The sequence below is a fragment of the Oncorhynchus clarkii genome, unplaced genomic scaffold, assembly GCF_045791955.1.
Source record: "Oncorhynchus clarkii lewisi isolate Uvic-CL-2024 unplaced genomic scaffold, UVic_Ocla_1.0 unplaced_contig_4452_pilon_pilon, whole genome shotgun sequence".
Taxonomy (NCBI): domain Eukaryota; kingdom Metazoa; phylum Chordata; class Actinopteri; order Salmoniformes; family Salmonidae; genus Oncorhynchus; species Oncorhynchus clarkii.
This window is the reverse complement of record NW_027260870.1, coordinates 1-104,418: the sequence shown is the minus strand read 5'-3', so window position 1 is coordinate 104,418 and position 104,418 is coordinate 1. Positions and strand designations below refer to the sequence as shown.

The window sequence follows — 104,418 nt, the reverse complement described above, 5'->3', positions numbered from 1 at the left end:
GTATATACATAGATAGATATGATAGCTAATGAGATTTAAAGGTATCTTCTAAGTGTGATATCCCTCCCACTCTGTCTGCTGGGATCTCCTGTTTGGCAGTCTGCGTGTTGCAGGAGGCCAGTGGGCAGAGCTGGGAAGATCATCAGCTGATGTGGCGCACCTGGGCAGGCTTGGCCTGCAGGCTATAAAGGGTTGACCCATCAGCCAACTCTCGGTCTTCCCTGACTGGCAGGCCAAGCCTGCCTTTAGTTTATATTGGTCTGTTTCACTGATCCTACAGACGTCCACAGTATGTTACATTTTTGTATTTCTTATTATTTCGTTGAATAAATGTATTCCTTTTTGCATTTAAGTCACGTGTGGTCTCCCTTTGTTGTTACGAACTACGAGTCAGGTTGTAATGCAAGTTACTAAATCTGTTTCGAACTGTCTGTCACACCCTTGGGAGTCAAGGCATCTTGCTCAACAACCCAAATACCTCAGTTACATCAGCCAATAGGACTCCTATAAGGAGTAGCCTGTTCACTCTAGTCAAACTTCACATAGAGCAAATAATTTATGATCCACAAGACTTATGTTTTGCAATATTTATTAAGCCTTACATTTGTTTTGCAAATCTGCCCACGTTGCTTACTTAGAGAAACTAGGCTACATACAGGATGTGGTAGAAATGATGAACATTTGAATACAGATAGCATGCTGCCATTGGCTCAGGATAGACTTGACAGTATGTAAAGTAGTGTCTAGTTGATTTCGATATTTTAAAATGTTCCATTCATTTAATACATTTTCCAAAACAAAAGTCTGTCTAGGTGAAGTTGAACTTTCTGCTGTGAGAAAGAGCCTTCGATTCAAGGAGGAGCTGCTATTATTTCTATTCAAATTAAATCCAGTGCAAGAGAATGGTTATTGGATTCTCAGACCGGTTTCTCAGAACTCTTATCTTGTGTAAATGACACTTTGTTCATGGGAGTAACATTGAAACTGTACAATTGTATTGTGTAACCGTTTTTAAATACTTTTCAATGGCCAAGAACATACCATTGAAGCTTAGATTGACACAGCTGCCGAAGGCTTCTAGTGAGTTTCCTAATATTGGACTTCTTGAAACTATCTTGCAAATTCTCTGCAAAGCATTTGGCAATGATTTCACTACTGAATAGGGCATTTTCTTATGTAATACTTACAATAGGCTTCATGTATGATTCAACAAAGATACATTCTTACATGTACAGTAAAATAGCTTATTGTTGTTATTGTATAACACTTAAAAAATTACATGTGATTTTACCTCCACCAAACTTTACCCAAGTGGTAAATTCTATATCTTGAACTCATCCTGTTTAACTTTATTAAATATTTAACTTCTTGTTTTTAATTCTTCTTCTTCATGAACACAACAGAAAAACACAAGCTTTTCTTTTGCACATGATTTGTGTACATGTGCCAGCCACAAGACCACAACAATAGTGCCCTGCCTCTCACTCCCTGAGTGTAAAACATCAATGGGAACGTCCTAGACTAGAGAGTGGTATTTTATGGGAAGGAATTCTGAAGGCCTCTGTCTCTCCATTTCTCTCAGGGGAGAGATCAGATGACACACACACAGGAGAGGGGCTGGAGATGCACACTCACCCTGCCCTCGCCCCTCCACACACACCCACCCCTCCCACACACCCGCAGAGAGAGCGAGAGAGAGAGAGAGAGAGAGAGAGCTTTTGTGAGTGTAATGTTTACTGTTTCTTTTTATAAACTCAGCAAAAAAAGAAATGTCCTCTCATTGTCAACTGCGTTTATTTTCAGCAAACTTAACGTGTTAATATTTGTATGAACATAAGATTCAACAACTGAGACATAAAATGAACAAGTTCCACAGACATATGACTAACAGAAATGGAATATGTGTCCCTGAACAAAGGGGGGTGGGGGTCAAAATCAAAAGTAACAGTCAGTATCTGCTGCATTAAGTACTGCAGTGCAGCTCCTCCTCATGGACTGCACCAGATTCGTCAGTTCTTGCTGTGAGATGTTACCCCAATCTTCCACCAAGGCACCTGCAAGTTCCCGGACATTTCTGGGTGAAACTGCCCTAGCCCTTGCCCTCCGATCCAACAGATCCCAGACATGCTCAATGGGATTGAGACCCAGGCTTTTCGCAGGCCATGGCAGAACACTGACATTGCTGTCTTGCAGGAAATCACGCACAGAACGAGCAGTATGGCTGGTGGCTTTGTCATGCTGGACGGTCATGTCAGGATGAGCCTGCAGGAAGGGTACCACATGAGGGAGGAGGATGTCTTCCCTGTAACACACAGCGTTGAGATTGCCTGCAATGACAACAAGCTCAGTCCGATGATGCTGTGACACACCGCCCCAGACCATGACCATGACCTCTACCTCCAAATCGATCCCGCTCCAGAGTACAGGCCTCGGTGTAACGCTCATTCCTTCGACGATAAACGTGAGTCCAACAATCACCTCTGGTGAGACAAAACCACGACTTGTCAGTGAAGAGCACTTTTTACCAGTCCTGTCTGGTCCAGCAACGGTAGGTTTGTGCCCATTGGCGACGTTGTTGCCAGTGATGTCTGGTGAAGACCTGCCTTACAACAGGCCTACAAGCCCTCAGTCCAGCCTCTCTCAGCCTATTGCAGTCTGAGCACTGATGGAGGGATTGTGCATTCCTGGTGTAACTCAGGCAGTTGTTGTTGCCATCATGTGCCTGTCCCGCAGGTGTGATGTTCGGATGTACCGATCCTGTGCAGGTGTTGTTACACGTGGTCTGCCACTGCGAGGATGATCAGCTGTCCGTCCTGTCTCCCTGTAGTGCTGTCTTAGGCGTCTCACAATACAGACATTGCAATTTATTGCCCTGGCCACATCAGCAGTCCTCATGCCTCCTTGCAGCATGCCTAAGGCATGTTCACTGAGGTGAGCAGGGACCCTGGGCATCTTTCTTTTGGTGTTTTTCAGAGTCAGTAGAAAGGCCTCTTTAGTGTCCTAAGTTTTCCTAACTGTGACCTTAATTGCCTAACGTCTGTAAGCTGTTAGTGTCTTAACGACCGTTCCACAGGTGCATGTTCATTAATTGTGAGAAACAGCCTTTACAATTTATTTTATTTAACTAGGCAAGTCAGTTAAGAACAAATTCTTATTTTCAATGACGGCCTAGGAACACTGGGTTAACTGCCTTGTTCAGGGGCAGAACAACAGATTTTTACCTTGTCAGCTCAGGGATTCGATCTTGCAACCTTTTGGTTACAAGATCTAGCCTAGGCTAGTCGCTGGGCTACCTGCCGCCCCGAGCTACAATAAAGATCTGTGAAGTTATTTTGATTTTTACAAAGTATCGTTGAAAAACAGGGTCCTGAAAAAGGGACGTTTCTTTTTTTGTTGAGTTGAGTTTATTTCACTTGTATCTACTTCACTTGCTTTGGCAATGTTAACATATATTTCCCATGACAATAAATTGAATTGAAGGTGGGGCCAGGCTAGGCAAGACAGGGAAGCCAGCCCATCCAGATAATGATAACAGTAACATTGTGGTTGGGTGACTCTTTCTTTCTCTTCCTCTCTGTCAGTGACTGCTGTAGCTCCACCCCTGCGGTGCTGATGTCGAATTTCAAATATCACACCACTCTGCTGATCCCGCCCACTTGTAGGACCACATAGAAATAGTCAGAAGTGACTCAAAAAATTTAATATTTCTCCCTGGCACTAGACCTAGACACAGGCGCACAGTAAATCTTCTCTATATACCCAAACAACAGTCATTCGTTTATCCCAGTTTGTTTTAGCTGTGACTGAAACATCCACAAATATATAGAGGCATCTCTCAGTTGAGTTGAAATAGTGCTGTTCAGTAGGCTAGCTGTCAAACATTTTGCGTGCCGGGTGGTCGATATTAGACCAAGAAGAAACACTTCGAATTGCGTGGAAGCCCAAAGGAGTAAAGATGCTACCGACTCGTGTGGGAATCACCGGGGTGACAGCATGTTGCCTGGTGTTGCTTTCCCACTGTTTTGCTCCTACAGGTAAGGATGTGAAGTCAATTGTATCATGCAAGATGCTTATGATGCGTATTTTTGGGGCTGACTCCGGCTGAGTGCAGAGCGGGTTTTGCCCATAGGATTCTCTGGTCTAAACAATCTGACATGGAATTTGACATCTTTAAATTACTTATAACATGACATAGTTGTCAATTGCCTATATTTCAGTGATCTTTTTATTTTATGTCTGACATGGAATTGCAAATGCAACCGTGCTCCTCACATAGAATAAATGGCTAAATTGACATTTTCTGAATTAATTTCTGTTTTGGTGCTTACAATACCAGTCGAATGTTCAATTAAACCAATGTTTATACACTCGTGTCCTAGGCTGAACTTGTAAAATTGGGTTTAGTGCGCAGGAAGGGGGCATGTTCTTGACATTGAGAGTCAAGTGCTAACAGCTTTTCAAGACATTTTCCTTTTCAAAGCCGATTAAAGATGAACTTAAACATATTGTCAACGAAAATTATAGGTTATCTATAAAAGTTCAAATTTATCTATTTCGTCCGTATGAACGGAAGCTACGCTCGGGAAGTCGATTGGCTGTTCTTCAAATAGTATGTAGCCGCGAGCCAATCCGAATGAGAAATAGGCTCGTCACATCCGGTAGGTCCATATGTCAAAGCTGTCTGGTTTTACCTGTGGGCTTGACGTGTTGGAGGAAAAAGACGATTGTCACCGAGAAAGGGCGCGGCAAAAGGGCGTCTAGCCCAGCTTCTATACCGTGTGGCAAGAGGTTATTTAGCCCAGCTTCTGTGCCATATATGGAGGAAATAGAACTTGGTTTTATTTTACACCTGAAGGATAGACTATTTTGCTACAAAATTCTGATTGTTGCAGACCTTCTTGATCACTAATTTTATGCATTTGTAGGTTAGATGTAGCTTAATGTCAAAATACATTCTCAATTGGCATTTAAAATCATAGCTTTTGTCATCAACAATGAAATGTAATAGGCTTATTAATAGATGCATGTTATGAGGATATGTTTATCACCTCAAGCAAAGTCTGCTTCCTTCTTTAGATGTCTTGATATGATAAAAATCCACCAACTTCCTTCACCTTTACTTCTGTGGCCCCCAACCAGCAACCCACAGTAGGAACTAAACACACTATCACACAACTCACATGTCCATTAACTTATTTGCTAACATTATTACAATGTATTACATTGTATTGTATTGCAATGCATTAACAGCAGTCGAGGCAAATTCCTTATTGGTTTCAGTAGGTAGGCTAAGGGTGAACTTACCGGCCTCTAGGTTAATATTGTGTTGTGTATTAGTCTAGTTGTGGCTACATTCTGCTACCCCGTTCTACTGTTATCCCTCAATCTTTAAGGTTGCATCCCAAATGGCAACATATTTCCTTTAAAGTGCACTACTTTTGACCAGAGCCCTATGGGACTATGCCATTTGCGATGCAGACTAACTCCTGCTCCCAGGGATTTGAAGATTAGAACTTCCATCCAATGTTTATAGTTCAAGGTATTCATTAATGTAGCGATTAAATCTGCTGCTGACATGTGCAGAGTGTGTATGTCCGTGTGTGTGTGTGTGTGTGTGGGGCCCCCAACAGTAGGTCAGCTGTTACTGTATGTGTGGGGCCCCAGCAGTACTGTAGGTCTGCTATTACTGTATGTGTGGGGCCCCAGAAGTACTGTAGGTCTGCTGTTACTGTATGTGTGGGGCCCCAGCAGTACTGTAGGTCTGCTATTACTGTATGTGTGGGGCCCCAGCAGTACTGTAGGTCTGCTGTTACTGTATGTGTGGGGCCCCAGCAGTACTGTAGGTCTGCTGTTACTGTATGTGTGGGGCCCCAGCAGTAGGTCTGCTGTTACTGTATATGTGGGACCTCAGCAGTACTGTAGGTCTGCTGTTACTGTATATATGGGGCCCCAACAGTAGATCTGCCGTTACTGTATGTGTGGAGCCCCAACAGTAGGTCTGCCGTTACTGTATGTGTGGGGCCCCAACAGTAGGTCTGCCGTTACTGTATGTGTGGGGCCCCAGCAGTAGGTCTAGTGTTACTGTATGTGTGGGGCCCCAGCAGTAGGTCTGCTGTTACTGTATGTGTGGGGCGCCAGCAGTAGGTCTGCTGTTATTGTATGTGTGGGGCCCCAACAGTAGGTCTGCCGTTACTGTATGTGTGGGACCTCAGCAGTACTGTAGGTCTGCTGTTACTGTATATATGGGGCCCCAACAGTAGATCTGCCGTTACTTTATGTGTGGAGCCCCAACAGTAGGTCTGCTGTTACTGTATGTGTGGGGCCCTAGCAGTAGGTCTGCTGTTACTGTATGTGTGGGGCCCCAGCAGTAGGTCTGCTGTTACTGTATGTGTGGGGCCCCAGCAGTAGGTCTGCTGTTACTGTATGTGTGGGGCCCCAGCAGTAGGTCTGCTGTTACTGTATATGTGGGGCCCCAACAGTAGGTCTGCTGTTACTGTATATGTGGGGCCCCAACAGTAGGTCTGCCGTTACTGTATTTGTGGAGCCCCAAGGGGCTGTATTAGTTGACACCATGGAGAATAATGGGAAAATCCCTGTAGAGTTGCATCAGTGGTTCTAGAATAGAATAGATTCTAGAATAATCCCCATATGAATCATGCAGCCCCAAGAGCATCTGATAGGCATCGCATGATGTACATTCTCCTAACACACCAGATCTCTCAATCAGTCACCAGTGGCATGCAAAAACACCCTTAATAACCTCACAATGAAGGTCCAAGTGGAATTGGATGAACTAGTATAAGACAAGTGCAGTTAGATTAACTAGTATAAACCAAGTGCAGTTAGATTAACTAGTATAAACCAAGTGCAGTTAGATTAACTAGTATAAGCCGAATGCAGTTGGATGAACGAGTTTAAACCAAAAATGCAGTTAGCTGAACTAGTACAGACTGAGTTCTGTTGGTTTAGCATCTTGACAGATGACCATCAGTGCACATGTCATCTAGTTCTAAATTAATCTGTGGCAATGGAAAGACCAAGCCCTGACCTTTGGCAAGATTTGTGTTTACATACAAACACTTTTCTCGCCGTGGGTGTGTGTTTGCCAAAACAAGCAGAAATGCATAGGCAAACTAACTTAAAATAAACAAGCCTGTCACACACAATGACAAGGGCGTTGATGAGGACTCCAATATTAGCCTCACCTTTGACCTATATGGACCGTCCTCCTGTTGTCATCCAGTGTAGCCTTTCATACACTTCAACTAAAGCTGCAGAGACGGTTGGTGTTGCTGCTAAACAATATAGTCTTTCAGCTCTAGTTTTACATTGACATTCTAGTAATTTAGCAGACACTCTTGTCCAGAGTGACTTACAGTTGGATTCATTCATCTTAAGATAGCTAGGTGGGACAACCACAAATCTCAGTCATAGTAAGTACGTTTTTCTTCAATAAAAGGAGCTATCAGCAAAGTCAGAGCTAGTAAGGCGGAGGAGGAGTTACGTGCTAGTGTTGTTGGATTACTTAAGATACTCTTTGAAGAGGTAGGGTTTCAGATGGTTTTCTGAAGATGGGCGGGGACTCTGATGTCCTAGCTTCAGAGGGAAGATGGTTCCACCATTGGGGTGACAGGACACAGAAGAGCTTTGACTGGGCGGTGAAGGAGCTGCCCTCTTGTAGGGTTGGGAGGGCCAAGAGACCAGAGGTGGCAGAACAGAGTACTCGGGTTGGGGTGTAGGGTTTGAGCATAGCCTGAAGGTTGGGAGGGGCAGTTCCTCTTGCTGCTCCGTAGGAAAGTACCATGGTCTTGTAGTGGATGCGAGCGTCGACTGGAAGCCAGTGTGGAGTGGACTGGAAGCCAGTGTGGAGTGGACTGGAAGCCAGTGTGGAGTGGACTGGAAGCCAGTGTGGAGTGGACTGGAAGCCAGTGTGGAGTGTGCGGAGGAGAAGGGGTGACATGGGAGAACTTGAGAAGGTTGAACACCAGGCAGGCTGCAGCTTTCCAGTTCAAATATATAACAGGTTACATGGAGGACATTTGGGGCTATTGGAAAGTCCATTGCAGACTAGGGGCTGGTGTTAGTGAGCACGTTCTTTCTCTTCCATCTGTAGCATCAGTGTTGAAGGACCTTACATGGTCAAGTTGTCATCAAGCAGGCAGGCAGTGTTTATTAATAGAACCTGATGGAGATTGGGAGGTGGGGACTCTCTCTATAAAATGTTTCTCACTCTCTTTTTCTCTCTCTCTCTTTTCTCCCGCTCTCTCTTTCTGTCCCTCTAACTTCCTCTCTTTTTCTCTCTCCTTCACTGTCTCTTTCTATCTCTCTCGCTCTGCCTCTCCTCGCTCAGCAGCACGGCTAGATCAAGGTGATTTCCGTTGTATGTAGGCAGCCATATGAAGGTCTATTCAGGTCGTGGTGTAACTTGGTCATGATGCTAACCTTTTGAAGACAGTAGGCGTACATTACAAGAAGTGAGCTCAGTCTGTCTGCCAATAGGGCTTCCTGTATTTAACAGTGAGCCAGTAGCAGTGGATAGGTCCTTACGGGAAATTGGCCGCATCCAACAAGCACCTAACTACATTAAGGCCCTGTCCGGATGGCAGCTGTGGTCAGCTGTGTGTCTCTGCTAAAGGTGCGTGGGTCAGCTGTTTATTCACCAACACCCGCCCGCAATTGCTAATAAGCCATCCACAACCGCCAGATCCATTGTAATTCTGAGGCCCACACCCAACCCTAACCCACACAAAATGGAAAATGCCCTATAAGCTACAGTCAAAGACGGCAGAAGATTTTTTGACATCAGTTTGACCAGTTGTAAGGAAAAAGAAAGCTGTGAAAACGACCGGACCCAACGTGTTTCTGATAAAATGTGCATCGAAGCCCAACTGAAATCTTATGTCGTTCAAATCAAATCAAAGTTTATTTGTCACGTGCGCTGAATACAACAGATGTAGACCTTACAGTGAAATTCTAACTTACAGGCTCTAACCAACAGTGCAAAAAAGGTATTAGGTGAACAATGGGTAGATGAAGAAATAAAACAACAGTAAAAAGACAGTGAAAAACAGTGGCGAGGCTATAAAAGTAGCGAGGCTATAAAAGTAGCGAGGCTACATACAGTGGCGAGGCTATAAAAGTAGCGAGGCTACATACAGACACCGGTTAGTCAGGCTGATTGAGGTAGTATGTACATGTAGAAATGGTTAAAGTGACTATGCATATATGATGAACAGAGAGTAACAGTAGCATAAAAGAGGGGTTGGCGGGTGGCAGGACACAATGCAGATAGACAGCCCGGTTAGCCAATGTGCGGGAGCACTGGTTAGTCGGGCCAATTGAGGTAGTATGTACATATGTACATGAATGTATAGTTAAAGTGACTGTGCATATATGATAAACAGAGAGTAGCGGCAGTGTAAAGGAGGGGGGGCACACAATGCAAATAGTCTGGGTAGCCATTTGATTACCTGTTCAGGAGTCAAAAAAGATTGAAATACTATCAGATTGTATGATAAGGACAGCACCTCTACAGACGGTATCTAACGGAGCAATGCATTCTCAACAAATCATATGTCTCCACTCCTGTTCCCAAGTCTAAGTTTAGCCTACATTTGGTTTATAATTGACCTGCAAGAAAGGCTACATTCTGCTGGAGTTATTATTAAGGCTGTGTGAGAGGTTATAGACCTACAGTCAGTGTCCAGATTTCAGTTTCCATTTAACCCATCTGAACAGTAGGCTACAGTTCCCTTGACATAGGCTTATTTTAAGTCCCGTCTTGTGACGGTCAAATGTGTATAGTGTCTCACAATCACACAGAACATAGCCAGCACTGCTATCCTCCTCTTTCACCACATCTGTCCCAAACATTTATTTTCAGGCCCTCCCTTCTCTTTATTTTCAACTCTCCTTTTGCAGCTTTTGTCTTATTGAATGAAATTTCAACCATGTCCTTAACTTTTTCTGCCTGTTTCCCGAAAGCATTTGGCGATTGGCTGTGTAGGCTATTTGGAGTGCAGCTAGGCCCGAAAGCTTAGCCTTCTGTACTAATGCCAGATAGCCTACAATAATAAAATAAGAAGCCCAAGAAGCCTGTTGATAGAAACTAGAATTCTACATTGATGGATATTTTGAAGGTATTATTTCTCTTTATTTAACCTGCCTGCCACACACATCCGCCAATATTTAATGACCATGAACCCGTCTGCCACACACATCCGCCAATATTTAATGACCATGAACCCGTCTGCCACACACATCCGCCAATATTTAATGACCATGAACCCGTCTGCCACACACATCCGCCAATATTTAATGACCATGAACCCGTCTGCCACACACATCCGCCAATATTTAATGACCATGAACCTGCCTGCCACACACATCCGCCAATATTTAATGACCATGAACCCGTCTGCCACACACATCCTCCAATATTTAATGACCATGAACCCGTCTGCCACACACATCCGCCAATATTTAATGACCATGAACCCGTCTGCCACACACATCCTCCAATATTTAATGACCATGAACCCGTCCGCCCCGCGGATATAACTGTGGGACTGCGGGTTATGAGTCAACCCCCTCATCACTAGTCTCTGCCTCACTCTGTCTATTTGTCTCTGCCTCGCTCTGTCTATTTGTCTCTGCCTCGCTCTGTCTATTTGTCTCTGCCTCGCTCTGTCTATTTGTCTCTGCCTCGCTCTGTCTATTTGTCTCTCCCTCGCTCTGTCTATTTGTCTCTCCCTCTCCTCCCCCGTGGGTCAAATTGTGTGGGGATGGCATCAGGCATAGGAAGGAAAATGCGAATCAGGTGACTTGCCGGTAATTCCATTTGCAAGACAGACATGCGGGCGGGCGGACAGACATGCGGGCGGGCGGACAGACATGCGGGCGGGCGGACAGACATGCGGGCGGGCGGACAGACATGCGGGCGGGCGGACAGACATGCGGGCTGGCGGACAGACATGCGGGCTGGCGGACAGACATGCGGGCGGGCAGGCAGGCAGGCAGAGACACATAAGAATGTGCTGATTGGTGAATAAGGAAGGTTGCTTATAATGGCTTTTTGGTTCTTAGAATCTGAGATTATTATGCAATAGTTTACAGGCTGCATGCAGAGCTTGCAGTTTGAATGTGATCTATTGTAACTAATGAAAAGTACCCTGCTGGTAAAACTGTGTAGATTTTTTAAAGTAACGTTAAACTCGAAATACAACAGGATTTTCCCACTCACTTTGTCTGAAGTAAATTCCCCAAGACAATTATTTTCTGGAGTAATTGTGAAGAAAACCAATGCAATACAATATAACTATTATCCCTCAAGGAAACGCGTCAGAGAAATCACCCCATATTTGTTATCTTGATTTAGTTTAGTCACAACCTCAAAGACAAATGAAATGCCCATATGGTGACTCACTGCACAGTAACCGTACAGACAGTAGGCGGACTGCATTAAGTGGGCCCATAAGGAAGTTAAGTAGACAGGAACCAAACTTCTATTTTATGATTATGTTTGTTTAATAATAATTAACTGTAACCTGAATAGTGTGCCACAAACAAACTTCCTCCGTCTTCTGTGCTTGGTTACTACGCAAAGTGCATGGCTTAGTTATCGATCAATGATACGCACGACACGCCCACAAATACACTCTGATGTCACGACACGCCCACACTGGGCGAGAGGGCTATGTATAGCTATGGCGTGGCCCAACCTTTCCAGCCAGATGGTTTTGGGTTCAAACGTAAGCTAGACTTGGCCTCTTTCGTTGATAACGTCTCACATTCAAAGCTAGTCAATGGAAAGAGATTTCCATTCAGAACTGCTGGGCTTTTTTATTTTATTTTTTAAGATAAATGACTTACAACATCCTGGGAAAATAACTCTCACCCACTGCATTTCAATTAGAGACTAAGTTGAATGCAGTACAAGTCCTCTATTACACAATGTATATCTAATCGTATAGGCTACAAAGAGAGAGTGCAGTACAGTATGCTTGTAAAGGGAGATTTGTGACCCAGAGAGAGAATGGTAGACATAGTTGTGACGTACAGTCTAACATACTGTACACACAGATGCCTGTTGAGAGAGTACAGTGGGCTATACTGCTGGAGGTTGAGCGTCTTGTGACCCAGAGAGAGAATGGTAGAGAGAACACAGTATGCAGCTTGAGAGGCTTGTGACCCATTTGTAGATGATGGGACAGAAGATTAGCAGGAGAGAAAATTAAAACACAGACAGAGAAATAGGGGAGAGAGGAGATGAGAGGAGAGAGGAGAGGGGAGAGACAGAGAGAGAGAAAGGGGGAGGGGAGACAGAGAGGATCATGGAAAGAGAGAGAGAGGCAGAGTGCGTGTCGGGGCCAAGTAACGTCTCCGTTTTCACTTGAGAGACTGTATAAGTCTCAGGGCGAGCTAACAGTCAGCCGGCCTCGTAAATGTATCACCACTCTCTCCAAGAACAGCTGGAATAGGATGGGGGGAAACTATTCCTGGAACCTCCACATCTGGTAGTGACTGTGTGTGTGTGCGACTGTGTGTGTGTGTGTGTGTGTGTGGCACTGTGTGTGGGGTGGGACTGTGTGTGTGTGGGGGACTGTGTGTGTGTGTGTGTGTGGGACTGTGTGTGTGTTGGGTTCGCTGGAAACATAGCCACAGTCTTGGCGGTTACAGTGCCTGTGTAATTAAGCATTTGAGGCGAGGGGTTCAGCAGTCGTTTTTTCCCATGAAAAGCCCTGATTGATCAAGTCAGGCCAACATTTCTCAATACAAGATCGTCTTATGATATTACAGTCCCACATGAAGTCACACATGAAGGTGTGAGCATTGGTGACATCACATGCCAATAGACGGAGCAAGCAACCTCTATCTTCTGAATCTACTTCACTAACTCTCTGTGTAGCAACCGACTTTACGACTTGAGTCATGCTGGTGTAGCCGCGGTTACTACTACAAGTGTCAACAATTGACAGCTTGAGTTCAGAAAATTCCTGGTGTTGTGTCCGGTTGTGCCCCACCTCCCCCTGTTGCTCTCACTAGTGCTCTTGTTATGAGTATTTTGAGGAATGTTCCTCAAGGGCCAATCAGCAGCTGGTGGTGTGATTATGACTCCTCCCCCCTTCCATTGTCTTAAAGAGACAGCCTCAGGCTCTGACTCATACTCTGTTGCCTCAGGCACAGTGGAATTTGACAGTGGAGGGAGATAAACTGACTTAGTGACCGAGACCTTGCAGAATATTGAAGGCTCCATGCTAGCTTTACCTGATGGCTCTCACGTCCTTGTTGAAGACATCTTCACTTTGATTGGTCAGATGAGTTCAATGAGGTTGTGACCTCAGCAACCCAAAATAAACTGGGCCGTTTTGGGGTTAAATCTCATTTCACTGTTGAATAGGCTAGTCAAACAGTAACGTGGTATTCATTCATAGGCCTACTGGCAGAAACTAAGTGAGTAAAAAAATGTATTTCCTTGCTCAAGTCTGTACAGTAGGTCTATAAGTTGTTTAACTTTCCCTTACCGGATGCTGTATATGTGGGGCAATGGTGTGTGCGTGTGAGTTGACACTTGTGTGTGTTCTATTTCGGCAACATCTTGTCCTACACTAATTTCCTTCATTTGAAGGTTTACATGAGAAACGCACAAACAGTAGTTGCCAAGCAACAGTCTTGAGTGCATAACAAAATGGCCGTCAAGTTCTCACTGTCTGCTGAAAGACCATGAGATACAGTAGCTCCAGTGTGTGAACGATAAGAGATAAGTCTCTCCCATGGGGAAACTCCTTCACTTCCTGTTTAGAAATGCTCCATATTGTAGTCTTTTTACCTCTAATCCTGTTCCTTTATCTTTGGACTCTCACTACTGTAGCTCTTATCACACATAATTGCTGGTCCCAGAGGGGCACTACAAAACATTGTAGAGGATGTGTTCTTCTCACCAACAACAAGATATAATCCCAATCTTAATGGCCGTCAGATGACTGCCCTCTGTTGTCAGCGAGCGTTGTTGAACATGAACTAACCGAGGGAAGTTACTTAGTTAAATGTTAGTTAACATCCGTCACTACTACAGACCTATTCTATCCTCTGCGTGAGCCTAATGTTATGTGGTACTAGTGTCGCATGACAGAAAATATGTATAATGAATTATTGCCCTATATTGTAAAAACTTACTGAGTCTGTATCAAATACACTCTGTTAAACTGTCTACCTTGTATATTATATTTGTACTACCTTGTGTATATTATAGGCCGTCATTGTAAATAAGAATTTGTTCTTGACTGACTTGCCTAGTTAAATAAATAAAACAATTTGTTTTTTAAATTACACTAGTATAGATCTATAAAAGATGAAATGTGTCCTGTCTGTCAATCATTTCCAGTTATCCTGGGTTTTTCTTCCCCTAGATGCTGCGTATACATGTGGGACAAGTCAGTTCAGGTGTGGCAACGGGAAATGTATCACCAGCCGGTGGGTGTGTGACGGAGGTGATGACTGTGGTGACGGAACTGACGAGCTGCCAGCCGCCTGCGGTGAGTAACTGACTCTTCCTCCTCTTTTACTCTTCTTCTCTCTCCTCTTTCTTTTCATACTCTTCTTCCTCATCCTTCGTCCTCTTCTTCCTCATCCTCGTCCTCCTCCTCTTCAGATAAGATAGAACTGCTAAGATGTGTCACACAGACTCTAATGTCTCTATCTGTTCATGTCTCTCTATGTCTCCAGAGGCTAAGACCTGCCTGCCCACTGAGTTCAGCTGCGGAGGCCCACTGAACAAGTGTATCTCCGGAACGTGGCACTGTGATGGCAAAGCTGACTGTGACAATGGAGCTGATGAGAAGAGCTGTGGTAAGATAACAGTACGGATGTAGGATCTTAATTTGATCACCCTGTTGCAGGAGAACTTTCCTGCAATGCAGAACATTTAACATTTGTAGTGTATTTGAAGTTTAAGAAGGCTTATGAAGTTCGTAATTTCCACTTTGAAATTTGACTCGAAATGTCCATTAATTATAATCCTGGTAATAATTCACATTTCCGGTTGCTGCAGGATTATTTTCCTTCTGAAGCAAACTGTCTCAAATTAAGATCCTACATATTTACATTCACTAGTCTAGTCCAATAGTGTATATGCTGTAGCCAACTCTTCTATCGTTGTCATACCTGATTACACTGCATTCATCACCATACTGAAGACAAACTGTTCTGTTCAACACTGATTACCTCTGTAGTTAGTGCATGATGATGTGATAAGACTCCAGTTTGTAATCACTAACTGGTACTATCACCACATGACTCTGGTCCTTGTGTCTACTCTGCACCCATTGAACCCTTAGACAAAAACCTCTCATTCTTTTAGTGACAACCACATTATTTACAGATATAATAACATCCTAAAGGCACAATAGAGTACAAATACTGTCACCCAGTCCCAAACCTTCCATATCCCTAACCCTCCAGCCCTCGCTCTCCCTTCCTCTCTCCAGCCGCAAAGAACTGCACCGACAACGAGTTCCGCTGCGCCAACGGTCAGTGCATCGCCGTCTCCTTCGTGTGCGACAAGGACAACGACTGTTCCGATGGTTCTGACGAGACTTCCTGTCCCACCGCCACCTGCGGTCCCAACGCCTTCCAGTGTAACAACACTGTGTGTGTCCCGCGTCTCTGGGCCTGCGACGGTGACGCCGATTGTGCCGACGGTTCAGACGAGTGGCCCCAGAACTGTGGCGGGAGGGACACCAAACCGACAACAAAGCCCTGTGGGCCACATGAATTCCACTGTGGGAGTGGGGAGTGTATTCATAGGAGTTGGAGCTGTGATGGAGGCAGGGACTGTCAGGATAATTCAGATGAAACCAACTGCAGTGAGTGGAAGGGTTTTTGACAATATTCAACTCAACTTCTGTCCTTTCTCTCTGAATTTTTTTTTTTCCAAAGACAGCAATATGCTTATTTAGTTAAGCGTTTACAAAAACAAATGTTCATCTTCCAAGATATACTGTATGAACAGATACTATACTGTATGAACAGATACTAAACTGTATAAACAGATACTAAACTAAGGGACTCCTAAGAGAAAATCCCAATCGCTCTTTCTTTATCTGTCCATCTGTCTTGTTGTATTGTTTATCTAACCTCTCTCTCTCTGTCTCTCTCTCTCTCTCGGTAGGTCGGCCCACTTGCCAGCCAGATGAGTTTCAGTGTAATGATGGCTCCTGTATCCATGGTAGCCGTCAGTGTGACCGCCAGTTTGACTGCAGGGATCTGAGTGATGAGATTGACTGCAAGAGCGGTGAGGCTCAGCCCTAATGGACACACACACACACACACACACACACTGTCCCTATAGCTGTACTACATGTCTAATAATATTCTCCTCTTTCTTATTCTCCCCCCAGTGGATGCGTGTGAGGGCCCGAATAACTTCAGGTGTAAGAGTGGGGAGTGCATCACCGTGGACAAGGTGTGCAACGGGAAGAAAGACTGCCGAGACATGTCCGACGAACCTATCAGGGAGTGTGGTGAGTTGGAACCGTAGAGATATTCTGCGTCCCAAATGGCACCCTAATCCCTGTTTCGCCCACTACTTTTGACCCTGGGCCCATAGGGAACTCCCTTTACACCCACATACCATTCAGTGGAAAACAGAGGAGAGAGACCACATCCCAGCTAGGGAAATGTGATGGAGACAGCTAGCCAAGTGGTTCAGGCCAGTCTGGTCTGGCCAAACTAGTTAGTGGTTATAAAGAGTGAGGTGACTGGTTTAGTCTTGCCTAAGGGAAAAGGCTGTCATCATGGACATTGAGGATGATGGTTGTTTCTTATAGTTTTCTAGATAGATATATTTCTTCTAACTGATTTCCGGTCTGATTCTGCAGGCAACAACGAGTGTTTGACCAATAACGGCGGTTGCTCTCACACCTGTACCGACCTGAAGATTGGCTTCAATTGCTCCTGTCCTGCTGGGTACCGCCTGGGGAAGGACAACAGGAAATGTGAAGGTGTGCGGAAATAAATGTAATGGCTGAGCTCTAAGTCACTATAGTGACGAGTGCCGGATAAGATCGCAGGACATTGGATTTGGATCAAATCACACTATGAATTGCCACAACTGACCCCTGACCCTATCTTCTGACCTCTAACTCTGTTTTCCTCCTCCTGTAGACATTGATGAGTGTGCTGACTCAGACACCTGTACCCAGATCTGTGTGAACATCCTGGGAAGTTACAAGTGTGAGTGTGAGGAGGGCTATGGACTGGACCCCAAGACCAAGACCTGCAAGGCTGCCACAGGTACGTGTGAGATGGAGGGACACACTAGCTAAGCTACATTCCGACAGCCACCCCAGCATACCACTTAGAATGGATGCTTGACAGATTGCTTGCTAGTGTGGATATATGAACAGAGCCTTGGGAGCAATTCTGATATAGTCTGAACGAATCAAAGCAAAGAAGAAGTTTCGGTAGCTTCTCTGAGGCCTCATTATTAAACAACTTTCTAAATGTGATGTAAACAGTTAGGTAAAGTGGCCGACTTGAGGTCGAAATCTAAAACTTTCTAAATCTAATTGTATGTCTTCCAGGTACTGTCCCCTACCTGTTGTTCACCAACCGCCACGAGGTGAGGAAGATGACTCTGGACCGTAGCGAGTACGTCCCTCTCATCCCCAGACTAAAGAACGTGGTGGCCCTGGACATGGACATGCCTGGACACAAGATCTTCTGGTCTGACCTGTACCACAGGAAGATCTACAGGTGAGGACCTGCTGGCGGAAGGTGTGTGTGTGTGTGTGTGTGTGTGTGTGTGTGTGTGTTTTTGTTAGTTAACAAACATCTATTTTGTCCTGCACCCTTCCCCAGCGCCGACATGAACTTGGCAGGGAACTCCTCCCACCACAACGTGGTGATTGACAGCCAGATGGAGGCGCCGGAGTGCCTGGCCGTCGACTGGATTCACGGTAACATCTATTGGACGGACAGTGTGCTCCAGACCGTCTCCGTGGCAACCACGGACGGAACATGGCGAAAGACACTGATCAGCGAAGGACTGGAGAAACCAAGAAGCATCGTGGTGGACCCAGCCAATAAGTAAGAAACTTGGGATTTGATTGATTGATTTTATTAACCTTGTTTGGGTCATAGCCTACTGATCTGTTTATCAGTATCATGCTCAATAGGGCGTTGACTGCCATGAAAACCAAAAAGATAAATCTTCGACAGGATTCTTTTGTTGTCGAACATATTGGAATAATTGAATGAGTGAGGATCTCTTTCGCAACAAGAAGCATGGCAGAAGCTCAACGTGTCTGTGTGTGATTTTCTCTAAAGACCTCCAGATGTTGTGCTGAAGTGTGTTCGAGGTAGGAGTTTTGACTGACGGTACTGTGTCTGTTTCCAGCTTCATGTACTGGACTGACTGGGGCGACGAGGCCAAGATCGAGAAGAGTGGGCTGAACGGAGCCGACCGCGTCGCCTTGGTAACAGACAACATCAAGTGGCCTAACGGCATCACTCTTGGTAAGAAGAGTCCACTGATTGGACACTGCAATATAGTGATGTGTGATTGGGCACATTGTAATTTGCTGTCTCGCTTGATTCTTATACTCGTATACAGAACAGTTGTGATGTGTTATTGTTGGAAGTTCTATCATTCTGTAGGTGTACATTATTTACATTCAAATAATCTGCCTCGTTATCAGGCGTGGAAGCATTGTTTATAAGTGAATGATTACACAGTTGGATTTCTCTAACGCTCCCTGCCTCTGGAACAGACATGGTTAACCAGCGTCTGTACTGGGTGGACTCTAAGATGCACACCCTCTCCAGCATCGGCGTAAACGGAGAAGGACGACACACACTCATCTACAACGAGGACAAGCTGGCTCACCCCCTCTCTCTCGCCGTCTTCGAGGTAAATAGTGATGGAATGTGGACATTAAGGTCTCCCTAACCTGAGTTCCATCTGGAGTATAGTTATGGACAGGTCCTAGAGGAATTGTAGGAAGGGAAAGGGAGACTTAACTGAACCAGTAGAGTCCAGTCCATGTGGGCAATGGTTACAATCCAACCTCAGAACCTCCTCTAGATCCCTGGGTCGAGCACCATGGTCTCCCCCCTCTACCCTGGCTGTGGCCCCAGAACCTCCTTTAGGTCCCTGGGTCGAGCACCATGGTCTTCCCCCTCCAGCCCACACCAACCTGGCTGTGGTAGCTTTAATTAAAGGGTATTTCCAGGTTGAGTCTTATACACCAGCCCGGTTCATGAGTTTAGCCATGCAGCTAGCCAGCTTTAGCTGTATTACAGAAATCCATCCATGTAGCTGCTGAATGGAGACCAAACTGATCTTACAGTATCCAGGTCATAGGAGGTTAATAAGCCCCATATCTGAAACTGTTGGTTTCCACCAGATACATTAAGTCTTTGTTTGTGGATGGATTTGTAAGTACGCTATGTACTGACTATGATATGCTATGTACTGACTATGTACAGTTGGTTAACATTAAGTACTGTATGTATTGACTATGTACAGTTGGTTAACTTTGTGTACAGTATGTACTGACTATGTACAGTTGGTTAACTTTGTGAGTACTGTATGTACTGACTATGTACAGTTGGTTAACTTTGTGTACTGTATGTACTGACTATGTACAGTTGGTTAACTTTAAGTACTATATGTACTGACTATGCACTGACTATGTACAGTTGGTTAACTTTAAGTACTGTATGTACTGACTATGTACAGTTGGTTAACTTTAAGTACTGTATGTACTGACTATGCACTGACTATGTACAGTTGGTTAACTTTAAGTACTGTATGTACTGACTATGTACTGACTATGTACAGTTGGTTAACTTTAAGTACTGTATGTACTGACTATGTACAGTTGGTTAACTTTGTGTACTGTATGTACTGACTATATACAGTTGGTTAACTTTGTACTGTATGTACTGACTATGCACAGTTGGTTAACTTTTTGTACTGTATGCACTGACTATGTACTGACTATGGACTGTTGGTTAACTTTGTGTACTGTATGTACTGACTATGTACAGTTGGTTAACTAAGTACTGTATGTACTGACTATGTACAGTTTGTTAACTTTGTGTACTGTATGTACTGACTATGTACAGTTGGTTAACATTAAGTACTGTATGTACTGACTATGTGCAGTTGGTTAACTTTGTGTACTGTATGTACTGACTATGTACAGTTGGTTAACATTAAGTACTGTATGTACTGACTATGTACTGACTATGTACAGTTGGTTAACTTTGTGTACTGTATGTACTGACTATGTACAGTTGGTTAACATTAAGTACTGTATGTACTGACTATGTACAGTTGGTTAACCTAGTTTTTCTTCCTGTCTCTCTTTTTTCTGGTTTCTCTCATTTGTTTCACAGGAGAAAGTATTCTGGACCGACATGGGCGACAGAGCGGTCATGAGCGCCAACCGCCTGACAGGAAATGACATCACTGTACTGGCGGAGGACCTGATGCAGCCAGAGGACATCATTGTATACCACAACCTCAAGCAGCCCATCGGTATGGCAACGCACGCTTTTTAAAAACATAACAAATCTTACATGAATAACTGTAATTAACTTTAAAAGCTGAATCAGGTGGTCTAACACTCACTCTCACGCTTCTCTCTCTCTCTCCTATAGGAAAGAACTGGTGCACAGAGAAAAACTTTGTGAATGGAGGTTGTGAGTTCCTATGTCTACCTGCTCCCCAGATCAACCAACACTCCCCCAAATACACCTGTGCCTGTCCTGATCACATGACCCTCGGCCTGGACATGAGGAAGTGTGTGGCAGGTATGTGTTTTCCTCTGTGGAACCCTATGGAACTTTAGAGGAGAAGGTGCAACTACTGCCCTTTATACCCCTTTCCTGCAGTCAAATGACCAGATCGCCCACCTCATGGGTGGAATGTTATTCTTATTTTCATCATTAAAATCTGTTTAAGACCAAATATTTTGTAGTTAAAAGCTAGTTCAAAAGCCAATGGATGTCAAAGTGTTAGTGTTTATCCTCATACTCACTGTTCATGGTCATTGAACCTTTTCTCAAACTAACTGACACGTTCTTGTGTGTCTAACCTCTAACCTTTGGTGACCTTTAACCCCGTCTCTTATCTCAACAGCTCCAACAACTACCGCTCCCTCCACCACTCCCAAAACTGCAGCTCCCATCCCTACCAGGGCCCCAACCAAACAGCCAGCTGGCCCCACTTCCACCACAACTACAACTACCACAACTACCTCCTCCGCCCGCCGGGCCCAGCCTCAGGACCCTGATAGGTCCTCGACCACTCACAGTCCACAGGAAACGGCGGTCACAGGTCAAAGTGGCTATGTTGCCATGCCCAAAGAGGCATCACACCATACTGTGCTCTACATTGTCTTACCTATCAGTGAGTATTTTACCTTGTAGTATCAGCATAATGTCTAGTGCACTGATAAATACAGTAGTACTGTAGTAACCTACTCTCTGTTTATGTATTGACTTACGTGTTGATATACACTGAGTGTACAAAACATTAGGAACACCTGCTCTTTCCATGAGACTGACCAGGTGAACGCTATGATCCCTTATTTATGTTATGTGTTAAATCCACTTCAATCAGTGTAGATGAAGGGGAGGAGACAAGCCTTGAGACATTTGACACATGGATTGTCTACGTGTGCCATTCAGAGGGTGAATGGGCAAGACAAATGTTTAAGTGCTTTGAACAGGGTATGGTAGTAGGTGCCAGGTGCACCGGTTTGAGTGTGTTAAGAACTACAACGCTGCTGGGTGTTTGACTCTGAACCGTTTTCCGTGTGTATCAAGAATGGTCCACCAACCAAAGGACACCCAGCCAAGTTGACACAACTGTGGGAAGCATTAGAGTCAACATGGGCCAGCCTCCCTGTGGAACGCTTTCGACACCTTGTAGGGTCAATGCCCGACAAATTGAGGCTGTTCTGAGGGCAAAGGGGGGTGTAACTCAATATTAGGAAGGTGTTTCTAATGTTTTGTACACTCAGTAAAACACATATCATTGTAAAAGTTAAACTGGCTTTACCTACCATACTTTATCAACAACAACAACAAGAACTGAACTTTTGACCCACTATCTCCTCTCTCCAGTGATGATGTGCCTGGTGCTGTTTGGTGCAGTGTTGCTATGGAGACACTGGAGGCTGAAGAACACCAACACCATCCACTTTGACAACCCCGTGTACCAGAAGACCACAGAGGATGAGTTGCACATCTGTAGAAACCACAGCCAGGACGGATACACCTACCCACAGGTACTGTCACCTAGCAACCCACCAAGCAACCCAGTCACTGTCTTATTACTTATGTAGACTACACGTGTCACCAGGGTTAGAGTTCATTCCATTTAAATTCTCATACTGTGTTAAGATCAATTCCATTTCGATTAAGTGAAATAATGGGATGAATTGCCCATTGTTTTCCTATGTGGAGTTGCAATGCACTTGACCCCAATCCTGCAGGTGTTCTGCAGTGGCTAATAGAAAGCATGTGACCGTTGATTATGGTATAACCTATGAAATACTGCATGTAGTGGTTTTCAGTGTTGTGTGACTTTGTGTTTATGGTTATTTTCTGTCTCCCCTCACAGAGACAGATGGTGAGCCTGGAAGAAGACCTGGCATGACTAGTAGAAGAAGAAGAACAAGTGGATATGAAGAATTGTATTTAAAGAGAGATTTTTGTTTGAAAAAGTGACAAGCATAAACCCGATGGAGGTCATTTTAACCCTAATGCTACTGACACGTCCTTTCCAATCCTATGATGATGACCTCATCTCGATGACCTAAGTTTCTGGCTTCCTGTTCCGAAGATTCCGTTCCGACCTCAACACTGTGCTTCCATCCAAGACGAAGAAGAAGGAAAAAAGAAACTCAGAAAGAATAACTTGGTTGCCATGGAAACCCACCCCCAAAAAAAGGAATGGAAGAAGAAGAAACATATACAAACGGAATCACACAGAAAATGACTTGGTAGCGTTGTGGTCTCGAACACAACCCTGAAGAGAAAAAAACATCTGGGGGCCATTTTGTCAAACATCGGAAGGACTTGAAAATGAAAGACACAGTAAATGCACAGTTGGACTGTAGTCGTCCGTTCTTTCATAATGTAAGAGTTCTTACCTAGGTGGCCTGGTCCCAAATTTATGTATTTTAGGCTAACTCCTCGTCAGAGAGAAGAATAAATGTCTAAGCACATAATGTACAGATTTGGTACCAGGCTAGGTCCTGGACCTCGGCTCTTTGACACAAGGAAGTTCAAAATGACAACCATCTAACACAGCTTCAACTTTGTTTGTTTTTGTTACATATCACTTAGCAGCTCTTTTGTAAATGAGTGTACATTTGGCTACTTACTGTAAAATAGGCAAACTTTTGTTCTAATGTTGCATAAGATTGTGCATAGCACTGTACAGAAGACGTCCTACACTTCCAACCCATTTGATTCTTGAGTTCAGTTGGATCCCACTTCCTTTGTCAGCCTGACGAAAGCACTAGAAAACACAATTAGCACGACATGAAGGATGTGTTGAAGATTGTGGGTTTAAAACAGGCTGCAGTCAAAAAGCTGTCTTGTCATATCTTTTGAAGGTTGAAAACAGTACCTAGTTTGTATGTTTATGGTGTACTTAACAATGGACATTGAGACCTCTGGATGGCCTTGCCATCTGACATTGACACGAGCACGTGCCTAGTCACTTAGCACCAAACATCTCCACATCTTAAAGTGGAGACTTTCCCAGGGGGGACATTGAACTATGGTGTGACACTACTCTGAGCTGAAACGTGCGAGTTGTCGGCCCTACTCTGAGCTGAAACGTGTGAGTTGTCGGCCCTACTCTGAGCTGAAACGTGTGAGTTGTCGGCCCTACTCTGAGCTGAAACGTGTGAGTTGTCGGCCCTACTCTGAGCTGAAACGTGTGAGTTGTCGGCCCTACTCTGAGCTGAAACGTGTGAGTTGTCGGCACTAATCAGAGCTGAAACTTTTGAGTTGTCATTGGTCTCTTTCCATATTGGTGCCTTTGCCATCATCAATGCAAGCATTTCTATACTCACTCTAGCAATGTGTGTAATGTCTAGTGACATACATGTTCTTACGGTATGTGGTATACAGTGTCTAGAAGAGCCCAAATGCCTTATGACCTCCTTTCACTACAGTCAACTATAGCTGACATGATAGTTCTCTTGCCTTGGCACGTGCAGCAGACATTGTCTCTTGGTAAATATGATCTTATAGCCCCTGTCAACTGTTGCCTTACACAAGTTAGTGAGTTGAGTTGTTGCCTTATTGCCTTCTATCTGGTTATGGCTTTACACGCCTTGTGCATTTTCGATATATTCCAATTTGTGCATCAACAAGTTACATCCAAATCAATAAATCGATGAGCATTGTTTTTGTGGCCAATTTTAAAGATGGCAGCTGAAGGCTAGTTGAAGGCCAGCAGCTGAAGGCTAGTTGAAGGCCAGCAGCTGAAGGCTAGTTGAAGGCCAGCAGCTGAAGGCTAGTTGAAGGCCAGCAGCTGAAGGCTAGTTGAAGTCCAGCAGCTGAAGGCTAGTTGAAGTCCAGCACCTGAAGGCTAGTTGAAGGCCAGCAGCTGAATGCTAGTTGAAGGCCAGCAGCTGAAGGCTAGTTGAAGGCCAGCAGCTGAAGGCTAGTTGAAGGCCAGCAGCTGAAGGCTAGTTGAAGACCAGCAGCTGAAGGCTAGTTGAAGACCAGCAGCTGAAGGCTAGTTGAAGGCCAGCAGCTGAAGGCTAGTTGAAGGCCAGCAGCTGAAGGCTAGTTGAAGACCAGCAGCTGAAGGCTAGTTGAAGGCCAGCAGCTGAAGGCTAGTTGAAGGCCAGCAGCTGAAGGCTAGTTGAAGACCAGCAGCTGAAGGCTAGTTGAAGACCAGCAGCTGAAGGCTAGTTGAAGGCCAGCAGCTGAAGGCTAGTTGAAGGCCAGCAGCTGAAGGCTAGTTGAAGACCAGCAGCTGAAGGCTAGTTGAAGACCAGTAGCTGAAGGCTAGTTGAAGACCAGTAGCTGAAGGCTAGTTGAAGACCAGCAGCTGAAGGCTAGTTGAAGGCCAGTAGCTGAAGGCTAGTTGAAGGCCAACTAAAGGCCACTGGTTTATGTCTGTATGCTGCTCACTGTTCTAAAGAGTTAAGCCATGAAGAAAACACCTACCGTTTGATTTTTTTATTGAGGTGGAAAGCTGACAAAATAAATTATGGTGAATGATGTTGAATGACATCCTGGTATGATATGACGATACTAATTATTATTTTTGAGAATATGTATATAGTTTGTATGTTTCTGTAAATACTACATCCTCAGTTCGCTGTGGTATCACCCTGTTAATTTTGTACATTTTAAAACGTGAAAAATATGTTGTACATATTACAGATTTGTTTTATTTATTTATATATATATACACACACATGTATAAATATCTTGATTGGATGTTTTATTTTCCTAAGCTCTCGTGTCTACTGTGAATGGTTACACAGTTGTTAATATTGTCCCATCATCATAACCAACCAACCAATGTTCATTATCTTGATTCATTATCCATTGAATCATTATCTTGGTTGTGTGAATGACACTGCTGGTTCTGAACAACAGTGTAACGTTCAGATCCATATATAGACATATATCTATGGTTCAGGTGAAGTTGATGTTTGTTCTGTTATATGGTTATGTTTTCATTCACAGCTGATTGAGGATCTTACATTTTATAGACTAAATTGTCCCCGTTGTGCAGTGTTTTATGACCTCAGTTGTGGTGTGTAAAGCACAATGTTGTGTATGACCCTAAGATGTACGAGTCCACAGGACAGAGCACCAACCGCAGCTTGCCTGTTACATGCAAATTGCTCTTGTTGTTGAGTCTTAATTTTCCTGTTCAGAGAATCCAATCTCAAAGTGACCATTGTATAGTTTGTGTTGTGATTATTTTGTTTAATAAAAGATAAATAATGATCAAGTTTTATCTGTCACGGCTCTTTCGTCCCACTGCACAGATACTGTCTTCCTTGTATGGCTGTGTCATCGTTAGAACAAAAAAAACACACAACCTGTACTTAACGTTCTAGCCACTGAACATACTGTATTACTCATCCCGTTCCTGATAACGGTGGGAAGCCAATCTAATAAGGCTTTTTGATGTAGGCTTTCAGTGTTACTGTTTATTCGGGGCGAAGGCCTAAGCTACAACTTATTTTTGTTCTCGGTCAGTTGTTGTTAATGTTTCATAAAGTTGTTTTTTGTGCTCAGTATTGTATTCAGTCTCTCTGACATCATCTCCTTCCCGTCAGTGTGTTTCACAGCCTTTTACCACCAGTGTAAGTCCAGCTTTTGTTATCACGTGTCAAGGTGAAGATGCAGCAAGGTATAAAATAAATGGAGCCGGCACACTCAAACTCCACCACGCATCTGTATTCATAGACAATGTTTCATCAGGACCTGATGAAGATCCTAGCAGGACCTAAACGTTGTGGTTAGAACGGTGGGCCAGTAACCGAAAGGTTTCTGGATCGAAACCCCGAGCTAACGAGGTAAAAATCTGTCGTTCTGCCCCTGAACAAACAACTGAACCTTATTCCCCATTTGGCTGTCATTGTAAATAAGAATTTGTTCTTAACTGACTTGCCTAGTTAAATAAAGGTTAATAAAGAAATAGGTGAAGCTTCTGAGTGCCGGTTCTTTATTTTATACCAGCTGTTTTCAGCGCTGCACCCAACCTATTTATTAACCTTTACTTAACTAGGAAAGTCAGTTAAGAACAAATTCTTACTGATGAAACATGTCAGTTTGATCACACTTGACTACTAATAAGGAATGCAATGTGCAGGCTGTGTGTTCTAAGCTAATTTAAACACGTTTTTATTCTCACAGAGAATATTCCACTTGGATTACCATTGTGGGAGTAATGCAGTGTTGAACAGCCTAGAACTTTGGTCTAACATTTCCTGCCCCAATATGTCAAGGTCACCCAATTCTATTCTATGATAATCCTGTCATTCCCTGTGAACAATTAAGTTGCTGACTTGTGACAAGGACGTTTACAATGAAGTCCTTGCGACCCAAATTCTCCTTTACAATTATCCAGTCATTTTCATTATACAATAGAGTTCGGATGTATTTGTAACAAGGAAATTAGCACATTTTGGAAAGTCATAAGGCCCTCAGAAAGAACCCTCCAGTCAAGAATGACTCAACTGTACTGTACGTGTAATATCATGCTCCTGAAAGCCTCAAACTGGATAGCTAGGGATAAACTCATATTATACTCACTGCAGTATTACAGGGTATTTCAGTAACCTCACTGAAATGGGTTATTTAGGACAATTACAGTGTAGAGAGATTGATGAATGTGCACATTGTCGCGTTTCATGTTCTCTTTTAAAGTGGTTCATTGGGAACCACCCAAAGTGTACAGTTGGTCTTCACTTTCAAAGGGAAACACCATGACTTTGCAATGATGGTTTGATTCAAGTTACAGTACATTGGTTTCCCTGAGTCATCACTTGTCTTTGCAATGGAAAATGTGATAGGTAAAGGTGTATTCCAGGGTGTATACACGGTGTGTATATAGGTGTTTCTTTTAACTCAGGTTTTGTGAGGAATTGCCAGTAGACCTACAAATCTAAGTGTATTTCCATCCTGACTTCAGATAATAAAATGCATAATGTGATACAAAGTTGTGGAGATCAGACAAAAAAAAGTTGGATTGATCTGGCTGTGAGACTACCCATACATTTCCTCCGGAACATGGAATTACACACATGGGTGAGTTCTAGAGTCTAACTGTAGAACTGTCTGTAGTGCAGATGGTCTCAAATACAGACACACCCAAACAAACTACAGACAACATCCTGTCATCATTTAACATCATCCATAATTCATCCATAATGATGGGTCTTCCCTCTATCCTCCCACTCTTCCCTCTATACACCAGAGACTCAATCAGCACTCTACTTGCATAATGGAACAGAGAGAGAGTTCCGGAACAGAGGGATTAAGATGTGGAATCAACCACCATAGTGAGTTGTGGGAAGTTGTGGGAAGATAATCTACACTTATAGCCCTCTACTGAAATCAGAAGAGAACTCTGCAACATTACAGTCTTTGGTTGAAGATTGCTTTAACAGCTGGAGACGTTTGCTTGGAAACTAAACCAGAGAGGGAGCAGGGATTGGACAAACAAAGATCACACCACCAGTGGTGTGTATTCATGGATACCCAGGGGAGCCAGGCTTCCCCAAAAATGTACAGATTATTTATTTGTTTTCAAATAATTTATCTTTCGTCTCTCTGTGTTTCATAATTTTCCTTCAATTCTGGCTGAATGTATCTCACCGGAGAAAGCATCTGAGCGGGCGAAACAGCGCCCCTCTGTCTCTGTATGTGTAGGCCATCTATCTCATGCTGTTTGGTCCAAAAGGGTATGACATTATTGCCGCCCGTAGCGTTGAATGCAAGGGAAGCCAGTGAGCATTTGGCCTCCCTTGACCCCAAAAAAGTGTCAAGGGAAGCCAGTTTGGATTTGGTATCACTCCTATCAAATTCATCGAGAGCATACGTCATTGGCAGAAACAACTTGAATTGTTGCGTTTCGTTGTGTTGTTGTCCTCCGGTGGCTATAGCTAGCTAGAATAGTCTGTTTCCTAAATTAGCCATGGATGGAGATAGGGATACTTAATTCTCTGTCCTGGCAAATGATTATAATTGCAATTCTGATCCCACTATAAATTCATACATTGTGCCCCTGGCCTGAGAGGATGGAAGTTCAACATGTAGCTAGTAGGTTAATGCATCATTGCCCATGAAAGGAAGTCAGGATAGCGAGCATTTTAGCCAGGTAGGCTAGGACAACAAAATATATGGTACTGTATGACAGAGTCACAGACCATTTAGGAAAGAGAGGAAAAGAGAGGAGGATGGCATTTGTCTACAAGTAGGGTGAGTCAGAAAAATGTTTATACTTGCATGAACGCACACACACACACACACACACACACACACACACACACACACACACACACACACACACACACACACCAGAACCATGAACAGCCACATCATATTTCCTATAGCTTACATTGATTGGACTAAATGTTTTTGGTATATTTTAGTTGTCACTGTATTAGATTAAGCATAGGTGGTTAGATGATGTTGAAATGTTGAAGGTGAAATGGTGCTGGAATAGTGGAGGCAGCACCTGTTTTCTTAGAGACTAGCGGTAAACTCTTCGTGGTTCTAAATCAATAGTTCCAAAAATGGCGGAAACATGAACTTGCTTGAATTTTTTTTTTTTAAGTCTTCATATTTTCAAACAGTACATTTATATTTTCCAACGGGGCTATACATTTGGGTGGGGTTTTTTCTTGCCTGAGTAGCCTCGTTTCACTGCCAAAAATACAATTAAACCATCTAGTGTTCAGCGACTTAACAACACAATGTCAAATACAGGTAGCCTAGTCAAATAATTAACATCCAATCATATTAACCGTTTCTCTCTTGCAAGAAACCTTCACTCTTACTCAGACATTTAGAAATGAAACATGACAATTTGAAAAATAAGCCACGGGAGTTTTTTGAGTGAGAATAAAGATGACTTTCAAGTAGTAAGACATGTATAAAAGCAACAGATACCATTAATAAGAAGGGGATAGAAGCGTTTTATATGGTGAGCTACCGAGTGGCTAGGACAGGCAAGCCCCATACTATTTATGACTGGGGGAATGCTGGGGGAAAAGGCCCAAAAAACTATACAGACAATGTCTTCATCCAACAACACTGTTTCACGATGCATCATTGACATGGCAGGAGATGTTTTGAAACAATTACTGCTTTGCATACAAGCCAGTGAATTCTATGCGTTACTGCTGGATGAGTCAACAGACCTGGCGGGCCTGGCACAGCTCCTGGTATATGTCCGTTACGTTTATGGGGGGTCAAATAAGGAAGACATCCTCTTTCTGCAAACCACTGGAAACCAGGACAACACGAGAGGATATTTTTAAAGTACTGCACAGCTTTGTGACATCAAATGGACGTTGGTGGTCAAGATGTGTTGGTATCTGAACTGATGGTGCAAAAGCCATGACAGGGAGACATAGTGGAGTGGTAACGCGCGTGCAAGCAGTTGCTCTCGACGCCACTTGGGTACACTGCAGCATCCACCGAGAGGCTCTTGCTGCCAAGGGAATGCCTGATAGCATGAAAGACGATAGCTTGGATAGCTTGGACACTACAGCGAAAATGGTTAACTTTGTTAAAGCAAGGCCCCTGAACTCTCGTGTATTTTCTGCATTATGCAATGATATGGGCAGCGACCATGTAACGCTTTTACAACATACAAAAGTCTGCTGGCTATCAAGGAGCTGTTCTCTGTCTGCATTAACAAGGACAACACACAGGTCTTTCCATCATTGTATGATTTTTTTTTGTGTGCAAATGAACTCAAGCTTACGGACAATGTCAAATGTGATATAGCGAAGCACCTGAGTGAGCTGGGTGAGCAATTACGCAGGTACTTTCCCGAAACGGACGACACAAACAACTGGATTGGTTATCCCTTTCATGCCCTGCCTCCAGTCCACTTACCGATATCTGAACAAGACAGCCTCATCGAAACATTTTATTTAATCAGAAACTGCTAGATTTCTGGATTGAGCTGCGCTCAGAGTTTCTTGCCTTGACAAATCGCGCTGTTAAGACACTGATGCCCTTTGCAACCACACACCTATGTGAGAGTGGATTCTCGGCCCTCACTAGCATGAAAACTAAATACAGGCACAGACTGTGTGTGGAAAATGACTTCCCACGAGCCGGGTTGTAACAGAATCTAACCCTCATTCTTATGTTTAATAAATGTATTGTATAGTGTGTGGCAGGCTTACAATGATGGCAAAAAAACTATATTTGAGAGTGCGCTGACCCTGGTGCTAGAGGGGGTACAGCTGAAGGTTGAATGTTTGAAGGGGTACGGGACTATAATACGTTTGGGAACCACTGCTGTAGGTGATGTAACTGTTTGTTACAGGCAATATGTTTTGTGGACTTCACAGGACAGAGGTTGCTCTTCGGTTTTGTGGTGAAACAAAGGTGTGGTTGAATTTATTCTGCCACTGTGTCTTCTTATTGGCTTTAGGCCTGTATATATATATATATATATATATATATATCACGGGGTCAAGGCATATGAACTAACAGGTTATAGAGCAAACAACGCAATTATCAAAACACATAGGGTGTAATACGGCTTTTGTTCTGGCTTCCCCAGTTATTTTGCCCACAAACCGCTACTGCACACTCCTCAGTGACAGTGTCATTGACAAGCAAAAAGGCACACCATTAAGAGTAATTGACAAGAATGTTCACTTTAGGGGCTGGTCATAGCTAGGTGATACTTAAAAGAGTCCAGTTATACCAGTCCTTCAAATAGACCAAGGCCTGTCCTTCATACAGACACCAGCGTCGATCAATCAACCCCAACCTGGGGCCGAATGTGTCAAGCGTCTCAGAGTAGGAGTGGTGTTCTAGGATCAGGTCCCCTCTTGTCAATTTAATCCTACTAAATCTCTAAAAGGCTAAACTCATCCTTGATGAGCTCTCCTGCTCCGAGACTCTTTGTGAATACTGCCACTGGTCCCCCGTCCATCTTATTCATTCACAGCACTCCTGCTCTGAGACATCTGATACATTGTACATACAGCCCCTTATCTCCTTCCTAGACACAAGAGAGAATGCTTCTGTGTACTGTAGATAAAGCCAAGGGCTTGGATCCCATTACGGCAGGCAAAATTATGGAGATTAGTTTCATTTGACCCAATACTCTCTCTCACTCCCTAACACAATCTTGTCTGCATGGTACCTCCTAGTACTAACCCTGACTGATAGCAATGTTGCAATGTTTCCTCTCACTATAGTCACAAGATACGACACATGTACGTCAATATGATCCTTTTGAAGTCGTCAAAGTGTGCTATTATATCACATATTACGATATACAGTGCCTTGCAAAAGTATTCAGACCCCTTAGACTTCTTCACACTTTATCAAGTAAAAAAGTGGGATAAAAATGGATTTTTATTGTAATTTTTTTAATTAACAATCTACACAAAATACTGTAATGCACAGGAGGTTGGTGGCATCTTAATTGGGGTTGATGGCTGGAGTGGAATCATATCAAATACATCAAACACATGGTTCAATGCCATTCCATTCCATTCCAGCCATTAATATGAGTCATCCTCCCCTCAGCAGCCTCCACTGCTGTACTGTCAAAGTGAAAGAAAAATGCTTAATAGAAATTAAATAACAAAATATAGTCGTTGCTTAAGTGTTCAGCTCACCAATACATGTTAGAAACACATTTGACATCTATTACAGCTGTGAGTCTTCTTTGGTAAGTCTATAAGCGCTTTGCACACCTGAATTGTGCAATATTTGCCCATTATTATTTTCAACATTCTTAAATATGTAGGGGATCATGTCTAGACAACCATTTTCAGGACTTGCCATAGATTTTCCAGCAGATTTAAGTCAAAACTGTAACTCGGCCACTTTCACTGTCTTCTTGTTAAAAAACTCCAGTGTAGATTTGGCCTAGTGTTTTAGGTTATCGTTCTGCTGAAAGGTGAATTAATTTCCCAGTGTCTTGTGGAAGGCAGACTGAACCAGGTTTCCCTCTAGGATTTTGCCTTTGATTAGCTCCATTCAGTTTCTTTTTTATCCTGAAGATCTTCCCAGTCCTTAACAATTACAAGAATACCCATAACCTGATGCAGCCACCACTATGCTTGAAAATATGGAGAGTTGTAATCAGTAATGTGTTGTATTGGATTTGCCCCAAACATAACACTTTGTATTCAGGACAAAAAGAAAATTGCTATGCCACATTTTTTAGCAGTATTACTTTAGTGCCTTGTTGCAAACAGGATGCATGTTTTGGCATATTTTTATTATGTACAAGCTCCCTTCTTTTCACTCTGTCATTTAGGTTAGTGTTGTGGAGTGTAACTACAATGTTGTTGATCCTTCCTCAGTTTTCCCCTATCACAGCCATTAAACTCTGTAACCGTCTTAGTCACCCTTGGCCTCATGGTGAAATCTCTGAGCAGTTTCCTTCCTCTCCGGCAACTGAGTTAGGAAGGACGCCTGTATATTTGTAGTGACTGGGTGTATTGATACACCATCCAAAGTGTAATTAATAACTTCACCATGCTCAAAGGGATATTAAATATCTGTTTTTACCCATCTACCAATAGGAGCTTTTCATTTTTTTAAATTAATTTGTCAAAATTTTGAATGTACATTATGGGGTATTGTGTATAGGCCAGTGACCCAAAAAATCTCTATTTAATCCATTTTAAATTCAGGTTGTAACACAACAAAATGTGGAAAAAGTCAAGGGCTGTGAATACTTTTTGAAGGCACTCTATCTACCTAAATGACTTTGTACCCCTAGACATCGACTCTGTACTGGTACCCTGTGTACTGGTACCCAGTCATTGTGTATTTATTCCTTGTGTTATTATTTGTCTATTATTTTTCTCTCTGCATTTTTGGGAAGGGCTCGTAAGTACACATTTCACCTGTTGTTTACAAAGTTTACATTTGATTTGAATGGTATCTAGCTTACTTATATAAAGTATGTATAGGTGAGCTATGCACTAAGTGAATGAATAGATTCGTCTATGAGCTGTGATGTCGTTATCCACTCCTCAAGGACAGACCTGTTCTCTATCAATGAATAACATCTGACAGGAACTAGCATCCACATTCCTTAGTAGGAGTGGTCTACACGTGGAGTCTACCTACACAGCCAGGAACATCCAATGGATAGAGAATTACATAGGATCGCCTTGTGCGGTACCTATGCATGGGCAAACAGTTTGCCAACATTTATAATAATGTATGCCATTTAGCAGACACCTTTACTTAAAGTGGCTTATAACAAGTGATTGCATACATTTTTGTACTGGTGGCCCCAGGAGGCCCCAGTGGGACATTCAGTACAGTTTTACTGTAGATCAACAGTCTTCTGATAAATCTTTGGATTCAACATATAATTGCAATACAAAGCTGGAGGTGCAATTCTGGGGTTGTTTTTTTTAGCCTAACATTCACTCCCCTTCGTTAGATGCAGTATGTTGTATGGAAGCTAAGCTATAATAGTGTTATGGGTAAAGTGATGCCTGCAGGTAAAACGTGTGAATGTGCAGAGCAATGGAAATTATACAGGGTCTGTATCCACATACACTCCATCAGCATCACTGTTGACAGATGCACATAGCTATCGCCCTTTATAGCCATTCAAATGAGTCTAGATCCACAGTGTGCTAGACCCCTATGGCTTTAAGACACACCCTGAAACACAGGTGACAAACAATGTTTGTCCCCAGGGGATAGGCTCATAGACACTATCTCCTGCATTGTCACCTCACCTGACTATTGACATATTGCCATTCCGCCATCTCCCATTGGCCAGCGATGTCACAAAGGGGCGGGGTCAGAACATCACACCACTGTGACAGTCTACGAGAGGGAGTGTCTTGTGACATGAGAACAGGAAGTCACTTCAGGAACAGGAACAACAGGTCACTAGCCAGTTTACCAAACAGAACACAGTGGTACTGGCTGTACTGGTCTGGTGATAAGCAATAACAATAGTCTCTGTCTCAGAGACCCAAAGACACCAGCCACTACCCAGAGCAATGCTTTCTCTCAGGCTGCAGGGGAGGATACACTGTGAAACACACTGCTGCACTCAAACACACCCAGACACATGTAGGCCAACTAGTCATAGGCCAACTAGTCGTAGGCCAACTAGTCGTAGGCCAACTAGTCGTAGGCCAACTAGTCGTAGGCCAACTAGTCATAGGCCAACTAGTCATAGGCCAACTAGTCGTAGGACAAATAGTCGTAGGCCAACTAGTCGTAGGCCAACTAGTCACTAGTAGTTCTACCATCGATATGTTCAGTGGTGGCTCTACACTGTTGATAAATTGGTAGGAGTGAGAGTAAGACTGGTCAAGAGCATCACCACTTAGCTGGTCCATTACATTTCTCCATATGCCCCGGTCAGGCCTGTACATACCATGGTGAAGTCTGAGGGTTAAATGAACTGAGCTTGTGATGGTTTGACCCATCATGTGAAGGGGAGATGATTTGACCGGCACAAGTGTTCTTAACTAGGTCATGACAATAGCAGCTGCGTCAATGTGTCGTCTGTTGTGTATGTCTACCTCTTTACGGCACTCAGCAGTGCACTGAAGGAACAATAGAATGTACAGTCATTACGACCCACTAGATGGCCAAGCTGCAAAGTCGTAAAAATGTATGGATTTGTTTTTGCTTTTTAAAATCTTAATTTAAAGTAAGGGTTAGGCATAAGTTTACCAGTGTGGTTAAGGTTAGGTTTAAAATCAGATTTAAAATCAGTCGTTGGAGGGCAATTTGGGTCACGGTCAATTTCTCATTTGGGTCTTGAGATGAAAGTTTAAGAACCCCTGGGATAGATAGTAGCAAGAAGCTACTGTTGAACAGTTTAACTTGTTGACCTAGTGTATAGTAAAACCTAGAGAGGTAGAGGAAAAGTAATTTGTTTCCTTTGAAGTCTGTCGGACCTACAAGTCATTTGTTTCGTTTGGAGTCTGTCTGACCTACAAGTCATTTGTTTCGTTTGGAGTCTGTCGGACCTACAAGTCATTTGTTTCGTTTGGAGTCTGTCTGACCTACAAGTCATTTGTTTCCTTGGAGTCTGTCGGACCTACAAGTAATTTGTTTCCTTGTAGTCTGTCTGACCTACAAGTCATTTGTTTCCTTGGAGTCTGTCTGACCTACAAGTCATTTGTTCCTTGGAGTCTGTCGGACCTACAAGTCATTTGTTTCGTTTGGAGTCTGTCGGACCTACAAGTCATTTGTTTCCTTGGAGTCTGTCGGACCTACAAGTAATTTGTTTCCTTTGAAGTCTGTCTGAACTACAACTCATTTGTTTCCTTGGAGTCTGTCTGACCTACAATTAATTTGTTCCTTGGAGTCTGTCTGACCTACAAGTCATTTGTTTCCTTGGAGTCTGTCTGACCTACAAGTCATTTGTTTCCTTGTAGTCTGTCTGACCTACAAGTAATTTGTTCCTTGGAGTCTGTCTGACCTACAAGTCATTTGTTCCTTGGAGTCTGTCTGACCTACAAGTCATTTGTTTCCTTTGGAGTCTGTCTGACCTACAAGTCATTTGTTTCCTTGGAGTCTGTCTGACCTACAAGTAATTTGTTCCTTGGAGTCTGTCTGACCTACAAGTCATTTGTTTCCTTGGAGTCTGTCTGACCTACAAGTCATTTTTTTCCCTTGGAGTCTGTCTGACCTACAAGTCATTTGTTCCTTGGAGTCTGTCTGACCTACAAGTAATTTGTTCCCTGGAGTCTGTCTGACCTACAAGTCATTTGTTCCTTGGAGTCTGTCTGACCTACAAGTCATTTGTTCCTTGGAGTCTGTCTGACCTACAAGTCATTTGTTTCCTTGGAGTCTGTCTGACCTACAAGTCATTTGTTCCTTGGAGTCTGTCTGACCTACAAGTAATTTGTTCCTTGTAGTCTGTCTGACCTACAAGTCATTTGTTTCCTTGGAGTCTGTCTGACCTACAAGTCATTTGTTTCCTTTGAAGTCTGTCTGACCTACAAGTCATTTGTTTCCTTGGAGTCTGTCTGACCTACAAGTCATTTGTTTCCTTGGAGTCTGTCTGACCTACAAGTCATTTGTTCCTTGGAGTCTGTCTGACCTACAAGTCATTTGTTTCCTTTGGAGTCTGTCTGACCTACAAGTCATTTGTTTCCTTTGGAGTCTGTCTGACCTACAAGTAATTTGTTTCCCTTGGAGTCTGTCTGACCTACAAGTCATTTGTTTCCTTTGGAGTCTGTCTGACCTACAAAGCGTTTCCATATGTTATTGTTGGACCTCCAAGTAGAGTTGCCTGAATTGCAAAACATGATCTAAACAATCTAGAACTACCGTGTCACTTGAAATAAAAACAGCTGATTTTCATATATGGGAAGGCTACTGCAGTCAGTCAAGCCTGCATCTCAAATGGCACCCTATTCCCTATATAGTGCACTACTTTGGACAAGTAGTGCACAATGTATGGAATAGGGTGCCATTAGAGACACATCCCAAGGCTGCAGCGGAGATGGCCTTTCCTTCTGGCTTCACATCCAGGCCACAACAACAGGGGAGGAAGAAGAGGTCCGATTAAGAATCGTGGGGTTTAATGTTGATGTTTACATTTGTCACAGTACTCCCTCTCTTCCTGTAGGCCATGCTTGATTTGGAGTGTGGGGGTGATTTTTTCAAGTTTAAAATCAAACATTGGTGGAGGATGCTAAACTTTGATTTGGATAAACTGTCATCTTTGCTCTTCACCCATAACGTCACCTGTTTTTAGACACATTTTGTCCAAAAACAGGTCAAGTTAAGGGTGGCTGGAAAAGATGGCAGTAGACCTGCACTAACTGACTAAAACAAACAGTGTGTGTGTCTGAAAGGTACACAAAGCATTCCTTAGTTTGCATGTCTCCCATTGGCCCACATCTGACCCTTTATTATTTGATAGCCAGGCCACAGCCTTTGTGAATGTAGCATGTGTGTTTCACCAAGGCGTTGCTGTCTAGTTTACAGCTCCAGTAGGTCTACAAATTATCCTATCTGTGGGTTGGATATGGCTACTTCAAGCTGGTGCAAACAAAGCTTTTGGACAAAATGAGCAATACACTGACAGAGATTGACACATGTCCCAACCCTCCCATAACATACACAACTCCTACATGGAAGTCTGTTGTTGGCCATGGCCTTCCTATAGCCTAAATACACACACACACACACACACACACACACACACACACACACACACACACACACACACACCTTTCCTACAGAGAGGAGAGGAAGAGAGAGGAAGGGAGATGTAGGGCACCAAGCCGCCTACAGAGGGACTGAGGCCCCAGTGGGGAAGGAGGCGAGTTGCCTTGTAAAGTAAGGGTTATAACAGATTAAGAAGCTGTAAAGGGAGTGCACATGACAAATCCAGACCTGGGTTCAAGTAGTATTCAATTACTTTAGCTGGGCTTGATTGAGCTCGACTGGCACAGTGAATGGATCCAATGGAATAGTCCCAAAAGTCCAAACTAATTCTGTCCATCTGTCATCTTTATGCAGGCACAATAAAACACTCAGAGTACACACACACACACACATACATACACACATATATATATATATATATATATATATATATATATATATATATATATATATATAAAGATGAATACTATTTGAACCCAGGTCTAGACAAATCCTTATAGGCCTTTGTAAAGATGTCCAGATAAAGAGACCAGTAAACGCTGAAAGGCCTGGGGTTTTGTAATGAAATAATGAAGTGTCAGATCATTTTGGGGGGGTTTGACTTTGAGGAGAAACATGTGAGTTTGTTGTTAGCCAGTTCTTTGCAAGATTCCAAAAGTGACGTCAGAGCAATAAATATCACTGCATTAACTTACAAAACATCTTGACAGACATAATGCCTGTTAAAAGTCAAGGTCACCAGGTCAAAATAAATCTAATTGGGAAAAGCTCCAGCCATCTAAAGTAAATTCTAGATATGTGAAGCAGAAAATATATTTTTTATTTTAAATTCAAGATCACATGAAACTGTTATCAGCAGGCCAGGCCTACAGACCATAGAGTCTATAGACTGTATGGCAGTGGAGGCTGCTGAGGGGAGGACTGCTCATAATAATGTCTTGAACGGAGCAAATGGAATGGCATTAAGCAGATGGAAACCATGTGTTTGATATATTTGATACCATTCCACTTATACAACTCCAACCATTACCTCGAGCCTGTCCTCCCCAATTAAGGTTCCACCAGCCTCCTGTGCTGTATGGTACAGAATCGATCGGTGGATTTTTGCAATCGTTACTTATCTAATGTACGTCTGCCATCTTGTGGAAGTCGTGAGTATATTGCGCTAAAAGTTCCAACATGCATATCTGGATCTATTGCACCATCTCGCGAAATAATCGAGCAGTGCGTCCAGGCCAATTTTTTTTCCATACAGGTGAGTGCGATGCTGTTAATGTTTTACCTGGAGGCCCGTGACGTCAGATCTGACGTGTCCCTTCAAGAAAAGGAACCGTGGAAGCCATGAGTACATTTATACCCATTTAGACTACTTTACTGGCGAAAGGAAACGCTTAAAATTTAAGCGTGTAGTGTTTGAAATACTTGCGGAGTGATCCATTTGGTGCTGATAATGTCTGCCTCCGCTGTCTTCGTTCTGGACTTGAAAGGAAAGGTAAGATCACTTCTCATTTTGATTGTTGCCATTGATAACGCTATAAACAATGTCAGTTTTAGCTTGACTTGACCTTAACTCGCTTTTGTTTGGGATTGAAATCGAGTTTGTTCAACGTTTGCTCTTGCCATTAAACATTAATAGATAGCCACGTCGTTAAAGATTAATTCGTTGCCTGTGACAGTTCCATTCAAGCCTTGCACAAGTCACTTCCGGACACAAGCGGATAAAAACAGGTCATAAGGCCAGTGGCTGCATCCTTTTTAGACTTGACAAATTCTTATACCAGGTGTTATGAAAAAAGCTGCCACAAAATAATTACATATCATTTCCAAACATGAAAGTGAATATAGTAAGTGAGTCAAAGTTGCCTGGCACCTGTCATCTTGTGTACATTGTAGAAGGATAGTGCCAAGATTAACACATTATAAATCACATGTGGTTGGGCAGACAACACAGTACTTCCTGTTATAAACAGAAGAGAATGCTCTATTCAGGTTTCTTATCCTGTGAGAGATTCAGTATAGCCTGAATCTCTCACAGCTAGAGGTGTAATTTGATAAAAAGATTCCACCCCTCTACAATAGGCCTAGAAGTCATGGGAGGTGGAAAGAGGACATGGTTTCAGGTGGCACAACAGCAAGAGGTTGTATTAGGCTACATGCAAATTAGTCGGCCAAGGCAACCATATTCAGCAGCCGGGCCGATTATGTTCTAGGGGCCAGAACATAATTATAATAATAAAGCCAAAAAGACATATTTGAATTCATTGATTACATTAAGACACGATCATTAAAGTAAACTCAATTTTAGCTGAATTCTTGTTGATTTTAGTCTTTTTTTTTAAACAAAAACTAAAATCCTAAAAAATATATATTATATGTTGATTTTACTAAAAAACAATATCACTTGGGACGGTTTTGGGCCGCCTGTTGCCGAACCCCTGGCCTAGGCTGACACAACAACTGACAAGCCACAATAACCACCATTATAAGCCTGTAGCATGGTACTACTGTACACCTAGACTTTGTAGGCACTGCAACATCTTGATTGAATGGCAGGTGTAGCTCTGGAGCCCAATCTCAGCCATCTGATCTCTTGCCAAGGCAAAGAGTTGTCAAGCCCTTATGTTCGTCCTTCATTTAGCATTCCTTAGACATGGAATCGATGGAACATGTACAGGACTCAACATGAAATATTGTGTAACGTTTATGAGACCTCTTCGCCTGACACATCCAGAAGGTTGCTGGAATAATGATCTCTAGTTCTACTCTTCTCATATCTGCTCTACATTACATTACCTCATCACCTCTCTCACCCGTTGACCTCTACGTTACATTACCTCATCACTTCTCTCACCCGTTGACCTCTACGTTACATTGCCTCATCACCTCTCTCACCCGTTGACCTCTACGTTACATTACCTCATTACCTCTCTCACCCGTTGACCTCTAGTAGGACTATGAGTTTTTTTAGTCACGTCACATGCTTAGGAAAAACTCGGGTGCCTTAAGGGTGACCTTTGACCCATATAGGTTATTGTTTTTCTTTCCCTATTAATTTCCCCTCTTACCCTGCAGGTGCTCATATGTCGGAACTACAAGGGCGACGTGGACATGGCTGAGATTGACCATTTCCTGCCTTTGCTCATGACACAGGAAGAGGAGGGGCTCACCTGTCCAATCATGTCGCACGGCAACGTTCATTTCCTGTGGATCAAGCACACCAACCTGTACTGTATCCTTATAATGATTTTAGTCGCTAGCCAGCTAAAAGTTAATCATTACCATTTTGTAGCCTGTATAAATCATGTTAGCTTTACTAATGAGATGCTAGTCAAACCTACACAAAGACAAATATGTATTTTTCCCTAGAGTAAAGATGATAATGAACTTCTTAAACATATTACACTAGGACCTTAGAATAGGCCTGTGTGTTCTATCTACCTTGACGCTCTCACAGTGGTGGCCACTACCAACAAGAACTCCAACGCCTCTCTGGTCTATGCCTTCCTCTATAAAGTGGTTGAGGTGAGTCAGAGGTCTGTCTGTGCTGTCTTAACAACTCCATTGCTGTCATTTTCACCCCAATGGCTGAGTCAGAAGTTTTTCTCACTACCAAAAGACCTGCATATTGTGTCTACTGGTTTCTCCCTACCCATTTGACATAACATGATCATAATTCACATATTATTACTGAGGCTGCCAATCGATGTTGTGTTGTTTCCAGGTGTTCACAGAGTACTTTACAGAGTTGGAGGAGGAGAGCATACAGGACAACTTTGTGGTGGTCTATGAGCTACTGGACGAGCTCATGGACTTTGGCTTCCCCCAGACCACCGACAGCAAGATCCTGCAGGAGTGAGTGACACCCGCTCACTTACTTACTTGCTTATGGCTGTCCTTCGATGATGACGCTGCTCCCAATTGTGGGGAGTTGCGTCAGTGCCACTGCATGTGGCTGTGCAGGCCAATTCGAGACCTGCGTGGTTTGCCACATGAGGGGCAGGTGAATTCTCCACCTCAGAGGGCTGTACCCGCTGCACGCTGGTGTCTTTGTGCAAGACGTTTAGATTCTCCTCTCTGGGATTGTGTCCTGGAGGTGTGTGACACCCAGGCGGAAGGTGGGGCGCCAGGTATGGCAGTTGGTTGTCAGGCTCTCCGCTTCAGGAAGGTCTTGCTGTGGTCCTTGATGCACTTCTTCTGCCCCTTGGCAGACCTCAGTCCATTCTTCAGCTGACCATAAAGGATCTGCAGAGGAAGGCGGTGGGGGAGCCTGCCATTCACAACACACACTGATACACATGTTCTCTGTTACAATATAGTCAATTAGTCATACATGTGTACTGGGTAAATGGAGAGAATGGACTGAGTATGGTTGAGTATGGCGCGTCTAACGCCAGAGTAGTGAGTTCGATTCCCAGGACCACCCGTACATAAAAGGTATGCGTGCATGATTGAAAGTCGCTTTGGATAAAAGCATCTGCTAAATGGCATATTTATTATTATTATAAAGATGCAGCTTTAATAGACATATACTGGTTCTAGACCCAACACCATAAAGCAAGGACAAGTTTTGGGACTTCTGAAAGTCCAATCAGACTGATCTCCATACTGTCTGTCTCTACTACAGGTACATTGACTTTTATCTTGACTTAGCCCGATTCCAGATCTGTATGTGCTGTCTTGCCAATTCCTGGTCCTTGTAATTCATTGTCTTACAAAACAGATCTGAGATCAAGCTACTGATGTCCATACTGGCTGTCTCTCCAGGTACATCACGCAGGAGGGCACCAAGCTGGAGGTGGCTAAGACTAAGGTTCCCACCACTGTCACTAATGCTGTGTCCTGGAGGTCAGAGGGCATCAAGTACAAGAAGAATGAGGTCTTCATCGATGTCATCGAGTCCATCAACTTACTGGTGAGTGGTTTTACCATAAGGATGTTGGGTTTGATACATGCAATTCGGCAATTAATTTTCTTGTGTTTCGGCAATATCAATAATTGTCAGAATTGGTTTAGTGTATATAATGCTTTAATCTCCATAGGAAAATATTGATCACTGAAAATACCAATAACCTTTGCTTTCTGAATAATTGATTCATTTAATTGATTAAAGCTGGAATCCTTAATTGGTGGAACTGCCACGCCTGTTTGCGATATTACAACAACAAAGAAGTTACGGGAAACAACACAGTTTTTCCCTCAGACATCACTGCACGCGCAAACAGCAGAATATGTAGGCCTACTGCAGTTGTTTCCCCCTGCTGCCGGGTGCTCCTCTCTGCCGTATCTCCTCAACAAAACAAAAACAATACCGAAGAGGCCGGGGTGAACACTGATGCTGTTTCCCCTAGTGTGGATTTGATCTTTAATTGACTGAGTATTCTCTCAATAAATCAACTAGCTACTGTATAAAAAGTCTCCATCAGAGGTTGACCTCTGTGTCATGCGTTGACCCCAGGTGAATGCCAATGGCAGTGTGATGAGCAGTGACATCGTGGGCACTGTCAAGCTGAAGACCATGCTGTCTGGCATGCCTGAGCTGAGACTGGGACTCAATGACCGAGCGCTGTTCGCCCTCACTGGCCGTATGTACAATACACACACAGGCTAGCAGTGAACACACACACACACACACACACACACACACACACACACACACACACACACACACACACACACACAGTCACTGCTTCTCAGATGCAATTGCATTTTAGATGTTGATGAAAATGAGTGTGTGTGTTCAGGAGACAAAGGGAAGACTGTAACGATGGAGGACGTTAAGTTTCACCAGTGTGTTCGTCTGTCCCGTTTCGAGAGTGACCGCACCATCTCCTTCATCCCTCCTGACGGAGAGTCTGAACTCATGTCCTACCGCATCAACACTCACGTGAGTTACCTTTAATACATTCATATTGTATCTCTGAAAATGTACATGACCTCCCTAAAATACCCTCATCCTCCCTCATACAGTTTCACCCTTCCATTGCACTGTTACTGTACTGAAATCAATACTTGAGTGAGCTGTAAGCCCTGTCTGTATCAAGTCCAGTGGTGTAGTGGAGGGTAAACACTTCATGCACCATTTTTTATTTTGCGTGTGCACTTACCCACATTTTTCGGGGAAAATGCATTGAAAGTAATGGGAGTATTACTTGACTCACCGCGAACGGCGATCAGCATTTACCCACCTATTTTCTTACCACTACATCACTGATAAAGTAGTATAATGGCTTTCCAGTGGACGGTAGAACTAACTACATTCTGTATCCCTACAGGTGAAGCCTCTGATATGGATTGAGTCTGTCATCGAGAAGTTCTCTCACAGTCGAGTTGAGATCATGGTTAAGGTAGTGTTATATAGTAACACTCAGTGTATGAATCTATGCATTGTCCTATGCTACAGTTGCCTGTTTCTAATTCCATAGGCTAAAGGTCAGTTCAAGAAGCAGTCAGTAGCCAACAACGTGGAGGTGCGGGTTCCTGTCCCCAGTGACGCTGACTCCCCCAAGTTTAAGACCAGTACAGGCCACGCTAAATACGTCCCTGAGAAGAACCTGGCTGTGTGGACTATCAAGTCCTTCCCTGTAAGTGTTTCATCCAAGCAGCACTTCTGTCTCCAGCCGTTCTTCCCTGTCGACGAAACTCAAGGCCAAATATATAGAGCCATTTTTTTTGTTTACAAGCAAACGTCCCGTCCGAGTGAAGCGCGCGCATCTTCGCAACAAAAAGCTCTGTAAGCAGGATAGCTAACCCTGATGTCGGGACCTTGACCAACTTAACAGTGAGAGAGTGATGACCATGAAAACACGTCGGCCAGGAAATGGGTCAACAATGAACCCTAGAATTTAGAACATTAAGGCTCCTGACCTGGAAAAACTCCAGCCTCTTTTTCTGGTCAGGACACATCATCAGAATGAAAAACTCAGGGCCCTATATGAACCATCTCACTCTTTCTGTAATTTTTCTCTCTGTATCTCTCCGCCTCCCTCTCTCTCTTTCTTTTTCTCCCTCTCTGTCTATCTGTCTCCAGGGCGGTAAGGAGTTTCTGATGCGGGCCAGCTTTGGCCTGCCCAGTGTGGAGAATGATGAGATGGAGGGCAAACCTCCCATCACTGTCAACTTTGAGATTCCATACTTCACAGTGTCAGGGATACAGGTGAGCTGTGTGTGTGCTCCCGCCTGTGAGTATACTGTATTGACCTTTGAAAACAAGCTTATGCGGAACCAAAGTGGTAACATACTTAGCATAAACTAGCATAGGCTACAAGTTCCTCATTTGGTTAGGCAAAACAAATGATCCATTATATCAAGTTACACTGATCTCTCTCCTCTCCTCTGTCACTCTGTATGCCTCAAGGTGCGGTACATGAAAATTATAGAGAAGAGTGGTTACCAGGCCTTGCCCTGGGTCAGATACATCACACAAAGTGGAGGTAGGACTGCCATGCTCTTTAGATATAGCTTACTCATGTATAGCAAAAAGAGACCCATCATTTATTCATAGAGAGAGAGAAATTTAAGGAAAAAATTATTTTTACTCTTTAAAATTAGAACTAGTATTTATCCTATAGTATTTTTATTGTTCTATTTTCTTTCATTTAGATTACCAACTACGGAGTAACTTCTAAACCATGGTGGCTAACTTCTGCCTTTGCGTCCAGAGATCATTGTTCAATTTAATTGCACACATAAAAAAGGAAAATGTCTTTGAATTTCATTGAAATGCTCTACTTAATAATGTTACTGTATAAAATTGTTTGTGATTTTAACTTTTATGTCATGCAATGTAATTTGAGATTTTAATTGCTTTACTCATTGTCTCTTAGATTGTTAAATGTTTATATTAAACTATAGCCTTGAAATACGTAATGGGGTTGTTTTTCTTGTGTATTATTACATTTAATGAACAAAACATTTTAGCTATGAATGTATTGTTTTATATCATCCAAAATGCTAGCTGCTATTTTAGCCAAAGTATATAAAATCCCATATCAAACGTTTTTCACACCCGCGTTTTAATGACACAACTGTCAATCGCGGGCATTTGAGAATGATTTCTTCAATAACCCGCCTTTTTTTCTACATGACTTTGGAGACTTACTATCAAATGTCTGACTTTGGACATTTACTATAACATTTTAGAAATGTGAATGAATGTACTTTGAAGACATCAACGTCCGCAAAATTGCCCGCCTTCTACGCTATGGCTTCTCATTGGTCGACTCAACTGTTACCACAGTGATACTGTAGCAACCAGTGACTGTATGGTGGCAACCAAGTCATTACTCCACCCACCTCGCCATTCAACGCGCTGATTGGTCGAGATACGTTCTGTCCAATGTTTGTAAATGTTGGTTGGGTAAACGGTAACGTAGTTCTCAGCGCGCAAATTAAAGGTCCTGCAGCCTTCAAAGTTATTCAACATTTACCTGCTGTGATTTATTTCAAAAGTATCTCGGAAAAAAGGACAGAAAAGAAGAGCCTGTAACGGTCGGGATCATTTCAAATCAGACAAGGTAACTAACTACCTTTTCATATGAGTTTTGATTCCCCTTTGAGACTGCTAGCTACTAGCTAGCATTCTTATCCTGTGCTACTAGCTAGAATTGGGCTCCATAATTTCGAAGAAATAACGTTGTGAAGTGTGTGTAATATATATATATGCATTTTTTCTCACTATAATGTGTTAGTTGAACTACTCGCAACTAGCTTGCTAACGTTTGCTGGTTGGGGATAAATGATAGTGAGCTAGCTAACGAGACGAACTGGCTAGCGTTGATAGACTAGAACAGTTGATTACAATTAGATACTGGGTAGCTACTCAGCTAGCTATTTCTTCTATTCATATTTTAGGGAGAAAATATAGAAATCCGTCCACAATGGTCCTGAGTCAGAGTGATGCGGCCAAGAGCCTGACCGCTGCCGCAGCCAAGGGAAATACGGACGAGGTCAGGAGGATGCTAGGGCCGGAATGCAGAGTGCACCCCGATACTGTCAATCAATTTGGAAAGACCGCTCTACAGGTAACCAACTTCCTCATTGAACTTTCATTGTGTCCTAGCCTGTAATATTTCGACTCAAACTGTGTTGGCTTTGAATGTAGTATAGGTAGCTAACTAAGTCTGTGTGAGAGGGAGACAACAACAGAGCTGTCAGCCCATGGTTGCTTCCTCAGAATGGTTTCTTATACCTTGTTTGAATGAAATGCAGTGAAAACCAGAGTTTAACCATTTTCTTTGAAGCATTAAGTAACAACCTTGTCTATTGCTCATTAATAGCTAAAGTGTTGGACAACAGTTCTGACAAATGTACCTAACCTAGCTACTTATATCCTTTATAATTACCCTACATACAATTAAATTGTTACAATCCCATGAACTCTCTCCCACTAGGCCTATATCAAACACTGCATCATGTGATGAATAACATTTGATAACGCCCTCTAACGTCAAGTCTCCTTCTGTTCTCCCTAGGTGATGATGATGGGCAACTCCAACGTGGCCAGCTTACTGTTGGAGCACGGAGCCGACCCAAATATCACAGACCGGCGAGGAGTCTCACCGGCACATGATGCGGCACGCACTGGCTTCGTGGACACACTCCGGGTTCTGGTGGAGTTCGGCGCGTCAGTCAACAGGCCAGACCACACCGGCACCCTACCCATCCACATCGCTGTCCGAGAGGGCTACCGGGACGTCATTGAGTTCCTTGCACCTCTCTCCAACCTGAAACACCCCAACACCAGTGGAGAGACAGCTGTTGACCTCGCCCGAGCCTCATCGTCATGTACACCGGACGTGGTAGAGCTTCTAGAGAGACAGCTGGAGTCTAAAGTGTTCTCTCACTCCCCACCTCTCCCTCTTTAGGAGTTAGATGGGCTCTACCACCAACCCCCCACCCCCTCTCTATGCCAAATTGGATGGTTCATAGACTCCCCTTCTACACTCTCCTCTCAAAACCTGGTGACTTGAATTCATTGATGTAAAGTATGATTTTTAGTAACTGGTCGAGGTTGACTTGTGTTTACCGTCCTGTTTTGGCAGCTTATGGAAGAATAAGTATGGTGGACATTATTTGGACACCATTTTTGCACAGAGCAAAGCACCTTTTGATGGTAAATTTGACCTCTTCCCCCCCCTTTGATTCAGGAGTGCACACTTGTACATGGCTTTATTATTGAGTGTTTGTGATGACTTATATTGCATTATTATTCCTCACTGTGAAGGAAATTGAACTGTTTATGATTTTTTTCCAAACTTTGATATTTTGACTTGACATGGTGTATCCCATGATGACTGCATTGCATGGTAGTTGTGTTTATCTTTGAAAACTTGTCTTTTATTAGGCATATTTAGAATTTTTGGGAATTTTACATGTATTTATTTATTGAAAATATTCATATGAACTTTTTGTAAATAGCTACATTGTCGGTTTTGTTTTTTTGAGATGTTATTTATATACAAATACTATTGAAAATGAAAAAATTAAGTATTCATTCCTTCTTGGAAGACTGAAGCACAAAATAAAGTGTTTAACTTGACCTTTTTTGTTTCTATTCTATGGGACTTAGCTAAAGAGTTACTGTTGGTAAAATAGCAACAACAGGTTATACAATTAGAATTATGTCTGACTATTAAAATTCAGAATCTTGATCAAAAGAATCTTCTATATTATTACAAGCATGAAGTCCATATTCAAGAATTTGAGGACAAGTGCAGTTCTCTATTGTGGCCACAGGAGGTCACTATCCAACTAGAGTTGAGCCAAGAAGGGAGGCAAACCCATAGAGATGGACTTATCTTTAGATCTGTGTCATTATAGCGTCTGTGATAGGGAAAGGGGAGTACCTAGTCAGTTGTCCAACTGAATGTATTAAACTAAAATGTGTCTTCCGCATTTAACCCAACCCCTCTGAATCAGAGAGGTGTGGGGGGCTGCTGTAATCGACATCCAAGGTGCCCGGGGAACAGTGGGTTAACTGCCTTGCTCAGGGGCAGAATGACAGATTTTTACCTTGTCAGCTTGCGGATTCGATCCAGCAATCTTCCAGTTACTGGCCCAACACTCTAACCACTAGGCTACCTGTGGCAGTGCTATTGAAGCTACAGCCCATGGGAATCCCCACCCAGTTGACTTCTTTAAAATGGTGGGAGCCCTCAATGGCAAAGTTCATGCTGAAACGGGTTATATCCATGAGTCTTCTGTATCTCTACGGGCAAACCTGACTAGGTGGAGGTGTCCCCATAACACTTTTGAGATAACGTGGTGGTTTTGTGCAATTTCAAGAATCTTCACAAATTCATATGATTATAGACAGAAAATGTTTTAAGGCTTAAGAGTCTTCTCTTCATGACTGTCATGCCTTTCTATAGTAAACCCAGTCAGTTGTGTTATTCATCTATTGTATTGGCATTTCTAAAAAAAACATCTTACATGAGGCCTTTTGACACTGCATTCTCTTAACTCTGGGCTAAGGAGGCTGTTACAGAGATAGAGTACACTTCTAGATCGAGTACTTTACCTAAAGTAACATTGTCCATTGTATTCTGTTTTGCACTCATGAGTGTTAACTCCAAGGTGAGTCAACAAGGACATTTCTAATGACTCCACGATGGAATGTACTACACAGAGAAAACACAAAGGTAACAGCAGATACCTGGACATATACTCACGGGCGCATGCACACAGGGATGAATGAAGGCCCTGTTTGGTTAAGAGCTGTCCAGGCAGTTTACCCAAGCCCAGGCATAGAAGGGCACATAGAAGGGCACTGCCTGGCACAATGGATGTGTTGTTTTCCTACAGTGTGTGCCACAAGCCAAAATTCACCTAACAAAACATCCTTATCACTTGTTCTCTTGAGAATGGGGGGAAATAATCTCATCCTAGACCTGTGCCTATGGCTAACCTGTATTTTGGGTTGAAATAGTGCTTAAGCAGTATGGTGACATAATGATAATGTTATGATAACAATGACCTTTCCTAGTCTGTCTACCAGTAGGTTAAGCTATCATTCCACTCCTTGCAACTCCTTGTCATGCTAAACCATCTTTGCCATATGACACAGAGAACAAGGAGTGGAACGTTAAACAGACTGGTACCCATGCTAGACCTTTCCATCATACCGGTTCAATTTCTGTATATTTAGCATGCATGATGAAGTAATATAATGAGTCATTATGAGCTTATCACATCTGTTAGGATAGGAAACATTGACACAGTATTGCCTCCCAGATATAGCCTGGTCCCAGATCTGTTTGTGCCGTCTTGCCAACGCCTATGGTCATTATCACGCCAATGACAATAGGCATTAACAACACAGCACAATCAGATCTGGAACCAGGCTATCCCAGATATACAACACGCTGAGTAACTTAAATCACACAATTGGTAAACATTTCTCAAGTTTGCTGGAATTAAATTATATTGCTGGGAGGCAAATAGAGGAAGTATCTTAGAGGAGATGAGATCAACTCCTATTTGTGTAAATATTGCATTAGGATGACCAGACCTGTTGGCTGGTACACACCGAAACAAACATAACATGATACGCATTGAGACTTCTGCTCGTGCTCTACTTGCTAAGCAGCACAGTTTAGAGTCAACACCCATCCTATTACTCCTTCCAGGAACAATCCCTAGCCCCTCCTGTGTAGATCTGATAGTGATTTGTTAGGTGTAAACAATACAGTAAGAACTCCACCCAGCCTATCAAAAGGCCAGAAGACGCAATTACCATACTTTGTGCACCTATCGAATTCTATCAGCTCTACCGGAGTGTCTGGGCCAGAGGTTAGGGCTCCGTTAGGGCTTGTCTATGGCTCTGTCTCGGGGGTTATTAAACTGGGTTGTGTCTGACTAATCCTGGACGTCATTTCCAAACTCCAGATCAACCTTTAACTGACACTACTGCCTGAAAGGGAAAGGAAATGATTGGCAGAGTAGAGTGGGACGCGTGTGTGTGTGCATGTGCATACCAAGGACACACTGGTGTGACAAACAGTGCTGTCTGCACACCTTTGGAAATTTCCACTGGCTGCTCTCTCTCTCTATCCACTCCCCCATCTTCCAACCTAGCCTACTCCCCTACTGTAGCTCCAGCATGAACAGGGAAGTGCAGTTTTCCCCCATTGGCCTTGTCTGTGATTGTGAGTGTGTGGGCTGGCCTGTGTGATTAGGTATTACTGAGGTATGTATGTTCCTGGCTTGGCTGATATGAACGCTTGTTATGGAGACAAAAGGCAGGGCAAGACTGGGCTCCTTCTACAGGAGGAGAAACACAACACACTGACAATAGGAACGCTTTGGTGTTTGTGTGTTAACATGGCTCTGTCTGACCCAGTCCATTGTGGCATTGTGCAGTAACTTGCATCTGTAAATAATCAGATCAATGGCCTGATGCCTTTTGTACATGTCTGTGTGTTCTAAACTGCCCCCTGATACCTCCTAGCAGTGTTGTAGTACTCCAGTCTAGGACTGTGACTCGACTTGGACTCAACCAGTGGGGAATTGGACTTGGACTCGACCAGTAGTGACTGTCAGAAAAAGTATCTTGCTGCATAATTGAACATACTGTACTAGCTACAACAGCAAATGTTAGAGAGCTGTGTTATCTAGTTATCCTTACAATGTGAAACATATTAACAGATTTGACATTTAAACATTTTTTGAACCGCAGCTTTTAGCAATACCAAGGGACTCGTGACTCAAGTATAAAGAACTTGCAGTCAAGGTTTAGTGACTTGACTACATCCCTGCCTTCTAGTACTATCACTATAGTATAATACTTTAGTAAGGTATGCAACCTGTTGAAAGAGCTGAGTCCTCATACTGATACAGTATTACTACAGTATAGTACTGTCAGCTGACTCCTCATACTGATACAGTATTACTACAGTATAGTACTGTCAGCTGACTCCTCATACTGATACAGTATTACTACAGTATAGTACTGTCAGCTGACTCCTCATACTGATACAGTATTACTACAGTATAGTACTGTCAGCTGACTCCTCATACTGATACAGTATTACTACAGTATAGTACTGTCAGCTGACTCCTCATACTGCTACAGTATTACTACAGTATAGTACTGTCAGCTGACTCCTCATACTGCTACAGTATTACTACAGTATAGTACTGTCAGCTGACCTCATACTGATACAGTATTACTACAGTATAGTACTGTCAGCTGACTCCTCATACTGATACAGTATTACTACAGTATAGTACTGTCAGCTGACTCCTCATACTGATACAGTATTACTACAGTATAGTACTGTCAGCTGACTACATCTGCCTTCTATACTGTATACAGTATATACTACAGTATACTGTACAGTGTCTACAGTATAGTACTGTCAGCTGAATCCTCATACTGCTACAGTATTACTACAGTATAGTACTGTCAGCTGACTCCTCATACTGATACAGTATTACTGCAGTATAGTACTGTCAGCTGACTCCTCATACTGATACAGTATTACTACAGTATAGTACTGTCAGCTGACTCCTCATACTGATACAGTATTACTACAGTATAGTACTGTCAGCTGACTCCTCATACTGCTACAGTATTACTACAGTATGGTACTGTCAGCTGACTCCTCATACTGCTACAGTATTACTACAGTATTGTACTGTCAGCTGACTCATACTGATACAGTATTACTACAGTATAGTACTGTCAGCTGACTCCTCATACTGATACAGTATTACTGCAGTATAGTACTGTCAGCTGACTCCTCATACGGATACAGTATTACTACAGTATAGTACTGTCAGCTGACTCCTCATACTGATACAGTATTACTACAGTATAGTACTGTCAGCTGACTCCTCATACTGATACAGTATTACTACAGTATAGTACTGTCAGCTGACTCCTCATACTGATACAGTATTACTCCAGTATAGTACTGTCAGCTGACTCCTCATACTGATACAGTATTACTACAGTATAGTACTGTCAGCTGACTCCTCATACTGATACAGTATTACTACAGTATAGTACTGTCAGCTGACTCCTCATACTGATACAGTATTACTACAGTATGGTACTGTCAGCTGACTCCTCATACTGCTACAGTATTACTACAGTATAGTACTGTCAGCTGACTCCTCATACTGCTACAGTAGTACTACAGTATAGTACTGTCAGCTGACTCCTCATACTGCTACAGTATTACTACAGTATAGTACTGTCAGCTGACTCCTCATACTGCTACAGTATTACTACAGTATAGTACTGTCAGCTGACTCCTCATACTGATACAGTATTACTACAGTATAGTACTGTCAGCTGACTCCTCATACTGCTACAGTATTACTACAGTATAGTACTGTCAGCTGACTCCTCATACTGATACAGTATTACTACAGTATAGTACTGTCAGCTGACTCCTCATACTGCTACAGTATTACTACAGTATAGTACTGTCAGCTGACTCCTCATACTGATACAGTATTACTACAGTATAGTACTGTCAGCTGACTCCTCATACTGCTACAGTATTACTACAGTATAGTACTGTCAGCTGACTCCTCATACTGCTACAGTATTACTACAGTATAGTACTGTCAGCTGACTCCTCATACTGATACAGTATTACTACAGTATAGTACTGTCAGCTGACTCCTCATACTGATACAGTATTACTACAGTATAGTACTGTCAGCTGACTCCTCATACTGATACAGTATTACTACAGTATAGTACTGTCAGCTGACTCCTCATACTGCTACAGTATTACTACAGTATAGTACTGTCAGCTGACTCCTCATACTGATACAGTATTACTACAGTATAGTACTGTCAGCTGACTCCTCATACTGATACAGTATTACTACAGTATAGTACTGTCAGCTGACTCCTCATACTGCTACAGTATTACTACAGTATAGTACTGTCAGCTGACTCCTCATACTGATACAGTATTACTACAGTATAGTACTGTCAGCTGACTCCTCATACTGATACAGTATTACTCCAGTATAGTACTGTCAGCTGACTCCTCATACTGCTACAGTATTACTACAGTATAGTACTGTCAGCTGACTCCTCATACTGCTACAGTATTACTACAGTATAGAACTGTCAGATGACTCCTCATACTGCTACAGTATTACTACAGTATAGTACTGTCAGCTGACTCCTCATACTGCTACAGTATTACTACAGTATAGTACTGTGTACAACCCTTTATAGCGCTGACCTTAGATTCAGCCTTCGTTTATTTCTTAACGTTGGTTGTGTGACTCACAAGCTGAAAATGTAGTCAAAAAAGGGATGACAACAACAAAGGAATAAGGAAGCTTCACTTGGGTCCACGTCATTCACTCATTACAGGTGGATTGTAAAAACGTTGTGAAATACATTTGTGCATTGCCTACCAGTGTCATCATTGTGTTGTTGTGGTGTACTACATTGTCAAATAACACGTTTCACTTTGTGAATGCACTGCAGTGTATCATAATGAAGCTTACAGTATTACTGTATATGATTCGCTAGTTGAATTGGCCTCCATCTAGTTTCAACTGATATGCATAAAACACAATGAAAAACATTCATTCAATGAGTTACTCTCCAAGTCACTCAGTTAATGTGGGAAAAGGTCAAACTCCCAAGGCACCGGCATTGAAAAGATTTCACTCTGCGTTTGTCACATCTCCATGACAGTGGTACAAGAACCCTTTGTGCTGTATGAAACAACCAGTTGAACAGGATACAGGATCCCCATCCATTTTCCCCTCTGGCTGGATGCAACTGAAGTTCTCTCTTTAGAGATCTCAGAAATATATGATTCCTCTAGCCGTACACCACTAATCTAGCAGGTAAATAAATTGAACAAGAGAGGTATAATCTTTGAGAAGAGAGAAACTGATACTTAGATGTTTCCCTCCCACTACCTTGTATCATGTGTGTTCATATCACCCTCCATCCTTTCTATGGCATAAAACAGTAACTCACTTTGCCAGTTTATCTCTGTAAACCTAAGGCTCTAATCAATCCATATCATGGAAATTCAGAGTTAGTGGAGGCTGCATTCACGGTAAACTTTGCATTGGTCAGCTCAATCGGGAATAACCTTTACAGTATTTCTAGTGTGCAATACACTTCAGTGATACAGATTGAATAGTGCCCTTAACAAGCCTGCAAGACAGCCTTCATGAGCAACGATGTCCAAGCCACCAGCAAGTTAAATGAACAAAGAGAATCATCATATGACATACGCTTTAAGGATGACATTTCATCAAGGACAATTTGATAGACATCTTTGTATTAAAAAACATGTTTAAAAGTACAGTCATGGCAATAAGTAGGTGAACATGATTTGAAGAGGATTTGACCAAAATATATTATATTTGCTAATTATTCTATTGCTATACTGTATGTCCCTCCAAAAGGTCCTTTCTTGAACCTTATATGCTACGGTATGTCCATAGTTCCGTCCTTACATGTCCTCTCGTACTTTTGGGCTCTTATTTGCCTTTAAAAAAGCGAATCCCTCATGTCCTCAAAACTGCAAACCCAACCAGAGGTCCAATCCTTTCCCACAGAGCTGACATCTCTGACCAATCAAGTGCAACCAAACCTGACCCTTTAGCCTATCTCTCAATTGTTGTCAGCGGCCTATGCACCAGGAGGAGTAAAAAGCCCTTTAAAGTAAGCAAAGTAACTGTCTCTCAACTGTCTTTCATCCTGCTCCGTACATCCGACGGCAGTAGATCCAGCAGGTTGTCCTCTACCACAAGATTACTGGTCTTCAAAAGGGGACAGTCCCCTATCTCCGGCGGTAGAGAGTCTAGTCTGTTCCCCTTGAGCTCCAGGCGCACTAGCTGGGCCAAGTTAGCCACCCTGGGGCTAAGCGAGAGCAGGCAGTTGTTTCCCAACGCCAGAGTCTTGAGCCTCTTGCAGGAGAACAGCTCCTCCGGCAGCTGTTCCAGGGAGTTAAAGGCTGCTGAGAAGAACTGGAGACTCTGGAGTATCCCTACCTCGGCTGGTAGCGACGTGAGCTGGTTGTGGGACAGGTTCAAGTGCCGGAGCTTGGTGCAGTAGAAGAGACGTGACGGAAGTTTCCGGAGCTTGTTCCAACTGACGTTCAGCGTCTCTAAGGACTTCAGCTTAGCAATGTGCTCAGGGATGTAGGTGATGCCGTTGTGCCAGAGACGAAGAGTTACCAGGCGCCGGCAATGTTGTAGACTCAAGATCTCCTCTACTGTCGTCAGCTTGTTTTCCTTCAGGTCCAGTTCCTGCAGGCTTGACAGGCTGAAGACCGCGCTGGGGATGCGCTCCAGCTCACATCCTATCAGCTCCAGAGAGGCCAGGTTGGTCAACTTCTTTAGGCTGCTGAAGGCTTGTAGTTTGAGGCCCTCATTATAGATGCAGAGACGCTGGAGGTTGACTGCCACATCCCCAACACTCGGAGGGATCTTGGTTAGGCGGCTGCGAAGCGTCAGGACTCTTAGAGCTTTGAGTTCTCTCAGGGAGTCTAAGGTTGCACTGCGGGAGAGTTCGTGGGTCAAAGTGCCACTCAGGTGGAGCTCTTCGAGACTCTGAAGTGTGTACATCCACATTGGTACCTGCTCCAGTCCTTCAAAGGCTAGCCGGAGGACCTTGAGGTTCTCTCTGAGGTGGGTCAGGGCAGCCAGCTGGAGCTTGGCAGGGCAGTGGATGAGGGACAGCTCCTGGAGAGAACCTAGCTGGATTACACTGGAGGAAATAGTCACGTTGTTTAGCAGCTCCAGTTTGAGAGATTCCACTTCAGGGACATCGAAGACGGTGTCAGGGAGACCCGGGAGCATGAAGAGATGGAGTTCCTGACGGTTGTCGGCGTTCCGGGAGAGGCGTCCCCGCAGCTTCTTGCCTGGCCACTCGTGGTTGAGGTTGACCTGGCGAAGACGGCTCTCGCTGACCTCGGAGAGGAAGACGGCGAAGCGTTTGGAGTAGAGCGCATCATACTGGTCGCTGAGATGGAGGAGGAACGCAAAGTCGTTCTTGACGTCTGGGATGTCGTTGATACCCGTCTCCAGCCTAACATGCTCAAAGGAGTACTCTTTAAGAGGTCGATGGAAGAGCCAATAGAGGGTGTAGATGCACAGAAGTCCGTAGACTCCCACAAAGCAGATGTAACAGTAGCACAGCTTGGAGAAGAGGTGGGCTTTGGTGTGGTTGCAGCAGTAGATTTCGAAGCCGGTCAGCTCCGGAGGAACTGAGCAACGAACTACAATCTCAATGTTGGGGACCAATGCAGCGCTGTAACAGGTGATGAGGACGAACTTGAAGACCTTGAGGGAGGTCTGGAGAACGTACATCAGATAGAGCAGATCCGCCTCCTCCACATGCGTTCTGAACTTCTTCACCTTCTCGAACAGAGCTTTAGCCTGCTCCCCTTCCTTCCTGTCCAAGAGTGAATCCGCTGGCTGTAGTTCCGGGTTCTTCTTCTCTGGATTTGACTTGATGGACGACTGCCGGAGAAGTCCCACCATCTCCTCCTCCGCCCCTGGCTCACTGTCCGGCGAGGCAGCGAACGCCGATGCCATCGACTTCGAAATGGTGTTCTTCCTCCATATCACCATCTTTTCCTCGCCACGCTCCTCAGACACCTCACTCAGCGCCCGGGTGGTCCATGGCGAGTCGAAACACTTCCCCAGGATGGTGACAAAGATCTCGATCTTGGATGACGTCCCAGGGAACTTGAACCAGAAGCTGCTGGCCACCATGAAGATCAATGTGTGGATTACCACCAGGTAGGGGAAGTACTTGCCGTACCAGTGCACGGCTCGTTCGTAGCAGTAATGGTTGACGAAGATGTACTGGTGGATGTCAAGGTTGTTCTTGCGTCCGTACACCTCCCGGATGATAGGGCTGTAAAAGAAGAATTTGGATAGTCCCTCTGTAGATGCTGTACAGACTATCAGTAACATTTCAACTAACTATCTACTGACCTCGCTCTAACCCAAAAACTATACTCTAAACGTAAACCTTATTCTAAACCTAACCCTAACCTTAGCAAGAAGTTGCTTATCAACAGATCCAAACTATCCAAATAGACATGTGTCTTTTTGCTTTATCTGGCCACCAGATTTCCCACCTTAGGAGCTAGGATTCTAACCTCTACCTCTAGGCTACCTACCTGACGGGCTTGACTAAGGTATGGTGCTCCCATGTCTCGTTCTCGCCGTGGCTGCGGATGTGGCTGCAATCGATGGCCTCTGGAGTTGAGCTGGAGAAATGGCTGGGAAGGCAGGAGATCTTCTCCTGGGTGAGCTATGATGGAGAGAGGGAGGGAAAAAGAGAAAGAGAAGAAGAGTGAGTGCTATTGGAAAGATTAGGCAATGGAACAACATGCAGAGTAGCCACCTACATAACATAAGGCTTAGATTTTTGGGATCTATTTCTTTCCTGTTCCAGCTGATATCTAACAGACATGGGTTCAAATAGTATTTGTTTTCTTTCAAATACCGTTTGAACCCAGGTGTGATATCAACCAATGATTAGGATCGTGTGATGAGAAGATGACATACTAAATACGGAGTTAGTGACCTGATTCCAGGGGAAACATTGGTCGATTTAGCAGCGGCAGTGCTAAATACATATAGGGAAAACACTAGTTAATGTGTCTCTCTTTTCCCTTCCCACTTGGAGGTCACCACCACTGATAAGAATGCTTTGTTACGTGGCAGGAGGAGATTTAAACAGGACACACTAATCAAATCTAAAATGTTTTCATTATCCAGGGCCAAATGCTTTCTATATGGGATTGTACATTAATTTACTTTTTAAGTTGTCCTCACATATCACTAATAACAGGTAAACTTATTCAGGTAAAAGTATATTTCATTTACATAAAGTAAGTAATGCCAAGTATTTTTATTTCATATACTGTAGGCACTCCTATTCTTATCGCTACAGGCTACACACCGACAACATCTGTCAAGATCCAACAGTTCCATTAGGTGCTTACATTCAGCTGTTGCAATAATGCCCCGGGGGCTAATCTGCTATGTGCTTTAAAGACGCACTCCAGCTATCTTTTGATTTTTTCCTGTTGAAAAACAATATCCGAAGAATAAATACAGTAATATACACACACTTAAAGGTAAAAAAAAAAAAATGTTTTGAACAAAATAGTATTTTTTTTAGACAAAACTGCAAACTTCAATAATTACCCTGACTGATGTCATCGGCCTCCATAGCCTTAAGAAGTAAAGGTGCTGAGGGTGCTACAGCACCCACTGATAAATCACAACAAAAAAACGACAAATATTCTAAGAAAAATACCCCCCGATTAGAACGGTGCCTTACGAATGCTTGACTTTCTCAGGTGGGTCAGCCTGAATTTAAAATGGATTAAATTGAGATTGTTTGGTCACTAGCCTACACACAATACTCCATGTCAAAGTGGAATTGTTTTATTTTTCTTACAAATGAAGTAAAAATGAAAATCTGAAATGTCTTGAGTCAATAAGCATTCAAACCCTTTGTTATGGCAAGCCTAAATAAATTCAGGAGTACAAATCTGCTTAACAAGTCACATAACTCACATGGACTCACTCTGTGTGCAATAATAGTGTTTAACATGATTTTGGAATGACTACCTCATCTCTGTGCCCCACACATCCAATTATCTCTAAGGTCCCTCAGTCGTGCAGTGAATTTCAAACACAGATTCAACCATAAAGACCAGGGAGGTTTTCCAATGCCTCACAAAGAAGGGCACCTATTGGTAGATGGGTAAAAATAAAATAAAAAACAAACATTGAATATCTCTTTGAGCATGGTGATGTTATTAATTACACTTTGGATGGTGTATCAATACACCTAGTCACTACAAAGATACAGGCCTCCTTCCTAACTCAGTTGCCGGAGAAGAAGGAAACCATGAGGCCAATGGTGACTTTAAAACAGTTAGAGTTTAATGGCTGTGGTAGAAAACTGAGGATGGATCAACAACATTGTAGTTACTCCACAATACTAACCTAAATGACAGAGTGACAAGAAGGAAGCCTGTGCAGAATATAAATATTCCAAAACATGCATCTGTTTTGCAACAAGGCACTAAAGTAAAACTGCAAATAAAATGGAAAAGCAATACACTTTTTGTCCTGAATACAAATTGTTATGTTTGGGACAAATTCAATACAACACATTACTGAGTACCACTCTCCATATTTTCAAGCATAGTGGTGGCTGCATCATGTTATGGGTAAACTTGTAATTGTTAAGGACTGGGGAGTTTATCAGGATAAAAATAAATGTAATGGAGCTAAGAACAGGCAAATTCCTAGAGGAAAACCTGGTTCAGTCTGCTTTCCACCAGGCACTGGGAGATGTATTCACCTTTCAGCAGGACAATAACCTAAAACACAAGGCCAACTCTACACTGGAGTTGCTTACCAAGAAGACAGTGAATGTTCCAGTTTTGACTTAAATCTACTCTTCGTTCAATGAAAATGTATACCTTCATTGGTGATTAGTTTGTTTGAGTTTAGTCTTACCTGTAAGGTGCATCCGAACACTCCGATCATGAGCATGGCGATACATAGGTATTCCGAGAACACATCCCACCATGGCTTTAGAACCCGGAACTCGGGGTTCTGTGATGAGGCAAAGTTCCGGAACTCAGTTACTGGTATCATCCTGATCACTGTAGCAAAATGTGGAAGAAGAGAATGCAGAAATAATGACGAAGTGACCAGTTGAGGATTAAACCAAAAATAAGCATATCATAAGCAACATAATGTATGGCTTTAGTTATAGTCACTATATTACAAAATATCCATGTTTAAGGTTATAGTAAGCCTGCCCCACATTAGAAGATGCAGGTTGACGTTTACTGTCATGAATTTTGTCCTGGAGGCAGAATCGAACGATTTCTGCTATATGGGCAAGCTGTAAAGTCAAAATTGACTATATTGCAAAAATGAGCTTTTTGGTCTGTATTTTAAGTTAGGGTTAGGGAGTAGGGTTAGCAGTGTGGTCAAGGTTAGGGTTAAAATCTGATTTTATGTCTTTGTGGCTGTGCCAGATAGTGACCACTCTGCAGAGCTGCCTACAGGGTGCCCCAGTATCTGTGCGTTAGAGACCTCTCTAGCACCCAGGAAGCTCCGATTCAAACTCTCATTCACCAACTCTGCAAGAGTTATAATGTCAAAGTATGTTTGTTACTCACCAAAGAGTTTCGCTGAGCGACTATCTTCTTCTAAGTAAACATTTACAAGCAACCTTTTTTGGAATTGCATACCGGCCGTAACGGGAGTAAATGAAGATAGTTGCTCAGTGAAAATTTGATCAATTTATTAGGTACACCCATCGAGTATTGGGTCGGGCCCCGCTTTGCCTCCAAACGGCCTGACTTTTTCGGTGCATGGCGTTCAATTGTTGCTCAATTGCTATCAAGGGACCTAACATTTGTCAGGAAGAAATTCCCCACACCAGTACACCACCGCCACCAGCCTGTACCGTTGATACCAGGCAGGATGGGGCCATTTTATTTGTTGCACCATTTTCTGTAAACTCTAGACAGTGTCATGCGTGAAAACCCCAGGATGGCGGACGTTTCTGAGATACTGGATCCGGTGCGCCTGGCACCAACGATCATACCACACTCAAAGTTGCTTAGGTCACTCGTTTTGCCCATTCTAATGTTCAATCGGACAGTAACTGAATGCCTCGAATGCCTGTCTGCCTGCTTTATACAGCAAGCCAAGGTCCCGTGACTAACCTCCAGGGTAAGATTCATGACACTAAATGCCAACTTACTTAGAAAACTCATCTGACACAAAGACTGGATTATAAGCAACATGTCTCTACCTGATAATAACCTATAATTTAGGAAGAAAGATTTATTTTGTGTTTTCAAAAGGGGTTGGGGAGGGAATAGAATATGTTTCTCCTGAGGTGTCTCCTACAGTATCTATGAGCCTTGCATGGGAAAACGAGGGGCCGGCCTGTAGCCGGAACTGTAGTCCAAAGTGGCCAAAGTACACTGAACAAAAACATAAACGCAACATGTAAAGTGTTGGTCCCATGTTTCATGAGCTGAAACAAAAGATCCCAGAAATGTTCCTTATGCAATAAAGGCTTATTTCTCTCAAATTTTGTGCACAAATTTGTTTACATCTCTGTTAGTGGGCATTTCTCCTTTGCCAAGACAATCCATCCACCTGACAGGTGAGGCATATCAAGAAGCTGATTAAACCTGTGTGCACACAGGTGCACCGTGTGCTCGGGACAATAAAAGGCCACTCTAAAATGTGCAGTACACAATTCCTAGAAGCTGAAAATGTCCCAGTTCTTCCATGGCCTGCATACACACCAAACATTTCACCCATTGAGCATGTTTGGGATACTCTGGATCAACGTGTACGACAGCGTGTTCCAGTTCCCGTTAATATCCAGCAACTTCGTTCAGCCATTGAAGAGGAGTGGGACAACATTCCACAGGCCACAATCAATAGACTGATCAACTCTATGTGAAGGAGATGTGTCGCACTGCATGAGGCAAATGGTGGTCACACCATATACTGACTGGTTTTCTTATTTAATTTTTATTGATTTATTTAACTAGGCAAGATCCATATCCCTACCTTTTTTTAAATGTATCTGTGAACAACAGATGTATATCTGCATTCCCAGTCATGTGAAATCCATAGATTAGGGCCTAATGAATTTATTTCAATTGACTGATTTCCTCATATGAACTGTAACTCAGTCAAACCTTTGAAATGTTTGCATATTGTGTTTCTATTTTTGTTCGGCATAGTATGACAAGACAACAATGGCTGATCAACAGAGAGGTCTCTAAGGAAAGTGATACAGTTGAGGTAATCATATCTTGGGTGTTTTAAATTCAAGAGGTTCATGACCATTTCACAACAGGCTTAGTAATTTTGTCTCCCTCGTGTCAGTGTATTTAAAGCAAATTGCCTAGCTAATGACTGAGAATGCAACTATTTCATTCTGAAAACTTTACTTATATTGACCAAAACCATAAACATTTCAACATGCTTTGTGAAAGTAACCTACACTTTTATTGGGTAGCCTGCCTATAACTTATCCTATATTAAAAAAACGGACACTTTATGACTCATGTATTACAGTACACTGCACAATGAATCAGGAAAACACAGCTTATTGCACGAGACAATTTACTTCACAGTTCGTTATGGCTCCTGCCATTCCTTGTGAGAAAAGCATCTGTCAGACAAAATTGAATACACAATTTTCGTTTACAAAAGTATAGGTTTAGACTATGAGTTCACATAATATATTTTCAAAACAATTAATGAGAGTTATTTTTGAAGTTCAAATGTATGAAATAAAAAGAATACGTTCAAAAAACCAACAGTTCTCAAATATTTCTGATATGAATTGTTTCAGAGCGGGCAACTTACCTGAGCTCGTGCGAGATCCACGGGGGGGTAGTCCGCGAGTTGCCCTCCTAACAAAAAGTATCAGAACTCTGACCCATCGCTGCCAGTCAAGTCAATTGGCTATTGAGGCGGGGAAATACTTATTGTTTTCGGCTTTTAGTCGATGACAACATGGACCCAAGTTTAAGTTTGAGATAGTTGTTTGAGTGTGAGGTGTCGTTCAGTAGCCTACCACGCCACACAGGATTGTCGAAGTCCATACAGGTAATGCAAGCCTTCCGCCTCCTAAAATACGTACGACGCATCGACGCTTAATATTCCTTTGACTGGCCCACCCAGTGACAGTGTGGCAAAAAAAAATCTACGGATGTGTCTATTTTTTGCTTACATAGGCTATTAAATAGGAATGTCACCTTGACATTGATCTAGAATGAAGAGAAGTGCATCATCATTATTATTCAGCATTTTTTGTTTCTTTCTTGGTCTGTATAGTCATGTATATAACTCAACTGCATACTTTTCAATGGAGCCGAGTTGCGGGTCGGCAGAGTGTACCTCCGACTACATTGAGTCAGTATCAGTCGATACTTGCAGAAATGCCCATTCTGTAATGTGTACCTTGTAACTGTTTGGCTTGTGTAACTGCGTTATTTTCTTTGGGTGCTGCAACCAGTAGTTTTTAAAAATAAAAATAGCATTTTACGCGACCTCCACCAAGGGAGCCATTGTTAACAGAGAAGGAACAGCTTAGTTTTGGCAGGGGATGCATAGAATGCCATTTTTTTAAACAATTTTATAAAAAACTATGGATTGCAACACCCACTGACAACTCTATAACAATCAGGACAAGAACACGTACACAGTTAGCGTTAAATAATGTATCTTTATAAAATGATCCATAAGACTGGCAGTGCATGCTTGAAGTGGCAAACTTCGAACTCTATTGGAGTTCGCGGCGCAATTTGACAGGCATCACATAAAATGCTATTTTTTGCAAAAACTATAGATTGCAGCACCCAATAACAATAACGCAGATAACCATGCGCAATGCCAAGCGTCGACTGGAGTGGTGTAAAGCTTGCCTCCAATGGACTCTTGAGCAGTGTTCTCTGGAGTGATCACACTTCCACATCTGGCATTACTACTGACGAATCTGGTTTTGGCAGATGCCAGGAGAACGCTACCTGCCCCAAAGCATAGTGCTAACTGTAAAGTTTGGTGGATGAGGAATAATGGTCCGGGGCTGTTTTTCATGGTTCGGGTTAAGCCCTTTACTTCCACTGAAGGGAAATCTTAATGCTACAGCATACAATTACATTCTAGATGATTCTGTGCTTCCAACTTTATGGCAACAGTTTAGGGAAGGCCCTTTCCTGTTACAGCATGACAACGCCCCCGTGCACAAAGCGAGGTCCATACAGAAATGGTTTGTCGAGATCTGTGTGGAAGAACTTGACTGGCCTCAACCCCATCAAACACTATTGGGATGAAATGGAACGCTGAGTGCGAGCCCGGCCTAATTGCCCAACATCAGTGTCGAACCTCACTAATGCTCGTGGCTGAATGGAAGCAAGTCCCAACAGCAATGTTCCAACATCTGAAAGCCTTCCCAGAAGAGTGGAGACTGATGTAGCAACAAATGGGGGTACAAACTTCATATCCATTCCCATGATTTTGGAATGAGATGTTCGATGAGCAGGTGTCCCCATACTTTTGGTCATGTAGTGTCAATGGAGTTGAGTTTAGGCTACTTATCTAAATCTACTGTAGCCCAGTCCCTATTTTGCATTCCGCTGCCAGATTCACCAAGGGAATGTGAAATGTCAAGTCATCATGAATGGCCAGTACTTACAATTAATTACTTGGTTTACAGCCTACAGCTATTATAAAATAAGAAATAATATTGAACAAATATGAAACAAACCCTTAATAGTAAAATATGTTAACTATTATTTTAATATTGCAAATTTAATCAAAAATCCACATCATCAATGTTATCATCAATAACTTGTGATATCGTGGCCATCTGGTGGTATGACGAAAATCTGTGTTTAGGCGCCATCTTGTGGCAACGTGATGCAGACCACAGTTTCTAAACCCAGAGGTGCAATATTGCGAGACTTCTGGGAACGCTTGTGAAGCAGACCATGCCGGAGTTTGGCGTTAGAGAAGTCAATTAGAGAAGTGGAAAAAGTATTCCTTGGTTGTAAACGTTTTCGAAATCTGAAAGGCACAACCGAGATTCGAGACAGTGTCTTAAGTAGCTGAGCATGTTATGACTAACCTCCTGAAAGTGACAAACTGACAAGTTCTCATTTTCGTCAAAAACAATATATCGAAGGCATGCCTTTGATTTGACGCGAGACGACCGTTAGAACCGATTACGTGTCTCTGCGCATGATCTTAGCCAGCCAAAGTCGCCATGACATCGCCTAGGAGCGTGATCGGGGATTTCTATTGGAGAAGCAGTTTCTGCCCATCCTCGTACTGTACTGTCTTTGTGCAGACACTCCCTGATCAGGGCCCGGTTTCCCGAAAGTATCGTAAGGCCAAGTTCATCGATGGTTCTAACGAACCGGATCCAGGTGCCGTTCTCTCAATGCTAATTGGAGTATTGCTAAACTAGGCTCAGATCACCCTCTTCATTTTGATCGAAAAGGCAAAAACGTATCCTATAATCAGCACTTCTAAATCAGACTGTGTGAATATGAGCCCAGAACTGGGATTTCGACAAAGAAACATATGCCACTGTTAAAATAAACATATTTTAATATACAATGTGTTTTGTACAGTGTTTGTTTGCTGAAAAATGTACAAAGCATTTCTTTAAATATTCTATTTCTTTAACTACTAAGAAGAGGAAAAAAGTCCCTTTCAAAAGAGGCAACCTTTCTTTACAAATGTAGGCATTCAACAGGCATGCCTAAATACAATGCATGCTTCTCATTAGCAGGAAAACAATATCAGAGTCCAATTGTAATACAAAGTCGTAGTCAGTCAAAGCAAACAAGAAAAAAAAGGACAAAATGAATAAATAAAAAACCTCAGGTCTTAAATTCTTCTGTACAAGACTCCATTGGAATATAATATCAATGTACAAAACATCACTTAAAAAAACCTTTGTAGTTTAATTAAACCGCTGTTACAAATAAATTTCTTTAAGTAGCCTGTACTAAATAGCACTCTATTCCCAATTTAGTTTTGGCAGGCTCCGGCCCACTGACATTCCTTCTCCATCGAGAGCAGCGGAATTCAATTCAGTACGAGTCATTAGGAAATATTTAGTGCACTACGCTTGATAAGGGCCCATAGGGCTCTGGTCAAAAGTAGTGCACGACATAGGGAATAGGGTGCCATTTGGGATTCAGTCCTTTTCTCCTCATCTTCCCATTTAGTGACATTATCAAATGTGACTTAATGCACAACAATGGTCACTTGACCCGTGGTTTGGGCAGATGTGTGTACGAGTGTTAAAACCCAAAAGCAATCGCAGGGGGGAGATTGGAGATATATTTGTGTGTAATGTTTGAAAATTAGTTGACACTTCTTTTGTCCTTATGGGCGGTCCTTGTGAGTTCCCTACTCTAAACACTTTTCAGTACATTCCCGTCCCATAAATTCTTTATGATTGGTTTGCGACGCTACTGAGCCGATAGTATCTAGACTCAGTCTTGGGGCTCTCTAGGCCTACTTCGACCACTGTAGGCTAAGTCTCCAACCCTTGGCCCAAGCACCAACGTGCTTTCTTGCCACCAGAGAGTGGTCTGTATACTGATGGTGGTAATCATGCCAGCAGGCATAGTAATGGCACTTATATAAGGAAAACCCTAAAATTCCCCATTTGTCCACAGACTTTGCCAAAAGTACTACAGATGTAGGATCTTTAATTTGAGCCAGTTTGCTACAGTAGGAAAATAATCCTTCAGCAACAGGAAATGTGAATTATGTGGATTATAATTAAGGGACATTTTTGTGTAGGGTTGATACATTTTTCGTTAGGTAAAATCAAATCTAAAATTTTCAGTGGAAAATTCAAACTTTAGAAGCCTTTTTAAACCTTGAATACACTACAAGTTTGCATTTACTGCTGTTCCGGAAAATTCTCAGCAAAAGGTACTTTGTCTTACACTTTCTTGTTGTTTGAAGGTATGCAATTTTGTATATTTCTTCCCCTCCCCAAAATATTTGGTTTATCTGCACAGGCTGGTCTTGAAATAGAAAAAAAGGGACTACTAATTTAGTAGACAGAGGTTAGTTAGTAGCCTTTCAAATATATTGTACAGCCCTTTCTCCTCTTGGTGTAGACCAGGGAAACATTGGTCCAAGAGGGCGCTATAGTGCTACTGTGGTGGTATGGGATGGAGCACATAGAAGTAGATTTGAACAGATTAAACAATCTAGAACTCCTATTTCTTTGCCCATCTGCATTGTTATCACGGGACCAGTGAGTGAATCGACGTGCTAGATCATAAACTATATACAATTTATCATTAAACAACTTGTCACATTTGACTGAAGTTGTGTGAAACCAACATGGCTAGGGAGGGCCTCTGCGATCTTGTGTTTTTCAGAAGACCTGTGTTTCTGTCTTCTATTCAAGGCGGGGGCCCTTTTCCATGGAAGACTGAAGAGGACTGAGCCAGGGATGGTGGAGAGCGTACGACTCAAGTCCCCTTGCCGAAGGCACCGTGTCTGGAGTTATGGTGCGATCCAGAGTCCCCTCCTGTCCCTGAACACCCCAAACTAACACCCTCACAACCGCCAGTGACCTCCGTCCTCTCATGCTTCAGACACTGGGCCAGGTCCTTTTGGCAGGGCTCCATGGTAACGGCCACGCCCACGCCACTGCGGCCCGACATCATGCGGGTCACCTCCGACCACGTGTCCGTCTCCGGGTCATAACACTCCACGCTGTCCAGGAACGTGTTCCCGTCATAACCTCCTGTAGAACGGAGGAGGAGAGGAGAAGCACTCTTTAGGGCATAGGATGGGATTTAAAACACTTATAACATATCGAGAATTGTATCTCAAATGTAAATAATAATACATGCATTTTATATAGTGCTTTTCATTACACGTTGAATCACAAAGTTGCTTTTAAAAACAAAACAATTTCACAACAAAAAATGTAGGAGGATCTGGTAGTTATTGGGCGAAGGTCTTTCATCATGGGCAGTTCAGAAAGGTAGTATTATGGCCGGAGGAAGCATTGATGGAACAGCCAGGCAGGGAGGTAGAGACATCTGACAAGACAGGCCATGGAGCTCTTCATCAAGTACCTCGTCTGTCGATGTTCACAGCTCCTCCTCTCTAGATCAGGCTGGTAGCACCCACCTGGGTCATGCTTCGGGGACTGTAAAAGCGCAAATAAGACCACCACACCTCAGCAGTAGTCCTGAAAAGCGCCCTACTAGGAGAGCCTCTGCATCACCTCACACCGCTTCCCTCTAGGAGCAGGAGGCCTAAAAGCGCCCTACGAGGAGAGCCTCTGCATCACCTCACACCGCTTCCCTCTAGGAGCCGGAGCAGGAGGCCTAAAAGTGCCCTACGAGGAGAGCCTCTGCATCACCTCACACCGCTTCCCTCTAAGAGCCGGAGCAGGAGGCCTAAAAGCGCCCTACGAGGCGAGCCTCTGCATCACCTCACACCGCTTCCCTCTAGGAGCAGGAGGCCTAAAAGCGCCCTACGAGGCGAGCCTCTGCATCACCTCACACCGCTTCCCTCTAGGAGCCGGAGCAGGAGGCCTAAAAGCGCCCTACAAGGTGAGCCTCTGCATCACCTCACACCGCTTCCCTCTAGGAGCAGGAGGCCTAAAAGCGCCCTACGAGGAGAGCCTCTGCATCACCTCACACCGCTTCCCTCTAGGAGCAGGAGGCCTAAAAGTGCCCTACTAGGAGAGCCTCTGCATCACCTCACACCGCTTCCCTCTAGGAGCCGGAGCAGGAGGCCTAAAAGCGCCCTACGAGGCGAGCCTCTGCATCACCTCACACCGCTTCCCTCTAGGAGCAGGAGGCCTAAAAGCGCCCTACGAGGAGAGCCTCTGCATCACCTCACACCGCTTCCCTCTAGGAGCCGGAGCAGGAGGCCTAAAAGCGCCCTACGAGGAGAGCCTCTGCATCACCTCACACCGCTTCCCTCTAGGAGCCGGAGCAGGAGGCCTAAAAGCGCCCTACGAGGCGAGCCTCTGCATCACCTCACACCGCTTCCCTCTAGGAGCAGGAGGCCTAAAAGTGCCCTACGAGGAGAGCCTCTGCATCACCTCACACCGCTTCCCTCTAGGAGCCGGAGCAGGAGGCCTAAAAGCGCCCTACGAGGCGAGCCTCTGCATCACCTCACACCGCTTCCCTCTAGGAGCCGGAGCAGGAGGCCTAAAAGCGCCCTACGAGGCGAGCCTCTGCATCACCTCACACCGCTTCCCTCTAGGAGCAGGAGGCCTAAAAGCGCCCTACAAAGCGAGCCTCTGCATCACCTCACACCGCTTCCCTCTAGGAGCCGGAGCAGGAGGCCTAAAAGTGCCCTACGAGGAGAGCCTCTGCATCACCTCACACCGCTTCCCTCTAGGAGCCGGAGCAGGAGGCCTAAAAGTGCCCTACGAGGCGAGCCTCTGCATCACCTCACACCGCTTCCCTCTAGGAGCCGGAGCAGGAGGCCTAAAAGCGCCCTACGAGGAGAGCCTCTGCATCACCTCACACCGCTTCCCTCTAGGAGCCGGAGCAGGAGGCCTAAAAGCGCCCTACGAGGAGAGCCTCTGCATCACCTCACACCGCTTCCCTCTAGGAGCCGGAAAAGCGCCCTACGAGGAGAGCCTCTGCATCACCTCACACCGCTTCCCTCTAGGAGCCGGAGCAGGAGGCCTAAAAGCGCCCTACGAGGAGAGCCTCTGCATCACCTCACACCGCTTCCCTCTAGGAGCCGGAGCAGGAGGCCTAAAAGCGCCCTACGAGGAGAGCCTCTGCATCACCTCACACCGCTTCCCTCTAGGAGCAGGAGGCCTAAAAGCGCCCTACGAGGCTTCCCTCTAGAGCCTCTGCATCACCTCACACCGCTTCCCTCTAGGAGCTAGGAGCCGGAGCAGGAGGCCTAAAAGTGCCCTACGAGGAGAGCCTCTGCATCACCTCACACCGCTTCCCTCTAGGAGCCGGAGCAGGAGGCCTAAAAGCGCCCTACGAGGAGAGCCTCTGCATCACCTCACACCGCTTCCCTCTAGGAGCCGGAGCAGGAGGCCTAAAAGCGCCCTACGAGGAGAGCCTCTGCATCACCTCACACCGCTTCCCTCTAGGAGCCGGAGCAGGAGGCCTAAAAGCGCCCTACGAGGAGAGCCTCTGCATCACCTCACACCGCTTCCCTCTAGGAGCCGGAGCAGGAGGCCTAAAAGCGCCCTACGAGGAGAGCCTCTGCATCACCTCACACCGCTTCCCTCTAGGAGCAGGAGGCCTAAAAGCGCCCTACGAGGCGAGCCTCTGCATCACCTCACACCGCTTCCCTCTAGGAGCCGGAGCAAAAGCGCCCTACGAGGCGAGCCTCTGCATCACCTCAAGCTTCCCTCTAGCCCTACGAGGCGAGCCTCTGCATCACCTCACACCGCTTCCCTCTAGGAGCCGGAGCAGGAGGCCTAAAAGTGCCCTACGCCTAAAAGTGCCCTACGAGGAGAGCCTCTGCATCACCTCACACCGCTTCCCTCTAGGAGCCGGAGCAGGAGGCCTAAAAGTGCCCTACGAGGCGAGCCTCTGCATCACCTCACACCGCTTCCCTCTAGGAGCCGGAGCAGGAGGCCTAAAAGCGCCCTACGAGGAGAGCCTCTGCATCACCTCACACCGCTTCCCTCTAGGAGCCGGAGCAGGAGGCCTAAAAGTGCCCTACGAGGAGAGCCTCTGCATCACCTCACACCGCTTCCCTCTAGGAGCCGGAGCAGGAGGCCTAAAAGTGCGAGGCCCTCTGCATCACCTCACACCGCTTCCCTCTAGGAGAGCCTCTGCATCACCTCACACCGCTTCCCTCTAGGAGCCGGAGCAGGAGGCCTAAAAGCGCCCTACGAGGAGAGCCTCTGCATCACCTCACACCGCTTCCCTCTAGGAGCAGGAGGCCTAAAAGCGCCCTACGAGGAGAGCCTCTGCATCACCTCACACCGCTTCCCTCTAGGAGCCGGAGCAGGAGGCCTAAAAGCCGATGCTGTTGACCAGGTGGTGCTGCTGTATCATTCAAATGGAGCTAGCTGCCAATTATAAACTGACTTGCCAATAATCAGTCCTGCAATTCCGTGAGACACCACCAGATAGGTCTCTCGACAAATGGTAAAAAATAAATAAAAATTCAACAAAATAAATCAATAAATAAAAACAATAAGATATGCTTCTCTCTGTCACTTCGACACTGGAAAACTAAATGAGACCTAAACACTGTGGTACTAAATACTGCACATCCTATGGGGGTTGATTCTGTCATAATGTATTAGCAAATACAAAATGGGTATTTGGGGAGGACTCCGGGGCTTTGTTTATGGTGTTCAAAGAAAGAATTCTTGCCCCCGAAGCAAATGACTCATAACTACGCTAAAGCATTGATGCAGTAGAACCTGCTTTTACAATACCCACCCAGTACATAGATCTTCCCATGGTGCGCGGTGACCCCCAGGGCGGAGCGCCGGTGCCTCATGGAGGCTGCAAAGCTCCAGGTGTCAGTCTCAACGTCGTAGCGCTCCACTGTGTTCAGCTGGTTGGTGCCGTCGTAGCCCCCCATCACGTAGATACGGTTCCCCAGCGCACATACACCTGATATGGGTCAAAGTTCATTATTAGAAGGGCCTTCTTGACACAGGTGGGACTTTAGGCCTACACGCAGGTTTCACTCTGAATCTCCACCATTTACCCAGGAAAGTGCATTTAAAATCGATTTGAAAACATTGGATTTGTGCAAGCATGGCTGGAGAGTTTCCACCACATTCCTGTCCGTGCCTTAAGGGGCGTGTAAGTACATGTGTCGAGAGAAGGGTAGAGAATCAGAGCGTACATTCTGTCCCTTTGTTCCTCACCTGCCCCAGAGCGCACAGTGTTCATGGCAGCCATGCTCTTCCACTCATCCCTCTCTGGGTTATAACACTCTGAGGAGGAGAGGCGGTGTGTGCCGTCGAACCCGCCCACCGCGTACAGCAGCCGGTTGATGACCGCCACGCCCACCCCGATACGCCGTGTCAACATGGGGGCCACCAGGTGCCACTGGTCCCTGTCTGGGTCATACCTGAGGAGGGGAGAGACAGACACAGTCAGTCAAACACACCGACAAAACCTGCGGGGCAGGATAGAGACACGCCCACAAAATCAACCAACTGGACTATATTTAGTGTGAGGTTGGAAAATCGTGACAAAATCATTTCTTCCTGGTTTATTTTTAGGCACAAACAACAAATACTTTCCTTGAGATAAAAAAAAATATATACTGTATATAAACACAGCAAAAAAATAAGTCCTCTCACTGTCAACTGCGTTTGTTTTCAGCAAACTTAACATGTGTAAATGTTTGTATGAACATACCAAGATTCAACAACTGAGACATTAACTGAACAGGTTCCACAAACATGTGACTAATGTAATAATGTGTCCGTGAACAAAGGGGGGAGGGGAGGGGGGTAACAGTCAGTATCTGGTTTGGCCACCAGCTGCATTAAATACTGCAGTGCATCTCCTCCACATGGACTGCACCAGGTTTTCCAGTTCTTGCTGTGAGATGTTACCCCAATCTTCCACCAAGGCACCTGTAAGTTCCCAAACATTTCTGGGGGGGGGCCCTAGCCCTCACCCTCCGATCCAACATGTCCCAGATGTGCTCAATGAGGTTGAGATCCGGGCTCTTCGTTGGCCATGGCCTACGATGACATTCCTGTCTTGCAGGAAATCATGCACAGAATGAGCAGTATGGCTGGTGACATTGTCATGCTGAGGGTCATGTCAGGATGAGCCTACAGGAAGGGTACCACTTGAGGGAGGAGGATGTCTTCCCTTAAACGCACAGAGTTGAGATTGCCTGCAATGACAACAAGCTCAGTCCGATGATGCTGCGACACACCGCCCCAGACCATGACGGACCCTCCACCTCCAAATCGATCCCGCTCCAGAATACAGGCCTCGGTGTAACGCTCATTCCTTCGACGATAAACACGATTCCAACCATCACCCCTGGTGAGACAAAACCGCGACTTGTCAGTGAAGAGCACTTTTTGATAGTCCTGTCTGGTCCAGCAACGGTGGGTTTGTGCCCATATGCGACATTGGTGTCTGGTGAGGACCTGCCTTAAAACAGCTCTACAAGCCCTCAGTCCAGCCTCTCTCAGCCTATTGCAGACAGTCTGAGCACTGATGGAGGGATTGTGCATTCCTGGTGTAACTCAGGCAGTTGTTGTTGCCATCATGTACCTGTCCCGCAGGTGTGATGTTCGGATGTACCGATCCTGTGCAGGTGTTGTTACACGTGGTCTGCCACTGGGAGGATGATCAGCTGTCCGTCCTGTCTCCCTGTAGCGCTGTCTTAGGCGTTTCACAGTACGGACATTGCAATGTATTGCCCTGGCCACATCTGCAGTCCTCATGCCTCCTTGCGGCATGCCTAAGGCACATTCACGCAGATGAGCAGGGACCCTGGGCATCTTTCTTCTGGTGTTTTTCAGTCAGTAGAAAGGCCTCTTTAATGTCCTACGTTTTCATAACTGTGAAATTAATTGCCTTCCGTCTGTGAGCTGTTAGTGTCTTAACGACCGTTCCACATGTGCATGTTCATGAATTGTTTATGGTTCATTGAACAAGCATGGGAAACAGTGTTTAAACCTTTTACAATGAAGATCTGTGAAGTTACTTGGATTTTTACAAATGATCTTTGAAAGACAGGGTCCTGAAAAAGGGACGTTTCTTTTTTTGCTGAGTTTACTTCCTTGTATAACATCACTTTGCTCCGTGCAGAAAAGAGCAAGTCCTATGGCGCAAAGGGCACTGTTCCAATCCTACATACCTAACCAATCATAACCCCAACCTAAGGACACAAAAACGCAACTCCCGCTCCCTTCATCAAACCTCCCAATCAGATCTCAGTTCTACGAACCTCTCCACGCTGTTATGATGAATACATCCATGCGACCCTCCGACAGCATAGATCATCCCGTCAATCACCCCCACTCCTATCCTGTTCCTGGGTACACTCATGGGAGCACAAGGCAACCAGCAGTTGTTCATGGGATTATAACAATCCAACGTGTTGGAGTCCATATTCCCGTCAGGAGCGTTGTTCCTTCCTCCGACAGCGTAGAACAGCCCAGAGATGACCACGGCAGCCAGGCCACTCCGGGGGACCTGAAGGTCAGCTAGCCTCAGCCAGGCCCCAGTACAGGGGTTGTAGGCTTCCAGATAGGACAGGGACTGACGGAAGTATCCCCCTGCCGTGTAGATGAGCTGGGGCACTTTGGGCGTGCGGCACGAGATCACCTAGGAGGACCACATAAATGTATCAATCAATTGATCCATCAGGAGATTACCTTGGAGACAAATACATTGGAAATATATATATATTTATATATCCCCTTTTTTCCCTCCCAATGTCAATTCCAATCTTGTCTCATCGCTGCCCAACGGGCTCTGGAGAGGCGAAAGGTCGATGACCCGTCAAACCACTCTCCTTAACACCCGCCCGCTTAACCCGGAAGTCAGCTTCACCAATGTGTTGGAGGAAACACTTTTCACCTTACGACTGATGTCAGCCTGCAGGAGCCCGGCCCGCCACAAGGAGAGAGCGATGAGCCAAGTAAAACCCAAACCCTCCCCTAACCTAGACGACGCTGGGCAAATTGTGCGCCGCCCTATGGGACTCCCTGTCACGGCCGGTTGTGACACAGCCTGGGATTGAACCCGGGTCTGTAGTGACGCCTCAAGCACTGCGATGCAGTGCCTTAGACCGCTGCGCCACTCGGGAGGCCGGCTTTGTAGATTTTTTAAAACTTGATTTAATCAGGGTTCTTGGCATCAGTATTGGACGTTAAGTGCTAGATACAGCAGCAAGGCCATTGATGCACATCAGAAACAATGGAGGGTGAGGCTTTAGAACTTCAACTGTAAACAGGTTTTATTACCCAGAATACCAATCTCACCTTGGTGGGCTTGTGGAGGGTGAGGTCCTGGAAGATCTGAGCCAGGTAGTCTTTACACTGGTCGTCCCACTCCAGAGACTGCAGCTGGGCTTGGAGGAAGTGTGGGGTGAGGGAGTGGCACCGCACGGCCTGGAGCAGGGCCTGGACGTAGGGCCGCCGGTTCTCCCGGTCGTACCGGACCCACGCCACACAAGCCTGAAAGACCACCGACTCACAGCGCACGTTGAGTTCGTCGCGGCTGATGAGAGTGACCAGCTGGCATTGGGAGAGGTTGAAGAACTCCTCCTGGGTCGCCACCTAAAGGTGAGAAGGAGGAGAAGGAGGCTGAATCACACCTTTGGTATTCATCTTATTATGACTCATGATCATTCTTTTGGTTGTGGGAGTGTGTGTGTGTGTGTGTGTGTGTGTGTGTGTGTGTGAGAGAGAGACAATCAGTGATCTTTGAAGAATATATAGGAGACATCTCTTCCTGTTAACCAGCCAGCCAACCAGCTCTTCCATGGTTACAGTTTCAGTCTGACTCCCTGTGAAGTCATGCAGACGGACTGCCTGTACATTGAACATACAGGTAAACCCCCATGAGCCCACACACAAAACTAACCCAACACACACTCACCTAACCCACTACCACACAATAGTAGGATTATTCATATTGAGGGTTCAAGGGCCAAAGAAAGAAAAGAAACGAAGATGGTGCACAGTAACAGCTGAGACTATTTGCACAGTGATGACACGCTGTGGTGCAGGTGGTGGTGCTCCACCCCAGCAAAGCCTTGACGTTTCCCTTAACTAAACACAGCAAGTCAGTTGAGGAAACGGACTCTGACTTTTCAAAGACACCAATTACAGGAAGAGACTACAGATCTGAGAAAAGCCATTCATCTGTTTAGCAGCTGAATGGCCTGACGGTGACGGTGACACTAACGATAATGTTGACTGAATGACTCATCCATATCAAATGAAGATAAGGAGAGACGCACAGTATCCACTTGAATTATTTCAACTGATCGGAGTCAGGCGACGTGGTTATTTCCTGGGGGAACCCATAGGGCATATCGAAAGGTCAAGGAGCAAAGTGTCATGGTGAAACACTTCGTACCATCAACAGTGAGCATGCTCTGGATACTGGACTTTTCCAACTCGGGGGGAGAAAAGAGACTATCACTCTCTCCGAAGTGTGTACTTGTTCACTCCCCTCATGAGTTTAAAGGGATTCTCTCTCTATGGTTTGGAGAATCGCAAAACCCAAAGAACGAGGTTAGGCAAAGCTGATCCTGAATCAGTTGTGAGGGGGTTAAAGTGATGAAGCTTGTTATTTACTTCCCCAGAGTCAGATGAACTCGTGGATAGAATTTTATGTCTCTGTGTCCAGTATGAAGGATATTAGAGGTCATAACATGCTTGTTAGCTTTGGCTTGCGAAACTACCTCCAACCCTGGGGAAGTAGATATTTGCAGAAGACAGTATCTACACCACATACCTGGCTGAAGTTCATGTAGATATATTCCCGAGCTTTCTGATGGAGCTCCGTGCAGCTGATCTGCTCGGCGAAGCTGGCTATGCCGATGGCGTTGCTAGGGTCCAGCTGCGTAACCAGGAAGTCGCAGCAGGCCTTAACCACGCTGTCGATCTGGTACATGACGGCGCCGTTCATGACGTGGATCACACACTTCTCCCCAACAGAGATGCTGGCCGTGTAGGCAAACTCTATCAGCCTGCCCATCACCTGAGAGAGAGGGGGGGGGATGTGGAGAGAGAGAAGGAGGGATTTGCAGAGAGAGAAAGGAAGAGAAAAGATTGGAGATGGAGAGAAGAGATGGGACAGATGGAAAAGAGAGTGGAGGGCAGGTGAGAGAGAATGAGACGAGAGTAGTTAGAACAGTTAGAAGAGACAGGAAGACAGAAAGGGGTTGATTCAATTACATCATTATTGTTGCATGAGGTTCCAGACTGACACATCTGCCTCAGTACTGAGGAACTACACAATCAAATAAAACCGATCGAATCAAATTGTATTTGTCACGTGCTGAATACAACAAGTGTAGACTTCACCGTGAAATGCTTAGTTACGAGCCCTTTCCCAACAATGCAGTTAAAAAGTAAGACAATTCGCAAATAAAAATAGTAACACAATAAATACTATCAAAGCCGTGGCAGTGTGGCACAGTTCTGAGTTAGCCTATGACAGAGAGCAGTCAGAGAGCTGCTGGTTTATCAGTTCCCTCATTAGTCAACATAGCTAATCCTGCACTCTGTGAGCTTGGTGTGTCTGCGTGTCTAAAGGCAGCGGCATGATTACGATCTCTCGGAGATAACTCAGTGGGGTTGTACGCACCAGCTGGAACAAAGAAGCCAGCGATAAAAGCAGGTGTGTGTGTGTGTGTGTGTGCGAGGGCATATTTTTACCACTGAAATACAACTGTCTTTCTTACGGAGTCAGTCTTTGGCCCCTCGTAGGAAAACGTGGAGTGACTGCCTTCCTATCTTGAATGCAACGTGGATAATTACAACTGGGACTTCTAAAAGTCAGCTCTACCGACACGCCTGGATGAAAGGCAGCCTTCCCACCCTCCTACTTACGCAGGTCTCCCTCATCTACCCAGTCTTCACTACTATTACTCACATGAAAACGCAGTTGGTTTCTATAAAATTGGTTAACACTTTACTTTAGGCCAACAGCTAGAAAGGTTTATTACATGCCCGTGGCAAGTCTTATAAAATGTGTTGTAACACTCACCCGGGGGTGTATGCCCTCGATGGGCACCACCTCCATCCCACACTCCTTCAGGCCGTTGGTGAACATGGCTCTGAAGACCGGAGAGGACGATGCCAGCACCACCTGTAGACGTGAACTGTCAGCTTGATATCTCAAACATATCAGATGTATCAGTTTTCCCCTCCCCATTCAGAACACTCCCAGACAGTCCTATCAAAATTCTTGCTTGAGAAATTGCTCTTTGCTATTGTTTATTTTTGACCATTTTAATTGAAACAATCCCAGTAAGGTCCTTAATTGTTACCCAGAAACGATTTGAGATAAATAAATAAAAAAACAGCTGCATTGGAGCTTTAAAGATCGGAGTGCCAAACATAATTTTTCCCCTGACATTTTTGGGGGGAGTTTCACAGACAGAAACCAATCTGGGGATAGACAAAGCATGAGGACTAGAAGAGAAGGGCACAGACCCCCCTATGGCCAAGGGGGCACGAGTAGTCCGAAGTCAGGAGCGTTACCGCTACACCCGACTTCATCCACAGCATAACCGTTATGGACACAATGCTACACACCTTGTGTGCCACGAAGTCCACGGCCTCCAGGTCGTTGTAGCACACACGAAGCGTCACATCGCACAGCTGGCCGTCCAGCCGTAGCTCGTTCATGATGGCGAAGGCGGCCGCCGTGTGGCTCTCCAGCGTGTAGCTGAAGACGCGGTGGCCGTTGCGCGTCGACGGCGTCACCACCGCCTTGCACTCCGTCGGGCACTCATTAGACATCCTGACTGACGAAGGATCCTTCCTGGTGCTTCTGTTGAAGCTGTGACAACAACTAAGAACAGTGCTGGGAGTGACTGCTGCCGGACATCCTTGCTCACTGAGGGGCAAGGAGACACTAGGGAAATGTTGAAAACTGGAGGAGCTTTTGAGGGATTGTGGAAGGCTACGACCCTTTTCCTAGGGCCTCTGTTGTTTTTTTGGTTGAATGTATGTCTGTGACTGTAGAGTTCAGAGAGTACTAAATCGGCTTTCTTAGAAAGGTCCGAAAGACGGTTTTCTTATCCCTTACTTCTTATTCTTCAATTCCAGCCATTGTGTCTATAAGAGTTTTTCGTACAGTCTTACTTATTACACAAGCCCAGCCAGAGTGCACATTCAGGTGCTATTGTAAAACAACAAAAAAAAGACTTCTTCTACATGAATTGCCAGTCATGGTTATGTATGTTATAACCAGGCCAATCGTAATCCACCACGATTTATGACATCAGTGTTCTAGATTCTCTCCCACCTGCCCTTGAGTAAACTTCTCTTCTCTTTCTCTTTTAATTAAAGGAACAGCAAGATGTATGGTCTTTTTGGCAGGAGGTATGCAGCGAGTCCGAAAAGACGCAGTAGGGAAATGACTGTTATTCACGTCCGCTTGTTGATATGTTTTTCTCCTAAAGGGGAACTTTCTGAACAAAAGAGAGTCTGCAACAGTCAGAAAAACAGACAGATGTGTCTAGTACTCTGACATCTTCTCTCAAGTCCAACTACTTGCGTATTCCTTTTTCGCTCCGAGGCCCAAAAAACAGACACTGACATACTACTGCATCTTCAATGGTGGTCATAATTATAAATCAGGACTTCTGCCAGGAGTTGGGTAGAAGAGGGACAAGGATAGGGTAGTAGAGGGGTGGAAACTCCTAAAACTCTGTAGAGGGAGAAAAAAAAAGAGCAGGTGCCAAAAATGTCGTCAGCGTAAGCTAGCAGCCCTGAGGATTCAGGAATGAGGGGGGGGAGCTCAGTTTAGTTTGGTTGATCAGTTGCTCCACTCTAGAAGCTTTCCCAGAAGTCGCCCCGCTCTGGAATCTCAAATTGCACTGTTGTATTTACTGGGAAGGTCTGGGCGCCGTTGGCAACTAGAAGAGAAGAGAGAAAAGACAGGACAGTTAGGTGTTAGGGTGGACAGGGTTTATCTAATAGTGATGGGGGAAAGAAATCAATACATTTTCATATCGGGATATACATTTTGATGATATATCGTACTGACAATATTTAAATAATATTTTTACGCTAGTTGGCTGTACCTGCACCAAAATGTCAGTATCTTACCTTCATAGCTTGTTCACCATCTTCCTTTAATTTGTTTTTAGCACTGATTTCCATGTCTGATCAAAACAGAGAGTCTGGAGATAGAACTTTCATTTTCGAGAGTGATTTAGTATGTTCTACGACAAGCGAATGACTCAGCTAAATAACATTCCGAAGCCATCCAACCTCAATCACTCCAGTCAGAACAAAAGTGTCCTAGAACAGAAAGAGATACACAACATAGATAGATATACCTTTAAGGTAATCAAAGAGGATACAGTCACACCCATGGATCCTCTTGGGAGGGGTCACAGTTTCTCTTAGTCACTGTGACTAGAGTCAATGTGCTTTTAGACAACATCACAGCTCTAGGAGAGCTTGGGTGTCTCCACAGATTCCACACAAGGGAATGCAGAGTCCCTCCCCAGACCTGGGTTCAAATACCATTAGAAACAATTTCAAATATTGCATCTATGCTTGATTGAGCGTACCTGCGGCAATGGAACCAATAGAGACGTCTCAAAAGTGCAAACCCCACCCATCTGGCTCTTCAGGCAGACTAGAGCAAATGCTCAGCGTATTTGAAAGGTTTGTAAAAGTGTCTGAACCCAGCTCTGGCGGGGAGTGGGTAAGATAGCCCAACCACTAGTCGAGAGTCTGATCCGAGTGACGTACTTTCCTACTGAGGAAGACGGAGTGAGTGACTTAAATTAGGCCAGAATTGAATTAGTCATCGTGACTGAGTGTTTTTTTTCTTCCCTGGACTGTCCTGTGACCAATCTGGCTACAGCAGTGGAGAGTAGGAAAATAACCTCTCTCACACACACACACACACACACACACACACAAATAAGTAAGCTATAGGCTATACAGGTGTTAAGCCTGTCCGTTCACAACTAGGCCAATACAAAAAAAAGTCACTATAGAGTCATAGTTACTCAGCAACAATTGTTATCGTGCTATTGCAGCTGCTCTGGCCTGAGTGGGTAACATAACTGCAATTTTACGTTTTGCACATAATGATTACCTGTACAAGCAGATAAGAGAACTGACTGGCTGAACTGAAGGGCTGGAGGACAAGTTCTGGCCTACCTGTTCTACATGCCTCCCAAATGGCACCCTATTCCCTATATAATGCACTACATTTGACCAGGGCTTATAGGACTCTAGTAGTAGTGCACTATGTAAACTCTTAGAAAAGAAGGTGCCACCTAGAACATAAAAGGGTTCTTCGACTGTCCCCATAAGAGAACACTTTGAAGAACCCTTGTTGGTTCCATGTATAACCATGCTGGGTTCCATGTATTGCCCTCTGTGGAAAGGGTTCTACATGCAACCCAAAACGGTTATACTTGGAACCAAAAGTGTTCTACCTGGAACCAAAAACAGGTTATCTTATGGGGACAGCCGAATTAACCTTTTGGAACCATTTTTTTCCTAAAAGTGTAGGGAACAGGGTGCCATTTGGGCGCAGCCTTAGTTGTATGGTCTGCCTACCTACAGCTCTATCTAGGTAATTCTACTACCCTCCCTCTATATCACATGAAATCCTGTACAACTCACTGAAGTGAAACCAAGATTAGACTAATATTATGTGGTTGGACCATTCTCTGTAATGAAGACAATGCTTACATTGGACACTGTCTGATATATTATTACAGTGTGTTGGCCTAACTAAAGTCAAGTTGGGTCGTTCCTACAATGCAGTGCCTTTTGGACCTTGTAACTTTAGAAAAAAGTTCAGAAAAAGGACTTTTGACTTTCAGATAAACATATTGGTCAAGCTCAGGCACTTAATTATTATTATTTTTTAACCGGTTAGGAGCATAATCCTAACAGGGTGGAAATGTTGAGCCTAAATTAGCCATCGCACTGTGAGTGAGCAAGATTGATCTTAAATTACTTCTACATCAAACATATTTTAACAGGGTGGACATTTATAAGTTGGACATACAGACTAACATGAAACATGGACAAATAGATCCAAGTGAGTGTTTATATTTATTTAGCTTTGCGCTGTTGTTTTCTCACCAAATAAATGAAGGGGTTGTTTTCTTAAATGGAGAATTACAACAAACTAACGGGGTGAAAAGGGGATATCAGGGATACACAGACAATCTTTAATAAAATACAATAATCATGAAAAAAAACATTGTTGAGAGAATTTAACTAGGACTATAAAAAAATGAAGATTAATTATCTAGATTTATTGTGGAAGTTGATGAATAACACCCAGAGACATGGCAACACACCTACATCCACTAAGAAAACAGTTCCAAATGCATTCAAATTCAGTTTCAATATCCATATTTAAGGTAAAAGGACACCTGACCTTATATTTAAATCCTTTTGGATTCTACATTTTACACTAAAGAAGAAGTGATACTTCCTGGGGTAAGAAAAGGCACTGCATTGCAGGAATGTATAGTTACCCATTATAGCTTAACGAGGAGATGTAGGAGTTCTAGCTTAACTAGGAAATATAGCTTAACGAGGAGATGTAGGAGTTCTGGCTTAACTAGGAAATATAGTTTAACGAGGAGATGTAGGAGTTCTGGCTTAACTAGGAAATATAGCTTAACGATGAGATGTAGGAGTTCTAGCTTAACGAGGAGATGTAGGAGTTCTGGCTTAACTAGGAAATATAGCTTAACGATGAGATGTAGGAGTTCTAGCTTAACTAGGAAATATAGCTTAACGATGAGATGTAGGAGTTCTAGCTTAACGAGGAGATGTAGGAGTTCTGGCTTAACTAGGAAATATAGCTTAACGATGAGATGTAGGAGTTCTAGCTTAACGAGGAGATGTAGGAGTTCTAGCTTAACGAGGAGATGTAGGAGTTCTACCTAGATGTAGGCTACACAGCAGCAGTAGTAGGCCTAGTGGTAAGTAGACCTATATTGTGTGTCTGCCTATCCCTCACAGTTCCTTGAGAAAGATATGTCACAGTTTAATAGTAGCCTGTTGCTCAACACTCACTCTGACAACTCACATAGTGTACTCAGAGCAACATAGGACAAGCAAGACATGGCATACAGACAGAGCAACATAGGACAAGCAAGACGTAGCATACAGACAGAGCAACATAGGACAAGCAAGACGTAGCATACAGCCTGAGCAACATAGGACACGCAAGACGTAGCATACAGGCAGAGCAACATAGAACAAAAAGCAGCAAGGCAAAATTCATAAAAGCAACAAAGTGTTTCCACACCTCACAAGCTACAGACAACATGGAAAGTGGCAATACACATCTAGGGATTATGATCACAAATCTGACTGACCGTTAGCCATGTATTCATACATTTTGTGAAAGTGTGATAGGTGGTGCAGTTATGCGTGTCTGATGGCAGTGTATTCCAGACATGGGAAGCTCTCACAGAGAAAGCGGATTTACTAAAGGTGCTTTTCCTTAAGTCACCTCCATGGCAGACCTTGTGGATCTGCTGCCATATGTTTGGGTTTTCTGTTTAACAAAAATACTGAGTGAAATACTTAAATCTGTATTTTATTTATAAAAGTAGCATTTTACATGAACCCTGCCAAGGGAGCTATTTGTTAACTGATAAGGTGCAGCCCATCATGGCAGGACAGACTTTCAGTTTTGGAAGCAGACGTATAGAATGCAATTTTATCAAAATATGCATTCCAAATTCAACTGACAACTCTATAACAATCAGGACAAGCACAGGTACACAGTAAGCGTTAAAGAATGGATATTTATAAAAGTATCGCGTTGTGGTGCACACTTGAAGTCGTAACTTCCTACTCCATTGAAAAACAGTCGATTACGGGCTGCAATTTGACAGACGTCACATAAAATGAAGTTTTTAATCAAAAACGACAGATTTCAGCACCCAAAGAAAAGCCTGCAGTTAAAAAGGACAAACATGCCTTGTTCACGTGCTAGTTGGAAATAGGAAACTCCACAATGTCCGACTTGCTAACTGGTTGTAGTTATACACATGCCGCGTTCAAGCAGCTAACAAGTTGGAAATGTCAGTTTCTTTGATCCGACTAGCACGAGAACGCAGCAATAGGTACAAGGGAAATCATTAAAGGGTTAGTTGACCCAAATTATAAATTGACAATCGTTTCCTTACCCTGTAAGCAGTCTATGGACAAGTTATGACATGAATTCATGCTTTCAGTTTAGTTTCCCTGGCACTGGTTCCACATTTTAGTATTTGTGGCACAAATCCCATTCACATCATGGGAAAATATCTCAAATTGATTGTGAAGCTCAACAAAGTCACTTATAAATAAATGATTTGAACATTATGCGCAGAAAAAGCTAATATCAGTCCCATGACTTGTGGTGGTACCATAGAAATATAATGAATAGAACGGGCGTCCCCATTCAAGTCATAATGGGTGGACTGGCAGCAGTAGCTGTCGGTGCCATTTATGATGAGGGAGGACATTTTTTTTTTTATGAGAATAGCCTTATTTCTATTACAGCATATTGGATGACTGTCATTCACATTCCATTCACCCAGCTCAATGTAACATTGATAGGTTTAGGTTACTACACGACACTCAAATTGTCCCTATACCCATCATGAGGTTGCTACACACTAGCCTATGAATGAAAGTTTACAACGTAGGGAGCACAAGTCGAGAGAAAATGTTGAATAATCAAGGTTACAGACATTAACACATTCTATACAGCCTGCACTCTCTTGCCTGCATCTTGCTGATTTAGGGTGTAATAATTACTCCAACAGTTGCAAATGAGTTTCTATTGGAGAAATTCAGGTGTTTATCCCCATTTCGTTTGCTTCTGTTTAAGAAACGTTTTTCAACAGAATCGGCAGAATGAATACACCCCAGATCACACGCAAACACAGTTCACTTTCAAAGGAGCCACATACAATCAACATGATCACTTTGCTTGTTAATTCCTTCTCACATCTTTGCGCTCTCCTCCTCTCAATTTTCCCCCTTTGTTTGTGGACTTCAGTGCACAACACATCAGCAGTCTGTGACCAGGTGAAAAAACCTTCCCCAACCAAACCATCATAACCACTACACACAGCTTACATCTCAACATCATATTAGCGAACATCATACTCATAAACAACATTGCTACTAGAACTAACGCATATTAATCGCTACAAATCATGCAGTACAGTCAGCAAGCAGTTTAGAAGTTACACCTGCCGGCTCCAGTGGCAATAAATTAATCAAACCAAAAGCTTACCTTGACTTGGAAAAAGGTTCCAGTGTTGGATAGCCATAGCCTGCTAGCTAACATGGCATCACTCTCTGTTTGAGCTGTGTGCTTGAGTAGGCTAAACTATCTAGCTGCATTCGCTAACTAAGTAAGTGAAAGTGGAGAAAATACAACAAAATATAGCTAGCTCTCGCTTGCTTATTCATTTTTAAAGAAATGAATTTGTTCAAAACTGTTAAACTATTGTCTTTCTCTTTGAGTCAACTACTCACCACATTGTATGCACTGCAGTGTTAGCTAGCTGTAGTTTATGCTTCCAGTATCAGTATCATCCTTTGATTTGGTGGACAACAAGTCAGTTCATGCTTCAAGAGCTCTGATCGGATGAGGTCCTCCAACCTGAAGTTGTTACTGTGTAAATCTATGGAAGGGGGTGAGAACCATAAGTCTCCTAGGTTTTGTATTGAAGTCAATGTACCCAGAGGAGGACGGAAACTAGCTGTCCTCCGGTTACACAATGGCGCTACTCTACAGTGTGCTTTTGAGGCTACTGTCGACCTTCATTGCAAAACCTTGTGTTTTAATCCATTTTCGTGAATATATTTAGTGTTATCTAAAAAAGGTTACCTTTAATGTTTCTCTATTTTTATGAAATTCACTCCTCTGAGGAGCCTCCACTAACTGTCACATGTTGAGTGTACCCATGCTTAGGTTTAAGATAGGAAGGTTAAGACAATGGAGTCACAATAATGCAAAGGGTCTACCGCTCTGAATCAACCATGGGACCAGCTCAAGCATAGTAGCTTCGCTGCTTAGGCAGAACGCAAGCGGTCTGAAGCAGATCACAAGGTTGGTGAAAAATTGCAATTGAAGCTAATGCAAGACAACAACAAAAACATCTAGCCAGCTAGTTAAGGTGTAGGTTGAAGATTACAATGTTAAGACAACGGGGTTCTAATATCCCATAACTCTTTGCAATTCATGGGACCAGCTTTGTAAATTAGAAATTGCCCTCGTAGTCAATGTACGGCCACACACTTCTGGGCAGATCACGCTGGAACCCTGTATGGAAGATATCCATATTACTGGGATTTACACTACAGATATCCCTCAACGGGCCTACAGTCCCCGGCCTAAAGTAGTCACTTTCTCCGCGCCAAATACGATAACGTTACTTCACAGAGAACGATAATAGGTTTCAATTTGATGTACGACATGAGAGATACGCACATGCAACAAAGTAGACTACAAAATTGCTGGATTGTCTGGGGAAATCTGTATTGTTGCTTAATCGGGGTTACAATAGTAACTCGATCCCATAACTTTCTCGCGCTTCTTAAATAATTAATTTAGACAGACATTGCACATTTGGATATATATTGACACTAGACGAACGACAAACCGATCGACTACCGGTAGCCCAACCTTTCCTAAACTATCTGAAACAATGCCCACCTGTATTAAGAACGAAGGCTTATTTCAAACAAGATTGATAGGGACTGGCAATGCGCCTTCGCCAGTGACTCATCTTATCGTGGACTGTAACTGACTGTGATGAGGGAGCAAATTACGGAACTGCGTGTACCAAAACATGACCCAGAAGTCAAGAGTCCCTTATGTAAACGGACATAAAGAAAGTGCTTACCGCGCAATTATATAGCACCATATGATTTTGCTACAGATTTCAGACAAAGGGATGGCGATTTCCCATCAAATAGGCTACAGTGATACATTTAGCTTGCTTGGTGAGTCACACTTGTAACTGTTATAGCTAAACACATTGAAGTGTTGGCATGCACGGACGTTAATACTTCACTACTCGTTCACAACAAATATGACCATTAGGCAACCAGTCGATGTACTATTAGGCTATAGCTACAAAACACCACGGCTATTAAAAGCAAACGCTGTGAAAAACATTGTCAGACAATCAAAATTAGCTTCGCTGTCAGTAACTGCCTGGCAATATTGGTGTCGACTCGATTCGTGGGGAAAAAAAGGTTGCCGATTGGAATCGGAAACATCATTCATGAACATTAACATTCTCGCGACAAAATCACTAATATTATATATCTTCAAAATCAATCGCGATCTGCTTTCTTAATAGTAGAATAGACTCACATAGCTGAATAGTTCCATCGCTGTCTGTGCGCCACATAGGAACGGGGGAAAGCTGTAACTCACCATGACTAAGCATTGTACGAAACTGATTCTCACTGCCAAAATAAGAGTGGGCCTCAATACGAGTCTGCTGGCCTCCATAGACATGCATGAGCGGTGAACCGCGAGTAGAGGGAGGGGACTTTTACGGAAGAGGAGTTCTTAGAATAAAGGAAGCGGGACTAGTTCTGCGTCGTTCTAAACGCGCTTCTGACAATCAAATATTGACACAATTAGCCCAATTTTCTCAAAATATATATTAGAAAGCCGTATTCGACGAAATTGTACAATCTGTTAAATAAACGTGTGTGCACTTTACAGAAATAAGGAATAAAGCTTTGAATGAAGTGCTGGCTATGCACTTTTCAATAAAGCTGAGTTACAAGTTCACACAGAAACAAAGCACAGGGAAAACGGAATGAATCATAACAATAAGCTACAGTAGATTGAATGAATGGAGCTATCTTTTACACTGACAATGCATATTTTTCTTTGAATGAATGACGTCATTCTGAAATAGACAGCTGTTCAGTTGAATAGGCCTATATGAAAATATACATTTTGTTACATTCAACAACCCCATAATAACATGATATGGCTCACCTGATATAGCTCACTTCATATTCCCATGGATTTGAACCTTTGTGTACATTTTCCATTCAATTTCACGATATCACGATATGATTATTGTACAACTGGACACGTAATATATACGACTTGTTCCAGGTGCGGAAGGTGCTGACACACCAATACATATTGTTCTCCCCTGGGCAGTATTCTGCCTAGAGAAAATACGTAATTCCAGCAAGTACTGTAAATTCCAGAATGGAGCCACAAGGTGGCACTAAAAGCTTAGTTTGTTATGCTGGGCACACAATACACTTACCCCATTTCCTTGTCCCAAATATTTTATTCCTCGCATCCACAACCCCAGGACGTGGGTGCTCGCATTACACGATTATTTCCTAGTTGATCCTGCCTGGTGTTCTACAGAGTGAATTGGCGGTTGTTATTGTCTAATTGCGTCGTAGCACATGCTCATACTACGTTTGCAGACAATGAAAGATCAGCTATGGAAAATCTGATTTCCAACATTTTGATGTCATATTTACAATTATATAAAATACACTACATTACCAAAGTATGTGAACACCGTGACACTTGCTTGTCAAACATCTCATTCCAAAATCATTGGCATTAATATGGAGTTGGTCCCCCCTTTACTGCTATCACTGCCTTCACCCTTCAGGGAAGGCTTTCCACTAGATGTTGGAACATTGCTGTGGGACTTGCTTCCGTTCAGCAATAAGAGCATTAGGGAGGTCGAGCGATTAGCCTGGCTTGCAGTCAGCGTTCTAATTCATCATTAAGGTGTTCGATGGGATTGAGGTCAGGGCTCTGTAAAGGCCAGTCAAGTTCTTCCACACCGATCTCGACAAACCATTTCTGTATGGACCTCTCTTTGCACAGGGGCATTGTCAGGCTGAAACAGGAAAGGGCCTTCCTCAAACTGTTGCCACAAAATTGGAAGCACAGAATAGTCTAGAATGTCTTTGTATGCTGTAGCGTTAACGTTTCCCTTCACTGGAACTAAGGGGCCTAGCTTGAACTTTGAAAAACAGCCCCAGACCATTATTCTTCCTCCACCAAAATGTACAGTTGGCACTATGCAATCGGGCAGGCAGCGTTCTCCTGGCATCCACGAAACCCAGATTCATCTGTCGGACTCTGATGGTGAAGCGTGATTCATCACTCCAGAGAGCGTGTTTCCACTGCTCCAGAGTCCAATGGCGGCTTTTGACTGGTACTGTATATCTAGCCTATATATAGGAAGAGAAGTTTAGGCCTAGCTCCAGAGAGAGCTATGCTACATGCTACGACACCAATGCATTTCTTTATGTCAGATGGCTATTGCATCTGCTATACAGATATAGACATACAGAAGGAGGCTAATTCTTACATTTTTTTATTATAATATTTTGTATAAAGATAAGCATAATATTGTTAGATTATAGGAGTAACTCTAGTAGGCCTGAAACATTCTTCCTCACCTCAAGTTCAACTGTCGGTGTCAGTTGAAGCGCCTTTATATCACACTGCCTTTATATCATAGGCTTGCAGTGGCTAAAGCTTAATAATAGCCACTCCAAACCTTCACAAACATTTCTAAACTTTATTAGGGAAATGTCAAAAGTAAGTCAAGCCATTGTTTATAGGGGAAATACAAGCAGGCTGTTGTACAGCATTATAGTTGGAACTTAATTTGGCCAAAGAAAATGGCTCAACAGAATTAAACAAAACACTTGCAGGTTTAACTGGTTTAAACCTTCACAACATTTTTGAACAGGCAATATTTCAGCAATTACCAACAAAGACAAGTGCCTACTATACCCAAAAATGACAGAAATTGGCTAATGTTACATATTTTACAACAGACCTACTTATGACCTATCTAAATTAAATACAGAGCACACAATTAAAAAGACAGATTGAATTTAATTTAGCCAATGAAAATGTCTCAACAGAATTAAACAAAACAGGTTTAGCATATTTAAATAACTGGCTTTGATTCATGAATAGGCTTACAATAATATCAATGACATACAATAATAATAATAATAATAATGATAATCAAACAAATTATTATAAATAATGTAACTTCCAAAATATCATCCTACCTGAATAGGGAGTTGCGCGGTAGCCTGTATTACTCCCATCTTAGTCCACCCCAATATTAAAACTTATATTAAATTCCCCTTGTTGGCTTTTCACTATAGGTATACTCTTTTCCCTCTAACTTTTGTTTTACTTCAATGAAAAATGCCTCCATCTTGACAATCAACAGTAGCCGAGGCCAAGGCTCCTCTGCTGCTCTCTCTCCTCAGCAGTAGGCGCACCTGCGAGCAAGGCGTGAGAGAATGGTGCTGAAGAGCACATTTGGGGGTGTAGGCTATGATGCTTACAAAAAAACCTGGAGCATTTTCCCATCAGAGTTGTGTTTCCACCAAATTGACTTGTTGCAGATGAAAATCTGAGTGTAAATACGTAATGCACATAAAAATACCTTTTGAGGTTCAATTCCCATGTACTGAATGCAAATACAAGTTAAATGGGTTTCCATTGCATTTTCAACTCCAGGCATACTGATGGTTTTGTCTAGCCAACAGCTGGCAGATACAGTGCAGCTATAGCCTACTACATGATGAGATTATTAAGGACCAAAGTGCGAGATTATTTTTATTTGTCAAATGGCAAGCATCGATCATCATGTCACCAGAATAAGACCCTCGATATGTATTAAAAGGAGCACCAACCTCGTCTCTGTGCACTTTCACCGCCCTGTGAAGGTCATAATAACTTATTTCATGATGTGTTGAAACATTTTCTCTGACTTGTAAGCTACTTTACTCGCAGGGTAAAGTAAAGGTAAAGGTTATCAATGTCAAGCCATTTTGAGGATGCTGGAGTTCTATTTTGGATGAGTGTGTGCATGCCTACAGGATATTGCCTACAGGATACTGCCTACAGGATACTGCCTACAGGATACTGCCTACAGGATACTGCCTACAGGAGACTGCCTACAGGATACTGCCTATAGGATACTGCCTACAGGATACTGCCTACAGGATACTGCCTACAGGATACTGCCTACAGGATACTGCCTATAGGATACTGCCTACAGGATACTGCCTACAGGATACTGCCTACAGGATACTGCCTACAGGATACTGCCTACAGGATACTGCCTACAGGATACTGCCTACAGGATACTTACTGCCAATAGGATACTGCCTACAGGATACTGCCTACAGGATACTGCCTACAGGATACTGCCTACAGGATACTGCCTATAGGATACTGCCTACAGGATACTGCCTATAGGATACTGCCTACAGGATACTGCCTACAGGATACTGCCTATAGGATACTGCCTACAGGATACTATCTACAGGATACTGCCTACAGGATACTGCCTACAGGAGACTTTTAAAGTAGCCTAATCATACTAAAGCATTGTGACTGGTTGTGTTTATGCCACATATAAAAGGTAATACATTTAAAAAGTTTATTTATAAATATTTAGGCTATTGTCGAAGCTAAAATACCACCTATGCAGGATCAACAATTCAACTTGCCCCTGCCTACCCAATGGCAGTTATTCCTCATGAATCCCTACAGATCTGATCAGGGGCGCAACTTTCACTGGGGAGGCATTTTTGTCCCCCCCAGTTTTATCAATGGAATGCAACCGGTGTGCTTTAGGACCATGCGGACGCCTCAGAGCGGTCAGGTAGGCTGTTTGGAGCGTTTATCCGACTGGATTTAAAATATATATTTTTTATGTCCATCCCACTTCTAAAACCAAAATTGCGCCTCTGGATCTGATAGATGCAGCTCTGCCTTACCACTGAGCTAATGTACAGCTAGGGACAGTTCTTTAAACTCTACAGTAAAGTGGGCTATCCCCAAAGTTGAGTGCTTACGCTCCCTCACCATGAGCCTATAAACCCGGTGCCTTCTCAGGATTGTCCGGGCCAGAGCTTCAACTTCAGCACACTATGAGCGGGTCGACCTCCTCTGGGTTGGTTTAGCCCAGAGACACCCCTCTTACGACACCTACCAATGCACTCAGGTTCCTTTATTCCAGCCACTCGAGTTCCTGACAGACTAATTAACCAGATGTTAAAAAGACCCCTAGAGTAAAACGACATGCACTTGTATGACTCGTTGATGACACAGGGTTTCAGAACAATAAAGCAAGTTTATTCCAAATTCCGGAGACAGGCATAAAAATACCAAATTAATATCACCAATCAATGACAAGGGAAAATTAATCTCGGATTAAATTGATAGATGCCTCCAGCGCCATTAACTAAACCCTTATTGGAGTGCCAATACATTTTTTTTGTGTCTTTTACAATGTCTTTTTGTCTTTTTTTGTCTTTTATTATGAGAAGCACAGTGTTTAATAACAAGAAAAACGTGTTCTTACCTTCTACAACTTATAAACATCTTTTTGTCTCCCCCTCAGGATGATCAGTCCCTCAGTTGGTGTCTAAACAACTCTTAACACTTCTATCAATTAGGTAACCTAAATCTCAACATCTATCTTCAACTAAAAAGCTACAGAAAACATCTTCTTCCAGCCGGCAACAGGTTCTTCTAGCAAGCTCAAAGAGAGTCGTACCTCTCCCTAAAATCCTGCCTCTTTTATACCATACTCCTCATCTTCTGCTAGCTCATCGTGGCTAACACCTGCCACCCTTAATATACTTCATTAACATTACCTTTTAAAACATTATTTTTTAAAACATGAACCTTTCTTATTCCCTTCTAACTTCACTCAATTCTAATCCTACTCCAGTCTAATTTATTACTCCAGTTATGTCTTGAACACCCAACATTTTAAATATAATTTATAACATTTAATCATGATCATATTTTATCAAACCTTGTCCTCCAAGCCTCTTCAACATAATCCAAATGTGCTGTACGTTGAAACAAACAACATTATAACATTATTAACCAGCTTACTACATTACCTTTATCGCCTTTAATAATTTTTCAACCTTTAACATTCAACCGTTAACATTCAAACAATAACCTTCAACATTCAATAATCATCTTAATAAATATCTGTACCATTTTTTCTCCTTCTTCTTCTTCTTCTTTAGAGTCTGTCCATTTTCTTTCAATATTCCTTCTTCTTTATGCTCCGTGCGTGGGTGCAAGTGAAACTTCTTCCCGAGTGTGTGTGCTCTCTGTCACTAAAATGTCAAAGAAAACTAGGCCTTAGCCTGCTATTCTTCACAATATATTGAAGCGTTAGGTTCTAGGTGTGCAAGGAATAGCTTGGATTCGTGAGGAGGCAGAGCATGTGTTAAACTTTCCTGAATAACTGGGCCTGCCGGGAGCACACGGCCACATTATTATAGGATGACTTGGGAGGATGATGATCTGCAGCAGACAGCGCATTCAATATCAGAAGTACAAAATAAAGCCAGACTGGCCTGCTACTGTGCCTTTCTAGACCTTATAAACTGTCAACAGTAGACCCACAACTGATCCAAATCAAATGAAACATTCAAATCACAGAGTAGGCTAGAATGTTGTACTCACTTGAAAACAATAAAGCAATTAATTATTCATTGTGTTATAGGCAAGTCTACACTCTTAGAGAAAAGGGGTTCCAAAAGGGTTCTTTGGCTGTCCCCATAGAACAACCCTTTTTGGTTTCAGGTAGAACCTTTTTGGGTTCCATGTTGAACCCTCTGTGGAAAGGGTTCTAAACAATCCACTATTCTCACTATGAATGGTGGATAGAGGGCAGGATAGAGCGTTAGGCTGGTAGACTATACTTAGCTGTGGTATTGTAAAAGTTAGCACACGGAAAAGCGTATGCATAAGGGAAGTACCAAAACACCTTGATAGAGGGGCAAAGCAAAACAAAAGTTTGACAACCCACCCCTATTTTCGACCACCCCTCCCCCCCAGTAAATTGCGATCTGTCCCTAACATCCAATTATCTCATATCTCCATTCTCCAATTACCTGGGGCCTTTAGGAACAGGATCTATGAGGGGGGAAAAACATGTCTTAGACATTAATTGCACATCAATGCTGTTGATCATTCAGAGACAGAACATCTTAACTGGCAATAACCACCACAGAGCTAAGGTGATTGAAACCACTCTTTGCAGAGAAGGTATTTAAAGGCCCAGTGCAGTCAAAAACATGATTTCCCTGTGTTATATATAATTAAACAATATTAGGTTGAATAATACTCTGAAGTTGTAAAAATTATGATAATGCCCTTTTAGTGTAAAAGCTGTTTGAAAAGTCTGTTTTGGTGGGATGGAGTTTTTTCCTGCCAGTCGGTAAATTAGTTAATAAACCATTAAGAAAGACTTCCAAACCTCTCTGCCAATAGCAGCTAGTTTTCAGGTTTCCCCTCCCCACTCAGACCACTCCTAGACAGTCCTACCAAAATTCTTGCTAGAGAATTTGCTCTTTGCTAAGAAGCTATTTTTGTTTCTGTAAAGACCATTTGAATTGAAAACAATCACAGTATTGTTACCCAGAAATGATTTGATATTGAGGTAAAAACGGCTGCATTGGACCTTTAATAAACGTAATATTGCAGCAGAGACCATATTGAAACTCATTCATGTCCAAATTCCAAATGTTAATGTCTATGCTTGAAGGAAAATGAATGTTCACACTTCATTAGTGATGAACAATACACCTTCATTTCAATAACATCACATTGAGCCTTGGGAGACAATTCTGAAATCAGCTTTCATTTGTGTGACACTAGCAACTCATCTGTGTGAATTCAGTCTATCCATGGCCCATTCTGCCATTCCACTGCAGGAAGGAAAGGTAGCCCAGGGCCAGTGTTTGGGTATTCCTGAGACAGATTCATGGGAGTCTCTACCTCGCCATCTACCCTGGGTACAACTTACTCCTTTGTTGTGCATAAGAGACCTTAGAACAGCTGCGGGGAATCGATTTTACAGCCCTGCAGCACAGGGGTCAGTGCCCCAGGAAGGAGGCTAACGTTAGGGTTCACCGACCTTTGACATCTTTCAGAACATGGTCATGTTCATGGAGGTAGTGGCAAAGTGTGGTGCTAACAAGTGGGGAAACCTATAGGCCTACGGTATGTACGCTACCAACGTTTGCTGTTGGTCTTCTATGTGGTCATCGTATCGTGGAAAACCGGTATGTCAGATTATGTGTTTGATCTATGTATCCAAGTTAGATCAACTCGCAGGTTACAACCACACAATACTTCTCTCATGTTTTAAGAGCCATAGTAACAACTGGAGAGAGGGAGAGACAGACAGAATGAGACAATGAGAGAGAAAGAGAGACAAAGAGACAGACAGAGGGGGATGATTAATCTGTTTTGTGGTAAACTGTATGTACAGTACACTGTGTGGTATTAGTATTGAATAGATTTGTTTTTTCAGTCCAGCTGGTATTATGTTACTGTATGCTGTACACTACGCTGCTTCTATAGTAGACTCATAAATCATCCACACGTGTCTGGTGTGTATGTGTGTGTGTGTGTGTGTGTGTGTGTGTGTGTGTGTGTGTGTGTGTGTGTGTGTGTGTGTGTGTTATTCACTGTGAACCGTCTAATAACCTGAAAGCCATCGCTATAGAAACAGATAACCCAGAGGTGTTTAAAGTCTCACAATACTAACAAAAGACACTTCACTCTACGGGGTTAATAATCTTTACATGTTAAACCCGGGTAGATTATTAGGATTTACTTAAATGTCTAGTAAATAGATCTCATGGGATTGTTTGTGAAACATATTATTCACTGTAAAGGGGGCAACTCAATGATCCTAACTGTGACCCTAATCTATAGAACAGACAGAATTTCTACTTAAAATTGTGTTTTTTTTAGACACAAGTGTAAAGTTCATGGAGGAGGTCATTCAAGGAGTTGGTCTGATGGTGCCCTCTGATGTCATCGGCAAAGGAAAACAGAAGAGGAAAGGCCTGCCTGCCCATGTCATGAGGATCCCTGGAACACCTATTGAGAAATGCCTTTTGTTAAGTAAACAAATGAACTGGAAAGGAGACTGGAGTGGAGCTTTAGAAACCTATAACCCTTTTATTACCATACATGTGTATGTCCATTTCTGGACCGTATCTATGACGCACAACCAGAGGACAAGACTAGTGTACCTTGGATGAGTTACGAGCTGGGATTATGGCCTGGTGAAACAACACCTCATTATGTCTACATGTAACTAATGTATTCATTAGTGCACCACACTTTTTTTTTGCCAAGGATCATGAAAACAAGCCTTTCTTATTGGACAAGCTCAGGTGGTCATCCCTTCCTGTTACAGTCTTTTTTCTTCCTGTTTGATACTGTATTAATACGACCCTGGTATAACAGGTTAAGAGAGACAGGAAGGCCATGTGTCAGGGGCCTGGCTTTGAAGAATAGGCTCTTTGTGTGTTCGCAGTCAGTCAGACAGGAGCTGGACGACGGAAATATTTGAATCATGTCAGAAGCTATACAGTATCCAGACCAATGTTATTAACAGATGTTGGAGAGGGGGGGTCTGAGACTGTTTCCTGCCACAGTTCTCTAAGAAATGCTATTTCACTCACTCAGCTCCTCCACGATGGGAGGACATGCACGCCAACGCACGTATGCACAAGTACACGCAGGTTTGCACACACACACATACAGTGCCTTCAGAAAGTATTCATACCCCTTGACTTACTCTACGGTTTGTGTTACAGCCTGAATTCAAAATGTATTCAATTGTTGTTTTTCTCACCCATCTACACACAATACCCCTTAAGGACAAAGTGAAAACGTGTTTTCAAACATTTTAGCAAATTTAATTGAAAATTAAATACATAAATATCTCAGTCACATAAGCATTCACACCCCTGTTAGAATCGCATTTGGCAGTGATTACAGCTGTGAGTCATTCTGGGTAAGACTCTAAGAGCTTTGAATAACTGGATAGTACAATATTTTACGGCCGGCTGTATCACAACCGGCTGTAATTAGGAGTCCCATAGGCCGGAGCAAAATTAGCCCAGTGTCGTCCGGGTTTGGCTGGTGTAGGCCGTCATTGTAAATAAACATTTGTTCTTAACTGACTTGCCTAGTTAAATAAAGGTTACATATATTTTTTTAAACGATTAAAAGCTCTGTCAAGTTGGTTGTTGATCACTGCTAGACAGCCATCTTCAAGTCTTGCCATAGGTTTTCAAGTTGATTTAATTCAAAACCGTATCTAGGCCACTCAAGAACATTGACTGTTTTCCTGGTAAGCAACTCTCTGTGTTTTAGGTTATTGTGCTGCTGAAAGGTGAATGTGTCTCCCAGTGTCTGTTGGAATCAGACAACCAGGTTTTCCTCTGTTTTTTTATTTTTACCCATCTACCAACAGGTGCCCTTCTTTGTGAGGTTTTGTAAAACCTCCCTGGTCTTTATGGTTGAATCTGTGTTTGAAATTCACTGCTGGACTGAGGAACCTTCCAGATGTGTGGGGTACAGAAATAAGGTCATCATTCAAAAATCATGTTTAACACTTTTATTGAAGAGTCCATGCAACTTCTGTGACTTGTTGAGCTCAATTTTACTCCTGAACCTATTTAGGCTTGCCAGAACAAAGGAGTGAAATACTTATTGACGTAAGACATTTCAGCTTTTCATTTGGAATGAATTAGTAAAACATAATTCCACTTTGACATTATGGGCTATTATGTGTAGGCCAGTGACACAAAATCTCAATTGAATCCATTTGAAATCCAGTCTGTAACAACAACATATGGAAAAGGTCAAGGAGTTGGAATACTTTCTGAAGGCTCTGTACACCTGTGCATAATCCTGCAGAGTGAACACCAACTTTATAATCAGATTTTTCAGAAAACAGTTGTTTTAATAATGGTAGAACCTTGGTAGTACAAAAAGCATATACTTTACAGTACAAAGTACAAGCCCTAACAAATTCCTTTAGAAATACACAAATAAATTGCTCAATACACACCACACAGTACAAAAGTATGGTGCACCTTCTCATCCATCCAAATACAGAACATGTTTTATTTTGGAATTGCTAGATGACATTACCAGTTTAAATGTTGACAAATATACATTCAGGTCCATAGACTGTATAGAAAAAGCCTCTCTAAAGCCAGAAATAACAGATGTGTCAATGGGTTTGTAACTTTGCACTGTATACATCTGTGTATCTTTCCACTTTGATCTTGATTTATAGCTGACAAGCACGTTCTAGTCTAACGTTACCAAACAGCCAATGCAGCTGGATGATGCCGACTAGCAGGTTAGGATGGTAACCTGTTACCTGGTGATCTGTTGTTTCATCGGTTATAACACGGTCTTCAAAACAGAGACCCCCAAGTGCAACAGACGGTTCTTATCGATACAATAACACAAGAGGAACACGAAGGACTGCATGAAGTCCTTTGCTTGGGGAAGAAGTCCATCACTGATTAGAGCTGCAGGTAGTTGGGTTCATAGTGACATTCTTATAGTAGTGTTTTTGTATTGTAGTGTGTGTGATGGCATTTAAAATATGAATTCCAATCAGGAACCAACAGGTAGTTTCCACTTGACTGAGTAAGCCCAGAACAACAGCTAAAATGCCACTAAAACAGTGGGGCGATTTTCTACTCAAATTATAATCTTAGTCACGGGTGGCTGGTGGCACCTTAATTGGGGAGGAGGGGCTTATAGTGATGGCTGGAACAGAATTAATGGAACGGTAGAAAACACTTGGTTTATATGACTTTTAACACCATTCCATTTATTCCATTCCAGCCATTATTATGAGTCGTCCTCCCCTCACCAGCATCCTGTGATCTTAATATTGTTTGACATCTCCCTCCACATCCAGGTACCACAATGTTTAGGTGCATGAGTAGGTTTCCATTGTGTGTTTGTGTTTCAAAGAGCAACTGGTGGGTGAAGAACACAGCATCCACTTCCTGTATAGGCTTCTGTTTGGGCACACTGTGTAGCTGTATGGGGTTATCACAACCGGCGTCTCGGAGTGTACCCCAAATGTCAAAAGTAGTACACTGTATAGGGAATAGGGTGCTATTTGGGACACAGGCAGGCACAACATGGACCTTCGAGCCAGCGAAGTTCAGGTGACCACAGGCCTATTATAATTATGTCCATATTATGCCTTCTTTAAGGCATTTCAAACAACAACAACAACATAGAAATGTTGGGTGAAGTAAACCGAGGCGCACTCGCCACAACAACTCAACATGGTTGGAATGTCCAGTTTACAGTCTTAGTTCTAGAACAGAATGTCCAATCTTAATCCATGGCTTTCAATGCTCTCTCAATGCAGAGTTAACTCAGTGCAAATCAGTTCTGGAAGGTTTTTGTGAATACCAGAAGAGTTGCTTAATTCACATTTTCATTTCTTCCACCTGGCTTGATGTTTAGTCATCATTCTTACAACATCAGTCTTTTGATGTGGTGATATTGCTGCAAGTGCACCACTACAGACTTGCTGAAGAGAGATATGTCTGAACTTGATGCTCTCATCAAAAACACCTGTAGCTATATCTGTCGCAATCATAGATCATTCACCTGTCTTTTTGAGGGTTTGCTCTTAGGCTTAGTTCATTGGCCAGAAGAGAGCTATAGATGTAGGCTAGTCTGCCGGAGGCCATTGGAGTTGAGTTGCCAAACAGGAAGTGATGCAGTTTTCAGGTGGCCATATTGAGCACTCCTGTTGTCCACCACTTCAATATGAAGTTCACTCCATAGAAATACAATTACTGGAAGGGACAAAGCCCCTAATTCTATGGTTTACTCTCTCAAACACAGAGCTGCCCAAAGGGTCCCTCAGGTCTTGTCTTTTCAGGAGGCCATATGGAGAACTTATGTTTCCCATCTTCCATAGGGAGTTAGTTCCCTGTCCATCACAGAGCTATCCACATTAGGCTCTTTAGACCTTGAAGAGCTTGGGGTAGAGAGTCTTTATGGGTGACTGAGCCGTGACGATGTTCCCAGAGGAGATCGTCGTCTCCAGGCCTTCCAGCTTCTTCGATGCCACCTCCGTCTTACTGAAGCTACACTCCAGGAACGGCACCCCCATCCTCTTCACCTGCCCGTCCTTGGTCATGAGACACGGGCGGCAGAGCAGTTTTAAAATAGCGCGACGCATGTCTTTGCTGGTCAGGGTGTATATTATGGGGTTGAGGAGCGAGTTCACCATGGCAACGCCCAGGAAGTAGTCCGCCTTGAGGAGCAGTCGGCAGCGGCGGGCAGGGCAGAATGAGTCCAGGCCGAGGAGGAGGAAGAGCGGCAACCAACAAGCGATGAAGACGCCGAGTACAATAGTGACTGTCTTGAGGAGTGCCATGTACTTCTGGGATTTCCTGGCGAGGCCTTTGCGAAGGCTTCCCTTTGCTCCTCCGAGGCGTTGGCGCTGGGTGTTAGTGCGCACGATACGGAAGACGCGGGCGTAGAGAACGACGATGGCGAGGAGCACGCCGCTGAACACGGACACGCAGCACAGGATGTAAGACTTGGCGTAGAGCGGGAGAACCGTGGAACAGTGGTCCAGATGACCCATACAGTTCCAGCCCAGGACGGGGAGCACCCCCAGCAGCCCTGCTAACGCCCAGCTCCCCCCGATCAGAGCCAGCAGCCGACCCTTCTTTGCCCCGTGGTATGGTTTCATTGTCACCATGGTAACGTGGCGTTCTATAGCGATGGCCAATAGGCTGATGACGGAGGCGGCTAACGTGATAAAGACGCCTCCTTCCCTCAGAAACCAGAGTATTGGAGTTAGTCTCAGTGTATTAGGACCAGACATGATGATATTAGCCATGTAGGTGACACCGGCCAGGAGGTCTGACAGAGTCAGGTTACCTAGGAAGAAAATATAGAAAATTAATGGAATTGCATATGGTGGATTTTTTTTAATTATATTGTAACATAACATTTTTTTTAAAGTTATATAACGTATAGTCAAGTATAGTCAATATAGTATAGTCAAGTTGTCCTCTGAAGAAAGGGGGGTGGGTGTAGGACAAAAACAACAACGGTTACCTAGGAGATAGTACATGGGCAGGTGGAACTTCTTATTGGTCCAGATGGCTATTAGAACCACAGCATTCTCCAGGACGATAAGAAGACACACTACCAGGAAGGCTATGGCTTCAGGTTTTAACCCTTCACGATACCGGTCTGTCTGGAGCTTGCCTGTGTAGTTGTAGTGCGTCACAATGACATCATTGTTCTGGTAATCCCAGAAGAATTGGAGCAGGCTTGGAGAGGTGTTGGTGGGTAGAGAGCCTATAGATTCAGTGGGGAAGGCCCCAGCGTAAGCAGCACGGGAGGCTTCCATCTCCATGTTTCTGTTGTTTGTTAAGTCTTCTTTAGTGAACTCTTTGGTTGACTTTTTAATACCTTATTCTAGGTATTAATTAACGCATAGTTTAACTTGTCATGCTTCAGTTACCGATCAATACCAGTTGGTATGGGGGATCTCTGTGAGTTTCGCTCCATAGAATGACAGAACTATAATCCAATAGGTGTTAGTTGCAGCTGAGTCAGGTAGTGGTTTTCTTTCCCCACGTTTCTGATCACAGGTGTTATGCTTGTCAATGCCACCAGGGGGTGCTCATGTGCTCTGTTTGAAGGGGTCTTGACCGAGCCGCTTATTGTCCAACTCCTGTGAATTAAATAATAGAGGACATTAGGGTGAGAACAGTACAGTATGACTAATTACAAACACATAATGAAAAACAAATAAACATTTTTTTTTTAAATAACTAAAAACATTTATCTACATTTTAATTTTAATTAAATGAGCCTATTGAAGGCAATCTTTAATTCGTTGCCCTAAAACGTTTGCTATAGTGATTCCTTTTTTATTAAAACATTGGGCTTATGGGAAGTGTGGAGCAGAGTCGACATTGAGATAGCGACACATGCGCTTAGTTTAAAACACATAGTGACCATTTGGGCTAAAGGTTTTGACTGAGTTAGCGAGTACCTAAAGAGGCCATGTGAAATGTTTCAAGCTCTTTCCTTAACTACCTTAATTATGTTTAAAGAGTGAGTTAATCACGTTAATGATATTAGACATTCAGCGTCATAACAGTGCGTGCGTAAAGTTGGCACACGCGGACACTTTCACCTGCCAGCTTCGTCATGTGTGAAATGTCAGTAGGTTGGAGTAAATTTGAGTTGCTCAAGTTTCCAGAAGGAAATCAATGTAAAATGTATGGAATTTAATCTGGAATGCAGATACTTTCATAAATAATGCCTTGTCAAAAGAAATCGAAACCAGAGTGGAGAATGTCTTTGATCAGATAATGTTTATGTAAGAAACCCATTAAGTGTCAACCGGGTCGCATTCCTTTGAGTCTTGTGTTTTGAGAATGGATTTTTTTTTTCTTGCCTTGAGTCATATGGTAAGATTTAAAAAATGGCCTTGTCTGGAAACGTTAACTCGAATCTAATCTGTAGCTAATGAAATTAGGGCAACAAACTTGACGTTTCAAGGTTCAAACTATAGAATTGCTAGGAATTAGAATGCTCAATTTAATAGGATGTATATGTTTCAAACAACAACAAAAAAATGCATAGCCAACACAAATTCCACAATATAGCCTGGATATAATAGGATACATATAGAGAAGTCTAACTGTTCTTAAAAATATGATAGTGACCGTTGTTGTATCTCACTGCACATTTCCATGGAATCACATCCCACTAAGCAAAATTGGTTCAGACGTTTTTTCAACGTCTTGTGCTCATATGCCTAAATTTCCAATTCAGCCCATTGACTGGTAATTACCCCAATCACATCAGATCTTTATCAGAACTGATCTAATTGGTCAAAAGACTGCCTGTCTAAATTCAGCCTAATTGCCGTACGCTGATTACCCCAATAACGTCTCATTGCGATGGGCATGGTCTGTAAAGTTCCCACGGTCCACAGACCAAAAATAAGTTACCGGCTTGTGCATTCCACACAACAGGCTACATACATGTCAAACGAAATCTAATAAACAGAAAGTGAAATTGGATTCAACCGAATTCAAACATGTTCTGAGAAGAGATTCAGCACACTGCAGACACCCTTATCTTTTACAACAAATATAAAGTAAGACGCAATTCTAGCGCGTAAAAGCAGATTGAAATGACTGCGTATTTGGTAAAACTCTTTCTATTAACATAGATTAGCACATTGCATACAGATGTGAAATAAACCTACCTTGAATATTATTTGTAGAGATCTTATCAATGCGTTGAAGAGAATCCACACTAACCACCGCACAAGAGAGAACTGACAAGCAAGACACCGGAGCAGCAGAACCTAACTGAAAAATCCAGGGGGGGTTGGTTTTAGCCCAATCTCTCTCTCTCCGTCTCCTCTCTCTCTCTCTCTCTCTCCTCTCTCTGTCTCTCCTCTCTCTCCCTCTCTCTCTCTCTCTCTCTCTCTACACATTAACCATTGATGGTTTGGGACTCAATTCAACTTTTAAAATACAGGGACAAGCAGTACACGCAGGGAAAAGTGAGGAGGCAAGAGAAAAGCATATTGTCGAAGATTTTTGGTATTGTGGTTCCTTGAATTTTTTGGGGCCATAGAAATATAATTCATAGAATTTACCCACAGAACATATGGCTGGATTCTATAGTCGAATACTCATTTGATTATTTATTATGATGCTTGTTTCATGGGAGACAGAACACATGAAACAGTTGTATCTCTCTGGCTTGATTATCGTAGATAGTTATCATCTGGAAGTGTAAATAAATGCAATGTTTATGTAGTGTTATAGACTAGCCTAACTCCAAAGATTGTCAGTAATTCTAGTAACATGCTCAGACCCGCTATGTGTTGTCACCTGCCAAACCGCTCCAGGCATTGGCTACAGATTGAACCATCTCTGTTGGAACAGAACATGGCTACAGATTGAACCAGGTCTGTTAACACTGAGAGTGCCCGACCAACCACTGTAATGTAATGTCCCATGATTGGGATGTCTGGCTTAAAGCATGTACCATACACGTGTGTGTGGGTGCATACATATACTGGATACAGGGCTGTGCACATACCTTTGGAGAGGCAGGTGTTCAAAGACACTCATCCCACTGTCAGCAAGCTACCTAGCCTAAGCTACTGCTCACAGAGAGGGCAGTATATGGGCTATCAGCTGAGCATAGCGAATGTAGAGGATGTAGGCTAAATCAGCTAACTAGTTAGTTAACTAACTGTTAGCTTTGCTGTTGTAACTATTGAACTACTCTTTACCTGTGATTGGAGTTTGTTCTGCTGCTAACATCAGCGTTGTAGGCCTACTTGAGAAACAGTCTAATTGAACCCTTCCCTGACCGTGAGAGACGACATACA

General features: G+C 43.4%; 6 protein-coding genes across 7 annotated transcripts; 3 read left to right on the top strand and 3 right to left on the bottom strand.

Moving 5' to 3' along the window:
* Positions 1 to 3,728: 3,728 nt before the first annotated feature.
* On the top strand, positions 3,729 to 26,008 carry LOC139402021 (low-density lipoprotein receptor-like). Its single transcript, XM_071146068.1, has 17 exons — positions 3,729 to 4,034; positions 14,409 to 14,534; positions 14,725 to 14,847; positions 15,486 to 15,863; positions 16,169 to 16,291; positions 16,398 to 16,520; positions 16,878 to 17,000; positions 17,164 to 17,292; positions 17,583 to 17,754; positions 17,860 to 18,087; positions 18,398 to 18,516; positions 18,771 to 18,910; positions 20,404 to 20,545; positions 20,668 to 20,820; positions 21,149 to 21,418; positions 22,138 to 22,301; positions 22,637 to 26,008. Exons 1-17 carry the CDS (start codon positions 3,956 to 3,958, stop codon positions 22,670 to 22,672), a joined length of 2,628 nt encoding a protein of 875 aa, XP_071002169.1. The 5' UTR covers positions 3,729 to 3,955; the 3' UTR covers positions 22,673 to 26,008.
* A 13,176-nt stretch (positions 26,009 to 39,184) lies between these two features.
* LOC139402025 (AP-1 complex subunit mu-2) lies at positions 39,185 to 46,301 on the top strand. Its single transcript, XM_071146072.1, has 12 exons — positions 39,185 to 39,379; positions 40,960 to 41,116; positions 41,342 to 41,409; positions 41,609 to 41,739; positions 42,652 to 42,799; positions 43,343 to 43,469; positions 43,629 to 43,771; positions 44,160 to 44,231; positions 44,310 to 44,468; positions 44,915 to 45,040; positions 45,242 to 45,317; positions 45,487 to 46,301. Exons 1-12 carry the CDS (start codon positions 39,338 to 39,340, stop codon positions 45,510 to 45,512), a joined length of 1,275 nt encoding a protein of 424 aa, XP_071002173.1. The 5' UTR covers positions 39,185 to 39,337; the 3' UTR covers positions 45,513 to 46,301.
* On the top strand, positions 46,269 to 47,876 carry LOC139402026 (cyclin-dependent kinase 4 inhibitor D-like). The gene is made up of 3 exons (XM_071146074.1): positions 46,269 to 46,400; positions 46,738 to 46,907; positions 47,358 to 47,876. Exons 2-3 carry the CDS (start codon positions 46,764 to 46,766, stop codon positions 47,748 to 47,750), a joined length of 537 nt encoding a protein of 178 aa, XP_071002175.1. The 5' UTR covers positions 46,269 to 46,400; positions 46,738 to 46,763; the 3' UTR covers positions 47,751 to 47,876.
* A 7,227-nt stretch (positions 47,877 to 55,103) lies between these two features.
* LOC139402024 (volume-regulated anion channel subunit LRRC8C-like) lies at positions 55,104 to 63,634 on the bottom strand. 2 transcript variants are annotated; one of them, XM_071146070.1, is made up of 4 exons: positions 63,283 to 63,634; positions 60,385 to 60,533; positions 58,020 to 58,153; positions 55,104 to 57,751 (listed from the first exon to the last, which is right to left on the bottom strand). In XM_071146070.1, exons 2-4 carry the CDS (start codon positions 60,523 to 60,525, stop codon positions 55,570 to 55,572), a joined length of 2,457 nt encoding a protein of 818 aa, XP_071002171.1. In that variant the 5' UTR covers positions 60,526 to 60,533; positions 63,283 to 63,634; the 3' UTR covers positions 55,104 to 55,569. The 2 variants fall into 2 exon arrangements, with proteins under 2 accessions (XP_071002171.1, XP_071002172.1); XM_071146071.1 differs by lacking the exons at positions 60,385 to 60,533; positions 63,283 to 63,634 and adding an exon at positions 58,851 to 58,931.
* Positions 63,635 to 66,012: 2,378 nt separating this feature from the next.
* On the bottom strand, positions 66,013 to 87,569 carry LOC139402020 (kelch-like ECH-associated protein 1B). The gene is made up of 9 exons (XM_071146067.1): positions 87,474 to 87,569; positions 78,677 to 80,004; positions 78,126 to 78,227; positions 76,869 to 77,114; positions 75,386 to 75,682; positions 74,347 to 74,726; positions 72,290 to 72,495; positions 71,853 to 72,029; positions 66,013 to 68,203 (listed from the first exon to the last, which is right to left on the bottom strand). The coding sequence occupies exons 2-9, from the start codon at positions 78,881 to 78,883 to the stop codon at positions 67,926 to 67,928; spliced, it is 1,893 nt and encodes a 630-aa protein (XP_071002168.1). The 5' UTR covers positions 78,884 to 80,004; positions 87,474 to 87,569; the 3' UTR covers positions 66,013 to 67,925.
* A 10,518-nt stretch (positions 87,570 to 98,087) lies between these two features.
* Positions 98,088 to 101,724, bottom strand: LOC139402023 (sphingosine 1-phosphate receptor 1-like). Its single transcript, XM_071146069.1, has 2 exons — positions 101,100 to 101,724; positions 98,088 to 100,919 (listed from the first exon to the last, which is right to left on the bottom strand). Exons 1-2 carry the CDS (start codon positions 101,401 to 101,403, stop codon positions 99,991 to 99,993), a joined length of 1,233 nt encoding a protein of 410 aa, XP_071002170.1. The 5' UTR covers positions 101,404 to 101,724; the 3' UTR covers positions 98,088 to 99,990.
* Positions 101,725 to 104,418: the final 2,694 nt, after the last annotated feature.

Excerpts from the sequence above, each read along its gene's own strand:
- LOC139402021 (XM_071146068.1), top strand. The coding sequence starts at position 3,956 with ATGCTACCGACTCGTGTGGGAATCACCGGGGTGACAGCATGTTGCCTG. Across the intron at positions 14,848-15,485 it reads AGCTGATGAGAAGAGCTGTG|CCGCAAAGAACTGCACCGAC; the intron begins GTAAGATAACAG and ends TCCTCTCTCCAG. Across the intron at positions 18,088-18,397 it reads GTGGTGGACCCAGCCAATAA|CTTCATGTACTGGACTGACT; the intron begins GTAAGAAACTTG and ends GTCTGTTTCCAG.
- LOC139402025 (XM_071146072.1), top strand. The coding sequence starts at position 39,338 with ATGTCTGCCTCCGCTGTCTTCGTTCTGGACTTGAAAGGAAAG. Across the intron at positions 41,117-41,341 it reads CAAGCACACCAACCTGTACT|TGGTGGCCACTACCAACAAG; the intron begins GTATCCTTATAA and ends ACGCTCTCACAG. Across the intron at positions 44,232-44,309 it reads GAGTTGAGATCATGGTTAAG|GCTAAAGGTCAGTTCAAGAA; the intron begins GTAGTGTTATAT and ends CTAATTCCATAG.
- LOC139402026 (XM_071146074.1), top strand. The coding sequence starts at position 46,764 with ATGGTCCTGAGTCAGAGTGATGCGGCCAAGAGCCTGACCGCTGCCGCA. Across the intron at positions 46,908-47,357 it reads TTGGAAAGACCGCTCTACAG|GTGATGATGATGGGCAACTC; the intron begins GTAACCAACTTC and ends TGTTCTCCCTAG.
- LOC139402024 (XM_071146070.1), bottom strand. The coding sequence starts at position 60,525 with ATGATACCAGTAACTGAGTTCCGGAACTTTGCCTCATCACAGAACCCC. Across the intron at positions 58,154-60,384 it reads TGTTCGGATGCACCTTACAG|CTCACCCAGGAGAAGATCTC; the intron begins GTAAGACTAAAC and ends TCTCCATCATAG. Across the intron at positions 57,752-58,019 it reads ACCTTAGTCAAGCCCGTCAG|CCCTATCATCCGGGAGGTGT; the intron begins GTAGGTAGCCTA and ends CTTCTTTTACAG.
- LOC139402020 (XM_071146067.1), bottom strand. The coding sequence starts at position 78,883 with ATGTCTAATGAGTGCCCGACGGAGTGCAAGGCGGTGGTGACGCCGTCG. Across the intron at positions 78,228-78,676 it reads TGGACTTCGTGGCACACAAG|GTGGTGCTGGCATCGTCCTC; the intron begins GTGTGTAGCATT and ends TCACGTCTACAG. Across the intron at positions 75,683-76,868 it reads TCTACATGAACTTCAGCCAG|GTGGCGACCCAGGAGGAGTT; the intron begins GTATGTGGTGTA and ends TCTCACCTTTAG.
- LOC139402023 (XM_071146069.1), bottom strand. The coding sequence starts at position 101,403 with ATGGAGATGGAAGCCTCCCGTGCTGCTTACGCTGGGGCCTTCCCCACT. Across the intron at positions 100,920-101,099 it reads GCCCATGTACTATCTCCTAG|GTAACCTGACTCTGTCAGAC; the intron begins GTAACCGTTGTT and ends TTTTCTTCCTAG.